The sequence below is a fragment of the Mya arenaria genome, chromosome 9 (genome assembly GCF_026914265.1).
Source record: "Mya arenaria isolate MELC-2E11 chromosome 9, ASM2691426v1".
NCBI classification, from domain to species: domain Eukaryota; kingdom Metazoa; phylum Mollusca; class Bivalvia; order Myida; family Myidae; genus Mya; species Mya arenaria.
In genome coordinates, this window is record NC_069130.1 from 18963897 (window position 1) to 19087223 (window position 123327).

The window sequence follows — 123327 nt, forward strand, 5'->3', positions numbered from 1 at the left end:
TAATAATAATAATAATAATAATAATAATAATAATAATAATAATAATAATAATAATACAAATGCGAATCAAACAACAATACAAATATAAAGTCGCAGCTAACATCAATTTCTAAGACAAATGAATGTAATAGAACTATTATAAGTGTTTGACAGTCTGTAATGATGATTTATACTTCTGACACTTACAGTTATTGTTTCCAAATTAGTACCATATCCGTTATTAATAATGCCACATACATGATAAACAACAGGAAAGATGTGCAAATATAGGCACTGGATTTCTTATCCAATTCTTCTTTGCCCAATGTTTCAATGTACTCATTACTATTATTTTGACGACAACAAAATAACAACCCCAATATGCCTAGCATACGTACATTATTAACGCGTGATAATATTTGCACAAAACGTACAAACAGTTTTAAGGCCGCCACACCACTTCCATTTAATGCAACTTTTACTGTATCTCCAATGTCCTTAGTCGAGGTGGTAATCGAAATAGGAGCAGGACGCACAAACAGTTCTCTGTATGAAATTGCTATCACTTCTGATGCAATTATATACAAGTAAAAGACTAAAATCATACCGAGACTTTTCATAGGGCTTTTAACATGTCGATATAAGTCTTCCTGGCAGATACTACAAAAGAGATAAGAAACAATTACAGCTTTAAATAATGTTCCAAAACTTTCAAACACTGCTGCGCTTTTCCAGAACGCATCGATGTTGTCACAGGGTAATTCGCCTGTTGAATTGGTGGTGTTCGTTGTTTGATTTAATAATATCACAACAGCATTCTGCATTGCAGCATTACTGAAATTACTTTTTACTTTTTCTATCTCCTTGAAGAGTTGGTAAAAATTCCACCAGCTTATTGGAATGTCCACGAACATAAAGAGAAGAGTCACACATTTCAAAAACGTTTTGCAGCTACACATGATAAGTTTGTATCTCTGGGTTGTTATAAACTATAAAGTTTATGACGGTTCTCTGCCTAAAATTTGTAAAACAATTTCTCAATATTCCTTATTTCAATCGCCTTTTATTCTTAAGAAGGAGATATATAAACGTATTCAATCAACGATATGGATTTTATCATTCAGAGATATCTCTGCCATTTAAACCCATTCATAGTTATTTTAAGAAACTCAACTCCATAAAAATATATTTCTTTATTGCACAATCTGAATTATTGCGCACGCATATTTAATTTCAAGATCAGAAAATCTCCAATTGCTATTTTTTGAAAATCATGATTCACATCTTAAAGTGACTTATTTAAAATCAATGAATGAACACATGTATAACAAACATAAATTTTGAGTGATAAACCTTTAACAACTTTCTTGATAATGCATTTATAGAAAATACTTATTACTGATAACAATATTGTAGCCGTGTATCTAATAGCTGAAAACGCAAACAAATATTAAATGATTGGTGAATGCTAAAAGATTTACTGTGATCTACTATGGTCTCATAAGGTAGAAATACCGCGTTTTCTGCACATTTCTTTCAAGTTAAACTCGTTATCCTTAATGAGAATTATTGTTTTCGACATTTATTAATTCGTTCTGATGTATTAAAACAATCGTATTTTGATATTTTCCCCGTTGAACGATGACATTTGAAGGACAGTGCGGTTTGAAACGTATACTTTAATTGTTAACGATGTCTTAAATTATAATGGCCCTGAATATTGATTTTTAAATACCAACTTTTCCTCGAAAAAATGAATGTTACATGGTAATATTATAAGTATCTTCCATGGCCGCTCGTGTAAGATAGTTCATGCCAACCCGAGCGCAGGGCGTCGAACCTTATCTTACACGAGCGGCTTTTTCTCCCACCTCAGTTAGACAAAAAAAGTTAAACTGCAATTTCTCAGCGTTTTGTGCGTAATGAAAATAATTTGCCTTAGATATGTGATTATTTGTGGTTGTCATGGATATGTGCTCAGTAAACAGCCAAATTGTTGTTTAGATAGTTCTGGGAAGAGTGCTGCAATATTTCTTGAATGAAATTTGAACAGTTGAAGCGAGCAGTAATTAGTTTGGATTTTAAATATTACCACAGGACAGGGTTTCCATGATGCTACAGGCTAAAGGCGACAGTCTTCATTAAGGGAGGTAATTGTGTGATAACAATATGAAGGAGTTCCTTACGGGTACTTGTTTTATCTCTGCCCGTGGGCAAGATAAGGATTTCCAGCAATGTTAATTTTTTGAATCTACTTATCTGATGTGGGAGAAAACCAGTTCCTCTTACGCAGTAATCACCCTTGCCGAGCAGCGACAAAGGATGTTTTACATTAAGCTTAATTATGTTTTTTGCAAATGTCATTCGAAAGAATACATTCCTGATTATTCCGTCGTAATAAATAGTATTTTTCATTCCCGTTCAATTTACTCATAACAGTTAATTTTGTTGTTAGTCCCTGTAAGTCTGAAAAGTGTTTCGTGTTTGAAACATATAGTAAAAATAACTGTCGTCTCAGGCCAGATCATCTTAATTTACCTACAGGAGAAAAGCCTCACTAATGTAACCACAACTCAAAATGCATTTTGAAACAAAATCAACAAGATGTAATTGTTGAAAACTAGTCCTGTTTCAAGAGGATTGGTGAAATCTAACAAATTAGAACTTGGCGTAAACATAGGTCAATGATGTTTATGCACCACGTGAAGGCAAAACAAAAATATATAATTCAACTATGCGTCCTTTAGTTTACACGTAATGCAAAACTAAATATAAATCTTCTTTGTGTTTTTCAGAGTCATTTTGTGTTAAAAATGTATCTCGCAACGATTCAGTTGATAAGAAAATACCAGTACATTCTGCCTATATGAGAAAGAAATGCAATGTTGGAGCCATATTCTTGTACGCAGGACTTTCCACCCATATAAAAAATCATGAACAATTCATGTCAGTTGTGGGCTTGAGATTTTGTTAAGGTTTCTATAAAAATGGGATTTATTTCAAGAAACTGTTTGTCTCCGTTATGTTTTCCTGTTAAAATCGTATAAGGTATATTTATTTGTTTGATTTATTGTGCAGCCACCTAGACAACTAGACAACAAACTCGAAGTAAAGCTAAATACGCAAAAGAAGTTGACGCCACACTTAAAACATTATCTGTGTACCTTTACCCGGGTAGAGTTAGTGCACTCGGTCGATAGATACATAGATTTTTTTATAATTATGTTACTATAATATAAAGACACATGTTCTAAATGTTTAATGTATATGTCAATGATATATATTCGAAAGGAAACCATACTGTTGCCACTTTGTTCGTCCACCGTCCGCGGTACAAAGGCAAAGGGCAATATGCACAAATAGAGTGCGCTATACACATTATCTTAGCTTCATTCATGAAATATTCCCCTTTTCACTAATACAGTATGCATGAATAAGGAAGCTGCTGGACCGGACCACACAAAAATTAGTAAGAGGACTTAAATGAAGCTTAGAGAGTAGGCAGACAGCAATGTGACTCAATTATCTCCCCTTTTCCATATAATAACTTATCTGTTGTCTGAAGCATAAATCCAAAAGCCTTTGATATATTGACATTAAACTTCATGCATAAATGAACCTTATTGCGGAGAAATGCAGTATTTAATTGCCCTTATTTTTTTTTATTATTGTTGGTCTGGAAAATCCAAAAGTCATAATGAAATCAAGAAGTTTCAGTGTACAGCAAACCATGCTTTGGTATGTTTAGAGTATTCCCTTTGTTCATGTTATATTTAAATTTTGTCCGGATCACAACTGCAAAATCCTTTGAGTTATTGATTGCAGGTTTCATATACAGATATATCTTATTGCAGAAAAGTGCAGTGCAAAGGAACCATAACTCTTTCTTTGGTATCATTGTTATACTTATTATTTGTCATGAACTCCCAACGTTTTTGAGGTATTGACTTTAAACGTCATTTACAGGTTTATCTTTAAGAGTTGGAGTGAATGCACATGCACATAATTAAATACTGTCAGTGGTTGTTTAGAGTTACTGCCCTTTGTTCATTTTCATACTTTTTTGGAGGAAGAGTGCAGAGCTTAAGAACCATTACTCTGTGTTAAAAGTACGTTTACAAATAGCTGAATGTGTGGTGAACTCATCATAGTTTCATCCATTTGCATCCCTGATCTGACAATTTCATATATCGTTTATGAAAACCATGGTCATTAGTACATACTTCTATTCTAGGCTTACTTTCTAAAACAAATCTTGAATACCATCTTCATCTCTACGGTCAGTTTGATTCGTTATCACCAATTTGACCAAATTAACATTGCCAAATATATAACTTGTATCCTTTTAAATCCAAAAATTGCCTTGATTGGTTACAACATACTGCTATAATTTCTTTGACATAATTAAAAACCAGCTTCTGTCCAAAGTTACCTTGATGCAAAAAGGGTCATATTGGCGTTGTGTGTTCTTGACCATTTCACACATTTGCCAAGTGTGTTTTTATGTATCCCTTAGCCAGCTCCACCATTTCGGTGGTGCAAAGAAAATGAGATGTCGACACTTTCGTGGTGCAGCTGTGCCTCATACGTTACTTCGATACATACTGATTCTTTTTCTTTGTACTCGTTGTTATTCCATTTCTCTAAACATCCTGGACAAAAATAGTTTTTGTGCGTAAGAAAGTACACGATGGGGAATAGAGTTGTACTTTACACACATATAATTCAGCAGGTGCGTTCAAATTCGAGAAGAGAAATGTGAATTTAAAAAACAACAACTTTAATTATCTTGTCAAAATGCTATAAACGAAATGCGAATTATTTAAACCTTTTAATCTGTATGTTTTATGTTGCCGTGAATTGTGTCATTAGATCATCAACGTAGAAAACGTTTTTTTTGAATGTCGATTCGTGAATTGTACTTCTTCAATTCATCAATATCAAGACAGCCTTTTCGACTTTCAGGACCGAACGACGCAATTTTCAGCAACACAACTGAGGTACTGAGGGAAATGTTTGGTTAACGCACATTGCGTAGACATGAAGGTTTTATGAAAAAGATATATTTTAAATGCATGTATTTTTTTCCCGAAATTGAGCGCACCTGCTCTAAAAATAATAGGCAAACATTTTATTCAGATTTTCTGTAACCCAAAACGATAAATTATATGCTTAAGAACATCTATACAACCACTTTTTGCATCACTGATATTGTTAAATGCAAATTATACTTCATTTTTACATTTAAAAATAAAAAAGTAAACAAACGATATAAATAATTCTCGAAGTAATAAAAGTTAAGGGGCAGGACAAAAAAGGGTCCGCCGGGAAACTGGAAACAAACATTTTTAAAGCCTTAGTGAACACTACGCCTCGATTCTTCATCGTGAAGTACCATATACCCCGTTCTATGGCATTAACTACCAAACCCTTATTCTTTTAAAGATGGAACATAAGCTGAACATTTTTTAATCTCTGAAAGTATTGTCTTAACCGTCGGGACAGGTGGAATTGCCTCTCCAGGCAAATTAACAGTACATCGTATATATATTTTAATGTGGTCCACGACGGGGACACAGCTGTGTACGTATACCGGCTTCTGCAAGATTGACAAAGCAGGATACCTCAAAGAGCTGGTGCAGTTAATCATCTAGGTGAAAGTTAGCGTATAATAAAGAAGTGTTTATGTCTCGACACAATATTTAACCTTTAACAATATTTAAGACTTAAAAAGTTGTAACTTGTACAATTTCTTGAATATATAAATACACGAACCAAAACGTCATTTGTGGGGCGCAGACTTAAACGCATATTATAGATATAGTGTTGCAGATATCAAAGGCGAAGGATTTGCACTGTTGCAGATGACATACACAATGAATGTGTTAGTAAACGCATATTACATAAAGATATAAAAATAAAACATAACCTGTAGACATACAAGTTGGGTAATAAAATGTCATCGAGAATATTACTTATGTAGTATGTATGAATTGTAACCAGATATAAAACTTATTTGATTAAATTTTGTAGTAATTGTAGTTTTAAACCTAATGCTCTGTACAATGAAATGAGTTCATCATTAGGACAGTTAAGATGTTTAATTTTAAGCACACCTTTTTACAAACTAAGAAGTATGACTGAATACAATATTGACATAATATTTTAATGCAATCATTATTATTTTTAACTGATCTGGCGGCCTCTTTGATACCCAGCATCGACATTTGTCTTGTTTCTATATGGGAAACGCTTAAAACATTAATGAAACTAACTAAAACACAAAACAACAACTCCGTAACGTATTATAAGACATTTAACATCATTAAAGACATTTATTTTACTAAAAAACAAGTACGTGTTGCAAAACTATCAGATACAGTTGTGTTATGGAATTAAATGGCGTCTATATTCTGCATTGTGTAAGGATTGAAAACAAATAAATTCCCAAAGCCCTCTAGTCCGAACGAATTGAAGTATCTTTGAATGATTTTTACTGTTCTGTTTCTTCCTCTTGCTCTGCATCCAACTGAGGAATGTCGTAACTGTCCAAGACCTTATCGAACAGAAATCTCCGCTTAAGGATGGCGTACTTTACGGCTTCCTGTTCGTCGTAGTCCTCTGTGTCTTTAAGTTGATTAACTGCTTTCTTTATGGTCTTATAGATAGTATCTCGCTTGATAGAGTCAAACCACATCAGCTTTGCCCCAAAACTATTCATCAGGGCCTTTCGGTAGGTACCTCGCATATCCTCAAAGGCATCCTTCTTGGCTTGGCTTTCCCTAAGGTCGGTATCATCCTGCATAAGTTCACGCACATCCTCCTCTTACTGAGATTGACACTCTTGAAAAACCTCATCGACAATTTCCTGCTAAGGATCAAAACCCAAATAGTTCTCCGAGGTTACACACATGTTATCGTCGCTATTATCAGACTCGTTTCCATCAACAGACCCAAATATATCCTCTTGGTCAGTAAAGTCAGACATAGTGTCTTCATCCTAATCTTCGTTTGAATGCGCAGACCTTTTATGTTGCAACATATTATCGCGTCTTCCGAAACTTTTCAAACAAATATCACACTGGTGCATCGCAACAAAATCCTTAAGCGCTAATGAGGAGGAGTGAGTGAAACATTCAGCTTTATACCTGCCCGATGGTAACGATGTTTTCGGACTTTTCCGAAGTTTGTCTCGGCGTTTTCTGTCTAGATGGTGTCACCTTTCTAGGTTTCTTGTTGCCCTTATTACCGATAACACCCGCACTGGACACTTCGCTCATTCGTTTTCTGCTGGCTTCGTTCATGCTTTGTAATTCCAAGTCAATCCAAGTCCTTTTGTGTTTTGACTGACGGTCGAGCATGCTTTTGGCGATAGCTGTCGTCTGTTCAGCCGGGAGAACCATCCCTATATACATTTTGGAGAGAGGGTCATTTCTTTTTCGAGACGCACTGCTTTTCACTTTCCTCTTCATCTTATTTTTTCGTGTATCCAATACATCCATTTGATTCCCACTAATATGCGACTTGACTATTTAACATCCAAACACTCATTGAGGTTGAAAACTTCATGACACTTGATTTTATAGTAGCATAATTAACCGCGCGGGTTTGTACCAAGTCTTTTCTTCAAATGCAAGAAAAATGTTTTCCGATCCTGAAACGTTTGCTCACAGCATATACATGTGTAGGAATAATACGTGCAGGTATGCCATACTTGTAAATGGTTTAACAGATTTCTCCAGGACAAGAAAAAGTACCTACATTTGACGCACGACTATAGAGAAATCTCTCTCTCGTTTCGTTCCACCATTAATGCAGATCAATCAACGATATGTCGCCGGACACTGACTTTAATTCAACACAAGTATAGTTGTTAAAGGGGTGCGCACATTGTAACCCTTACGTTTTTCTAATGCCCGGAAAACACTACTAGAAACTCATTATCACTCCTCATTCCTGCCTCCTGTGTCCTCATCAATCTTTCCTGCATCCTGCTGAATTTGAGGTACATATTAATGCGGCGGAAGAAGACTCTGAAAGGAACTAGAACCTATAATTCAAAGGACAGTAGCATCAACTGCAGAATGATTTTTTTGTTAAGATTATTTGATAATACCAGATACAGATGAATTAGGGGAGGTGGGGAGTGTTTATTCTTAAAGCATTATTCATAATTGTGTTAACCGTTTCTCGTATAACATGACGGCATTCAAAACAGTAACAATTTTCTTTCACGTATTATCTTTTATTAATCTTAAACTAAACGTTCTTTCGTGAAACTTAAATATAATATTACATAAATACGCGCATTTTATCAAGTTATCAAAAATTAAATTAAGATACAATAAGTTTAAATCAAGTTAGTCTTACGCGGCGGCACATATTTTCTCTGCAGGAAAAGGGATATCACTCAGTAGGGGTTTGACAATACGCGTCTAACGCATTCTAACTGTTGACTGCTACTCCAAGGTGGGTACAGGGTGATACAGGAATCCAGTGGATTCACGTGAAATCCACTCAAAACGTGAAATCCACTCAGAACTCATTTATTTTAATTAATAATTATTTTTTATTGTATACATATTGGAAAGTGCCTCATAAAGGGTTTATATTTCAAATTTTATTGAAATTGGTCAAAAAATGAAGAAGCTAGAGCAATTTTTCGATTTTTTTCGAAAATAGATCGGAAATCGATTGGATTTCACTTCTCAAAAACTGGATTTCAACTCGATTTCCGATCTATTTTCGAAAAATTGCTTTTACTTCTTCATTTTTTGACCAATTTCAATTAAATTTGAAATATAAACCCTTTATGAGGCACTGTCCAATATGTATACAAAAAAGAAAAACTATTAATTAAAATAAATGAGTTATGAGTGGATTTCACTTCTCGAAATCTGGATTTCAACTCGATTTCCGATCTATTTTCGAAAGAAATCGAAAAATTGCTCTAGCTTCTTCATTTTTTGACCAATTTCAATAAAATTTGAAATATAAACCCTTTATGAGGCACTTTCCAAGGAAAGGATGTTATAAAGAGAACCGTTCTCACTCATAGCTGGACTGCTTAAACAATATAATGCTTGTTTATTTTTAAACAGAAGAGGAGGAACAATAAACCAACTTTGACAAAATATAATTTAAAAGGTGCAATTCTAAGTTACTTCATATTCTAGCCGTCCTCAATCCTTTATTAAAAAAACATGAGCATTTGTATTGCCATCGCATCTTTCTCTACACCTTTAACAAATTGCATAAATTATTTAGACCTATAACAAAGTGCATAAATTAAGACATAATGTTTATATATTTTATTCTATTTTGTTACATATAAAAGCAGATAAGATTGTCAAATTAGTTTAACAAACATCGGCAACACAATCCGTTGCCTGGGGCCATAATTAAGTTATGAGCCGGGAATTATGAGACCGGATGAGACCGGATTTTACGAGGAGAGACCGGGATATAGTATCCCGCTGAAATCCACTGGATTCCTGTATCACCCCGCACCGCTCCAAGGTCAATTACTTTCATTATCGCTGATTTAGGTATAAGAACTTCAACTGTTAAATGAAAAAAGGATACAAAAGGCTTGAAGCGTTTTAATTCAATTCGATATTTCTTGAGTGAACAGGAGAAGAAGAAATATCGGTTATACAACTAAAGATCTTGTCATAAATGACAGTCAAAGCGAGGTGACGAATTACGGAGGTTTCGTCAACTCTCCAGTTCGTCACACTTGTTCTATATAGTAAATTGCCAAGATGTTTCGTCACACCTATTAGCGGTTTCGTCAACTTAATTGTTTAGAACTATTTCACACATTTATGCGAAACCAATTAGCTTAAACAGTTGATGACCCAATTAATCGCACGTGTCAGCGTGTGTGTGGGCTTTAATGTGATAGTGCTAATGAGACATCGGCGTGTGTTTGTACGTTTCTATCAGTTTGCCATCTTAGTGATGGATGTCAATAAGTCAGATTGCTTAAAAGCAATGTTCGATCTTGTTTTGTCACCAATCATGGCCTCTATAACCAACTGCGTACATTGCTCTAAAATAGTAACTGCTCGCATGCAAGCGATCTGTTGCGACGTGTGTGAACGTTGGCAACATCGTAAATGCAATTTAGGGGTATCTGCGCAGCAGTACCAACAGATGGTAAAAAAATGAGCTAAATCTGGCATGGAAATGTGATGAATGGCGAATGGATGTCGACGATCAGTCTAATTCTACGGCATCGATAGATATAACTCTTCCGGCTATGAACATCAGTGCATCGCCGATACGCCTGCTGTCTACAACGTTTGTCATCAGAGCAGCCGACGAAGTAGCAGATGACGAAGCCAACACAGTAGCCGCCGCCGACGAAGTAGCCGGCGACACCATCAGCACCAACGCCGCTGATGGTATCCTGGAAGACCGGACGTTTGACATCTCGAACAGGAGCTTCGATCGACCCCATCATCCACTGGATGAGTCGCTACCGGACAGGCCCCTAGACAAAGAGGTTCCCACTGATTTACCGGTGACTTTCGAGGTCGTATAGGGTGGCAGCAAGCGAGGTGGCCGGAAGCTCGTCAGTAGTGCCGGATACACATACACAGCTCGCCGTAACAAGGGTGGTCGCACTTACTGGACGTGCAGTAAGCAAGAAAATGACTTGCCCCGCAAGCGTCAAGCAATTCGGCGATATGTTCACTCCAAGCATCGTCGGTCATGTCCATCCGGCCGATCCCGGTGCCGCCAAAAAGATATCTACGAAAGTGAAGTGAAGCCGCTAGGGAGCGTGTCTTCGACAGCAAATATCGTCGAGTGAGTTATGAAGCAGATGACGACACCAGATGACTTCAGCCTACCAAAGCACCCAACTACTTCGGACGATCAGCAACATTGCGGGACTGGGACCAACGACTCCTTTAGACAACGTACACGACGGTGACATGACGAATTAAAATCAGAATCTAACTCATGCCCATTTATTTTTCATTATTGACTTTGCCCATGAATTTCATAATCTGACTGTAAGTGAAAAAAATGCATAGTCATGTATGTCACATAAATAAATATATTGAGATTGTTGTGTAAATATTGTGTTTATTAAAGTTGCATAAATAACTGTTAAATTTTGAGATTGTTGAGTTAAAAATATATATGCTATCCTGTTTATATTTATTAAATAGTTTTAAACACCAAGATTTCTTCATTTATTAACAATGCTATTTTAAATAAAAAATATGCAAAAACACGGTTTTGAGTAATAAACGATTTCACACACTACGCATGTCAACATACTCATCAGAAGGTATAATATTCAATAAAATGGTCTAGTCTACTAAATTATTCCTTTCTTCCTAAATTGGTGTTTGTAACTCACACCTAATAAATTGGACATAATAGTTGCATTAATTGCTACTTATAATAAGGTTGACGAACTGTAAAAATATGTAAACAACTACCCATTTTGTACTATAAAATAAGGTAAACGAAATGGTAAGGTGACGAAACATCCGGTACCCGAGGTGACATACAAGTGGCTGAAACTTCGGATAAAACTATTTTTGTGCGCCACAAGCCAAGGATTATTAAACTGAAAGTACTATAATATCTAAATCGTAATAAGTGATTGAACGTTTATTCGATAAATATCAGTAAAACATCGCATGTCTCAAAATAAAGCAAATATTTTAGGATAATAAAGTAACCATTTTAGCAATAAATATAAGTGGAATATCCGGAGACCTACATTCAGACAGGAAAACAAAAGGTTTGAGTGAATCGTAGTAAAATAGAAAAGAATGCCTTGTTGTATCTAGAATGTTTTTCTGCGTCATTCACAGGGGAAAATGCGATAAGGCATTTTAAAGCCTACGTAAACGGGGATATTGTAAGCTCTGGTAAGTATTTAAAGAAACCTTGAATATATGGATACAATTTATCTGTCATCTAAAAAAACTTCATAAACGTATGGAAATTGGACATGTTTGTTCGTGTTGTCTGAGAGTAAAATATCACTTAATATTGGTCCAAGGTGTTGTAAAGTATGCTGAATTAAAATATTACGTTTTACATGATTGGTATCGGCTCCTGGAAGTCTGCTTTCCTTTTTATGATGTTATTCCAAGCAACTTTGAGAATGAGTTGAATGTATACCAGGTAAATCATATATATGAAACCCACTGATAACGTCTCAGCGGCTTTTAATTAATAGGTTAGGCGTTGGCACTCTTGTTAAACATAATTTTACGCATTTGTTTCCGGGTGGACGATTTTGTAAATTGAAATGTGTTGGAAACCAATTTCTTTTTTTTCTTTTTTTAAAACTGAATGACATCATTGCAGATCATACATCATATTCATCAAGCCATTCAAAAGCAATTAATTATATAAGTTTATATTACACAAGGTGCACTCGTTCGACAAAATTACTTTTCGTAGAGTTATTGGTGGTGAAAAAATGTATGTTCTTATTCTTCATGTATTTCCTAAACCATTGATAAGAAAACTCGCTACCTTTATCCGCTCGAACCTTGCGGATTTCTATCGGATAAATGTCGTTCATCATGTCCTTCATAGCGTTTAAAACTTTCTTTGCCGTTTTGTTTTCAATGGTTTCACCCACAATTTCCTGGACAGAAAGTCGATGGCGCAAAGCAAAAAAAACGCACACAATCATTCTCATCAGCTATGTTAAACATCAATAACAGGTCAATGTCCAGCTGCTCGCCGATAGCCGTCACTCGCACATTCGCTCTCTTAAATTTGTGTCGTCTCGGCTTCTGAAGCGAGTAAGCGTCCTAATCGTTTAACCATTGCTTTACGTCTTACACAGTAAATATTCCAGGATATTTATCATCAAGAACACGAAACAGTTTCTGCGCACCAGCATAAGCAGCGGGATTTTTCTCATCAAAATAATATCGCTCTAAAATGTCTTCTTTCTCTTTATTATCCATGAGTTATTAGGGTACTGGTCTGACATCGAATGAGCATTTAGATATACAATGGGTCTTTACAATTCTCGCTTTTAAGTGTAAACAAACGATCTGGAATAAGCAACACCAAGTACCAATGTAAAGTATTCTCGCAACCCAGCGAGTGTGATTAAGAAGAATAACGCTTTTCCGTATTTCCACGTCGTGTAGTGTAGCAGTTGTTTCCCTTATACTATAAATAACAATATCGTTCTACAACAAGTTTCATTCACGTTAACTTATACACACTCGCATTATTGTCAATTCGTTAACTTATATCGTAAAGGACCATCACAGTATACAATAGGGGAAACGGACAAAAGCCCTCCCGGACAAAAGCCCTCCCGTCCAAAAATGACAAGGCGGCGATTTCCGGTCAATGGCCGCATAAACAAAGCGAAAATAGATAAGAAGAATTTATAGAAAATATAGAAGACGATAGCCTGCAGAAGTTAATAAACTGACAATTTGCGAAACTGTAGTGAACATTTAGCCCTCCATGACTTTGTGAACTAGTTAGCTCGACCGAAAGACATTAATTATTGTGAAAAACAAAAGCCAAGGTCAAACGTTTTTTTTCAGTGTTCTCTCCCTTGTGTATGTATTATTTATTTCCCTTTAGCTTTCGGTTATATTTAGGCTACTGCTTGACTAAACTAAATTCTAGATTTAAACCCTTCAATAGTACTTAATCAAATGTCAAGCAGTTCCACCTTTATTTCAATAAAATTTGTGAGCTTATTTATTGGTGCATTGGACTTTTTATTATTTTAATAACAATAACAATATTTATTACACCAATATTATTTACACAACATCTTATACAAAAGTCTTAGCATTTCTACATATAGGGGCTAGGTTCCCCAGTAAATTTTATTAATTGCTTGTTGATTTTATTACAAATTTAATTGTTAACAATGGCTGGTGATACCTTTCTCCAAAAAAACAATACCAGGAGACAGATAAACGACCTGTCTCCTGTGCTTGGGGAGGCACTGTGCACCAGGGATAGTGATCAATTAACTCAGAACACTATGATGCACAAGTGTATCCTTCGAGCTATTGTAGGGGGGGGGGGGGGGTGAAGCTGACCAGCCAGGGGTCCATATTCAAACTGGCATCAGAACTGGGTCAGTTCCTCCCCCGCCTGGTCAAACGATCAGTCCCACTAGCCTCTGGGGCCCTTCTCCTGGAACTGGTTTTTGCCCAGGCAATTGTCAAGTTAATAAATATGGGCATTTTTAAATTCATGGGGGTTGACTGTCGTGCTTCCCTACCCCACTCCCTACACAAAGTTCGTGGAGTGTTGGCTGGGGTCCCCGAGAATGAGGACCTGGCGGGCCTTGGGGATCGTCCTGAGTTGCCGCCAGGCGTCCAGTGCCATATTTTGGGGTTGAAGCGTTGTGCGCTGGTCTACATTCTACTAGGGATTGCAAAATCTAAACCGCAGATGTAAAAACTGTGGTGATGCCCACTCAGCTGCCTACAGGCAGTGTGTCTCTTTCTTAAAGGCCAGAGTCATCGCAACCATAATGGCTGCCCATTGTATAACCTGGCAGGCAGCTGAGGGGATATTCCGTGAAATGGACTCAAACTTTTCTCAAAATTTCAACCACCATAACTCTGCCATAAACCGGTCCACCCATAACTCTATTACAATGGCACAACAAAAATGTAACCCTGGGATATACAAGGGATATGAAACAACCCCAAACAGGGGTCATAGCCCAACAATAAATATGGCCACACCCAAAAAGGTTAATAACTCAATGCTACTGGCCAACAAAAACAACTCAGCAAAAGTTGTCTCCCAGGAATTTCCCAAGGTCATTAAAAATACCCCCCACCAATGGATGGGGGTCAAATGGCATCAACACCAAAAAGCCAAGACCGGTCGGTTGAACCCTTGTCCGGCGCTTTGGGGTCAGAGACACTGACCACTGTCAGTGACTGCTCTGACTTCAATGTGATGGACAGGGACTCAATGGTGTCCATTCATTCTTCTTTCTACGAAAGCATAATTGAAGTGATGGCCATTGAGGAGACACCAGTAAAGAGCCAGCCACCAACATACCGTGCGGTAGAGTCCCAGATCTCCCCCAGTCCAAATCATAATATTAAAATCTCAAACAATCATTTTAAAATAATGGGGAAAAACCATGACTCTACAATTGTAATGAAAGATCTCATTACCCTAATCAAAAATGTTATTTTGGATAAAGCAAGACCGTCTGGGCCTCATTTGGAAATATATATAGAAAATAGAATTAAGACAAACTTGATGAAATCTAAAAATGAAAGAAAAGCAGGCAATTCTGGAAATTTAGCACAAGACCGCAGGGTTGAGGTGGCTCGTCCCTCAAGGCATCACGCAACCTGCCAGCGCACCACTACAGGGGTCCCTCGACACCTGGTAAACTGAGGGCTGGGAGGATGAGTCGTAGACTTTACTCACAGTCTCCAATGGGCAAAACCCAAAGGTCTAATCTCCTCTGCAGGTTCAACAACATTCTTAATGGATAGGGATCTAAAAATATTATCATTCAACTGTGGGGGTCTTTCATCTAGTAAACATTTAGAGTTAAAACATCTAACAGATATAAATAGTATTGATATATTGTGCATTCAAGAAACTAAATTTAAGGGGAATACATCAAAATCAATCCCCGGCTATTATACAGAGTTTATAAATCATACAAACTTAAATGATAATGTAGCCGGTGGGTTAGCAATTTATATAAAGCACAATATCCAATACCAGACTCTTTCAATCACTGTCCCGTTAAAAATTGATGGCGGCACAGCCATAGAGGCACTGGCAATTATTGTTTACCCAACAAAGCACCGACCCTTTGTTCTTATAAATGTCTACTCTCGGGGCTGTAACATTCAGGCTCTTACTACACTCGAGAGTAATATACGGAGTAAAACAAATATAATGAAACTGGTATACACTGGGGACTTCAATGTCTGTACTTGGATGGAAGACTCAAACTTGGTAGTCCTGAATAATGGTGCACCCACCAGGTTTGATGCACAAGGTAATTCCACGTGCATTGACCTCACCATAGTCAGTGTCTGTTTGGCAGGTGTCGCGTCATGGGGGGTCCTAGACGACAATCTTGGGTCGGATCACTTTCCTTGCCTTATAGTCCTCCACAATGTTAATATCGGAGGGTCAAATTCACATGAGACTTGCACACCATCCTTTAACTTTGAAAAGGCTGATTGGTGTGAATTCAAAAGATTGTGTCTGGGACTCTCTCTCTCTGACTTTGATCTGGATGAGCTGGAACATTTTAATCGGCAGTTGACTGATAAAATCCTATCCATAGCTGAGAGTTATATTCCCTCCTCTTCCGGTAAGCGGCCCAAACGTCAAACGGTCCCATGGTGGACGGACGAATGCTCCAAGGCTGTACAGGGTAGAAAAAAGGCATTAAATAACCTAAAAAGAAATCCCTCACCTGATAATTTAATTTTATATAGGTCTTTGGAAACAGAAGTTAAGAGGGTGATTTTAAGGGTCAAAACTCGGAATTGGAAAGATTTCTGTGAATCTGCTAGGTTAAATAAGTCAAATAGTAAGGATTTTTGGAACAAGGTTCACAGAATAAAAGGTCATTCTACCTGCCCTGTACCACTACTTAAATACAGAGACAAAATTGCTAAAAATCCCTTTGAAAAGGCTCAATTTTTAATAAAACATTACAAATCAATATCTAGTGATAGTAATCTTCCACCTGAAACTTTGGCCTTCCAAACACGGTTCGAGAAAGAACATAAATATATTTTAAATGAGCCAGGGGACAACTCAACACCACTAAATTTACCTTTCTCACTTAGTGAGCTAAGGTCAGCCATTGCTAGCAGGAGAAAGTCCGCCACCGGGGCTGATAGAATATCCTATCTGATGTTTGGGCACATGCCGGATGCAACCCTTCAAATCTGGCTGCATCTGTATAACATGGTCTGGCGGGGTGGGGTGGTTCCTTCCGAGTGGAAAACAGCCCATGTTGTGCCTCTTCCAATGCCTGGAAAAGACAAAAGTGACTCTAACTCATACAGGCCCATTAGTCTAACATCTCATGCGGGCAAACTTCTCGAAATCATGGTTAAAAACAGACTTGAGCACGTGCTTGAATCCAATGGAATTCTTAACCGCTTCCAATCCAGGTTTCGGAAAGGACGGAGGACATTGGATCAGCTTGTTTGTCTACAACACGATATCACATATGCCAAAAATAGAAGTCGCTATGTCCTTGCTATTTTTCTGGATTTACAGGCTGCGTTTGATTTGACATGGCATTTTGGAGTACTCCAAAAGCTGCGGAAATATGGCATAACTGGTAACTGTTTTCACTATCTCAGAGCTTTTCTAGAGGGCAGAAAGATCATGGTCAGAGTTGGGGGAGAGATATCGGATCCCGCAGAACTATCACGAGGAACGCCCCAGGGGTCTGTGATCTCCCCCATTCTTTTCTCAATCATTATCAATTAACTCCCTGAAATTCAGGTATGGTTATTAGCCAGTTTGCCGATGACTCCGGCACATGGCGAATGGGGTCCAACTTGAAAGACCTGAAAATAAGAGCACAAAAAGGTCTGGACTCCATTTGGAATTGGTCCATAGATTGGGGCTTCAAAATTTCAACAACAAAAACTGTAGGCATGCTGTTTGGCAACAATCCAAGGCAAACCGTGGACGTATTTTTAGGAGGTCAAAAGATCATCTTTGTTGTACGTTGTTTAGGCCTTTATCTTGACCCACGTCTCTCATTGGTACAGTTTAAGATCATAAAAGAAAGATGTGAAAAGGACCTAAATCTAATGAGAATGTTATGTGGAACAGATTTTGGGTCAGACAAACACAGTCTACTGGTCATATATAAGTCCTTAATACGTTCAAAAATAGACTATGGTGCTCAAGTCTATGCTTATGCCTCGCCAAACAGTCTTAAGATCTTGGAATATATACAAAATAAAGCATTTCGAATAGCTCTGAGAGCCCTTCCCTGTACCCCTGCATGCATGCTCGAGGAAGAGGCGGGGATACTTCCTTTGACCCTGCGGAGGAGACAACAAATCATTAACTTCTGGGCTAGGGTACAGTCCCAGAAAATAGGTAACCCTGTAAGTGACCTCTTTGGGACCGGCTTCTTCATCAAGGCAAAATATGACAAGGGTAAACATAGAGCGATGCCTTTTGGCGCTTACACCCAAAGCATTGTTGAGGAGGCCGGGCTCAAAGATGTAAGTGTGGCAGACCTGAGGTCGTCAAGGTTCCTCCGTGGACCCTCCAGGACCCTTCAGTTGACATTTCTATCTCTAAAAAATTAACGAAATCAGACTTGCCGCACCTCGTCAAAGCTGAAACTCTCTCTCATATTGATCAAAATTATGCTGAGCATTTAAAAATTTACACAGATGGATCCAAAAACCCAGAAACCGGCATAGTTGCATGTGCCTTTTATATTCCATCCAAAAATATAAAAAATATTAAAAGACTCAGCAATCATCTCTACATATTTTCGGCTGAACTTTTGGCAATTAAAGATGCACTGGACTGGGTTATCAGTAACAAGCCCATACATACTGCTATCCTCTCAGACTCGCTATCATCATTGCAGTCTATACAAAATAGAGGTAGCAGCTCCAGACCTGATTTGATAAAAGACATTTTGGAACAAAATAAAAAGTGTCTGGAGAAAAACTTAAAGGTTACCATGGTATGGGTCCCAGCTCATGTCGGGCTGAAGGGGAATGAAGTGGTTGACGGGCTTGCAAAGGAGGGCCTCAGGCGTGTGGAGGTGAATGATCCGGTCCCTTTTGCACCCACAGAGGTCTATTCACTAGCCTGCCGGCACGTCATAAATGAATGGCGGTCGGCGAGGACACCTAAAAAATACATTAATACATTTGATAGGACCTCTGTGAGTCTCCAGCCTCCAAATAAATATTCTAATTTCTTTAGAATTGATAAATGCATAACGAGGCTGAGACTGGGCACATCACTTCTCCCAGGAAGTGCTGGGAAATATATTCTCAAAAGTGAACCGAACTGTGCTCGGTGTGGAGTGACCTGTGACACTTCCCACATTCTGTTACACTGTGACACTTACAGGGGCCAGAGGGCAGAACTTAGGGCAGCCCTAACTTTTTCTGGTTTGGATTATAATATAAACAATATTCTAAACCCCAGCAAGGCTGCCCAAAGGTCTGTCTTCAAGTCACTTGCCAAATTCCTGGTTGACTGCCAGATAACCGACAAAATTTAGACATAATATACAATGTGTTGTATATCATAATATACAATATGTTACATTATTTTTAATTATATTTTTATTTTTATTTATAAAGGTCGGTTGTCTGGAAGCTGTCGGCACTTTTAATTAATTGCCCCATAACTGGATTTTGCATTCTCTATTAAATACTGTCAGGAACAGTCTACTTTATATGTTGTTCATTTTTGAACATCATATATATATAATCAAAGCTATTAATTACTTTTTAATTTATATTTTATCTTATTTAATTATTAATGTTACCCCTTTTACCGGCAGCTTTATCCTACCCAGGTCAGGTGTCGGGAAGGTTCCATTCAGTACCCCAAGACTCCTAGCAAAAATAACATTTAATTATCTACTAGTATCATAAATTGAAAAACTAAGTGAATAATACAAGGCCTGGCCAAATATTCTTAGTAACAAATTATACCGGTTGGAAATTAGTAACAAAACTTTAACCAACCACAACGTAATCTTAAAAGCTTAAATACTAGCCTTACAATTTTGTTTACTATAATCTTTATAGTATTCACCGTAGGAAACACATTCCAACGGTCACGTGATTTTCATTGATCAAGTTTGTTCTCTCGATCGTGAGAAATACCTATCGATCAGTAGTATATATCGAAGTCATATAATTGTGCACACTCTGACCCGTATAAATACTACTAGTGGTGTGTGTTTTATTTAACAATCATTGTGAATTTAACGGTAAAATTACCCTTCGATAGTCCGTCGGTTTAATCCTCCGCCATTGAGTGAATTTGTCACGTGACACTTTTCTCCCACATGGTATCTCCTTCAATGGAGAGTATTCAAGTAGCCTAAATCATGGCACATGGCGAACTCGTTCTTTTCTCTATCCCAGGGTGGGAAAAATAGTAATACTGAACGGAGCCACCCCTGTAGAATAGCACAAGCATTCACATTTAATTCTTTTTTATTTTTCAAGCATTAAACCCCATACATTTATGGGAAGAAGGGCTTCGGGGAGTTTGATTATATGTTGTTATAATAATTCACCAGCCGTTGTATATTATTAATTTACCGTTCCTCCGGGGTGAGAATCCTTTTTATGTAAATAATGTATATAACATTTTAAATTATTATATACTATTTTAACAGTGGCCCTGAAAAGGATCGTTTTCTTTCTTATAGTTAGTAAAGTCTTTGTTTATGCCAGTATTAAACTACCATCCGGAAACGGTTCTAATATTAATATCGATATTTTAAATACACCCTGGAGGATCAACCAATCTCTATTTTATTTCATAATTTAATCAATCCTTGGCAACGCTTTCACATATTGTAACACCGTAGGATGGAGTCTTAAGCTGGGAATTGTTATATTCTCCATCCTGGTTTGCCTGGTTACACAGCGATACTAGTCCAACAAAAAAAAGAAAAAAAGAAAAAAAAAGAACAACAACAGTTGGACACTTGTATATACATGTATAACACACTTTTCTTTATCTTATTTTATTTTTTTTTATTAAATATCGCTGTTGTATTATAAACAAGAAAAAAAAGAATTCACTCAAAGGAAAAAAAACAACAAAATACAACAACAGGCAAACGCACTGAGGCATAGCCCTCAGTGCAAACCAGCATATACCGCCCCCATCTCTGGTGGGGGTGTTTTAGGAAACTAACTAGTGAGAAATCTGTCATTTAAAAAAAAATAAAAAAAAAATTCTCACTAGCTAGTTGTTATAATGCCAAGGATACGTTGTATATATAAACTCTTACTATTGTAAAGAATTTTAAAATTTAGACATCTTTTTAAAATGTAGGCTGAGCCTAAAAATGTTTGTATAGGAAAAATTATAGCATAATTTCTATGATGTATTTGAAGTGTTTGATTTTAATGCGTATGTGATAGATTCTTAAGATATTATTTAAATATTGAATTTTAACCAGAGATTTATACATACTGTGTAGGAATATTTATATATATATATACAGTCCAAAGCACCCACGCTACGATTAAAGACGAGATGTTTTAAATGTTATTAAATCTGTAGAAATACTGTAAAACGTAGCGTGCTCGCCGAATGGGTATAACCCGATGGCGAGGGTAAATAAGCGCACCCCCCAGGCTGTATTGGCCAAGGTCGCTAGCAGTACACTTTATTGGCCAAGGTCGCTAGTAGTACACTTTATTGGCCAAGGTCGCTAGCAGTACACTTTATTGGCCAAGGTCGCTAGCAGCACACTTTATTTGGCCAAGGTCGCTAGCAATACACTTCATTGGCCAAGGTCGCTAGCAGTACACTTTTTTGGCCAAGGTCGCTAGCAGTACACTTTATTGGCACGAGACACTAAAAACAGTACACTGTATTTGCTAAAGTCGCTAGCAATACTTTTTATTTGCTAAATTCACTAGCAGTTCACTTAATTGGCTAATATATTGGATTGACAGATACATGGATGATAAAATGAATCACTTTTCCCCCATATAATTTCTTTTTAAGTAAAGTGATTAGGCTCTTTTTTTACACCCCTAGAAAATAGTTTTTAACCTACAAGTTTCGTTTTGTTAATGAGATGAAAACAATGTTTACGTATTGAATTTACTGTAGTCAGTAAATGTCATTAAGTTTATATTTTGTACTTGTTGTTTATGCCTTGGAAGTGAAAATAAAATTGTTGATAAGAAGTTTAATTTCTTAATCTTAATGTTCTTCTTCCAATTTTTTAAGTTGTATGATTCTATAAGGTATGACTAACTGACGGTTTCAGCCATGATTTACAAATATTAAATGACGTATGTGAATGTCTAAACAAGCATTATGAACAATGTTTATCCGATAATAAGTTGTTGAGTTAAAACTAGTTTTCTCAAGAAATTATAAAACCCATTATTAAGTATATTAAGATACTAATCACCATACAAATATGTTTCATTATTGCACAATTGGAATTATCGATCACGCAAATTGAATTTCAAGATTACAAAATCACAAAATGTTATTTTCTGAAAATCTTGAGTCATTTTCGAAATATGATATTTTCGTTGTTCGATACACTAGTGAATCACTCTTATAATGCATGAGTCATTTTCGAAACATGATATTTTCATTGTTCGATACACTTGTGAATCACTTTTATAATGCATGAGAAAAATAGTTTTCACTCAACAACTTAATGTAAAAATCCAAATCGTGAATGGTATATATTGATAAATCTTCTATTTGAGTATATATAAAAGGCGAGTTAATTAAGGAATATTGAGAAATTGTTTGACAATATTGAGGCAGAGAACCATTATAAACTTTATAACAATACGACAACGTTATCGGGGTCTGTGAATATTGTTAACATATATATATGTGACTGCAAACCGTTTTGGAATTTGGTGACTCTTTGCGTTATAGTTATTGACTTTGAAGTAGGCTGGTGTAATTTTGAGCAGCTTCACAAAATTTTTTCCAAAGCGATAACTGCTACTCGATATCACGAAATTGAAATACTAAACCAAACCACAAACATGACAAATTAAACTGATTCAGTTCTGTGTCAAAACATAGATGCGTACTGGAAAAGCGCTTTAGTGTTATACAAATATTTGTAACATATTTTAAGCTGTAAGTTATGTGGTATCTTGTTAAATGCAATCGCAACGCCTAAGTTAACGCACATGTCAAAAACACAATGAAATACTCATTTGGTTTTATATACTGTATGTTTTTCCTTAAGGAATAATCGGAATTATGTACGCAAAAATATGTGTTCAAACTTCTCGTTTCTTGGTTACCACATGCTATAAGAAAATTGGACACATATTTTAAATCCCACTTTGTCCGTGTGGCCGTCCTTCTGTCTGTTTGTCTGTCCGTAACATTTCGTGTCCGGGCTATAACTTACTTATGCATTGATGGATTACCAGTACCAGTCAGGTTGCGAGAAAAACAAACTATACTAAAAAACAACGGCGGGGGATATAGCCGTCCTTTGGACTGCCCTGTAAACTTTATTTCATTGTGTCAGCGGTGTGGCTATACAATTGTTTCGTACTTTGGCACAATTGTTTATTATAGTATATACATAATACATTTTCTTACACGTAAACACAGTTTGATTGAGTTTGTGTTCATGTTAACATTAACTGACAACTGAATTCATTCTGGAATAGTTTAATAAATAATTTATAATTATATCTCGACGATAAAGACTCTATATATTCAAGACACTTTTCTTCGCGTGGGTGACAAATACATGGCGAACAGTATATGTGGTTGATTTAAAGAAATTGTGACAAAATTTGCATTTTACTTTCCAGGTGTGAAAGCATAAACAACCGAGGCATTTGAAATACTATCGAGATAAACCGAGACACCTCAAAAACTATGTTTTCTTAAATTGTGTACACGTAAAATCCAGATACCATTAAATTTCTGACCTTTACATGAGATTTATATTTAAGTACAGACACTGTTATTTTACTTAAAAATCGCGATCAATGCAGATTATGCTATGAAAGTTATTGATTTAGAATATTTCCATGTTTGCTTTCCACCAAGATTTAAGTGACAACATTTTAATGTAAGGCAAATATATTTAATTTATTAGACATAATATGTAATTTAATGATATTTTTGATATATGCGATAATTCTTAGTAAGAAGTTTCAGAACATGTGAAAAAACAGCTGTAAAACCAAATCCGTCGCTGGATTCTCTATTAGTAGATTGAATATATCATGACAAGGTTTGTTGTGAGTTTTAACATCATGCTGCCTGCTCTCGCCCAGTTGTCCAAAATGATTTTTGCTGAGCCTGGTGGTCGACGGGCTCAATGTCATTGAGGAAATGCGACAAAGGTCATCTGAAGCTGCCAAACACAACAAGTTTGCAGAAACTGTGTTTGGATATTTTGACACTTTTCTTCTGATGAAAGAAATGTATCTGTTAAAGCTTTTAAAGCATTTGTCAAGTTCGCAGCGAATAAAATCAAGCAATTGCTTGACGGAGTTATCTCACAAGTAACCAACGCGACAAACAATTTGGTTTAAAAATAACATGATAACACAAGTACCGTGCTCCCAACTAAACGCTCTCATACATGTGATATGTACAATAAAGCACGGACAAAAGCTCCTTTAAATACGGGTGTACGGTTTCCTATATGTTACTGGTGTAGGAATTTGCTGTTTGGTATTGATTAATCAATCCTGACATTTTTAAAAAAAAAACCTTATTGCACAGACTAACAAAGTGTTCATCTCTTAGAGAGTACTTTCATCTGCTTGTATAGTTTGTTAGTTAGGTTGATATAAGCCAAACATATGCTGTTTTTTTAAAAATGTATTTCTTTGTATTATATTTTAGGTGACTTGGTATCCTGATTACTTATCATCATATTAACCATCCTCTGTAGTACTTCATAGCTTTTTGTTGTTTGTTAAGCTGTCGCATGATAATAAAGCAATGCCGTTAAAAACTGTTGTGTTTTTCTTCTACTGAACATTGAAATATTTAATTTTATCCGTCAATCGATCTTCCATAAAACTGATTTTCTTATACTACGTGAGATTTGACATGAGTGGTTTTGTTATATCGTAAACATTTGCTAACTGAATGAGCTCAGTGCATAACATGTCCTTGATTTATCGCTGGATTTTCAAAACTATTGCACAACGATCTTAACCATGTCAGTTCGATTACTTGAAAATGCCTAAAAATAGACCATTTTTAAAAAAAATATTTTCCATTTAGTTCGTTTTTTTTTAAAAGCTGCACTCTCACAGATTGCACCTTTTGACAACTTTTATATTTTTTTGTCTTGGAACGAGCCAATTTATACCAAAATGCATGTAAAGCAGTGATATAAGACTGCTGACAAACATGCAGATCGCAGATTTTCATATTTAAGTTCAAAAATTGATGTTTTATGCATTTTTCTTAAACTGTTAGTAACGGTTTAGGCCATAACACATTAATTTTCGAACAGAAATATGAAAATCTGCGATCTGATCTTTTGCCAGCAGTCTTATATCATTGGTTTGCAGATATTTACGCAAAAAATGCTCTTTCTCAGACAAAAAAATAAATAAAGTTGTAAAAATGGTAAATCTGTGAGAGTGCAGCTTTAAGCTGACGCATGATAATAAACAATGCCTTTTAAAACTGCTGTATTTCTCTTCTACTGAATATTTAAACATGTAATTTTATTCGTCAATCGATCTTCCACAAAACTGTTATTCTTATATACTACATGAGATTTGACATGAGTGGTTTTGTTATAGTGTAAACATTTGCGAAATGAATGAGCTCAGTGCATATTATGTCCTCGATTTATCGCTGGTTTTTAAAAACTATTGCACAACGATCTAAACCGTGTCAGTACGATTCGTTGAAAATGCCTAAAAATAGACCATTTTTTAGAAATTATTTTCCATTCAGTTCTTTTTGACACGATGTGTGTCATCATAACTTTCAGATCAATTATATTTTCAGATCATACAAACTCTATTTGTTAAAGCCCAATAAGCTATATTTTTTGTTTTTTATCCTACATGCTTTATATATCTCAAAATTTGGAAACAAATCTTATAGGCAACACGGTTAAAAGTGAAAAATTCTAGATAATTTTTGAGATAAATAAATGAAACTTTTCTTTTGTCGGCAGCAGGCTTCGAACTCAGGACTGCTGGGTCTGTTGATTGCGCCACATTGGACATACTGTCAATTGTTTTTGTTTTTTTGAAAATAATGTTCCTGAATTACGGCGGAATAAGTCAACATATCATTATGTTTTGTTTTGTTTAGGTGATTAAAACGTATTTTCATTTGAACAAAGCTATCAGTTTTGCCATCAGTTTTTGTTATCAGCTATTTGGATAATAATAATCCGAAAAATCAATTCAATTAGTTTTAAGACCCAAAACAGTGTTTAGTTGAGGACTCTTTGATTTAAAATTATTTAATCATTTCTCATTTATGGATCAATTAAACATGGACTCTTAACAGGTTCTTTATAAAGTAGAATATTGTCTGTCCCAATTTTAAGTCTATTTCAATTGCCATATATCCCCTTAAAAAACAAGGACACATATTCATATATCTTGTTTTTAGAAAATCTAAAACCTTGACGATACATAAACCCGTAATGGATTAGTTTTCTTTAATGCATGGCACAATGCGCTCGTCCAAAATGCGGCTATGTAACTACAATTAAGGTTTTGAATTTTTTTTTATCAATGTGAGTAACTTTATAACAGCATTCTGCCGAGAAAATGTAAAATTTTCTTTTTCCGCTGACTGAATCAATAATGTAACAGCAGCATTCACCTGAATATCATTTCTGAAATTAATTTTATTTTTTGCAATCTAAGTGTGAAGCTGTTGAAAGTTTCATCAGGCTTTTTCAATGCCGAAGCAGATAACTAGAATTGCCATAGACGAAATGGTAAATTCGACCAAATTATAACGTTGCAACATTAAGTCCAATGTAACGTTTTCATTTTAAACTCATTGTTAAGATAAAGTGATATGTTTTAGTTATTTCGTCATATTCTTGTTAAGCTGTTTACAAACAAACCTTTATTTATATGTTTGTTTATTATTTGTAAACTTTGGTAGACAACGCTTTTGGTTTTACCATATTTTAACGGAGTTTTAAGTTTTTGTGGTACAAGCGCACTTCACATAGGAGAAAATAATAACGCTATTAAGTAAATCAATGAAGCATTTGACAAGATTGTCACTAAATAATCGCGCTATTAAAAGCTTTAATTGATATGTTTGGTATATGAATTCATTACCTAATCATAACTGATAACTAATCTCACAGAACGTAATATCAGCAATTGAGCATAACAATAACATTTGTTTTCATTACTGCATGGTTTTGTTGTGATTATAGTGTTTTGTGCATAAATAGTATGTCTATTTTTTACGTATTATTGCCAATTTAAATACCGATCACTGTAAAAAAGCAATCACTGCATAGCTGTCCACTGCAAGTTCGTATTGTTTGTCATGTATTACTATATTGAACTATCCACATTATCATATTGTTATTGATGCTTCTGCAGTTACTGCGTTATACCATATGATCTTCCTTAAATCGTGCTACTGAAGAACAAAACTAGATATTAGCCAAACGAAGCAAGGCCAAACTTTCGTAAACTCGATGGTGGAGGGTGGAGGGGATGATCCTTTCGTGGCAGGTGGGAGGTCTTGATCCTACCTGAGGAGTTCCATCACATCAATATTCATGCGGAGTGGATGCGGAGACGTAAACCCCCTTCCGAGTGAGACATTGTTTTGAAACTATCAAAGGTTCAAAGGTGTATTTAAGCATTAGCAAACGCAGTCTTAGGATATCAAAATGGAATTTATCTTAAGAGACTTTTTGTGCTTTGTGCTTTTCAGAATCGTTTTCTGTTATAAAGCAGCGATTCAGGTGATAAACGAGTACATTCTGCCTATGTAAGGAAATCAAGGTAGTAGTAGGTTAATACATATAAGAAGTTAAGACCCCTTCCACTACCCAGGTACATTAAGTAAACCTGATCGGAAGAAACATAGTTTTTTTTGCAATTATATTTTCCAGATTAAAGAGTGTGTTATGTTCCTTTCAGCCATGTTGAAATTCATTTTTTAAATCTTATTATGGGAATTTTTAAGGTTTTCGACGATGATCTCTATTTACATATCTACATCATAGTGTCATCTATTGCATCCTTGACATTTTCGAATTTATCAATCGTTCCAGAAAACGATGGCCAAAAACACGAATATGCGAAAAACAAGTTTTTTTAAGAACTCCTTGATCAAAATCAAGGCATGTATTACGACTTTAGAACCTAGCGACGCCCTCCCTTAGAACCGATATATATTTTGTTTGAAGTGTTGGTTCAGGAAAATCGCACAATTTCTACTTAGAAATGGCCAATTTAATTTTGGGCGTATTTATTACTCATTATCTTCTTTATTTGAATAATTTTTATCAATGTCAGTAACGTTACTTGGACGATTTTAGGGAGGTTTGGGGGGGGGGGGGGGGTCCGCAAGCGGATAGAAATATTACACTAACTCACAGTCCGTGCACATCATGGGTTTTAGAATTAATAATGGATATTTCTTTTCTTTTATGACAATTATTATATCCCCGAATTTAGAGCACTTGCTGTATTATCTTATATATACATATATACGACTCGATTCTCCATCTTGACGTACTGTATCCCCCGTTCTATGATATAAACTACCAACTAAGCTGTGCTCTTCTATAGTCTTTGAAAATATCCTCTTAACTATGAAAACATTTGGAAATGCCTCTCCAGGAAAAACGACAAATTACAGTTTCACCATGCAAAAAGTCCCCTGTACGTGTCCCTTGTGTCCGCCACTTACCCAAGAGGTAGTAGGTTCGATCCCCCCACTTGTACCTTCTCACTACCTCTCAAAATGAATACAGTACTGGTTTCTACCCAGATAATGGACCTGAGCGTGGATTATTAAGCTTTTAGCTAAAAAAATATACTAACAGTCCCTTTCAGTACAATCAATGCGTTTTAAAGGATGATCATAGTATATTTTATGTATAATATTTAAAACAATTCGCCTCGTATCTAATATTTGACCATATTCAAAATTTCTCATATTTAATTTGTGCAATTTTAAATCGATCCATTTCGTTGTTTGGTTGGTTACAATATTTTGGGCTTAAGTTATTTCGCACATTTCATCATCAGCCTTCTGGCTTAGGTAACACTTGAGTAACATTCTTTTGTCAAAGTATCTATTCTTGATTATTTTACACATTTGACGGATATAGATTGATATATTTCTCAGCGGTCCTTATATAGCTATCATAAAACATTGTTTCACTGTATACTCAATGTTCTTCCATTTATATAAATTATTTTTACGCTTCGAAGCGTATTAATATGTTTACGTGATACCCGACAGGTATGGATTGTGTTATTTTGTAAACATTTGCAAAATAAATGAGCTATGTGCACAATACGAACTAAACCGTGTCAGTTCGCTTCGCTGAAAATGCCTAATAATAGACCTCTTTTTTGAAAATGTATTCCACTTAGTTCTATTTCGAAACTTGTAATGATGTGCGTTCCTATAAGATTAATTTTGTTTTCAGTTCATACAAACTATATTTTTAAAGCACCATAAGATGTATTTTTGTTTATATCTCACATTAAGTGTTTAATTATGGTGGAAATACAAATTGTATATTGATATATCAATATAAAAGCGTTCTTGACAGGTTGTTAATAAAGTAGACTATTGTCACTGGTAAATCGGCAACTTTTTAAAGGGAGTCGCTAATGTATTGTTTTCTTTGTTAAATGCAATTTTTTTGATGAAGTGTGGCAATTTGTTATGAGTGTTAAAACTAAGATACTGAAGGCTGGAACTCTTCAAAAAATGTTGATATATGATCAAGTATTGTATTTGAAGTCCACGATTTTGAATATCGTTAGAAATAATTGTTAGGAAAAGACTAAAGACTAGATTATTCTTATGTCTGTGTATAAGTCCTTGTAGGGGTGCGATTTTGTTGTCAGTTTATCTATTTTTTCATTGCCTGTACCGTCTTGGGTTCGCGTCGCACTGAAACCAGGATATTTTTTTATAATTTAAGTGTAATTTTTCTTCAATTTCGGTATCAAAGAGTTAAATAGATATAGTGTTTTCTGATGCATAACTGTGAAAGAATTAGTGCCAAACACAAACACTAGCGAGTCACTTTAAATAAAATGTACTAGTATCTGAACTGACCGAATTTTAAGTATATTTTAAAATCATTTCTTGTTTTGCCTAAATTCCCCTTTAAACGAGGACACTTATTTATATCTCTCGTTCCCAAAAATCTAGATCTTAACCGATATATAAACCCATAGTTTTCATCACTGTACGGCAGCAGCAGAACGCGACTGGTCGCAATTACAAGAAGAAAAGAAGACAGACAGACAGAACCTCAGAAGGACTAATTGTCGTGAAGTAAGCGATTATTTAATTTGTAAAAACAATTTTTGAATTTGTTAAAACAATTTTTGAATATTATTACGTTAATAACGTAATAATATTCAAAAAATACTAAATATGTAAATCGGACGACAAAATTGTTATCCTATTTACTAAATTATAAATAAACATACATACTCTTGTATTGTCACGTATGGAATGCAAATGCTATTGAAATAAAAAATAACGCTTACTGTATATACATGCACAACTATTACTTTATTTGATCTTTGAGTAGCAGTTCACGTTGCGTTCTTATGTATACCTTTATATCTTCTTTCCGGATCTAGTCTCATATCGTATTGTATTATATTTCATAACTTAAAGCCTATAGCTTTTTTAAAATTTAGTTTGATGTATTACACCTTAAGTTAAGCAAATTTCAGAACGTAAAATCGAAAGTAAGCTAATATTTCAGGAATTCTATTTTAAGAAATCATGGAATACCTGAAATCATGAATTTGTATATAGGCAAAAACATTATGCTAAGCTATAAAACTGGAGGCAGCTAGTAGACAAATAATAAAAATATAGAAAAAGACATACTCATAAAGACATTTTGAAAATGATATGAAAACGTTTGCCGAAACAAAAATGAGCAGGCAACTATGAGTAAATTAAACAATGCGCACTTAAAATCATAAACAACTGCAGATAAAACGGTTTAGACCAATTAGATAAGATCCTTTCTTTATCTTTAAATGATATTTAATAGGTAAAAAATATGCTCAGTGAATGTGGCAATTTAGGTTTGTTTACCTATTTCAAGCCTTTCAAATATGATAAAGGCTTATTGCATACTAAACATAAAGTCGCTATATATGTATTCATATTATTCAAATGCGTCCGATATGAAATCTGTTTTCTTGGCTTTTCCGGCGAGGGTTCGCACCCCATTAAAATCAAAATATTGCTCACGCTAAAACTGTATTTTACTGCAGTTTCGATATCATAAAGTAAAACAATGATAACATGAGTGTTTTCAGACGCATTACCAAAGAAACTAATTCAACCAAAAAAGTTTTCGTTAAATAATGCAAATTATTAGTATTTAAAGCAACATAGAATTTTAGGTATAACGAAAGTCACGTGATATGCAAATTTCGTAATGACGGTTGCTTGCGTGCGGTAATTATAATTTATACTTCGGCTATACCTTCGGTATTGTTGCATATTGTAATCATTCTGGGGGTTAAAATGTCAAAGAGGTTAAGAGAAGCCATTTGGATATACAAACAAAACACTAAGCTTACATGACTTAAATATAATAGGACTTTAAGTTGACAATTACTCATACATAGTATATAACCGAGCAATATACTGCACTGATTATTTTGTATAGTGTTAGACCATCTCTTTGTAAAACAACCTGGAACTATTTAGCAAAAAAACATTTAGCTTTTGAATGATATTCGGTAGCAAGTAGCGACCGAAACCGACTGTCGATTTCTCAAATAGGAAGTTAAGGCAGTGAATTTGAAATTAGCATTTTTGGTGTTTACACTGTGAGAATCGCAAAAAAGTGAGGCATTTGTTTTGTTCATGGGACTAAAACTTTTAAACCTTCAGCATTGGAAGCAACATTCCTGTTTTGATTTGTAGTATATACGTGTTCAGTGTATTAAATTCACATTTATACTATTTAATTTGCATTAAAGTTGATATTGACTCAATCTTCTCCGCCCCCGCTGTTCATCAAGAAATGCCTTTTTTATAAAGGTGTATTATATACAAGACTTATTTTGTGAAAATGAAATCATGCTGTTGAACAGTACACTAATAATAAAACACTACTTTCTATGAGCATGTACCTCTTTACTGAATTGTAATAACCCAAAATTGAAGGTTAATAAGCAAGGTTTATTACATTTTGTCAAAAACGGTGATAATCAATACTTACTATAAGCTTAAAAGTCTCTATTTCTAGGATATTTGTAGGGCAATTATATTAGAAATTATCTTTTTAAAAGGAGTTTAATTTGTATCTTTCAGTCATGCCTGACCTTCAGGCACATGTGCGTTTTAAGGGGATAGAGGATCCCAATGTACTATCGTACCTGTTTGGTCCTGCTCGTGAACAATACCAGACAGAACAACACAGTTATCAAAATAGATCGAGAAAAAAAAGTCGAACAAATTTATGCGAAGTTGATCAAAACCCTTCCTGCCCCAGGGGATACATTCAAAAAATGTTATCACTGCTCTGAACAAGTAAGAGTCACGCATCCATCTATGCTTCAAAGAGGAATGCACATTACCATGCCAGGGAAGAAACTTATGTGGTTGACAGATCTTATTAAAAAGGAGATTCCAGATTTCCCTTTCATATATAAACACCATGCAATCATTACAGAAGTGGGGGAAGTGAATGGTCAAACCGTTAAATTAACACTGATTCATGCCAATAACGAAGAACCTCACGTTTCGAAACGCACCGAAACAATTGATCTGAAAAAAGAGTACCTGTGGATCGTTAAGTACAAAAGAAAAACACTTGATAATGAAGCTATCGCAAAAGCGGCTGAAAAACAGTTCGAAAAGAAAGCGCCAGGGAAATATCACGTATTGAAAAGAAACTGCGAGCACTTTGCGACATCTTGTACTTTAGGCGAAGATCAAAGTGTACAGGTAGAAAACCTTCTTAGTGCTGTAGGGGGGCCGCTACCTGGTCTTATACCAGGATGTCAAGGACTGTTCAGGATAATCACAACAGTCCTCGACGAAATAGCTACAGGACTATTTGGATCAGTGGCCTTTGCTGGTATTGTCCTTTCTGTCGCTGGTTTAGCAAATGTTCTCTATACAATTCTTATGACAGTTGGCTATCGAAAGATGGAAAAAGAAAACAAGCTTTGTCCATGTTGTTTCAAAAGAAAGATTCTAGAGTTATGGATGAACTTGGCTGTTTTTATCCCAACTTCGGCTTTAACCTTTGTGTTATGTAATGTCGCAGTGCCATTAGCCACTTTGCCTGGCATCGGAATATCCATCGTTGTCATTTTGCTTACTTTGTTAACGCAATGGGGTATGTCTAGAATTATACGTGCGATTTGCAGCCCGTTTGACATTGAGGGATCCCCTGTATAAAGTATTTCCGAAATAAATTATGGCGACGTTGTGTCATGCAAGTACTGGGGCTTCAATCACTATCGAATAGTTACTGAAAAGGCAAAATCTTCACTTAAATGTGTGTATTATGCTACTAGCCACCCATTTGCAACGCGAGAAGTCGTTGAAGAGCAAGTTGAGTTTTCCAAAGGTTCGTTTAGCAGGTATGACTGTAGCCATTTGGATACCTATTCGCCAAAAGATACGGTTGAACGAGCCAGGATGAGAATCAGCGAGAAGAAGTGGGGTCCGTGGGAGAATAGATCAGATCACATGTGCTTCTGGGCCAAGGTACGGGATTTCCGACCGAGTGGTGCAAAGGAACACGGGCTTCTCGAAGCGGTTATGATGCTCGGCACAACTCCTATCCATCTTGCACACGAGATTGAGTTAGGAGACCATGTCTACCTGCACAACACTAACGGCATAGTCATTGAGAAAGAAGACATACGAAAGCGAAGAAAGTTTTGCCTAAGATTGGTTTGTTTTGTGAATACATCTTGCAAAGAACGTACGTTTGATGTCAATCTTGATAACGATTGGGTTAAGGTTCAACATTACCATCCATCGAATAGCAGGCCAAAATCTGAACGTGCTAAAATGGCAATGCAGATGCTCAGACAAACCATGAAGCAAGAAAAACAGTTTCTGGAAACCGTTGTGAAACAGAATGCGTGATCATGATTTACTGAGGTAAAGTTTCGATAGTTTTAAGGGTTATGTAGATACCCCTGTAATTATTCCTCAGAGAACATATCTGTACAAATTCTTTAGTAAACGCTTTATTGGCGTTTCGATATGAGTACCATTTTCATATTTCTAACAAAGAAATTAAGTTCCATTTAAGACTTTCGATAACAATATATTTATAAATAGTATGATGTTATACAGAAAATGACTTCATAATATAAAAGTACGAACAAGAAACCTAGAAAACAGGCGCCCGTTCCACGGAAATCATAACAACATACTTAAATATCATATTTCATTTAGCCATATATCTAACTTAGTTAACGAAATGAAAAATAGATTATCGAAAAGAGATTTACATCAACAATCTTAAAAAAAAATCAAAATGAAAATATTTCACAAACTATACGAAAGCAAAAGTAAAGAGATAAGTTTGATAATACGAGACTCGTTGTTCGAGAAATCAGGGCCAGTGTAAAACGTTCGTTATGCTAGTACTTTTCATAGATTGCTATAACATGTTTATCAAGACTAAAAGGTATATTGCTCAAAGTAATGTTGACTAGAACATATATTTATATCTTAGTGATGAATTATGGTACATTCATTATATTATAAATATCTTTCAGCAACTGGACAAACGGAACAGCAAATATACATTTCCTGAATAGCTTGTCAGTCAAATCTATTCGAAAGACCAGTTCTGATCATCTGCGTCAGGCCAACATCATATCCAACTTATATGTCCGGTATTCAAGAAAAATGTGAATACATAACGAGTTACTTTTATTTTGTTTTTATATTGTGTACGATGTTGTTTGTTTTTATAATTAAGTAATAAAGGGATTCATTCACATATTTTATATCTTTAAATGTGGTTTAAATTAAATTGTTTGACTTACTTTTAATTTAAGACAAACTTTAAAACAAAATACCTTTTATTTATACTTTTGATGATATTCTATCATTGTAAAAAACTTTTTTGTTTAAATTCCACATGAATTAAAGAAAATTAATGTCTGACCCTAAAAAAGAGTTTTGTTTAATATTTACTATTTTGGATGTATTTGTTTTCAAAATATCATCAATAAGACAATACTTGTGTTAAATCAATGTTATCATATGTCGATTGGTTTGCGGCAATGGGAACATACTTCCACCTTATAGTTTTCTTTATTCGTAAGGGATCTTGAGTTTTATGTTATGATATTGTCATCTTATTATTATTAATAATATTTGCTGATGATATCGATCATTGATGGTAAATTGCATGAGGAAATTTAAAGCCATTGGGATAAATTGTCAAATGATTGCAATACTTGGGAATTTAAAGTAAATACTAATAAGTCTTATATGATGTAGTTTCCTAAAAGTGGTTGATTATTGGCCTATTAAATATTGATTAAAAAAGGCCATGGTATACTCGCTTTTAACGATTTTGACTATTTTGGTGTTAATATTGTTTAATTATTTCTGATTTAACAATAGATGTAAATACTAACAAAATACTCTTAGATGAGCGGTGTGGAATTTTAACATTATTTGTATATAAATATATAAACACATTTATATTTGTTTGTGCTTTACTATAATTTTTTATTAAAAAACACGTTGATGTAATTTATTATAAACATTTGTGTTGTTGACGATGTACATTGCACAAATTGGAAATAAACTTCTGCTTCTGCTTGGATACGGTGCAGGGCCTGTTACGGCGTAGTCCCTCGGAGGAGGCATTTAGTCAAAATGAAAGGCGGCCCTAAAGCCCTCCATTGCCTGTGCGTGTAAACAAAATATCTTTCAGCCTGTCTGTCTGACTGACTATCTTTATGTTTGTCTATAAGGCAATCTAACACTGTAATTATTAAAGAGTAAAAGAAATACTGTCGTTAAATGTAAAAATGCAGCATCAAACAACTTCTACATTTGTCACTTAATATCGAAATATGTAATAATAAACGCACATACTCGTATGGAAACGATGTTTATAGTAAACATGTTAAAGGCAACAATTGAAACTTTAGGACCAAACTTAACCAATAGACATCTTTTAACTAGAAAAATAAATCCATTAGTATGTCGAGGTAATGCACCAGTCAGTTGTAACCACGCCCCGCCTCTAGGTCCGGGGACCTAGCCGGGACTTTGACTTTCGGTCCAGCCAACCCCGGGTAAAAAAAATCCCCGCCCTGCGTGGACGAACTGATGGTTATACCCCGGCCAAATGCCCCCGCACCACAGAGACTCAATATAAGGCCCAATCTAAATTTGGCGGTATGACAAATCCACCGCGGTCACCCGGCCCTGGGGGGGCCACCTGGAAAGTAAAAACACGGCCCTTTTCCGCGGCTATCCCCCCGGATCTGGGGGGGGGGGCGTGGTTACAATTGCCTGGTGCATAATTGCCTTAGGATGTTCATTGAAAATTAAGTATGAACACGATAGGGGTTTCACTTAAGCCGTCGACGTTGCGTTAAAGAATTGATACAGATAAACAAAATATCGCGCATGCGCAGCTAGGAAAACAATATACTACAAATATTTGCGTCAATTTTGAAACTGGTGGCTGATAGGGTTTGCTGGCATATTGGTAAAATTTGGCCAAAATTAACATTATTCGAAAAGAAAACAGTTGATTATACTAATTCAGTCTACGATGGAATTCAATACAATTAAAACGGATACTAATGGTTGTGTGACTGATGTAAAACTGGTGCGTACTTGTAATAGGGGTCGTGTGGATCCTATTAGTAACAATAATATCACGGGGTTGTAATAATTCATTTTGTTCTTCTAGTTAGGCGTGTGAATGGGAGTGTCCTCTCCTGGCATGTGGAAATCGTATAAGTTCCAATAATATCACGGGGTTGTAATAAGTCATGTAGTACATCTAGTTACGTGTGTGAATGGGAGCGTCCTCTCCTGGCATGTGGAAATTGTTTAAGATACAATAATATCACGGGGTTGTAATAAGTCATGTAGTACTTCTAGTTACGTGTGTGCTTGGGAGTGTCCTCTCCGGACATGTGGAAATTGTATAATTGTTACAATAATATCACTGGGATGTTATAAGTCATGTAGGACATCAAGTAACGCGTGTGCATTGAAGTGTGCTCTCCTGACATGTGGAAATCAGTTACAATAATATCACTGGGTTGTAACAAGTCATGCATTACATTAGTTACGCGTGTGCGTGGGAGTGCCCTCTGGGGCAATGTTGAACTCGTATAAGTTACAATAATATCACGGGCTTGTAATAAGTCATGAAGTACATCTAGTTACGCGTGTGCATGGGAGTATCCTCTTCTGGCATGTGGAAAACGTCTAAGTTACAATAATATCACGGGCTTGTAATAAATCATGTAGTACAATTAGTTACGCGTTGGTTGGGAGTATCTTCTCGGGACATGTGGCAATGGTATAAGTTACAATAATATCACGGAATTGTAATAAGTCATGTTGTACATCTAGTTACGCGTGTACTTGGGAGTGCCCTCTCAGGACATGGGAAAGTCGTATAAGTTACAATAATATCACGCGGTTGTAATACGCCATGTAATATATCTAGGTACGCGTGTGTGTGGAATACTATTGGAAAGTCATAAAGACTTAGGAAATAAAACTTTTCATCAACAGTGTTCAATTTTAATTTCATTTCAAAAGCATTAATAAGCAACAATTACTAACATAGATAAATGCATGGCATCTAATTACTAATGAGTAAATACAGTGAATAAACATTGCTTTCAGTGCATCAACAAATACAAAACACGTTTAAAACAAGTTCCTTATGGCGATTACAATGCTTTAACACTTAAAGATGCACTCCTGTTTTATTTTACCAATAATGTTGTAAACAATGGTTATTATTAAGGATACCGAGTTTAATTTAAGAGAAAGGTGCAGAAATCATGGTATTTCTACCTTATGACACTACCTTATGACACGATAGTATATCACAGTAAATCTGTAAGCATATTGTTCAGCGTTTTCCTGTCGGAAAATAGCTCAATGAGCTAATGTTTCTTGTTAACACATAAACGACTTTAAATAAAGATTCTTGTAACTTGTATCTTGCTATTAAATACACGGTTACAATCATGTTATCAGTAGTATATATTTTCCATAAATGCATTAATTAGTATGTAATTCATGGGTTATAACTAAAAATTTATGTTTGTTATACATAACACTTATTTATCTATATTTTCGGTTAATCAACTCCGCTATTTACTAAAGCCAGGATGAACACGGCTATAGAGCGTTGGACCTAGAACTCCCAATATCTATAGTTATAAGATAAAAATCGAGTGTGTATATTTTTTAGATGAACTTTTTTATGTTTTTATAAAAAAAGAAAAAATGTTACAAAACAAATACGCCCGTGAAGATCGGTAAAGAACTTAAACAATTTGGTCTGCAAAATGTTTGGATGTAGCAGACCAAAACTGTTCTTTAGAGCTTCTATTGTTCACATAAGTTTGGTCAAAGTTTGAACATTTCTATAATTGGCAGTCTGAAATCTTATTCCGACACAGGAGATCGGTCTTAGACAGACACAGACTCAAAGGATGCAGTCCAAAAGGTTTTGAATTAAGTGTCATGAAGATTTTGTAGAGATAAAATCAAAACGAAACGTTTAAAATAAGAGTAAACTTAAAAAACTAAATGAGCATTATTTTGAGTATTTACGCGTTTATTTTTTAAGACAAAAACTTGAGTTACAACGAAAGGAGTTAAACATGAAAATAGAAGAACAAGATATAATCAATGAAATAGAACGTTCAAAACTTGAAAAATCTTTATGTGACGAAGATGACTTGCCCAGTTTGGCAGACATTAAACCTGTTGTTCAATTGCCAATATTCACGGCGCAATACGATGACACCGATGAGAAGAACCACTCTGTTGCATCGTTACCTCTCACTGAGCAACCATCAAGGGGGAGAACGTTTGGTGACGTTGTAGGACAGCAGAACAGCAGTGCCGACGAACTGATGGCTAGGCGTGGAAGTGGGAACGCACCTCGAGGAGACGGCGGAGATTGAGGCATTTTCCAGGGGTTACGAGCGATGGCCAATACCATCCAGGAGAGTTTTAATTTACCGAGACCTGACATTTTAACTTAGTTAAACTTAGTGGTAGTCCTAATTATGAGAACCTTTGAAAACAAACATTGAGAGTAGTGTTACTGTTTTTAGGTCACGTCTGTCTTTTAATATTGTCAAGGTGAGGCTAAGCAATCCATTGAGGACTGCGTTGTAGTTTTACCTGAAAATGGCTTTTCAAGAGCAAAGGCAATTTTGGCTTCACGGTATGGTAAGCCGCATCTTGTCGAGCGGTCCCATGTAGATCGTTTAGTTAATGGTCAGCCGTTAAAGGCAAATGATGTTCAGGGTCTCATGTGATTATCCCCAGAAATGGAAAAATGTGAGATTACACTATCTCAGTTAGGTTTTATGTCAGATGTTAATACAATGTAGCTCGAAAATTTGAGAAGAATAGTAAAACGCCTGCCTATGCACATTAAAACAAAATGGGTTGATAAGGCTAGTTCAATTATTGATGAAGGCCGAGAACCAAACTTTATTGATTTGATGAAGTTTGTTGAGAAGCGGGCTACCATTGCAAATACTATGTATGGGCAAGATCTAGCTGGTGAGGGGGTCAATAAATGGGAGAGATAGAGCTTGTGTGAATGGGCCGAAAAGTGAGAGAGTTACCACTTTAGCCACATCAGCAAGTAATAATGACATTGTGCCAGCAGCGCGTATCTTGTCATGTGTATTCTGTAAGGGTCGGCATAAACTGATAGACTGCAATTAATTTAAACAAAAGGATGTTGAATACAAAATAGCATTTGTAAGGAAGCACAAAATGTGCGACAATTGTTTAAACTTCAAGCATATTGCATAGTTTTGTAGGAAGCAGAGCGGATGTGACGTACCGGGATGCAGAATGAAACATCATGCCATGCTGCATCGAGGTAACCAGAGTATGGCGACGGGCAGTTGTACATCGACGAATGTGAGTGGTTATGGCAAAAAGGTATGTCTACGAATCGTTCCGGTAGCCGTGCATCAGTGATCGAAGACAGTGCAAACCTATTCTTTGTTGGATGCGATGTCTGACGTCACACTTTGTAGCGATTCCCTAGTTAAAAGACTAGACGCCAAAGGTAAGTCGTTAGATTTTCTACAACAACAGTTAATGGAAGTAAGGAGAAGAAAAAGGGCATAGAGTTTAATGCAGAGGTAAGTTCTATTGACGGACAGGGGCAAGAGAGTGGTCTGTAGAACATTTGACTGTGTCTCTGGATTCACTCCCGAGAAGTCCGGAATTGGCTAAGTGGGATCACTAAGCTGGCATTGAATTGCCTAATATAGACGCAGATGTAGTTGGGCTATTGATTGGAAGTGACACACCGGAAGCCTTCTAGGTGGAAGAAGAAAGAAGAGGTAAGCGCAGCGAACCATATGCCATAAGATCGATTTTAGGTTGGACGATCATTGGGCCTACAGGTAAAGTGTCCACAAATTTAAATGTCAATGTGCATTATCAACAAGCCGATGTATTACAGCAAATGCACCAACTCTGGCCTACAGATTTTCCGGAGTAAGCAGCTGACGATAAACGGGAGATCGTTAGGTATAATGATGAAGACAATATCTCAAGAGGATGGGCATTATAAAATCGGACTACCTTGGCGCGATGACAAATGTCTTCCACATAACAAACACATGGCACTTACACGTCTACCAGGCCTTAAACGGAAATTGCAAGGTAATGATAATTTGCATAAAATGTATAGTGATGCAATGGAAGGATATATATTGAAAGGTCATGCAAAACGATTATGCGAAAGTGGGACAGAGTGTAAAAGTGACAGGATTTGGTACCTACCGCATCATCCATCAACAAAGGTATGTCACTGAATGATCGGCTGCTTCAAGGTCCCGATTTAGTAAATAGTATAGTCGGAGTACTTACGCGTTACAGAGAGGAAAGGATAGCGTTAGAGGAAGATTTTGAAGCTATGTTTCACCAAGTGTCGGTGATGGATAAAGACTGTCAAGCGCTAAGATTTCAGTGGTGGCCCGAAGGGGACTTAACTCGACAACCTGAATGCCACCAGATGCAAGTGCATTTGTTTGGCGCAACTTCTTCCTCGCCAAGCTGTGCATCGTATGCATTAAAAAGATGCAGAAATGTATGCACCGAAAGTAACCTTAACACTGGAGAGGCACTTCTATGTAGATGATCTATTAAAGTCAACAAACAACAAGGAAAATGCAGTATTGCTTTGTAAGGATCTCCGAGGAATGCTCGGTCGAGGTGGATTCAGACTTACAAAGTGGATGTCGAACTGCCAAGAAGTTGTTGATTCTATTCCATCGGAAGAGCAAGCAAATCCGCCTGTAACTGTTAACCTAGAAGATGGCAGCGAGTTCGAAAGAACACTCGGTCTTCAGTGGAACATCAGAGATGATAATTTCCTTTTTGAGGTACATCTGAAAGAAAAGGCGCCTACACGAAGAGGAGTTTTATCTGTAACAAGCTCTATATAAGATCCGTTAGGATTCGTAGCCTCGGTGACATTGATTCCGAAGTTGATACTACAGAACGCATGTCGTCAAGGCTTAACGTGAGATCAAAAACTTAATGAAGCCGACATAGAAAAGTGGGGTGATTGGCTTACAAATTTGCCAACGTTGTCATCTGTCCAAATTGAAAGGTGTCTTAAAGCGGGTGACCTTCATAACTCTTCATGCAATGTAGAGCTGGATATGTTCAGTGATGCTTCACAATATGCCAATGAAGCAGCAGCATACATTAAGATATATGACAGACAAGAAAACGGCAAATGTTCATTTGCGATGGAGAAATCTAGGTTAGCGCCCATCAAGACAGTAACCATACCGAGACTTGAATTAGCAGCTGCAGTAGTATCGGTAAGACTGTATCAGATGCTGATTAAAGAACTTGACACAAAGGTCGACAACGGCTATTTTTGAACTGACTCAATGATTGTTCTAGGGTATGTTCGAAATACAGAACGGTGTTTTTAGACGTATGTTGCTAACAGATTAGCTCTTATTCACGAATTGACTTCCCCAAATGATTGGAGATACGTGCCTACAAACCTGAATCCAGCTGACTTAGCTTCCATTGGTGTACATCCAGAGGAAAGAGGGAAACATTTTATATGGTTAAACGGACCAAATGTTCTGAACATGGAGACAGATGATTGGCAACATGAACCTGATGGAATCACGATGGAGTACGAAGATGTTGAAATGAAACCAGCTGTTGTGGCTAGCATGGTCCATTCTCAATGCATGGAGTATAAGCGGCGCTTCCAGAAAACACAACGACAACAGATGGCACCGTTGCCAGTTGAGAGGCTTACTCCGGACAAACCTCCGTTTACGTACGTTGGTATGGATTATTTCGGGCCTATGTATGTCAAGGTCGGTCGTTGCCATCAGGAACGATACGATTGCCTGTTCACCTGCTTGACGACACGAGCAGTTCATATTAAAATCGCACATAGCTTAGGAACTGACTCGTTTGTATGTGCATTGCAACGTTTCATGAGTAGAAGGGGAAAACCAGAGAAGATTTTCAGCGATAATGGTACTAATCTTACTTCCGGATAAAGGGAATTAAGAGCAGAAATTGCCGAATGGAACAAGAGTCGTATCATGAATGAATTGGCGCAGAAAGACATAGAATGGCAGTTCATTCCTCCTTATTCGAGTCATATGGTTGGAGTGTGGGAAGGACTGGTTCAGTCAGTAAAGAAAGCCTTAAAATCGGTAGTCAAAGAGCAGCTTTTGAAAGACGAAGCTCTAAATACTCTCATGACAGGGACAGAAAAGATTGCAAATGACAGACCGATTACAAAGGTAAGTGATGATAGCAGAGATCCAGAAGCACTTTCGCCGAGCCAACTGTTGCTTTTGCGCCCAAATACGTGTATGCCACTTGGTGTCTTTAGCAAGAATGACAATTATTGTAGGCGTTGGTGGCGTCAAGCTCAGTATCTTGCAGACGTATTCTGGCGACGTTGGGTAGAGAGTACGTACCAAATCTTCTTGAGAGGCAAAATGGCAAGATGTTTAACGAAATATCGAGGTAAATGATCTTGTTCTTGTGTGTGATGAGTCACTACCACTTGGATGTTGGCCTCTTGGACTGGTAAAAGAGGTAAGTAAGGGACGAGACGGTCTGGTTCGCTCGTGTAAGGTATGTGTGAATGGACCAGTGAAGGTGAGACCTGTTACGAAATTATGTCTGCTTGAAAACAGTTTATAAACACGTACAGTTTGCTTAAAACTAGAGAAGGGTAGAAGTAGTTTTAAAGTAAGCCGTTGGGCATGTAGTGTATGATGGTTGGTAAGTATACAACATGCATTTGTGTACGTCTTATAAACACGTATTGTATAACCTTAAAATCCTATTTTGTTTTGGAGCATTTAATTCCTAGTTGCTTTAGGTAAATTATTGAATGCACTTCAAATTGAAGGTTTATTGAGGGGCGATGTGCCGCAGCTAGGAATATGTTTTTTAAATTCATAAGCTTTGTGGGTCGCATACGAGTAAGATTCATTGTAGTAATAATAGATCAAATTAATCAGACCGATTGTTTAGATTATTTGCCCGGGATATGCAAGATGCGTAGACAAAAATTAGAATGGTTACCATGAGCTTGTTTTGGGTTTTAATTGGCTGGCAGCTGCGAGGGCTCCGGGCATAATTAAAACATAAAGACATGAATGAATGTTTGGTTTTTGTTAAATAAATCGGAATACGTACCAATGTAAGTATTTAAGTTTTGTAACATTTTATTATTTTATATAAATAAAGTTGAGCTACAATATCAAGGACAGGTAAGTTAGGGCAAATGTTAATGGCTAGACAACATCAGAGCATTTTTTGTAACTTTATTTTTTTTATGAATGTCATGAAAATACTCTGTGAACATCTATTTGCTATGTTAATTGCATTATTTGGATTGTTATTGTGTATATGCTGTATGTGTCTTGATTGTTGTGTCTGGGTTATTTCAGATAACCGTTCATACGTTCCTACGTACCTTAACGTTCCTTTACGTACAATAGCGTTAAGATGTTTCCCATTACGTTATTTTATGCTGACTGATTGACTGTTTGATTGTATGGAATAAATGTGAACGAGTATATTACAACGAGTTCCGGTTTATTATGTGAAAAAGCAGATCCCGCGGTGAAATGACTTTGAAACCTCGATAATAATTGTATCTCGACGATTAAGACTCAAGATTATCATTATTTCGCGTGGGTGACAACTATATGGCGATTTAAAGTTGCTGTGGTTGATTTAAAGAAATTGTGGCCAAAATTGTCATTTTACTACACGGGTATGAAAGTATAATCAATCGATACATTTGAAATACTATCGACATAAACTGAGACACTTGAAACACTAAGTTTTCTTTAATTGTGTACACGTAAAACAGATACCATTAAATTTCCGACCTTAACATGAGATTTAATTTTATGTACTAACACTGTTTGCAGATTATGCTATGCAATTTATTGACTTAGACTAATTTCATGTTTGATTTCCGCCAAAATTTCAGTGAAATTTTTTTAATGTGAGATATATTCATTTCATTGAACATATGTAATTTAATGATATTCTTGACATATGCGATGTAAGAGCAGCACCACATGGTCTTGAAGTATGCGATGTAAGAGCAGCAACACATGGTCTTGACATATGCGATGTAAGAGCAGCACCACATGGTCTTGAAGTATGCGATGTAAGAGCAGCACCACATGGTCTTGAAGTATGCGATGTAAGAGCAGCACCACATGGTCTTGAAGTATGCGATGTAAGAGCAGCACCACATGGTCTTGACATATGCGATGTAAGAGCAGCACCACATGGTCTTGAAGTATGCGATGTAAGAGCAGCAACACATGGTCTTGAAGTATGCGATGTAAGAGCAGCACCACATGGTCTTGAAGTATGCGATGTAAGAGCAGCACCACATGGTCTTGAAGTATGCGATGTAAGAGCAGCAACACATGGTCTTGACATATGCGATGTAAGAGCAGCACCACATGGTCTTGAAATATGCGATGTAAGAGCAGCACCACATGGTCTTGAAGTATGCGAGGTAAGAGCAGCAACACATGGTCTTGACATATGCGATGTAAGAGCAGCACCACATGGTCTTGAAGTATGCGATGTAAGAGAAGCACCACATGGTCATGAAGTGTGCGATGCAAGAGCAGCAACACATGGTCTTGACATATGCGATGTAAGAGCAGCAACACATGTTCTTGATTTATGTGATGTAAGAGCAACAGCACATGGTCTTGATATATGCGATGTAAGGGCAACAGCACATGGTCTTGACAAATGCGATGTAAGAGCAGCAACACATGGTCTTGACATATGCGATGTAAGAGCAGCAACACATGGTCTTGACATATGCGATGTAAGGGCAACACCACATGGTCTTGACATATGCGATGTAAGGGCAACCGCACATGGTCTTGATATATGCGATGTAAGAGCAGCAACACATGGTCTTGACATATGCGATGTAAGAGCAGCAACACATGGTCTTGACATATGCGATGTAAGAGCAGCAACACATGGTCTTGACATATGCGATGTAAGGGCAACAGCACATGGTCTTGACATATGTGATGTAAGGGCAACAGCACATGGTCTTAACATATGCGATGTGAGGGCAACAGCACATGGTCTTGATATAGGTGATGTAAGAGCAGCAACACATGGTCTTGACATATGCGATGTAAGAGCAGCAACACATGGTCTTGTCATATGCGATGTAAGGGCAGCAACACATGGTCTTGATATATGCGATGTAAGAGCAGCAGCACATGGTCTTGATATATGGGATGTAAGAGCAACATCACATGGTCTTGACATATGCGTTGTAAGAGCAGCAGCACATGGTCTTGATATATGTGATGGTAGAGCAGCAACACATGGTCTTGACATATGCGATGTAAGAGCAGCACCACATGGTCTTGACATATGCGATGTAAGGGCAGCAACACATGGTCTTGACATATGCGATGTAAGAGCAGCAACACATGGTCTTGACATATGCGATGTAAGAGCAGCAGCACATGGTCTTGACATATGCAATGTAAGGGCAACAGCACATGGTCTTGACATATGCGATGTAAGGGCAACAACACATGGTCTTGACATATGCGATGTAAGAGCAGCAACACATGGTCTTGACATATGCGATGTAAGAGCAGCAGCACATGGTCTTGACATATGCAATGTAAGGGCAACAGCACATGGTCTTGACATATGCGATGTAAGGGCAACAGCACATGGTCTTGATATATGCGATGTAAGAGCAGCAACACATGGTCTTGACATATGCGATGTAAGAGCGGCACCACATGGTCTTGATATATGCGATGTAAGAGCAGCAGCACATTGTCTTGACATATGCGATGTAAGAGCAGCACCACATGGTCTTGATATATGCGATGTAAGGGCAGCAGCACATTGTCTTGATATATGCGATGTAAGAGCAGCACCACATGGTCTTGATATATGCGATGTAAGAGCAGGAATACATGGTCTTGATATATGCGATGTAAGGGCAGCAGCACATGATCTTGACATATGCGATGTAAGAGCAGCACCACATGGTCTTGAAGTATGCGATGTAAGGGCAGCAGCACATTGTCTTGATATATGCGATGTAAGAGCAGCACCACATGGTCTTGATATATGCGATGTAAGAGCAGGAATACATGGTCTTGATATATGCGATGTAAGGGCAGCAGCACATGATCTTGACATATGCGATGTAAGAGCAGCACCACATGGTCTTGATATATGCGATGTAAGGGCAGCAGCACATGGTCTTGACATATGCGATGTAAGAGCAGCACCACATGGTCTTGATATATGCGATGTAAGAGCAGCAACACATGGTCTTGATATATGCGATGTAAGAGCAGCAACACATGGTCTTGACGTATGCGATGTAAGGGCAACAGCACATGGTCTTGACATATGCGATGTAAGGGCAACATCACATGGTCTTGACATATGCGATTATTATCAGTAAGAACAACAGCACATCCGAGAAAACAGCTGTGAAATAGGATCCGTTGTTGTATTCTCTATTGTAGATTGAATATATGATGACAAGGTTTGTTGTGAAGTTCAGCATCATGCTGCCTGCTCTCGCCCAATTGTGCAAAATAATTTTTGCTGAGCACTTGCCTGGTTGTCGCTGGGTTTAATATAATTGATAAAATGCGACAAATGACATCTGAAGCTGCCAAACACGACAAGTTTGCAGAATCTGTGTTTGAATATTTCGACACTTTCCTTATGATGAAAGAAATCTGTTATAGCTTCTGAAACATTTGTCAAGTTCTCAACGAAGAGAATCAAACAATGGCTTTAATGAAATACTGAGCATGAATGGAACAAGCTTATGAAAGAAGCAATGAAAGATTCATTGAGGTGAGGGCAAACAACAAAAGAAGGGCAGAAGATATTGTTGGAGACCAATGGAGAAAGGTTGAAGAGTCTAGCCATATCGCAGAGCCGTTGAGAGATGACAACTGCATTGTCTCGGAAGATAATTTTTTTTTGAGTTTTTTGGTAAGTACCCTACTCCCATGTTTAATTGCTCTCATAACTGTGGTATGTAAAATAAAGCACGGAAAAGCTCCTTTAAATAAGGGTAAACGGTATCCTATGTGTTACTGGTGTAGGAATTTGCTGTTTGTTATTTATTAATCAATCCTGACATTTAAAAACAAACTTATTGCAAAGACTAACAAGGTGTTTTATCTTCTAGAGAGTACTTTCATCTGCTTGTATATTTTGTTAATCAGCTAGATATAAGCCAAACATATGCTGTTTTTTTTAAAATTGATTTCTTTGTACAATATTTCAGGTGCCTTGGTATCCTGATTACTTATCGTCATGTCAACCGTCCCTTGTAGTAATTCCTAGTTTTTTTGTTTTTTGTTAAGCAGTCGCATAATTATAAAACCTGCCTTTTTTAAATGCCTTTTAAAACTGGTGTATTTCTCTTCTACTGAATATTTAAACATGTAATTTTATCCGTCAATCGATCTTCTCTAAAACTGTTATTCTTATACTACGTGAGGTTTAACACGAGTGGTTTTGTTATTTTGTAATCATTTGCGAAATGAATGAGCTCAGTGCATAATATGTCCTCGATTTATCGCCAGGTTTTCAAAATTATTGCACAGCGATCTAAACCATGTCAGTTCGATTCGTTGAAAATGCCTAACAATAGATCATTTTTTAGACATTATTTTCCATTCAGTTCTTTTTCGAAACTTCTCTTAAAAAACACGATGTTTGTCACCATAGCTTTCAGATCAATTATGTTTTCAGATCATACAAACTCTATTTGTTAAAGACCAATAAGCTTTATTTTCGTTTATATCTTACATGCTTTAAATCTCTCAAAATTTGGAAACAAATCTTATAGGCAACACGGTTAAAAGTGAAATTTGCTCGATAATTGAGACAAATACATGAAATTTTTGTCGGCAGCAGGCTTCGAACTGCTCGGTCTGTTGACATTTAATTATTTCATTTAGGTGATTTAAACGTATTTTCATTTGAAGAAAGCTTTCAGTTTTACCATCATGTTTGTTATTAGCTTTGTGGGCAAGAAGAATCTGAAAAAAATATTCAATTAGTTTTAAAACCCAAAACAGTGTTTAATTGAGAACTCTTTGATTTAAATTATTTAATCATTTCTCGTTTATGATTCAATTCACCAATCTTAACAGGTTCTTTATAAAGTAGAATATTGTCCATCTCAATTTTAAGCCTATACCAAATAATACTTTTACAAAATAAAGTCTAATATAACGTTTTCATTTTTTAACTGATTGTTAAGAGAAAGTGATATATATTAGTTATTTCTTTACTAGAATATTCTTGTAAAACTGTTTACCAAAAATTTATTTGATATGTTTGTTTATTATTTGTATACTTTGGCAGTCAGCGCTTTTGGTTTGACCCTATTTTAACGTAGTTTATGTTTTTTGTGGTGCATATGCTTAGAAGAAAACACTCTTTAGTAAATCAATGAAGCATTTGACAAGATCGTCGCTGAATAATCGATGTATTGAAAGCTTTAATTGGCATATTTGGTGTTTAAATTCATTTCATAATCAATACTGATTGATTGCCTTCTTGAAGAAAATTTTGAGATTGATAACGGGTTTGTTGTAATTATAGTGTTTTGTGCATGTATAATTTGTCTATTATTCACGTGTTATTGCCACATTAGATACCAATCACGGTTCAAAACTAATCACTGCATAGCTGTCCACTGCAAGTTCTTCTAGTTTTTCATGTATAACTATATTGAACTTTCCACATAATCATATTGTTATTGATGCAGCTGCACTTACTTGGTTATACCATATGATCTTCCTTAAATCGTGCTACTGACCAACAAAACTAGATTTTAGCTAAAGCGGAGCTAGGCCAAATTTTCGTAAACTCGATTGTGGAGGGTGAAGGGAATGTTTCTTTCCTGGCGGGCGGGAGGTTCGGGTCCAACCTGAGGAGTTTCATCATATCAATATCCATGCGGAGTGGATGTGGAGACGTACACCCCTTTCTGAGTTAGACATTGTTTGAAACTATAACAGGTGTATTTAAGCACTAGCAAACGCAGTCTTAGGATATCAAAATGGAATTTATCTTAAGAGACTTTTTGTGCTTTGTGCTTTTCAGAATCATTTTCTATTAAACAAGTATCTAGCAGCGATTCAGGTGATATACAAGTACATTTTGCCCTTTATAATGAAATCGGGGTTATAGTTGGTCCATATGTAAATACAACATGGAGTTAAGACCCCTCCCATTACCCATATAGATTAAGTGAAATTGGTCGGTAGAAACAGGGAAAACGACAAATAACAGTTTCACCTTGCTTCTTGCAAGGCCCCATTGAGTAACATATTTTTGTCAAATTGTCTATTCTTAAGTATTTTACACATTTGACGGATATAGATTGATATACTTCTCAGCGCCAATTTTTATACCTTTCATACAAAAATGTTTCATTGTATACTCATTGTGTTTCCATTTATATCAATTATTTGTACGCTTTGAGCTACTATTCGACTCGTATTGATAAGTTTATGTGAGACCCGACAGGTATTGATTTTGTTATTTTGTAAACATTTGCGAAATAAATGAGCTCAGTGTACACTATGAATAGGATTTACAACGAGTGGACTTAAGGTATGACTAACTGATTTACAAATATTAAATGATGTATTTGAATGTCTAAACGAGCATTATGATCAATGTTTATCCAATAATAATAAGTTGAGTTAAAACTATTTTTCTGCTGCAATTATAAAACCCATTATTTAGTATTTAAAGATACTTATCACCATACAAATATGTTTCATTATTGCACAACTTGAATATCCGCTCACCCAAATTAAATTTCAAAATCACAAAATGTTATTTTCTGAAAATCTTGAGTCATTTTCGAAACATGATATTTTCCTTTTTCGATACACTTGAGAATCACTTTTATAATTGCATGAGAAAAATAGTTTTAACTCAACAACTGAATGTAAAAATAGAATCGTGAATAGTATTATTATAGTTTAGATCTCCTATTAGAGTGTATATAAAAGGCGAGTTAATTAAGAAATATTGAGAAATTGTTTGACAATATTGAGGCAGAGAACCATTATAAACTTTATAACAATACGACAACGTTATCGGGGTCTGTGAATATGCTTCACATATGTGACTGCCAACCGTTTTGGAATTTTGCGAGTCTTTGCGTTATAGTTATTGACTTTGGAGTAGGCTTGTGTAAGTTAAACTGTCGCATTATAATAAACAATATCTTCTAAAACTGCTGTATTTCTCTTCTACTGAATATTGAAACATGTAATTTTATCCGTTAATCGATCTTCCATAAAACTGCTATTCTTTACTACGTGAGATTTGACATGAGTGGTTTTGTAATTTTGTAAACATTTGCGAAATGAATGAGCTCAGTGCATAATATGTCCTTGATATATCGCCATATTTTCAAAACTACTGCACAATGATCTAAACCATGTCAGTTCGATTCGTTCAAAATGCCTAAAAATAGACCATTTTTTAAAAATTATTTTCCATTCAGTTCATTTTCGAAACTTCTCTAAAACATCTTAACACGATGTGTGTCATCATAACTTTTAGATCAATGATGTTTTCAGATCATACAAACTCTATTTGTTAAAGCCCAATAAGCTATATATTTTTTTTTATCTTACATGCTTTGTATCTCTCAAAATTTGGAAACCAATTTTATAGGCAACACGGTTAAAATTGAAATTTGCTTGATAATGTTTGAGATAAATGAAACTTTTGTCGGCAGCAGGCTTCGTACTCGGGACTGCTGGGTTTGTTGGCTACGCCACGTTGTATATACTGTCAATTGTTTGTTTGTTTGAAAATAATGTTCCTGAATTACTGCGAAATAAGTCAACATTTCATTATTTCATTTAGGTGATTTAAACCTGTTACAGTATTTAATAGTGTAGAGTAGAATATTGTCTATCTCAATTTTAAGTCTATACCAAATAATACTGTTACAATATAAAGTCTAATATAACGTTTTCATTTTTAACTAATTGTTAAGATAAAGTTATATATTTTAGGTATATTTTCATATTCTTGTATAACTGTTTACCAACAAATTTATTTAATACGTTTGTTTATTATTTGTATACTTTGGTAGACAACGCTTTTGGTTTGACCCTATTTCAACGGAGTTTATGTTTTTGTGGTGCATGTGCACTTCTCATAATAGAAAAAGCTCTTTAGTAAATCAATGTAGCATTTGACAAGATCGTCACTGGATGTATTGAAAGCTTTAATTGGTATATTTGGTGTATAAATTCATTTCATAATCATTACTGATTGATTGCCTTCTTGAAGAAAAAATAGAGATCCCGTATACGCTCACAGTACATACAGTTTTAAATAAGTTGTTTTTGAAATTATCAGCAATTGAGCATAACTTTACAATAACATTTGTTTTATTACAACATGGTTTTGTTGTGATTATAGTGGTTTGTGCATGTATAATTAATCTTTTTGTAACGTGAAGAAAGAAAGAAGAAGGTTTATTCAAGGAAAATATAAAACACAATATACATTTGAAGTAGGCCAACATGACCCGTGATCAAATTTATCGAATACAATGGCTTACGTTTACAAATTCAAATAGCGAACAAGTAAACAAGTATAATTGTATCAAAAAAATAGCAACTGTACCTAGGAGAGTTTGATATACATATCATAAAAACATAAATGATCTTAACTATGAAATATTATATTTGTATCATAGAATTAACAACAGTATCCATATAATTTGATAAACATATCATAAAAGACACCTGAATTATACACTATATCCATGCACTGGAATAACTAAACAGAACTAACACTATAAACTTCTTGCCAATAAATCATATAATGCATACTTTTGTAATGATGTTTGAAATATTGGGTCTTTACTGTAATGTCTACAAAATACAATAATACAACATGCATATGATATATATTAAATTTAAAGTTTAATTATTTTACAAACTATACTACTAATGCGTTATATTCTAAGTACAAACTTGTCTAACTTAAATGAATATCACATACTCTTGTACATCTATTTCTAAGCGAAACCAGAAATATTTCAATTTGATTTTCTCTGGGGTCCGACCTTCATCTTCTTGCCCTGCCAATGGTATGTCATGATTAAGCTGCATTACTTCAGTTTACAAACTACCTGGGATAAGTAGCCGTCTGTCCCCAGATTTGGGGTTAATACGTATGTGTATATGACCTCATCTCACAATATAAATGTGTCCCGTTTTATCCAAAAGTACTTGGATTCGCAGTTCATTTAAGAAAATAGCACCATCGATGGGTATTGACTTTTCTACCAGCCATAATCTAAGAACTTTTAAGTCATTATCTTGGATAATTTTATGCTCTTGTCTAACAACTTCAGCTTTCAAATCCCACAGTTTGGTTGAGGTCAATGTAATCTCTTGTACTTTAGATAGAGGGACAGCTTTATCTACCTCTTCAACAAAGGTTCTCCAGGTTCGTTCTAGCTTTTGACAATAAGGACAGCCATTACAGGGTAGTTCCTCAAGCTTGGATCCAAAAATTATAATCACACACTTCTCCCACCGGCATTCTTGACATTGCATCCCCATTTCCATGTTTGTTTTCTGGTCTATGAACAATTTCCATATCAAAGTAACTCAATTCTTCTAACCAACGTGCTATTTGCCCTTAGTTTCTTTGAATCTCAAAAGCCATGTAAGAATGTTGTGATCAATTCTAAGATTAAATCGACGCCCCAACAGATAATGTCTGAAATGTTTGGTCATTCAAATTACAGCCAACAGTTCTTGTCTGGTTGTACAATAACGCTGCTGCTCCTTAGTCATAACAAAAGAGGCATACGCAATAACACGTTCTTCGCCTTGTTATACCTGGTTAAGAACACCATCAATTGCATTGCCACTAGCATCAGCATCAAATACAAATGAGTGAGATTGATTGAGTAAACCCAAAACTGAAGCAACCGTCAAAACGGTTTTCAAATCATCAAAAGCCTCTTGAGGTTTGTTCTCCCAACAGAATACATTTTTTCCTGTTAGTGTATAAAATGGTTTTGCGTTGTGAGCAAATTCCTTTATAAACAATCGATGATAATTTACCAACCCCAAAAATCTTTCCACATTTTTTGTGCTTTTCAAATCAGGCCATTCAAGCAATACCTTGATAATTTCTTCAGTCACCTGTAATCCTTCAGGTCCAACCCAACCCACCTACCCTTAAATTCTACCTTTGGTTGACAAAGAATACATTTGTTTGAGTTGGTTGCATTTAATATGATATAAGATGTTTATTGACTGTTTTGATAATCGCAACTTTTTTACGGTTAGTGCAACTAAGCGGAACTCTATCAACGCGTTCTTGCCCTAGACTAGTCATGAAGAAGGTGTTCTAATATTAGTTTCGATATTTTAATTCAATGATCCCGAAGGACAAACAAAGATATATTTTACTCCGGATAAAACAAGATGACTTTTCACGGCCTCCATACAGCATACGCTGTCAGCTGTAGTCATTGATTAATATACCATTCTGAAAGAGTGATGTCTTGTGAAAACAAGATTTGATTCAAAATATGAAAACAGCGGTATATACATATTTATGTGAAAAACTACAGAAACAAGCTCAGTAGCCAAAGGTTAAACATAAACCCCGTTTAATGGCACAAGGTAAACGCCAAAGACATAGAACACAAAAACAAAAAAAATCACAAACAAGAAACATGGAACAACAGCACAAAACTCCATAAACAACACAGTGCATAAATACTATATAAAAACTTGGTGTGTTTATCAAGGATTGTTAGGAACCGCCTTGGAACGGTCAGTAAAATGTAAATTTACTGGGGGTTTAAACCAGTTTATGTGCACAAACCTTACTCTTATCCCAACACTCCTGGATAAAGTAAAAACGTTAAGGGTAAACCTTATCAAAGTATGCATTAACTTGAGGAAACTTAATTATAAAACAAATACTAATAAAGTAATAGGTAAAACCCAAGTACTATGATTAGGGATCCCGACTCTATCTGCAGACGAAGGAATACAATTCAGAGTACCTAATGCAAAAACTTTTCAAAGATACGATGCAGTTATTGTTTGAAAGTATGAGCATCACACACAGTCTGCCTTAGTAAATAAAAGGTTTAAGAATGTGTGATCATAGAGTTTCATAATCAAAAGCATCATTGTACTAAAACTGGGAACAAATACAGAAAACATAATTAAAAATAAAAACGACATGTATTAGCTAAACTTTTCATCCAAACGATTACCTATGTAAAATATTTGAAGAAATAGACATCACAATTCCTAGCCAGCCAAAGACGGTTTTAAAGATAACTTGAATCTGCAAAATTTTCATAAAATCAAAGGACTGAAAGTTTAGCTATGTAAGGACTTTATATTCAACCTTTTATTTTGTTTGAGCAATTCATCGTCAAAAACTAGAAGGTACTCTTCAAAGTATTTCCACGGTTTAAATAAAATCCAAGCAATTCATTGAGCATGTCTGATTTCGTCAATTTTATGGTAATTGTAAGTGAAACACTATCTTTGGCACAATCTGTCGAAGCAGTTTTATATTTTCAAGTAGCCACTTCTTATGCAATGATCAATACGAATAAAAGAAGGAATACAAGTAAATATTCTGTTATTAGACGTTTTAAAAACTTTAAGCAGGACTTAAAACCAGTAATGATAGATATTCATAAATTCTGAAATTATCCCGTATTATTATCTCAGATTGGACAGCATGGCAGACGCAAGAAATTCGGCGGATGAAAAGGAATTCTTTTCCAGAGTAAATCTTGCACTGACCGACTGTGGTAGACGAGTGCTATTACATCTTCTACAAAGAAGAGTTGGGGAACTCACACCAAAAGACCATCAGCATCAACCCTGGTCACTAGATGAGTTTTTGAATCATAACATGGCAGATATGCTAATATCTATTGGTAGCGATAGAAGCAAGAAAGATGTTCTGTATCCATTCAAGCAAGACACAGATTTGACCAAGTGGGATATTCCCCTTTTTGTTTTTGTACTTCTAAATGTATGCGAACTAGACGACAGCGACTCTCTCCACCGTCAACTAAAACATGACATCTTTAACCTTAGGAACTTGAGGAATAGAATGCTACACAAGGGAACGCCAACATTGGACGAGCCAATTTACTGCAAGTATTTTGGCCGTATTGTCGGTGCTGTGCAACGAATATGTGACTACATGCAAGAGCCGAATTTGAAAGAATGTCTTCTTAAAGAACTTGATAAGTACGAAAGCCTGAAACATGTATATCCCAACGGTCTTATATCAGAGTTGGGTTGCAAATCAGTTGACATACTAAATGAGGGTAAGTATGTTTTCTTAGTATTAATGATTCATAAAACAAATGACTTTCAGTATATATAACTATGATGAGTTATTATAATTTTATATTCACATTGACCTGTCAGGGACTGCTGCTGATGGATTCCATAGTCTCGCAAAAGGAAAGAAACCAACATTTATCATATCAAGTATTTGTAGAATGATATCTATTTAAAACCACCGGATAAGGACGCTGTAACATTGAGGCACATTTTGAGTATGGATACTTAATTCAATGCTGAATATATATATATATATATATATATATATATATATATATATATATATATATATATATATATATATATATAAAATCCTGTCTTGATATATAATAGCGCCTTGCTTTTTTAGCTGACGCAGCGGTTGAAAATGGTTTGCAGAAAATGCAGATGATCATTCAGAAAAGGGGGCTGTCAGTAAATATACCAGGTATTCTACCGTTTCTCAGCCCACCAAGAGTAAACAAATTGTTGACTGATTGAGTAAGCATCGATTTATTCATTTTGTAGAAATATCATTCAAATACTAGTGTGAAAACAGCTGTCTGGAGTTTATCTAAACTGTTCACTCAGTTATTGATGTATTTGCATTGTTTAAGGTTTTTTTGTACAAACCTTTTCCTCAATATATGCTATATGTACCAGATTTTACTTTAAGTCCTCGAGGTCATGGTCATGTTTCGAAACTACAATAAAGAAGACGAACGCAGCATTACGGAACGACTCCTTAGAACATTTTCAGAGGCATTAGAGCATGGTGAAGATATGTCAGGTAAATGAAGCTATTGTTTTGAATATGTTAGCATCTGCGTTTGAAATCAAGCAAAAAGTCAAATGTAAAAAAAGTAATTGATATTAGTATTAAAAACAAGTGATGAGTGGAATGTATAGTAAGTTTTCATATGTGTAACTAACATGACACTTTCACTGCCATTTCTACTCTGTATGCATTTAATCAAGTTAAGATCTGCAGGTTTACGTATTGAGTCTTAAATTCATACTCTCAACGTTACAAAAATATTGCCTTACAGTTTTTATTAAACGGCAGATATGCATATAGCTTATATGAGTCGTAATTGCTTATAGCTGACCGGAGTTCAAGTGAGCTGGGTGTTGAAGTAAAGTCCCTTGTTCGTAAATTATTTGACGGTAAGTTTGTTCATTTGTCAATACTGTCCCTGTCTTTGCCATTGTATTTCTGCATTAATATTTTGCATATAATCAACCAAAAACAGTTTGTTAAACGCATTGGTGCACAGTTACTTTAATAAAAAGGTCATTTGTTCTTCTTCAGAAAAAAAAGAGATAACGATGGTCAGCAGAGGTTGTCTCGTTCTATCAATCCAATGTCACTCTATGGACGCAGTTATTTCTCTAGTACAAGACAGCCTTTCGGGAAAGCTTGGGAGTTTATTTGAACCTCTCGAAGAAGTAATGCGGACTAATGTAGACCATGCTCTCTTCGAAGTATGTGTTGGCATTACAAAGAAAAGCTGTTGGGCTCTCCTTAACGAAATGTGTAAGTTGAGAAAGGTATAGATGTTCATTTGTCGTACAATTCTGATACTAGGCATCCTCCTTACATATCCGGTTTTTATCTTTTTTGCTAGTTCGAGTGTTCACAAGAACTGACAAGAGTCACTCTTAGAGTCCATTTATTTGGTTGGAGACATTATTGTAATCGCCTACGCAGTGATCTCCCTTGTGACAAACATATAAGATCTCTACCACCACGTACGGAAAAAGCTGCATATCTTAAACTAAAAAGATCGTTTTACACGTATTTATGTAATATGTTAGGAACGCTCAATTAAATAACGTTATTTTGATAGTGAAACAATAAAAACATATTTCGAATGAACTTTTTAAATGACGTCACATGAGTTTGACCATCATCACGTAATATCCGTGTTGGCAGTGATTACTGTACGGCAAAGATAAGTAACCGCTGTGTGGAGTTTGACATTATTGGTGTCTAAATATATTTTTTTTTTCAAAGAAAATAGTTCGAAATAGCGGTACTCTATGCGTTATTGTAAAATCGTTGTTAGATTAGTCAATGTGCAAACTGTAAAAGAACAACAAAAAATTGCAGCCTGTCAGCAGTAAACATTATAGTGATCATCATAGCAAATATATCAAGGTACTGGTTTATGTATAAGTGTATGATTTATTTATTCATTTAACTTAATTCTAGTCTGTCAAGTGTCTAACGAATGTGGGCAACGCAGTTACACTGTGGAATGCACAGGACAAGGTGGTGGCATTGTCGTTAGAATTCAACGCTTTTTACAAAGTTTCACAGAGAAAGAAAACTTAGAGAAATCATTTTCCTCGAAAGAAAAACAAGAAATATACAAGACAATTATGGAAAAATTTACGTTAAATCTTCAACAACCAGGAATGGAAATGGTTGTTTTGTCACCGAAGCACTCTGAAGGTAATTGCTTGTGTTTTTTTTTATAGAAAAACAGTGATATATGTGTTCCTGGTATGCAACGTTTAATTGGTTTCAAATTAAAATCCCATTCTGTAGTTTGCCATTTTTTGTTTAATTAATAAACAAACTTTTGAAACTACAATGTATACGAATTTCGATAAAATTATTAAGTTACATAATGTAACGCCCCTCAAACTCAACAGCTTTTCATTTCTAGCTTCATACTGTATGTGTATTTCAATAATACAATACAAAGTAAAGGGACAAACCCATTAGTTAAAATTTCAAATATAAACCCAGTTAAGAGGAACAAGGCAAGGGCACAAACGACAATGAGTGAGAGACACAAACGCACAAACACCACAGACAGTTCACACACGAATCAGAGTAGCTTTACCGGTAGATGATGGGATAACCGCCTTTGGACGTTCAGTGAAATTTGAGTTCATTGGAACACGAGTCTACTGGGGGGTTTAAACTATTCTATATGGCCATAACCTCACACTTGTCCCATTATTTATCAATAATTGCAAAATTAGAACTATAAGCCTTATCAGAGCCAGCATCAACTTGAAAACATTGAAGAAAAATGTAACATATCAACTAACAACGTAATTTCAAGTACTCAACGGCCGGATACAGAAAATCACCTGCAAACGAATGAATCAAGCCGGAGCAAAAGTGCTTACTCTTTAAACGTGTAAAATGGATACCAAACAGTTACTTTCAATATAAATTTAAACAAATTGTTTAAAGTTTATTTAAAATATTAATTGGCCAAAAACATTTAAACAACAACATTTAAAACCTGGTTTAATACTTTGAAATTAACATATGACCGAGCGAGGCTAGCGAGGGAAAATCGAGCAAAAATGTATGTAGCAACGATTGCGATGTATAAATAGCATTCCGGTAAATTCCGCTCATATAAGAAATTCGGGTAATTATATACGCAGGACTTTCTCCATATAACATAAATGCGCAATTATTTCTTGGGTGGGTCTGAGAGTCGGGCTTTTGAAACTGTAAATGGTGTGTTCAAGCACTACGTAAATCTATCAAAATGGGATTTCTTTTAAGAAACTTCTTTTTGTTTTTTTCCATTTTTTCTTTCCTTGTTAAATCATGTCAGATTAATTCGATTCGTTTGTTGTATCTATTGTATGCTATTATTGTGAATGTTTGGGTTTTTCAAAGCTGAAAACATCGAATGGGTTCATAGAAGATAAGTCAAAGTACATGTTCGGGTTAAAATAAGCAAAAGTGATTATAGTTTCTTATTTATTGATACTTGTATACCTATTTTAAGATGTACTTAATTGAAATATTTATTGGTCATTGGGAAAATGGCATTATCTCAGTGAGTTCATTTGTTGTTGTTTTAGCGAGTATTATAAATAATAGCAATACTACTAATATTGTCGTTTCGTTGGTGTCAAGCAAGCAAGACCAAAAACTAGTAGTAAATTTAAATTCATTTTAGAAATTGAGCGAGCGAAGCTTGCGAAAAAAAGGAAAATTATGGGTTTCATACATGTACAATGTACTTACTACACTGTCTGATTTACCGATAATCGTATATTATCATTTTTTAAACCTCTTATTTATGAAAAAGTAATCCTGCTTTTAATTTATCAATAATAATGATGTAACGTATACATCATTACAGTATAAAATAAATAGATTCCACGACGGGTATTCGAACCCGGTAACGCTGTCATGATAAACGGCGATGGTTATCTCTAGAGCAACCTGCAGCTGCGTTCAAATATATGGTAATTAACTACATGTACCGATGTTATTATTAAACGGCATTTCAAAGGCTGTGTAATACAGTTTATTTATTTTCATATACAGTAAATGACCGAAACTATTCGCCTATTTTAAAGTAGTCCTGGCGGTAAAATTTCAAATGGAATATAAAAGGACCCTGGATCACGAAGATCAACATCCCTATTAAGCCCACGACCCCACAGTATTAAGAAATGCCAATGAATTAAATTGCGCTCAGGGATTCTACTAGAATAGACTTCCAAGAGACATTTAGTGAATCTAGACGTATCATTATGGACTGACCTTTCAGAAGTCAACGTTTCTTTATACAGTATGGATGCTTCTTTTATTATATTTATCTATTTATTTATTTGAATTGATTTTGGCTTTGGAAATTGTAACCGAGAGGCCTGAAATAACATGTCACTAAGACATAATAACATGTCACTTAGACATAATAACATGTCGGTCTGACATTTTAACATGTTAGTTAGACATAATCACCTGTCTGTAAGACATAATAACATGCTAGTAAGACATAACAACATGTCAGCCTGACATAATAACATGTCAGTTAGACATAATAACATGTCAGTTAGACATAATAACATGTCAGTTAGACATGATAACATGTCAGTTAGACATAATCACATGCCGGTTAGACAAAATAACATGTTAGTTAGACATAAATGCAAAAAATGTGTTACAACATAAGACATATAGAATTCTTGAAAAAAAAACAGAATGGTTGATTACTTGTTTAACGAATGTGCTGCAACTTTAAAGTATTATTGCTATAAATTGAATGTGCAAAAAGACGCTTTAAACTACAGTCAAATATAAAAATGTTGATCACCTTTCTGTCGTTTGTTTTTAAGGAAATAATGGCCGGTACCACTCTGCGCATGCGCGATGAAGGATCCGTTTCTGTAGTATAAGCTAATTTTGGAAATGGCAAATACATGAACCTATATTACTTTTGATTTTTAAATGAAACCTAACTAAAGTGACACTGAAGCAGGAATAAGTGTTGACACTTAATGTAAAACATGTAAACAATCGACGTTGAGAACAGCGACGATATTTCAGCGTTGAACGTCAACATGACAACCATTTTTCAACGTTGAAAACATCGATCGTATATATTTCGATGTCGAAACAACGTCGAAATATAATCCATAGTTCAACTTTGTAACTTCGACGATGTTTCAACGTTGAAATATCGTTGTTCGACATCGCGACCATTATCCATCCATATTTCAACGTTGAAACAACGTTGTGTGGCTGGTGGCTTGTTTTCTCTAAACGTTTCCATAATTCTAAAGTCCAATTAAGTAATTCTATAAATGGAAAGGTTTAAATGCAAAGTCAATTAAAATAAAAGATCAAATTCATTACAAATGCATTCCTGAACTCTTAAAGATAAGTCTGTTTCATAAGTGCCTCATATTATACATTTTATGTCTTTAAGGCATTTACCATTTTCAACACTTTGTAACAAGTCAAACAACAGATGCAATGAGAATTCCAATATTTTAATTTGTGTCCCGGGTCCCGGCGGTCCCGGGCCCCGGCAGATATTCCTCTCCAAACCAGGGCCGCACCAACCTTAGTACCCGAAAATCCCACCTGACAGGTATACAAGGTCACTATCTAGATCGACTTAAACTGCGCTCAGCGCTGAGAATAGGCTATACAGAGAACGGCTTATTCTGCGCTTAGCAGCTAAAGGGTTAATGGATCAGTTACCAATGTCTCTTGCTAAAGATTCCGACACAAGAAACGCTGCAACCATTCCGAAGATCTGTAAATTTTACAACAGGAAGCTGAGTGGTTGCAAAAATGATAAAGCCGGAAAACCATGCCGATATCTGCATCTATGTAATGACTACTTAACAGGGACATCTATGTTCGGAGAAAAATGCCGAAGAAGCCATAACATCCTTGACGGTAGAGTAAAGAGCATCGTAGAGGAGCATGGCATCAGTACGAAAGGAACTCCAACGGAGATGTTAGCAGAACTAAGTGACGAGAGTGATTCAGGTGTTGGATCTGCTCCCGCATCGATGTTCGGAAGGTTTGTACATTGGTGTTTGGAATCGGACCAAATTTTACTATCGATTATCGGAGATTGAAAACGGTCTATGATAGATTAATAATCGACTATTTTAATGCTTGTACAAAAACTTCACTCTATGCATTTTGGCTTCACTAGTTTTAAATTTTACTTCCAAATTATATATGCATTTCCTCACTTGAGAATTTTCAGTGAACTCAATTTGGATTGGACCACTTCCGGAATACCCCTTGTTTCTCCTGTACATATGGGCGGAGGTAAGAAATATTTTTGATGTAAATTTATTTCCTGATTAATTTACGTACTCAAGTACCAAATCAGTCAATTTATTTTCCAAAGCTTTAGTGTCATCAGTGTCATGCGACATCTATTTAAGGTAAGCCATCTATCATTAATACAAAAAATGTTACTGGTAAAATTTCATTTTAAAGTTACAAAATGTCAAGTTTGATTATTTTTGAAGTTTTCACCGAGAGCAAATATTTGTCCGTCTCGCTATCAATGTTGCGGTATGTTATAGTATTGTTCAAAAAGCCGGACCTCCTGAATATCCAGAGTTATAGCCCTTGAATAAGCAAGAAATCGAATTTCTGGATTTGTTGAAATTGTGTTGCTCATAACTTCAAATTTATCAGTCATACACTCATGAGATATTTTAGGAAGACATTTGATGTTATTAAGTTGTGGAGCACAAACATTTGATGCACATTTATGGATAATATACAAAATAACTGCCCTTGCTTTTGTGACAAACGCGGCATATTGGGACATTCATGTCTTACGGACACATTTCTAGTTGTGTATATAATGTCTGACCAGAAGCCTTTGTCCAATCATCAACAAATTATATATCCAACAAGTTTTATTACCAGTCCGGATGTGTATGGACATAACTTCATGGACAAGTTCGTAAACAAGCCATATGACTCGAGTTACTTGGGAGTTATCACCATTTAAGTGTAGAAATTAAATAGAACGGTCTTGTCCAATCAATAACTTTAGAACCTGTCCGGGGAACATCTCGTTCTGCACAGGCTTACATATTTGTAGGTTATATATTTTATATGGAAACTGCAAATTCAGTCATTGTATTTTTGGTCACGACTTAACAACTTCCCATAACATGGAAGTTCTGAGACAACACTTACTGGATCAGTTACCAATGTCTCTCATTGAAGATCTCCTTAAACATCCCAACACCAGAAACGCTGCAACCAAGATATGTGAGTCTTACAACAGGGCGGGTGGATGCAGAAATGATGAAGCCGGAAAACCATGCCCATTTCTGCACCTATGTAAAAACTACATAACACGGGAATGTATGACAGAAAACTGCCAAAGAAGCCATTTCATTCATGAGAGTACAGTAAGGAATGTCTTAGAGAAGCATGACATCAGTATGGGAAGAATACCAAAGGAGAATTTAGCAGTATTCAGAAAAATAATGCAGGCAAATGACGGAAATTACTCCGGAAGAGATGGATCTATTCCTGAACCGATGTTTGAAAGGTTAGTACATTGGTGTTGGGAATCGAACCAAATTTTGCTATCGAATATAAAAAAGCAACAACCAATAAATGATGGATTAATCATCAATAATTTTCATGCCTGTACAAACCCTTCACTCTTTTCAATTTTGGCTTCATTATTTTGAAATTATAACTACAAATTACATATGCATTTCCTCACTTCAGTAGTTTGAAGAAATTGTCTTTTTAATCAAATAAAAATATTTGTTGTATATAAAATACATCATTTTTATACCCAAATATTAATGGGGTGTGGGCATGTAGATTTGCCCTTGTTTGTCTGTGCGTGCGTGTGTGAAGCCGTGCGTGTGTACTTCTGTCCTAACTTGTGTCGCTCAAAACTAAAAAACTATTTCACCAAGAGTCACGAAACCTTACGGGAATGATAATGACTGAAGTTGTATACCTAGGACTTCCTTTCCCTCTGCACTTAGTAAAATCAGAGTTATGGTCCTTGAATTATCAAAAAATGGCGTTTCTGGACTTGTGTCACTCAAAACTCCAAAACTAAATTACCTACTGTCATGAAACCTTAGGGGTATATTCATGGGGGATAACGAAAGTTTTACCTATAGTCATGTAATCTTAGGGGAATGTAAATGGTTTTGTGTTTTTTTGCCGCTGCACATGGAATATCCAGAGTTATGGCCCTTGAATAAGCAAGAAATCGAATTTCTGGAATTGTTGAACTTGTGTCGCTCATAACCTCATAATTATTAATCATACACTCATGAGATATTTTAGGAAGGCTTTTGATGTTATTAAGTTGTGGAGCACAAACTTTAATGTACATTGATGGAGAATGGGCAAAAACATAGCCCTTTCTTTTGTGACAAACGCGGCATATGGGGACATCTGTGTCTTATGGACACGTTTCTTGTTGTGTATATAATGTCTAACCAATACATTAAGAAGCCTTTGTCCAATCATCAATAAATTATATATCCAACAAGTTTTATAACCAGGTCTGATGTGTATGGATATAACATCATGAACAAGTTCGTAAACAAGCCATATGGCTCGGGTTACGTGGGAGTTATCACCTTTTAAATATAGTATTTATTTAGAACCGTCTTGACCAATCAATAACTTAAGAAACCTGTGTCCAATCAGCACTAGGTTTGGTCAGATTGTGTATGGGCATAATATCAATATCTCGGTCAGGTTCGATAACCAGCAATGTCGCTTAAGTCAGCCCAGAGTTATGAACCTATGCCTGTCCGGGAAACATCTCGTTCTGGATAGGCTTACATATTTGTAGGTTATATATTTTATATGGAAACTGCAAATTCGGCCATTGCATTTTTGGTCACGACTTAACAGCTTCCAATAACATGGAAGTTCTGAGAAAACACTTACTTGATCAGTTACCAATGTCTCTTGTTTAAACAACAGAAACGCTGCCACAGAGATATGTGAGTCTTACAACAAGAATGGGGGATGCAGAAAAGATAAAGCCGGAAAACCATGCCCATATCTGCATCTATGTAAAAACTACATAATACGGGAATGTAAAAGAAAGAACTGCCAAAGAAGCCATTTCATCCACGAGAGTATGGTAAGGAATGTCTTAGAGAAGCATGACATCAGTATGGGAAGAATACCAAAGGAGAATTTAGCAGTATTCAGAAAAATAATGCAGGCAAATGACGGGAATTACTCCGGAAGAGATGGACCTATTCCTGAACCGATGTTTGAAAGGTTAGTACATGGGGGTTTGGAATCGGACCAAATTTTACTATCGAATATTAATAATAAATCCCCAACAATGATCGACTAATCATCAATAATTTTCATGCCTGTACAAACCCTTCACTCTTTGAATTTTGGCTTCATTATTTTTAAATTAAAACTTCAAATTACGTATGCATTTCCTTACTTGAGTAGTTTGAATGAACTTTATTTTAAAATAAAATGAATGTGAAGAACAGTATTATAAAAATATATATTTTTTTATGCCCACAAATAAATGGGGGCCATATAGATTTGCCCTTGTGCTTGCGTGCCTGCGTGCATGGGTCCATGCGTGTGTGATTCCGTCAGAGCTTGTATAGCTCAATACTCCAAATCTATTTCATTGAGTCATAGAATGTTTACCGCTGCACTTAGTAAAACCAGAGCTATGGCCATTGAATTATTAAAATAAATAGCATTTTGGGACGTGTTTCACACAAAACTCCATTACTATATTACCTAGCGTCAGGAAACCTTTGAAGAATGGGGTGATAACGTTGTGCACCTGGGGTTTCGTTTCCCGCTGCACTTAGTAAAACCAGAGTTATGGCCTTTGAATATGCAACAATTGTCATTTTGGTTCTTGTTGAACTTGTGTCGCTCATTTCTTCAAACTATTAGTCACAGACTCATGAGATCTTTTATGAATGTCTTTGATGTTATAAAGTTGTGGAAGACTTAATTTTGATGCAAATTTATGGAGAATGGACAAAATAATTGCTCTTGCTTTTGTGACAAACGCGGCATATGGGGGCATCCGTGTCCCATGAACACATTTCCATTTATGTCTATAATGTATGACCAATTAATTAAGAAGCCTTTTATCAATCATTACAAAATAATATCTCCAATAAGTTTCATAATCATTATGTATGTGTATTTGCATATCATCATGAACAAGTTCGTAAAGAAACCATATGGCTCGAGTCACTTGAGAGTTTCCGTCCTGTAATTTAAGAAATCACCTTAAAAGCGTTTTGTCCATTCAATTTCTTTTGAAGCCTGTGTCCAATCAACATCAAATTTGGTCAGTGTGTGTATGGGCATTATATCAATATCTCGATAAGGTTCGATAACCAGCTACAACGCCTTAGTCAGAGTTATGACCCTTGAATTTGCAAAAAAAAACTAAATTAACTGTATCGGCTCTCTAAATAGGGCTTACGTACAGCCATTTATCATCAAACTTGGAGCCCTTAAAATAGAACACGTGTATTTTGCGACATGTTGCGCTCTAGTTTGCACTTACATGAAAATCTACGGTATGGAAGCTTATATACATACTATAAATTAACAGAAAAACAAAATTGCACCCAAGCCATATGTCTAGCTAAGATATATATATTTTTCAACAGAGGTAGGCCACCTCAAGGGAAACTGATAAGACCGATGTCAGGAATGACTATACAGGACAGTGGAGTTGAGCCCACTTCTAGAAGACCCCCTTTGTTTCCTGCACAAGGCGGAGGTGAGAAATTGTTTTTCTATTGCAAATTATTATATCTTGATTAATTTACGTTGTCAAAAACCAAAGCAGTCAATATTGAGAAGTTTGTTTATATCAGTGTAAGTTCGCACGAGTGTCAAAGAAAAATATATCGTGTGAAAAAATAGTGTTTTTTTTCTATGATCACGAGTGAAATGAAGTACGATCTCTCACTAAATTAAACATATTTTCTGTTTTCTTTATGCTTATTTTCGGAGTTTTATTAGTATTTTAATTTATTTTCTTAATTACCACCTTTTTGAAAAGGGTGTTTTTACGCCTTAACCCGTGGGACGCCCATAACGCAAATTCCATATATGTAATAGCAGATGATGTACCTGTCAATTTTCTATTTCCGGTTTGTGGGAAAAATTTCTCTGATTTCCAATTTATAGTTGATTATTCGCTTGTTTTTTCGTGCAAAGATTTAATGGACAGTAATCTATGATGTTTTAGTAGTGCATCTATGTTCCAAAAAATAACGAAAACACATTCATTTGAAGCGGGGCATGAATACATTACCAAATTACTTTGCCGCCATTTATTGAATGAAAATTGGAAAGGTCGAAAAAAATCTTAGTTTTAGAATGTGTTTCATGATACATGGATATTAAGTCATCTTACTTTCAGAAACCAGTCTGTTTTGTTTGAAGACAGGTCGATTTTCAGGTAATGATGAAGACCACGCTTGTCTGTTGACAAATTTTGAGGCGTGGTTGGGGTAGAAAAGTATCAGTAAATCTGTAAATTGTTGTGTTATTTTTCCGGGAAATTCGTATTACGTATTACAACGACAAACAGTTCAAAAGACATTTGAACGATGATATAACATTCTATTTATGTTCGAACAGTTGTTTTTGTCTGTAATTTGTTTGGTATAAAAGCAAATGTTCAAACATTCAGCTTCAACATCAAGAACACGTTTAAAAAACGGAATAACCATTTTTATGTCCCCGAAGGTGGGCATATTAAAATCGCACCGTCCGTCCGTCTGTCCGTCCGTCCGACCGTGTGTCCGGCTCAATAACTCGTGTCCGGGCTGTAACTTTCCCTTGTATGGACATATTTTAAAATAACTTGCCACATGTGTTCAACTTCCCAAGACGTGTCGCGTGCAAGACCCGTATCCCTGCATCAAAGGTCAAGGTCACACTTAGTGTTTATTCACAATGGAGTGCTGCATATAAGCAAATAGAGTATAGGTTGTCGTGTCCGGGCTGTAACTTTCCCTTGAATGGACAGATTTTAAAATAACTTGCCACATGTGTTCCACATACCAAGACGACGTGTCGCGTGCAAGACCCGTGTTCCTACCTCCAAGGTCAAGGTAACACTTAGTGTTTATTCACAATGGAGTGCTGCATATAAGGATATAGAGTTTAGGTTGTCGTGTCTGGGCTGTAACTTTCCCCTGTATTGACAGATTTAAAAATAACTTGCCACATGTGTTCCACATACCAAGACCATGTGGCGCATGCAAGACCCGGGTCCGTATCTCTAAGGTCAAGGTCACACTTAATGTTTATTGACATACCAAGACGACGTGTCGCCTTCAAGACCCATGTCCCTACCTCTAAGGTGAAAGATACACTTAGTGTTCATTCACAATGGAATGCTGAATATAAGGTCATAAGAGTGTAGGTTGTCAAATATGGGTGGTATTTTTTTATGTTCAGAGGCAATTTAAAATAACTTGCCATATGTATTTGACACGTAAAGGCAAGATTAATTTTTCATGTACTAATGAATTGTTCATAGGTAAATGTCACATTCGGTGGCATTCGTCACATACTGTGACAGCTCCTGTTTCTAATAAACGGTAAGTTCTTAATTTCCAAAAAAATAATTGTTTAAACTAATGTAACATTTCTTTCAATTTTAGATATTTTATTTGCCAACATTTTCTGGTTCAAAAAGAAGTGTTCTGTATTGATCAAAGGGAAGTAACTACAATGAATTTCAAAAGTAGTTCTGTAAATTGATATTTTCATTCCTGATATGTTCACTGTTGTTATTGCACTGATAAAACTCCATATGTTTTCGAAAAGCATGAACGAAATCGTTATATCTTTTGGACGCATCATTGTCATGAAAGATCTAATTAAGATAACTTAAAAATTGGACATTATACATATATCTGCGGTCATATTCAATAACCGACTTAGATTGAAATTAATTTTGTGAGTACAATCTTAGTGGTTTTGGTTAGACTGTCAAATCAAATTACCAATAGACTGAAGTATAAAAACTGTATTAATTATGGCCACTGATCTAGTAAATATATATATATATATATATATATATATATATATATATATATATATATATATATATATATATCCAATAGTAGGAGTGTACATGTTCTTAAATTTAAGCAGAAGCAGTCATTCCAGGCAAACGAACCACAAGGTCTGCCTACTCGACGACTTCAGCTAGAACCATGCGATCCCAAAGTCCAGTGGTGCCATTCAATTCCAGGAGGGCTAGCCCCAGTCCTGTTGGCAGGTATGTTTTATGAGTGTTGTGTATCGCATACGGGTTTATGAGTACGCCTAAGCCCTTTTAGCAGGTGTGCCTAAGGGGTATTGTGTTTCGCATACAGGTGTATGCAAGCCCCAGTCCTGTTGGCAGGTATGCCTACGCGATGTTGTTTAACGTTTACGGGTTTATGGGCACGCGCCAGTCCTGGTCCTGTTGGCAGGTGCGCTTAAGGGTGTTGTGTATTGCATACGGGTTTATGGGAACGCCGAAGTGACTAGTCCTGTTCGCATGTATGGCTAATGGGTGTTATGCTTTGTATAAAGGTTCATGGGCACGCCCAAGTCCTGTTGCCGGGTATGTCTTACGGATATTGTGTATCGTAAATGGGTTTATGGGCGGGGTAAATACTCGACCTTATAAGTGGTGGATTCTGATTGTACTTTCGAACTTGAAAAGGACACCTCTTTACAGGTAATAGGACTTTGTGTTATTCTCATTTTTTTATTATTTCAGGGAATATTTTTGTTCTTTCCTATTTTCTTTGTCATTGATACCACGTTGCATACAGAAAAATGTCATAACGGCAAACATTTGAAATTTTGAGACTGTTTTCTGTCTCCAGAGTGAGGCAGGCAACATCAGATATGGTATCAGAAACTGCGGCAATCAACATCCTTAACAAGAAGATATGCATTTACCACTTGAAGGTGAGTGTTTCATGAGTTTGTATAATTTTGGAACGAAATAATTAAAGTTAACATCAATGTTTTATTAAATAATTAAGCTGAGTTATTGTCATTGCTTTGGTGTCGGCGCGGTGAAGCCCATAACTCTGGCTTTGCTAATTCTTGTTGAAAAAAACACAACAGACTAGTGTATGTAAATAAGAGATAGAAAAACAGTGTGGTATTGTTGTCCTAGTTTGGTGGTACAAAAGTTTTATAATGGTCATTGCTTTAAAAACTTTCAAGTTATTGACATGAAAATGTATAAAGTTTCAGGGGGTAGTCAGCTATATTGGCACTCACATTGTGTACGTTAGTTGAAAGAGTAATAAAAAATATTTCAAAACAAAAGTTAAAAGGGGGTTAGGGCCTTTGACTGGGTCCTGTTCATGGCGCTGTGTTCAAAAAGAAATTATGATTAAATGTTTCATTTAGGAAAATTGTCGTTTTTAAGTTGAAATGAAAGAAAATTAACAATGTTTGTACAACAAAATATAAAAATAAGCAAGAAAATAGTCTAGATAATGGTTGCAAATAAATCAATTTAATGAGCAGTAGAGGGTGAAAATAAATCTGGTGAAAAAATGATCACTTCGAGTAAAACAATACACTGTGATTCTTTATGAATACGATCCCTGGTTTGCAACATCAAAATTGGCTTTACCCCTGTTAACATATCTATATATATTCTAGCAAGTTCCATGCGCCTTGCAAGTTAACGTTGAGTTTTCGTTGATTTCTTGATTTACAGGGTCGATGCGCGTACTTTAAAAGGTGTTTTAATTACCACTGTGAACTACTGTACCAGTGGTTCTACCGGTTTGATGACAGTGATAACTGGAAAACAGTCGAACCCCAGGAAAACATGCGTATGGAACTGCACTATAGCGATCCAGCCAACGTTGAATACAGTTTGTTTATTGAGTATGTTGGTCTATTTAGTTTGGCAAAGCTGGCATTATTTAAATTTAATGGAATATTTTTCTGTAGCAGTAAGAAATTATCTGATCGTTTTATAAGCTATTCTGTTTTTTAAGATAAAAGGTCTAAGTAGTGTGATAGACTTGGTGGGGTTTTTGGCATTATTAATGCAGACCATTGGTCATAACTCAAAAACTGTTAAAGATAGTTAAATGAAACATGCTATACATGTTGCCAGAGATAGTACACATATGTGTTGCAAGGGCCATCACTCTGGCTTTAAAAATTGTAGATAAATGTCCCTTGTTAGAATGAGAAAAAAAAACACAAAAGCCAACAGTTGCTAAATAACTGCGTAAATATAAAAACAACAACAGTAGCACATATTAGTCTACAATTCGAGAAAACCATTGATAATCAATCTACAATCTACAAATCACTTATTAAATATGTTTGCAACAACACTAGACAGTGTTATTATCGTCAACAGCGTCATAGTCTGTGTTATAGAATGTTTAAACTTGGTATGCACTAGGTCGTGGTCATAGCATGTCTTGTATAAATATTTTGGTCAGATGATGGTAATTGTGACGTTTAGAAAAAGAAAAAATGTGATGGGCGTTCCAGACATGTGACAAATTTGGTTTCCGAAATTCTAAACTTAATACTACTCTATCTGATGTTTATTGTTCTCTACCACAGAGATATGTCGGTGCAACTGAAGTTCAAGACCATGAAAGCAGAGGGTGGAGGCAAGCACCTGACATTCCATCGGTTGTCAACAGAGACGTCCGCAATTTTGGATTCGCACCCCCTTGCAACAAGCTGGCAGTGGTTTTGGATGGGAGGGAATGGGGATTGGAATAAATATGGTGACGTAAGTGTCATAGTAAACCTTTATGTTTCATGTTTTATAGCGTTTAAGTATAAGAGTTATGGAAGGGTGCTGCTGTCTGTCCTTTTTTGGTAGCACACTTCTGCCCTTAATTCAGCATGTGAACCTTTCTGCCTTTGTAGAAATAATTGCTTAAGATAATTAAATATTTATTTTGTTTTGATTTAAACTATGATAATAAATGCATACAGTTATTATATTTTATGCAGTTGAAACTAAATATATAACTTCATTTAAACACAACTCCTAATATTTTCTGTCAAATTCTTAATGTTCAAGTTTTCACAGCCCAATACAATGTGCCCTCTTAACACCCGGTCCCTCTTCTACAGCACCCTGTCCTTTACTCAAACTTTGTCTTATGTTTGTAGCTCCTGCTCAAGAGCCATTTTTAATTGCTTTGCCTGAAAAGCATGGCAGGCTTACTTTGTCGGGTGTCACCATCGTTCACGGCGTCATACTTTCGTTTCCGATCAATAACATATGCGTGCATATTAATAAGTCATGGCCATAAGATATGACTCTTACTGATTTGGGGGTCATAAGGTCAAAAGTTAGGGTCATTGAGTCCTTTACTAGAAAAATGAGCTCTCACGACATGTGATAAATCTGATTTGAAAAGTCCTAATTCGAAATTAATCTCTTAAATTTGCTGAAACTTGCACAGACTTAAAATGTGTAAATAATGTTGTGAACTGTCTTGTATATAAAATATTGGTAGCATAAAATTGTTACAGTAAACACATTGTTGGCTCCTTAAATTCGACATGTACACTCCTCAGGAGTTTTAGAAAATTTTGAAAATTAATTTCTGATTAAGATTATTGTGTTTTGCTTGAACTGTTTACTACACCCTTGTATTTTAACATAGTAAATACTTGTTTAATTTTGTTGTCAGATCTCAAAAAAAAAATCCACTGTGTGATCACAGAAAGTTATTCGTTCAGTCTTGTCTGCACGTGGCACAGCTACAAGTGAAAGTATAATTTTCTGTTACACGAGTGAAAGAAATTTTGAAATTACATAATAACAATTTGATTGGCGTAATTGGAAAAATTCAGGAAAAACATAATACTATGACATTATTTCAATGCATACAATATTTATGGTGGCCATTCAAGGGAATTGGGACATTTTTTTAGAACTGCTGTGGGTTATGACATAGGACCAGGGGCCGTTTCCATAATGCTTTTTTTACTTTCGTTTTTTTTTAAGAACGAATAGTTTAAATACATTTTATTTTCATTTGCCTTAATCATTTGTACTTTTTTCTTGCTTATTTTCATATTTGTAGTGTGAAAACATTTTTGTTTTCTTTAATATCAGCTTAGAAAAAAACTCATTTTTACTATGTTGACAATTTTCACTAACATGCTTTATGAATACGGCCCTAGAGGATTTTTTCCGTGAACATTTATAACTTTCGCGCGAGCATCAGTTTACTTTTTTCGACGTCAAAACGTGTTTTATTTATACTTCTTAGATTTAATTCAAGCCGATTCAGACTGAGGGCACAGAGAGCGTCAAATTTAGAGATCAATATCAAAATATTATTAGATAAATTAAACCAGTCCGTCGGTGCATATTAAGATAAGATAAATAAGATAAATTATTAAGATGCGAAAGGATACTATAATCAGCAAAAATGTACCCCTAATAGCGAAAGGTGATGACTAATCTTTTTTTGTCAAATTTGAACCGGCCCAAAAGCCATTTGAACCGTCCATTTCGGTCGGTTCTTATTAAGTACCCAGCTTCTATATAGTTCATTTATATTTTAATGATACACTGTGGTGAGTATTTATCATATACTGAAATATAAATACGATGCATTTGCAGAACAAAATAGTTCCCTCCCGGTATTTCAAAGTATCGAAAGTCTGGGAAAGCTCCAAGGTTTCAAGAATTATGAGTCCTCAGGTTCATTGCTTTTCAAATGATGTCACATAAATAATTTCTGTGACACCATTTAAAAGAATCAACCTTGGCGAGCTGAAATTAATTTTAAAATCCAAAACAGAAACCAATATATATCAAATCAGTGAAAATATGAAAAAGGACTTACAGTAGTGATAAAAACATACGAATTCACCGAGAGGCATTCATTTGTTTTTTGAATTTTCAGGATGCAGATGGATACCGTTCCACAATCTCGAGCCAGGACCTAGAACAAGCGTACATCTCAAACCCCGATGGCCAGCTTAAGTTAAGTACTCAAGGCCATGAGTATATACTAGACTTTGCAAAAATGGTGCAGCGTAACCTTTTCTATACGACCGAGCGAGAAGTATCAAGACGACCAAAGTTCGTATCAAAAGATGAGTTAGAAAGACGCAAGAAACAGTAAGTCTGTTTTGTCCAATTTCCCAATATAATTAATGTTATCACCTATTAAAAAACTATATTGATAGTGCCTGATCTTGACCTTTTCGATTAGATTTTGTTTCTATCATAAACAATCATCAAAACAACACAGTATATGTATCATTCCTATATGTTAAACTCTTCAAACTTATGGTATACTGTATACAGTATAAACTATATTGTTTGTCCATGCCAGACCAATAATACAGAGGCCTGCAGGAGCAGCAACATCAGGGTTTGTCCCCGACGCTCCGCCACACTGGAATCTGAGACCGACCGATGAACTGTTGAACCATTGTAAACTCGTTCCAGTAAGGATTTCGTTTTATATAAAAATGTATTGAACAAGATACTAATGACATTTGGATTTTAAATTTTGTCCTTTAATGAGTTTAACGTTCCCATTAAACATATTTCTTATAATAAGGGTTGGGTGTGAATTGCTTCTGCATGAAAATCAGTTTATTTTATAGAACACACACCTGTGAACTATGGGTTCTCGGCTTAGTGTGTCATATGAAGATGGGGGGCCATACTTTTGTCGAGAGCCGTTACGGGTGAGTAGTAGAATTCTGGGGGGGGGGGGGAGGAATCATACCTTTTGAGAGGAGAGCATACCTTTTGGGATAGGGGAAGTGACTGCGTGTGAAAATTTGATTTAAAGCGAAAAGAGTTGCAACCGTTGTATAGTTTTTTACCTCTCCTCGCATAAACATGATCCAAGAGAAACAACTCGCGTATAATTAGAAATCTATGTTAATGCGGGGTGAGCTATCTTAGCATTTTAGTCAACAATCGTCAACGTTTTTTATAGAAGAGTCGTCCTATAAAAGAAGAGCATTCATTGTAACACGGTGTCAGTGTTTCTAAGTTCATGATGGGTACTGTTGAAAAGGATGACATTTTACGGAACTATTATTTCAAGCAAAAGAATCCTGCCGCCTACGCCGATCAACAAAAACTATTTCGCGCGATTGATAAACAATATCCCGGGATATTTACGATATCTTACATAAAACAGTGGCTCAGTAATCAAGATGTCTACGCACTTCAAATACCGAGAAGACATCAATTCAAGACCGCGGGTGAGTACAGTGTGACAGTGACCCAAATGACCGAATTACTTAGGCCTGGTGACCTGAGAACTGAATTAAGTAAGGGTGGCATGATATAAGATAATATGACACGTAGACATTAATTACGAACTTGCTTTACAAGACCAGATAGGTGTGGAAATGGAAATGGATTTTATCAGTTGTTTTGATATGAAATACAATATGTATACAATTTTAGAACACCAACATTGTATAATTTTGTTGTAGTGTATTTCTGGTGGGAGGAATCTTACTTTTTAAGCGCCTTTATAATTAAGCATAGCTTACAACACGTTCTCGCATACCCATTGTCCATACTTGTATTAAGTTTTACATATGAAAGTTTAGTAAAGTGTATACAATGTTTGTTTAATAACTTACCAGAGCTTACACTATCCCCGTTTACGTAGACTTTAGAAAAATGCCTTATTATATCTATTCCCCGCGTTTGACGCAGGAAAAAAATGCTAGATACAAAAAGGCATTGCTTCGTTTTCCTCTAACGATTTTCTTTTTCCTATCCGAATTAAGGTTTCCGGATTTCACTTATATTATTGCTAAGATAATTACTTAATTATCCGAAAATATTTGCTTTATTTCGAGACAAGCAATGTTAAATTGAGGTCAGTCGAATAAATTCTTTAGTCACTTATTGTATTTTAAATGTTGTAGTATGTTCACTTAATTACTCCTTTTGGCGCACAAAAATAGTTTTATCCGAAGTTTAAGCCACTTGTAGATCACTCTGTTTTACAATCATTTACTACAAGATCTTGCGATGTATTACCTATATTTCTTCTTATCATTTTCACGCAAGTACTATCAAATTGATTTAAATCGCTTCAAGCCTTTCGTATTCTTTTATCATTTAATAATTTTAGTTTTTAAACCTAAATAAGCGATCACGACAGGTAACTGACTAGAGAAGCAGTCAATAGTTACATTGGCGTTTGATTTGGGCGATACTATATCCCGGTCTCTTCTCGTAAAATTCGGTCTCATAATTCCCGGCTCATAACTTATGGCCATAGGCAACGAATTGTGTTGCCGATATTTGTTAAACTAATTTGACAATCTTATTTGCTTTTATATGTAACATAATAGAATAAAATATATAAAGATTATGTCTTAATTTATGCAATTTGTTATAGGTCTAAACTATTTATGCAATTTGTTAAAGGTGTAGAGAAAGATGCGATGCTAATAAAAATGCTCATGTTTTTTTTAATAAAGGATTAAGGACGGCTAGAATATGAAGTAACTGAGAGTTGCACCTTTTAAATTATGTTTTGTCAAAGTTGGTTTATTGTTCTTCCTCCTCTGTTTAAAAAACAAACAAACATTATATTGTTTAAGCAGTCCAGCTATGAGTGAGAACGGTTCTCTTTATAACATCATATTATAGTAAGTATGCGTGTGACATTAAAGCTACTTGATAAAGACTGTTTATTTGAAGTTGCACCATTCTAAAGTAAGAACACATTACGTCTCCATTTTTCGTTTATTATGTTTGTGCTATTCGCTAACATTGAATAAATTCGAATACCTTTGTCATTATTACACAACTTTAGCAGAATATATTTTATTTGTCAACTTGAAGTTTGCAATAAATCTCTAACTTGTTTAAGAAATCTGACGCTGAATATTTTTGAATTTGGTTATATGTTATTATCGTATTATTTCTAAACTTTATTAGAGCCTTTGCATAACAATCATTTATTCTATAAAATTGCCTTTATAATAAACAACCATATTTTTAAGGTATGAACCGAACAGAAGCCGTGCGTGTGTAATACAACTGCCTAATCCGTCTATCATGTCCTTAACGAGGGACATGCGCTAATCTCTGACACGCGTTGTATAATGCATTTACACCTTTCATGGTATGACATTATTGTGTATTGTCATAAACCTGTTATGAAGAGTTCCTTGACAAAATATAATAAGTATAATAATAATTAATAAACTACAGAAATATTCGGAAGGCTATTTAACAAATGAAATATAACTTACAAGATACAAGAATCTTTATTTAAAGTCGCCATGATCGTTAAAATAGCCAGCAATATGTATTATTTCAAACTCGTCACAAATCTGCCTAAAAGTTTTAAATTTCCAAAGAAATCTTTTGGCACTAAAAAACACTGAGCTGAACTGAGCATTCAACTCGCAACCGAAAAAGGGTTTAGATAAAAACGCGAAAATAAAACCTGAACTAACTGGAAATCGAGTCCTTCAATGCTTAAAATTGAAATAAAATATCGACAGGAGGGGACACTCCTCCCCAGCCCACCCCTTCCGCGGTCCCAATGTCAATTTCCTTCCTACGCGCCTGTTTTCAACAACCAAATGGACATGCCTGTTGTGTTTTTGCAATTGCGAATGCTGTAGAATTTTGTTTTAAAAGGCTGTGTAAATACAAATGTCAGTTTCGTTGTAAGTGAAATGAGGGAAAATCAATTCGGCTGTCGAGAAAATAAAAAAATCCGTTTCATAAAGAAAATGAAAAGTCGCGATCCCTAAGACTTTCAAAATAAAAACATTTTTTTAATGTGAAATGCCAGAATTCGTCGATAGTTATTTGCGAAAATAGAACATGCAGGAACTGGTCGTGGCAGTGCATCTCCTGTAACAAAATCAATAGTTAAACAAAACAAAAATGTTAGAATTCCTTAAGTACTGAGTTAACTTACAAATTTGATTTACATGTATTCATGCATTTCTATTTGTATTACTATTATCAAAAGTATACTTATAACTGCATTAAATAAGGCTAAAAACACAATGTGTTTGTTATTCATTACATTAATTTTAGTACATGTTCATATATTATGTCTTTATCTTTGCCTTTATTTATTATTTGTTTTATTGATATAAAATATGAAATAAATGGTGAAATAATTATCATCAAATATCCAATGTTTTAATCAACTGTAATCTTTTGTAATCCTATTAACCCCCCGCTGTCATTCACACCTTCTCAATCACGCCCGATAGCTACAATACAATTTTGAAAACAGAGACCGGAGGAGACCGGGACCGGATGAGACCGGGACCGGGAAAAAGTATCGCCCGTTTGATTTGAATTGACAATTTCCTACTGAGTGATATCCCTTTTCGAGCAGAGAAAATCTGTGACAGTACTTAATAAGCAAATCACTTTGCAGTTTTAGCTCTTGTCCTTTTACTTATAGGTTCTTGTTCTTTTTCAGAGTCTTCTTCCACCCTATCAATGCGTATGTACCTCAAATACAACAGGAGACAGGAGGGATTGACGAGGACACAGGAGGCAGGGAGGAGTGACGAGGAGGCTTTAATGTGTTTCTAGTAGTGTTTTCCAAGCATTTGAGAAACGTGAGGGTTGCATTGTGCGCATTCCTTTAACAAATATACTTGTGTCGAATAAAGGTCAGTGTCCGGTGACATACCGTTGACATATCTGTATTTATAATGGAACGAAACGAGAACGAATTTCGTCTATATTCGTGCGTCAAATGTAGGTACTTTTTCTTTTCCTGGAGGAATCTGTTGCACCATTTACGAGTATGACATACATGCACGTATTATTCCTACACATGTATATGCAGCTAGCAAACGTTTCAGGATCGGAAAACATTTTTGTTGCATTTGAAGAAAAGACTTGGTACAAACCCGCGCGGTTAATGATGCTACTATAAAATTAAGTGTCATGAAGTTTTCAACCTCAGTGAGTGTTTGGATGACAAGTAGTCAAGTCGTACATTAGTAGAAAAAAATGGATCTATTGGATACACGAAAATATAAGATGAGGAGTAAATTGAAAAGCAATGTCTCTCGAAAAAGACATGAGCCTCTCTCCAAAATGTATATACAGATGGTTCTCCCGGCTGAACAGACGACAGCTATTGCCAATAGTATACATATTGTATTTCATATCAAAACAACTGATAAAATCCATTTCCATTTCCACACCTATCTGGTTTTGTAAAGCAAATTCGTAATAAATGTCTACGTGTCATATTATCTTATATCACGCCACCCTTACTTAATTCAGTTCTCAGGTCACCAGGCCTAAGTAATTCTGTCATTTGGGTCACTGTCACACTGTACTCACCCGTGGTCTTGAATTGATGTCTTCTCGGTATTTGAAGTGCGTAGACATCTTGATTACTGAGCCACTAATAGTTCCGTAAAATGTCATCCTTTTCAACAGTATCCATCATGAACTTAGAAACATTGACACAGTGTTACAACGAATGCTCTTCTTTTATAGGACGACTCTTCTATAAAAAACGTTGACGATTGTTGACTAAAATGCTAATATAGCTCACCCCGCCTTAACGTAGATTTCTGATTATACGCGAGTTGTTTGTTTCGCTTGGATCATGTTAATGCGAGGAGGGGTAACAAACTATACAACGGTTGCAACTCTTTTCGCTTTAAATCAAATTTTCACACGCAGCTACTTCCCCTATCCCAAAAGGTATGCTCTCCTCCCAAAAGGTATGCTCTCCTCTTAAAAGGTATGATTCCTCCCCCCAGAATTCTACTACTCATCCGTAACTGCTCTCTGTTGCGTTGTTGGTTTAGTTCTTACAACAACCTGTGGAATGGGTTAGATTCATAAGATCTCAAATGGAGTTACATGTTTATTCATTCATACCCAAGCATCAAGTGAAATACAATACTACAGGCATAGCTATATATGAAACGTATTCAGTATGAATAACTACAAAAGAGAAATATGCTGTAGTATATAAAGAATTGTGTCCCTTAGATACATTAAGATTAAGAATGCAACATCTCTCTTCTTTTAAAAAGAATTAGTAAATTTATGAAGAACACATTTAATCTAAAGTAATTTGGTCAACACCCTAGCGTTATCATTATTTTCAGCTGAGCAGAAAATCTTCTTGACAGATTAATTGTTCCAGCAGAGTGTATCTGGAAATTAATGAGAATTTCTTCTAACTAAATGTTAACAGTTCAGATAAGGACACTTGAATCCTCCCCGAAATGTCATCTGAAAGTGTATTGTTTTCATACCGCAGATAGCTGTTGATATATCCAATTAACATTTTAGAAATATTGTCCAAATATCACTTTCACACGGTTACAGGATATAGTCGATTATGAATTTCCTTCACAGCACAGAATATTGTAGAAAAGTTTTTACATTTGAAATATATTGAAGCATCACAAATATATATATACAACATAACACAAAACACATCATAAATCAGTTCAAAGATCCAACCTTTGAGGTACTTTGACCTGTCTTCCTGATCTAGTGACGTACATGTTAGAATTTTGATCAGTATTGCCAGCAACATCAGTTGGTGCTGATGGTTGTTGTTGTTGCGACTGAGTGTTATCATGAGAAAAGTTTCGCTCTGATTGATTTTGTATGTTTCTGTCACTGTCATGTTGTGATTGATCAGTTAGACGAATGTCGTTGCCATTGCATGGATGTGTATCTATGATTTGAAATGTTTTTTCATTTGTCTTCAACAAATGACTTCTGTTTCGTCTATAGACACCACCATCATTATTTTCAACAATGTATGATCTGTCATGCACTTGTTTCATAACAATTGCCTGTTTCCAGCGTTTACCTTGTTTGATTCTAATTGTTTCTCCTTGTGACAATTGTGTGAGTGGCTTGGCAGATTTATCAAACCATGTCTTTGATTTGATTTTGGATTTTGACATTTTGCTTTTGATTTCTTGCCTATTTTGAACTTTCGGTTCAAGGTGTTTGCGTGTTACTGGCAAAATAGACCTAGTCTCCCTACTCATTAGTAATTGTACTGGTGATTTGCCACATGAAAGCGGTGCATTTCTGTATTCGAGAACTGCAAGATACGGATCTTTGTTATCTTGTAGAGATTTTGTGAAAATCTTTTTGATTGTTTGAATACATCTTTCAGCAACACCGTTGCCTTGTGAGTGTAACGGTGATGACGTAACATGTTCAAAATCCCATTCTCTAGCAAATTTGTCAAATTCCTGACTACAATATTGTCCTGCATTGTCACTAATGACTTTTGAGGGTATTCCATGTGTAGCAAAATAGCCCTTCAATTTGTGAATAACCGTGTCAGTTCTCATATTTCTGAGTAACCCGCATTCAAAATATCTGCTATACAGATCAACTACAACAATGTAGTTACTGTCATTCCAGTGAAAAATATCAGTAGCCACAACTCCCCATGGCCTGCTGGGAATCTGATTAGGAATCATTGGTTCCTTGACATTGGAGTTTCTGTGTTCAAGACATATGGGACAATTGAGTACTTTGTTCTTTATGTCTTTGGTCATATTGGGCCAAAACATTACACTTCTTGCACGCTGAGTACATTTCTCTATGCCTAAGTGTGAATCATGAACTTTGTCCAGCATCATATGTCTCAGATCTTTGGGAATTATGACATTGTTTCCTTTTAACAAAAAATCGTCAATGTGTGTTAGTTCGTCTCTGAAATTCCAATATTGTGAAATACTATTTGGACAGTTCTGTCTCTTATCAGGCCAATCTGTTAATATTGTGTGTTTCAGAGTCTGCATCTCTTGATCAGTCTCAATTTTGCTTTTGATCAGGGTCATTTTTCTGATCACTCATAGCAATATTTTTCATGACAGAATGTACATGAACATCTATGTCTTTACATACATCAATCTGTTCATCTTGCAAATAGTTGCGACTTAGTGTATCAGCTACTGGAATGTCCTTTCCAGGTACATGAACAATTTCATAATCATATTTCTGTAATTGCAAAATCATCTTTTGCAATCTTTGCGGAGCAACATGCAAACTTTTGCGTGTTATACTCACAAGTGGCTCGTGATCACTTTGGACTACAACATGTCGTCCATATGTCATTTGATGAAACTTGGTCATGCCATACAATACAGCATAGAGCTCTTTTGTAATCTGGGCATAGTTTCTTTCTGCAGACGTCAATGCTTTCGAAGCAAAGAAAACTGGTTTGTCGTTTTGAAGCAAAACACAACCAAGTCCATTTTGTGATGCGTCTACTTGCAGCACAACTTCAATATTTGGAACAAAGTACGAGAGTACCTGTCCTGGGTTTTGAGTTATTACCCTTTTTATTTTGTTCAAGGCAATTTCATGTTCCGGGTCCCACCGGAAAATACTGTCTTTCTTCAGCAACTGTCGTAACAGACTAGTCATTTCTGCAAGATTTGGTGCAAATCGTTGCAGATAATTCACCATTCCTAATATAGTCTCTAGCTCAGACTTTGACTTAGGAGACGGCATTTCCTGGACAGCTCTTACCTTTGTAGGATCAATTTTCGGTCCGTCTGACGTCAGTAAATGTCCAAAGAAAGGTATTTCTGACTTACCAATCTCGGTTTTGTCAGCATTGAGTTTGAGACCTTTTTGTTGACATCTTTCCATAAGTTTGTCCAAGTTTCTGTCATGTTCTTGTTTGTCTTTGCCATAACAAACAATATCGTCAACAATGACCTTGACGCCATTCAAACCTTCAAGACAAGACTCCATTTTCTGGACGAAGACGTCTTGAGCACAATTTATACCATAGGGAAGTCTCAGATACCTATATCTGTCAAATGGAGTATTGAAAACTGTCAGAAATGATGATTTCTTGTTCAGTTTAACAGACCAATAACCGGTTCTCGCGTCAAATTTGGAAAATACGGTTGCACCTGTCAAGTCAGGCAAAATATCATCTATTGATGGATAGTGTGGTCTCACTATTGCCTCATTCAGGTCTTTAGGGTCTAGGCATACCCTTAAAGAGCCATTGGGTTTTTCAACAGTTACCATACTGTTGACCCATATAGACGGTTCTGTCACTTTGACAATTACTTTGTCTTTAACCATTCTGTCTAATTCTGTTTTTAGTCTGTCCTTAATCGCAATAGGTACACGTCTTGGAGGGTGTACTACAGGTATTGAATCTGATTTTATATGTATGTCACATTCACCTGAAAGTGTTCCCAGACCAGTAAATACATCATGGTATTTTGAAATAACTTGGTCTTTTGTGTAAGAAACGTCAGGTTCTACTGCTGATACAAATTTGAGTAGATTCATTGCAAGGCAAGTGTCAAGACCTAAAATTGGACATGAGGGTGTATCTACAATGTAAAAATCGTTTCTTGAAATTTTACCATTGTACAAACATTGAAGACTAACTACACCGTGTACTTTGAGTGATGTGCCATTGTAAGCTGTCAATTTGCTGTTTGTGTGTTTCAACTGAATTTTGCTACCAAGTGATTTGTACATGTGGTATGGTATGATATTAACTTGTGCACCAGAATCAATCTTGAATTTGAATTGTGTGTTGTTGTTACCAACTGAAATATTGACAAAAGCTTGATTTTTGTGTTTGTCATGAGTAACAGTATTAACAAAATAACCATCACAGTTGTCACTTAGATCTAGACAAAAGTATGCCCCCCCCCCCCAATCTTCATATGACACACTAAGCCGAGAACCCATAGTTCACAGGTACGTCACTCTTGTATACACCTATGTACTCCATTGTACGAGTTATTTCCCATAGACCATGTATTGTGTTTATACGGTAGCAAAAAGCAAAGATTGCCCCTCCTACTAGGAAAAGCAAAGATCGCTCCCCCGTAGGAGCCAAATCTTAGTTTTTTATAAAGATCGCTCCACCTATTTTTATACTACTTAGTTCGTAGAAATGCATTTATTTTTCAAATGAGTTTGAAGCGCTATCAACTCATTATATATTATATGATATATAATATTTATCGGTTTAGTTCTCTTTTCAATTTAACAGTAGGTCTTGTAAATACAATAGGTTATCTGATTTAAAACAATGTTTACAATAGTGTATTATTTTTTATCAAATGTGTTACCTATAACAATATATCTTATATTCTTAATTACTTTTTGCATTCCCATTCTTTTCAAAATATCATGTATAGCATTCCACAAATAAGTCAATTAAACTGGGTGTTCAATGAAGAATTGTTCGTAATCTTCTTATTCATTACAATAATTACATAAAGGACAATCCTTCAACTTCCATGTAAATAAATTCAAATGTATTTCTACAAGATTTTGCAATAACTTTATTTTAAACTGTTTGAATTTATTATCCAGTATCCAAAATGGACTTATTAACAATATAGTATGCACTATATATGCATGCAAGTCTTTTCATAAAATTACTTAATATACATTTGATATATTTGGTTATTTTTCATGTCTTTCAGATGATTGTTTAGGATGATTATTAGTTGTTTTGAAGTGACATAAGTATTTGTAAATACATAGATCTAAGAGTTTCTTTCCAACAGTTACGAATTGCTTGTATTAAAATATTCACTTCTGCAATCCAATTTTGTTTATTTTTGAGCTGATTGAGAATACAGTTTGCGTCTACGTTGCTGGAATTTGATATACTATCGTTTAGTATGTTTGAATCCATCAAATTCTTATATAGAATACTTTTATTATTTTAATGAATTCATTATCCCATGTTATTCCTTTCTAATATTTTAGTAGCTGTTGGGCATTTTCGTTTGATTAACTGGAAGTTGTTTAAACTGAATCCATATTCAACTGTATTAGTCAGATTGTTAACCCATTTGAATTTGAATTATTTTAGAATTATATCCATTATGCAATTATGATTTATGGTAAAGACGAATAATCCTTAAGTTATATAATGTCGCATTTGATAAAACGACAACATAAGCATGGATAGCTAGTTTACCTGTAGCATTTTAACACCTTTGTTGTGACGCTGCTGAGAATTGAACACCCTCCTGCGGGTGACATTCTTGTGATAGCTTAGTGAGATTATTCATAATATACTTAAAATTAATCTAATATTTAAATGTCTCTGTTTTCAGCTGGATAAGCGGAATCCCAGAATGAACACTGAGTACAATAGTATTGAAAAGATGTTTTTTGAGACCATGCCTAACACAGTGGCTATTGTGTCAATCGACAGGGTGGAAAATGGTGACCTTTGGCATAACTATGTAAGGTAATGACAAGTTATGGCTTGGTCGTCAGCCTTTCAAAAATTATGTTATGACTTGTATATTAATCATTGGGTGTGAGTTGTGTATGCATGCAAAGTCCTTTGTGAGAGCGCCACATAGGACTAAGGCCTAAATATGTCTAGCACGACGGAGACTATTGTGCCGATCTCAAGGGTGGAAAATGGTGACCTTTGGTATAACTATCTTAGGTAATGGCGAGTAAGAGCTTGTTTGTCCGCTTTTTATACGCTTTTTTTAATAAAAAAACGGGACATATTATAGTTCTACCGGCGGCGTATGGGTGGGCGGGCGTTTTCTCGCTCGGCGTCCAGTATGTTGTCCGCTCAATAACTTTAGAAGCCTTTGTTCAATCATCACCAAAATTGATCAGGATGTATATTGGCCTAATATCTTAAAAGATAACTAGCAATATCGCTTAAAGAACTCCAGTGTTATGGCCCTAAAATTATTGAAAGCAACTCAAATTTATCTTTTCCGCTCAATAACATTTGTAGCCGTTGTCCAATTATCCGCAAATGTATTCAAAATGTGAATGGGTAAAGTTTGATAACCATGTATATCGCTCGTGTCGCTCAAGAGTTATTGCCCTTTTATTATAGAAAAAAACCTTAAGGTTGCCTTGTCCTCTCAATAACTTTAGAAGCCCCTGACAAATCATCACCAATTTTGGTCCGAATATTTGCGGGTATAATATCTTTTTTTTTAGTTCGATTACAAGCTAAATCGCTCAAGTCACTCGAGAGTTACCTCAAATTAGTCTTGTTGTGGCGACCTTATCTAAATTTCAAGGTTATAACAAAACTAACTAAGGCTGTGACAATTTTTAACCGCATCGATACTTTTCAATGGTAATTAACACACTGATGCGTTGAGTGTTTTTATATGCGATATAAACACAGTTTATATCTTTTAACGTTGATTTTACAACACAAACTTAATAAACCCTTGTTTAGTAAATCGTTAATATCTTTAGTAAATACTGTTTAGTCTAACCAATATGTCTAACCAATATGCAAAATTTTACAACCAGTATTTATATTTTGCCACAATGAACACCACAAATAAATCATGCTAACGACTCCGAAGGAGCATTTGCAAGAGTCAATTTAGGTGGGAAAAGTTTTGGCGGGAAGGTTTTAACGGAGCAATAAATAATAAATGAACCCATTGAACGGCACAACACCTTTAATAAAAAATATTTAACATACTACATTTAATGTGTCAAATTCATAAATCGCGTTATTCGCAACACTTGTTAGATCAATTACTTTAGAAGCCTTTGTCCAGCCATCTAATTCGGTCAAAATGTTTATTGCAATATTATCTTTAAGTTTGTTAAGTGGTCATATAGCTTGAGTCACTCAAGAGTAATGACCCTTATAGAAATGACGTAAAACTGGCATTGCCCAATCTATTGTCCAATCTATGAATTTAGAAGCCTTTTTTTCCAGGGTCAGCTCCCTAAATTAGGCTTAACATACAACGACTTATCTGCAAACTTGGTGTCCTTGAATTAGAATGGGCGTATTTTGTGACAGTTGGTGGTCTTTTTAAAATTTGTGGAATGACCAGTATAATAATCACTGTGGTGATTTGTGTCGGCATGCATAGACCTATGTGAGAGTACCACTAGTACCATTAATTAAGTTTCTGAATCAAAATAGATGTAGGTGGCACTCTCTGCTTATGTTAAAAGTATTTATGTGTTGAGGAAGAATATCTAAATATTATACCAATAAACATATTGCAAACATGCTTTCTTGACCATGAAACATTTAAAATTCAGTCATGTTACTTTCAATTGAGTCGAATTAAAGAACAAAATTACAAACTGCCTTAACTTTATCTGTAATTTAATTTTAGTCATTTTATTTACCCATTTTTAGTGACCAGCAAGCAGTACTCTTTCAAAATAGACCACAATTACATGTGGTCACCTGGCATCAAAATTTAAAATTATTTGTCGATTATGTTAGTAATACTACCACATGACCTTATTGCAATTTGAAAATATAAGTATACTGAGACATGTTCCGCCGCCGTTGCTTTATTTATTTGAATGATTTCCCATTACTGCAGCTAATAAAGTATGTTCAAACATGACTAATTACTTAATATAGTTATTGTAGTAGTAAAAATCGTCATGCTCTATTATTTATATCTGCCGCAGTCATCAAAAACGAACATGCCAGCATGACAAAAATGTCTAGGTTATGTAATATGTTTATACATTCACGGTTGTAGTTTATATAACTTTTTGTATAAGTATATAAACTTTTACCGTTCTAGTAAAAAAGATAAACTGAAAAAGAGGAACAAGGGCGTAGATGTGGAGGAGAGACAACTCTTCTTTGGCACCAGTAATGACACCGTGGAGGCCATCTACAGGCAAGGTTTTGACTTCAGGCTGAATGGAACTGCTTCAGGTAGAAATTCATATTGTAAAAGTTTGCATGTTTTTTACGTTGCTTAAACATGTCATATTTTGACATAGACGAAAATTGCTATGCTTTAAACATTGACAAAACATATCATGCCGCCGAAATTTATAAAAAAAGTCATGCTTTTTACATTGACATAAATTATCATGCTTTTAACATAAACATAAATTGTCATGCTTTTAAAATTGACATAAATCGTCATGCTTTTAACATTGGCATAAATTGTCATGCATTTAACATTGACAACAATTGTCATGCTAAAAACCTTTGCCATTTTGCATAGTTAAAAGAAAGTCATGTTTAAAATATTGTTTATACTTTAAACATTGGTTAATACTGTTGTGCATGAAATATTGGTCAAACTTTGCCATATTCAAAAATCATGCTTAAAAATTGGTCAGAAATTTTCAGCTAGATGCATTTGTTAAAAAAAAAGTTTTTAAAGCATTGGCGCAAATTTGTCATTCTTGAAGCATTGGTTGAAGTTCTCATGCTTCATGTTTTCGTCAAAGTTGAAATCCTTATAATTGTCATGCCGAAAAGATTTGTTAAAACTGTCATGCTGGATGGATGGTTCAAAGATTGACATGCTTGAAAGATTCGGGCATGCTGTCATGTTGGATTGATATGTTGCAATTCTGATTCTTAAAACATTGGTTACAAGTCTGAAGCTTGAAGCATTGACCAAATTTGCCATACTAGAATCGTCAAATACTTCAATGCATGAAACATAAGTTAAAATCATTGGCCATAATTGACATTCCTGAAACAGGTTTTGGTTATTAGCCGCCTTGAAACCTTTAAAAAAATTCTCCGAAATACAGTTGACTGTTGGCCTGTTGTACTCATATTTTGCATTATTGGTATGTTTTTTGAAGAACACTTAATAAGTGCTTATTATATTACCTATAAATTTGCAGGTGCACGTTATGGAAAAGGCAGCTACTTTGCAACTACTGCCAAATACTCTCACTGCTACACAGACAGACAGAAGGAAACCATGGGGATGTTCGTTTCTAAAGTGCTAGTTGGAGATTACACAAAGGGAGATAAATCATACATCAGACCCCCACAGAAAGACCCCCTTGATCTGTCGAGTCCTTTGTACGACTCTTGCGTTGATAGTGTTACAGATCCAAAGATTTTTGTTATCTTCGAACTTGGTCAGGTGTACCCAGAATACTTGATAAAATACAAGTCCGATGAACTGTTGAACCATTGCAAGCTCGTTCCAGTAAGGATTTCGTTTTATATAAAAATGTATTGAACAAGATACTTATGACTTTTGAATTTTAAGTTTTGTCCTTTTATGAGTAAAACGTCACCTTTAATCCTGCAAAAACTAAGTCATTTTTTTTTTCTCCAGAAAACGACTACCGCGTATTTATCCAGATTTATCTATGTATGGTAAACAAATCTCAGAAATCAATTAAGATAAACAACTTGGTTTGGTACTTCCGTTTGATTCTTGAATATGCTGATATTGTCTGGGATAACTGTACGGACTACGGAAAAAAACTGGAAAAAATCCAAAATGAAGCCGGTATAATAGTCTGTGGGGCAACTAGTTATTTTCGATTTATGTTCTCCATGCAGAGAATTGTTGACCTAATCTGTCAGAAAGACGCCTTAATCACAAATAATGTCTGTTTTACAAAATGAAAAACGGCATTGCCCCAGAATATCTGTCATCCCTTGCACCTTTTAATGTCAGTTCACATAATTATCCACTACGGAGTACATCTAACATAAGAACGGTTATGTCACGCACAGATTCTTACTTTTCTTCTTTCCGACCTTCAACTATACGTGCCTGGAATGAACTTTTACAGAATGTACGGGTTCGCCGTTCAATTGCATCCTGTAAATATGCATTTCGTAGTCGATTGCTAGTCTTTGGGCTAACTTATTAGAGGTTGTATACTGAAAAATAGACATGAATATAATGAATATGAATATAATCATGACTCATGAATATAATCACCGAGATTTTTACACTACTTAAGTGTACTGACAGTCAATGTCATCTGACCATGAATTTTGATTGCACACATACATTCAACATGTAAAGAAATAATAATGCCTAGAACATAATGTCATAACATTCAAGAACTCAAAATAGCGGAAGAACCCGCATTACAAATAATAACACTTAATTAGCGACTCAATATCACCGTTTGTTCTTGTAGCTTAAACTAATTTAGGATATTTTAAAAAAACTAAACATTTTAAAAAAGATAACGCAATATGTTTTACACTTACAGTTTGAGGAGGAAAATGCTACGTTGAAGAAGGTGGAGGAGGTGGAAAACATCGGGATTATGAGAAAAAGGTCAGACATTTTTGTCATCATATAAAGAATTGAACATGTAATTTCCGTTACTAAATATCCAATACCGGACAAGTGTGTATTTTAAATTAAATTTTGCTTGTTTTTATGTACGTAAGTTTTTGTCACGTTTTGTATGCATTTATATGATAAATCATACTTTCTATAATTTAATTTAAACATTTTACAACGATTGTCAAACAATTTTTGACGATATTATATAAATCACTCTCGTTGGCACGATGCTCCGCGAGATGGTAGTCTTGTGTTGTGGGGGAAGACGGAGTGACCCGAGGAAACCCACTATAGTGAACAATACATACATATATATATATATATATATATATATATATATATATATATATATATATATATATATATATACTCAGGGCATTTAGGCTTCTTAAATTAATTAACAAAAAATATACATAACTTGCGGTCTCCTTAATAATTTGTAAGTATGTTGAAGGTTTTAAGGGGACAGGTATATATGTCATTAGGAGGACACATTATATATATATATATATCTTAATTTTGAAAACTGAAAGAATATCCATCTGCCTTTGGTGGGGATTAAAGAACTGATATAAACATATATTGTATTGTTAAAATAAATTCAAACTTTCAGGCAGTATCTTTTTATTCTTATAGTGAAGTTTTATTTGTACAGTTCACTCTTGTATTAAGTTCTAATTCTGTTTCATGTTTCATTGTATCATATTATATTTATAGACATTAAGTTAAACTGAGGGTTATGGAAGATGCTGGTGTCTCTGTTAATACTATGCCTGTCCATACCAGTTGAAAACCTATTTTGGTTTTAGAAAATAATAAACATCAGAATTTATTTAGAAATATTTACTGAACATCCAAAAAACAAACATTCACAACTTTAACACAATGTTATAATTAAGCACTCGTGTTACCAAATCTCTTGAAATAATTATGTTGAATGATGTGTACATATGACAAGGTTTTTGTATTAGTATGGCATAAGGCTCGACTTTTCTAGATCTGGGTGCAACACTATCTCATCAATGCAAAATATCGCCATTTAATGAATTGTTGAGTGATTTATGTATTGTCTCTTTGAAACTCAATCTCAATTTTTATGGAATATTCACTGCAGCATCAATGCAGCATGCAGTTGACAGAATGGTGGAAAATTGTATACAAATTTTAAAGGTACATTAGCTTTTGATGAATACAACATGTATGACATAATGTTGTGGTTACTGTGCAAATATCCTAAATCTCCTGTCAGTTTTATACTTACATGTGTATTTACCTACAAAGTGACACACTTATCCTGGAAAGACCTAAGTTGTATTATCAATATTTGATTATATAGATTCTGAGACAAAAAAATAAAGAAGGTCAAAACTGTCAATTTGTGAGGGTGCAGCTTTAATGGTAACTTTAATATCCATGGCTATATATCACAGTGTGTGCACAGTGATCAGTTGAACAAATAGGTAGCTTTTGTTCTATTTATTTCACACCTGTTGATCAAGGCATCAGACTAAATTTGTATGAATAATAAAGTTACTTTATTTCAATATTATAGCTTGCTTGGTAGAGATCAAACTGAGCCCAGATTTTTCTTACCTAATGTGAATAAGTATGTATAAAAAGTTCTTCCACAGTATGTATCTTTTAAATATTTATAAATATTTATAATTCATTATTGACTTGAAAATGATTACTTGTTTGCATCTTGAAAATTTTCTAATCTTTTCCCATCTAACAAATATTGGACTGATCCATATCATAGATATGTCAACTACAACTTAAATTTATGCGAACATATGTTTAAAGTTCAAAGACAGTATCTTGAAAACTTAAGTCTCAGTATTTGGGTTTGCGTCACAAATGTTTTGCACTTTTGCACAGACCACCTGCAAAACCGACCAACTTGATGACTTTCTTTATAGTATCTTATCGTGGTGAAACTCCAATCACTTGAGTGTATCGTCATTGCAGCTTTTTTCTTTTGTGCTTTCTAACGAAAGTGTTTTGTTTTCATTAAAAAGTTTTGTTCTTGTTGTTCAACACTGCTCTTTTCTGTTTAATCCTTACAGAGAGTGGGTCTTGTCCATATCCAGGAAATCATCGATCCGTTCTTTATCTTAAGATACAAAAATGAATTTAAACACGAAAGGCATCACTTATGTCATAATTCCTTGAAATGATTTACAACAACTATTCTATCCTATTAAAATTATATTTAAAGGGCTAATGATCAAGAATCCGGTTATACTACTTTCAGGATTATCATACCTCTCTTCAACCAAAAACCCAAGGATATTACATGGATATGAAACAGTAAAATATCATTTTATTACACAATAAGTATCTTCTATGGCCGAGAGTGCAAGAGGTTTACCGAGTTTCCGCAAAACACCGTGCACGAGGGTCGGGATGAACCTATCTTACACGAGCGGCTATGGTAGATGCTTTTTCTCCCACCTGGCGTGAGACCACAGTTATATTTACTATATGTTTCATATAGACACTAACCGGGCTTTTTACTTTAAAACAGTCCCAATTGATAACAAGTAACTGGCTGCTGTAGAACAATCCAAGACACACAACTTAATCACAAAAAACATAGGGTTGACCATTGCGTTGTTTCACAAAATTGAGTAGTAATACATGACCCTGAGGTCAAGACGGAATCAGGCTACAAACAACCAATTTACATAGTTCCACAGGCAATGATTTTTCCAATTTTTGCACTGAAAACTGTCAGTTTTTGCAATACAGTGTCAAATTATGTTAAGCTCTATGCAAAAAGGTCACCTGTTTCTTCTCTTTTATTCAACTTTAATAAAATATTGATACTTGAACACAAGCACTCTTTTTTCTGTATTCACATCCGGATCTTGGTCAACAGGGGGGGGGGGGGCAGATAACTGTGGTCTTGAGCCTATTTAAGCAACATTTTATCAGAAACAGACTTCAAAACTAGTTCAGCCCCATGCTATATGCAGCACATGCTGAAAGTTTGGCAATGATATATTAAACACTTAATGAATGAGACAAGTACTATTAGCACCTGTGGTATTTTCATAAAAAGCAGAAACAACCATTTCCCTCAAAGTATCTAAAGAACAGCACCACAAAAATGGCCTGCCTACTCTTTTAATAGTTTTTCTAAGCAAAATAAGGTTTTTCCACTTCATCGACTTTGTTTTATATAAAAAATGACATAGAGCCAAACTGAAATGCTTAAACTTGTCAAAATTTTGCTTTTCTGGTCCACTTATATACAAAGATAACCGAACTGTTCAGTTTTACAAACACAATTTAGTGATCTTGTGTTTATAGACAGTCTAAACACCACTATATGCCAAATTGTTTGCTTCCGGGACAAAGGAAATGGCAAAAAACAACAACACCAAAACTGAAAGATTCATGATAACTGCTAGTGTTTTCATGTATGAGGTGGTTACATGATGTAGAAAATGCAGAGAAAGCATTACTATGCCAATTTAAAAAATAAATACTTTAGGCATCTGTTTTGAAGGCTAGATTTGGCATTCATTTCAGAGTACAGCACTTCACCATTTTCTATAAGTTGCTTATTTACACCTGAAATGCTATAAATCTAACTCTTTGGAATAATTTACACATCTTCATTCTTCTAAAATATTGGATTCAGAGCTGCATCTCCTGGATTCAGATTGCAGGACTACCGCCGGGGGAAAACGCCGCAGCTAACTGGAGCTTATTGGCACACCATGATCTGCAAACAAAACACAAAAGCAATGTTTTACACTTATAAAACTGTCTGCCACTACTGTTAAAGTTTGAAAAAGGCCTGTAAATACTAGTTTGAGGCATACACAACCTTTTATGCAGTCATAAATGTGATAAATATGCAGAAAAAATAATGAATTTAAAGATTTTCAAGACAAATTTTATGAAATATATATATAATATATATAATTTTACAATCAATTTTTAATAATTAAAAGGTTAATCTCATTTTATTGCGTACCCAGATGCATTTTGAAAGCATTAAAACTAGACATGCTTAGAATTTCTTAATGCATGGAGAAGGTATTCCTTTCTCGGAAATCCTTGCCGAGAGCCGGTATGGAAAACCACACGAGACCACATTTTGACCAGCACTGGTTCTTGTCCTTGAAAATTCCTCTGTGGCTACAGCAACCAGGCTGGCTATTGAAATAAGCAATAAATTAGGGTTTTTAAGACATTTATAACGTATTAAGGTTGTTTTTTTAATGCATGAAGGGAAAAGGCTCGAATCTGTATGAAAGTGGCTCACTTTTTATTTTTTTTCCTTGAGAAATGTCAAGTTTTTCAATGTATAAACTGAATAAATGAATGAATTAATGAATATATATGAATGGTTGATAGAATGAATTAATGAATTAATGAAAGGTGGCATTATTTCTAGGGATTTCATTGTGTTGCTGTGATTGTTGAAGTAGATGTTTTCTTGTCCATAAGCTGAACATCATATGCACACTAAATAAAACTTCATTCTGCATCATACGTGAAGCAATTTTGTTTAATTGCTTATAGAATTTGCAATTAATGTAATGTTTGCTTAAAAGAGCAAACAAAAGCTGGCAGTAATTGAAAATGTAAAGTGATAGTTGGAAATATTGTCCTGGAGTTTTTACTATATGATGAATAAATATCAAGTATAATAATTCTAATTATTTCAATGTGTGCACACACAATTCTGTTTGTAATCAAAAATGCAAACGAGACAAGTTTTTTACCTGTTATGTAGCATGTTGGCAGGACTGTCCTCCTCAGCAATGTAAAGAACAGCAATGACTGGCTGGCACTCTGAAATTAGCGATTACTTTAACAGTAAAGATATCTTTTTTTGAGAAAATTAATTTAAGTGAGCTCTTTTATGTCATGTTTCTAAAGTACGTCTTATGCACATCTATGTTACATGAATAAATAATAAACAGGAATTTTCTGTTTATAAAGTTTGCAATTAACATATGAAAAAAATGAGGGGTTGTGTACACACTAATTCCTCCTTATGTACTGTGTAACTCAAGAAAAACAATCATTAATTCTCGTAAATTTCTAGAATTTCCTTACTTTTCTCGCTGTACAAAAATGAATGAGGAATTGCAAACAAGCAAGGCCATAACACTTTTGCTATTTAAAATGTACTGCAACAGCAATTCTAAGACAGTGATACTCATTGATGGAATAGGCACTTAGACAGCATTTTCTGAGAAATGGAGACTAAATTATCCAGAGATAATTTATAGATTTATTTGAAATAAAGAACATGTTACAGTGTTTGTGTTAAACTTGTTACTTATCCCTGATTTAACACAATCATTACCTTCAAAATGGTGATAAAATAAAAACAAATATACCTAATAAAACACTGTTTACTATCACATCTGAACCCCCCTTCTTACATACTTAAGCAGCTCTTAACAAAGTAAAGAATAAAAGGTCCACAAGGCCACTTATAAACCATGAACCACGAGAATCCTGTTTACTAATTTGATTTTAAATCACCATGAAGGCTTTCTACACATAATTGTTCCTTAATTTAAATCACGTTTCCAAGGTGTCACAGTTGTGATTTCATTGAAAGACTTGAGATGCGTTATTTAAAAAATGACGAAAGGAAAGCTTAAACGCAGAAGTCTGCCGGGTATACGAGCCTGGAAATAAATACGCAAAAGCTCACTATGCTGCTAAGGAGTCTTATATAATTCCCGGCCCAAGTTCAGCTAAAGATGTTGATTCCACTCGGCTGGAAAACCGGCCTTGTGCACCCAATCTTCACCATCGGCAGTATTTGCAAGAGGAGGGTGTAAATCTGGAAAAAACGCACTTATAATCAATTTGCGAAAGTTCTTATCCGTCATAAGTAGAGAACATGTATGTGGCTTATAGAACATCTGAAATTAAGTTTAATGAAGGAGACAAAGTTCGGTCTGGGATCTAAGCATAGATTTTGATGCTGAAATTGTAAGTTTTGGTCAAATGAAGTATAAACTTAAAGTGAGTACAGAGATATCTTGAAGTCCAGATTTATCGCTTACCTGAAGTTCGTAGGGCTACAATTGAGAGCTTTGCTGTAAATTGCAGGAACTGTCCCCATCAGCCTTTTGTCTGTTAGGGGGAATGGTGGCTTAGGTGATTGGTGGTACCACTCTGCATTTCTTATCCACACACAACACAGTGTATCTGAAAATGACAGAGAATTGCCATGCACTTATGAAAGCTATGCTAGAAATACGCCGTTATGAGTGTATCAGATGATATTTCCACACAGAAATTGTGAGGCCTCCAATACAGCAGTACTGACATCAATGACGAAACATATATATCTGTCATGGAGCTATGATGGTTCTCTGGCGTCAAAACCACTGCAAGTGGGCAATTCACTAGAAACATCTTTTCAGAAAAAAGAAACAACCAATACTGGGTAGACTTTGTCACCAGTGAACACCTAGAGCATCTATTTACTTAGAAGTAGCCACATTCAGATCTCAAATTAACAAAAAAGTGTATCCGAAAGCTTTCAAATACTGAACGAAGTGTAACTTTGAGGTGGGATATCTTGACGCAACTCACAATAGCCGCCTTGCGTTTTTGTTCACAGAGCCGGCACACACAGTTCATTATCAGTTTGCATGTTGTGTACAAGTTCCAGCATTCCATGACACTAGCAATAAACCTATCCATGAATTAAAACAAATTAACAAATAACTACCAGGTAATTATGGAAATATAAATGACATTTTTTACTTAAATTGTTGATAAATACAACTTATATTGCAGTCTTACTGGATAAAATATCAGAAAAATGTGTCCAAAAAGTGTGTTTTGAAGTTGCAGACAATAGTCCAAAGACCAAGAATTTAAGTGTTCAGACAGGGGCAGGCAAATCTTAAAAAAATGTCATATTTTTAAATTTAAATAAAACTAAAATTATACAAACATTGGTAAAATCCTTTTAGAAACAAGGTGCCTATACCCTCAGATACTTTTGTGTGAAATTTCATTACTGTACACTGAATCAGCTGTGTTATTCCAAAATATGGTTTTCACTACTAGGTCACGGTCCAGAACAAAATTGTCCTTCTTGTTATAAATATGTAAAATCACTCCAGCTCACCACTTTATTTTGAATTTGCAGAATAGATTTCAGCTTTGACACTAATTTACGACAAATTATGAACACTTAACTGTCATTTAATTTAACACCAGAAGACCATATCAAAATAGTTCCGTTTTCCTGCTATCAACATTTCTTGACATCACTATCTATAACGTACACGTGCCACAGTCATGGCCGCATCTCTTTGGTCATCTCTGAATCCATCCACCCAAGAAAGACGTCCTGCAAAATATAATTCAAAACCACATCACTGTATTAAATATGATAAATTATGAATCATGTGTAAACTTGAAAATACATACAAGAATACAATGTACACATAATCAAATGCTACCTGAGAGAATCAAATTTTTTCAAGAACTACTTGAAGGGGTACTGCGACCCGCAAGCATTTTGTTGTGGACCGGCACCTTTAAACCTCTTTCCCGCACATTAATAAAACACGTCTTATGTTTTGTTAGTGCCGGTTTTGATGACCAGTATGAATCCAAAAGCAGTTTTTCTGCCAATATTTACCCAAATGATTTGGATGAATGCTTAACAAGAAAGTGCAGTGTACATAATCAAATCAAATATTTAGTGTTCCAGAAATAATGAGCAATCTGAAATCTGACCCCTTACATTCCTTAAATATTCACAAAGTGTTAAGTTCTAATTTAAGCAACAAAAATCACATTCAAGCAGAATAATTTCAAGCAAAAATGAACAAGAAAATAGAAACCAACTGAAAGCTATTGTATTTTCAAATGTTTCATCCGTGTTTGTTTGTTATCTTTTTATGATTCAGTTTTGATTAAAATTGTTTCCCAATGTTATGATGAATGGTAAAAAAATGGTGCAAATGTGAGAAGCTCTGAAGAAGAAAACTGATATTTTAATAGAAATAGTGATGAAATCACTGACATTATGTTTACTTAGCAACTAAAGCAACATACCAACCAGACCTACCAGTATGCTAATCTATATTTAACTGCTAAATTTTAAAAACCTTAAACATACAGATAAGATCTGTGGCGCAGCTGTTTACATTTTGTGATTTAAATGCATATATTTTTGTTGGTGATTAGTTTAAATCCAACTGAAGCAATCTCTTATCAATATAAACCTTAGTTCATCCAACAAATTCAATATTTGAATGTTAAAAGATTTGTTTTCAGAAGATCAGCAATAATGTTTTTCTTTAATTGTCTCAATGAAAAATGTAATGTTGAAGTTCATAAGCGCTGTTTAATCTGAGAATTTCCTTGGATGTGAACCGCTTACTGTGTCCAAGTTATCCAAGCTGGATCTTAGACATTACTACAATGTGGGAAATTTGCTCTGCCATTTTTTATAGATACTTGTGTATTCCAAAGGTATTCTTTTGGTACATTGAACTCACAACAATCTTTGAACTCCTGACGTCCAGCACCGCTGTCAGATTATCTAATCCAACCACTATGCCATTGCATGCTCTTTACTGAACGAAAGATAAATGAATACTCACAATTTTGAATAATATCTTTTTGGTCACAGATAGCAACCTTTTAACACCACATAAACCTGTCATCCCTATTTTGCAAACATATTTTTTTAGAAAATTTGTTATCTGATGATCCTGTAAATTTTGTGTGGATGGACTAAATACTGTTCGAATTTAACAAATCAAAACTAACATTTTGGGTTTATTCAGTGTAGACTCTAAAATATCAATTTTGATTTATAAGTATGTAGGTTTGTTCAAAAGCTCAGTACAGTTTACTTTACTTGTGAAGTTATCCAATTTCTGTAAATAAATATTACTAAACTCGACTATAAAATACTGTAGAGGGGCGTGTCGTAAAGTTAAGAAAAAAATCCAAATAATGAAACAGTCAATTACAGCATGGGCCCCCAAGGTCCTGCTAATAGCGGGGACTTTGACTTTCTGTCCAGCCAATCCCAGGTAAAATTACCGCTCAGCACAGACAAAATGTTGGTAAAAGCCATTTACCATAATATATATATATATATATATATATATATATATATATATATATATATATATATATATATATATCTAATTACTATTGAGTAACATAAATTATTGGCTTGTTATTAGCGAGAATTTGAGTAATGTCTCCCAATTGGTGTCTTGGTTGCTGTGCCATATACATCCAGGTTCGAACAATACACTTAACGAGGTGCTGAGTGTACTATTTATCACCTTGTTAAATGGTGGTTGCCATTTGACCAATTGATTTCTTGACGGTTACGAATTGACTAACAGAATGGCTACCAATTAACCAAGATTCAGCGGTTACGAAATGGTGAGGTTACGAAATGACCAGATCCCCGTCATATGCCCCTGGGGACATCCTAGGTGAGGCCCATTCCCCGTTTTCGGCGCAAAAACAATAATACCGCATTTACTCAGCACTGCCGATCCACCTGGAAGGTAAAAACATGGCCCATTTTCCCTGCTATCCCCGGTATAAACAAGACCTGGGGGCCATGGTTACAATTGACTGGTGCATAACTGTGGCAGAATTAGGGAAATAATTTATTGTTGCATTTATTATCAAATATGAGAATTTAAGACACATGCAAAAAGCCACAGTACGAATGAGTGATAGTGTTCGTTCTGTTCTGCTATTAATAGGTGATGAGATTGACAAATGACATGACATTGACAAACAACATGTAAGGCATTTGTATCGTTTCGTCTTTTATTTATTAAAATCTGAGATGTTAAGGCAGCAAATCCCATTTTAGATTGGAACATACCAAAAAATAATAAGCGACGATGTAGTGGTAAACCAAGTTTGCTAGAAAGCAATCGAGTTTCTTCAAAATACAAGCCAAAATTAAACCGGATGTTGATTCTAGAGTTTTGGATAGACAAAATCCGGATGACTCATTTGCTTTTCATCCAAAGGGTGGACGATTTATACTACTGTCCAAAAGTCATAAAAATAAACGAAAAAGCTTTGAATATGTATTTTAAACACTTACCAAGTTCCCATTCTCTTTCCGTAAGAGATGTACGCCATACTGCATAATTGCACGGAGATGGTACCACGGAGATACCGGAAAATTTACGTTATATTCCGGAAATGTAAATGTCTGTATACTGGAAAATAATGATGCTGATGGTACACAAAATATTGAATTTCTTATTTCTGTTTTTTATGGAATGAAACTTCGGGATAGTGTACAATAGGCTTTAAATAAAGTTAAACAAATACAAAATGCTTAGTATATAGCTATTTTTTACCAAAATTATGATTGTTTCCCTGGACTCACACAAAAGTTAAAGAATATTTTTTTTAATATTAAAGGAGAATAAGATTAAAAACAATGAAATGATCTCGTAAATAAACATTCAAGCTTATCAACTTACTGTCAATGGATATTTTTATTGACATTTGATACATCAGATCTGGACTGAAAATATCAAGGAGACCAATTTTTGTCGTCTAAATCCAGCGGTCCCCATATTAATATATATATGGGCACCTTAATATCTGTATATATATATTAAGTATTGAAGTACTTTAAAGTATATTTGTTGATTCGGTGTTAATAATTGTATTTGAACGTGTGCTTTAGTAGGTCCGATAACATAATAAAGACATGACAACTACCTGACCATTTTTCAACACAAGTAAAATTACACTTACTTTAACTTTGAAGAGGTAGTGCAACCTGTTGCACATTGGAAAACAATGCATGCTTTAAATAATAGTCATGGATAGCAGAACATAATACGAAGTAGTGTATAGTAAAAATATCAGTGTTGCCGTAACCGTTCAATAAAAATAAACAATGAAGGATAACGATTTTTTGTGGAAATGGAATTCTCTTATTGTCTTACTACTGCCCCCTCCACCCGACAAAACCTTTCTGACCTTTTTCATTTTTTGGTGTTTCATTTATGATTGTTGCCGAGTAAATGTACTGTTATAGAGCATCTTGTTGGCTTTGATTTCAATTATTTCCTAGAAATAGCACTTTTTGCGCGCACCATTATATTATCAAACACGCAGTGTTTACGCCAGTGATGCAAAACTATTGCGAAATCGGACTAAAACGATTTACAAAAAACGTATTTTGTTTTAAAGTTGTATCTTATTATTTTTAAGATACAGCAAAGAATGTAGACATAGCATTGACATGGAAAGTAATTCCACAAACACTTATATTTCATAACTAAATATATTTCAGCGAATATTTGATGACGTTACAAATTAAACATATCAAAGTATCCGATGTAAAACCTTCATTGTCATTTCATGGAGCAATAAGTAATACTTTTATGCTAAAAGTTATATCATGTGACCCGGTATTGTTTTGATATCTGATCACACAGTGGTGCCTTTTGATTAATGATATGTTAATTTATGACCGAGAAACTAGTATACGCAAAGCTATTGTTATTTGTAATTTGTTATTAGTTTTGTTGTGTATGTTTCGTACATATTCTTGCTTTTCTCATGAAATTATTGAAGCCGTTTCATATGATGCCAGCATAATATGGGCCACAAGGCCTCCACAATACACATAAATTTGAATCGGATAAAAGAACTTCCTTAACAGGGTTTTGCACGCCACCTATTGAGCATGTTACGGATGTGTGTTATAGTAAAGTGACACTCTTATTCGTAATCAATACATACACATATATATCTAACATAAATACTTAGTATTAAATCTTTAAGTTCTTACTAAATAATGCACGTATGGTTATATTAATTACTGATAGCAAGATTTTAACCGTGAATTTAATAGCTGAAAACGCACATATGTTAAATAACTGGTGAATGCAAAAGTAATTACTGTGATTTACTTTCGTGTCATAAGATAGAAATACCGTTTATTCTGCACCTTTCTTTCAAATTTAACTCACTTTCCATTAAAAAACACACATTTATTTATCCTATTTGGTAAATTGAAACAATTATATAAATTTTGGTGAATTTTATTTGGGAGTAAGAGTACATCTTTAAAAATATGTGATATATACAATCAATACAAGCCCTGCATCAGATATTTTTAGTTTTGTTCGAAGCCAAACACGGGCACCATTATAGAAAGTGATTAAAGTCTAAAAATAGAACCAAATTATGTTGGAATGTAAACTACGTGGCACTCTTTTGCAAAATTATCTCCCATTTTTTCAATTTGAATTTATCTAAAGTTGCGTATGCATATGAAACGTGTAAACTTTTAATGTATAATACGCGTGGGAACTTACTTTTAAAAACATATCATCTTGTACATTATGAATAGTTAAAATGAGTCCCGGGCAAATTCATTAAACTTTGTGCATTAATAGAAGACAATATAAGATTCTCCTTAGCGCAATGAATAAATGATTTATCACTATCACTGAATTATATCCCCGTGTTTCTTGACTTTCATAAACATGTTTGTTCAAAGCATAATTTTTTGGCAAATATATTTTCCGTAGTATTAAAGTACACTTTGAAAGTTGATATATTGCAATATATAAAATTACTCAGCGCAGCAAATTGGACGTTTTTTTAACCTTCACTTTTAATTATTATTCGTTATTATTTGACTTTCTTCAACCAATATCCATATCTTTTTTTTACAGTTAGCCTTCCCTCTTAAGTTGCCCAAATACTCTATTTAATGTGGACACAAATATGTCGTCCGAGATTGAATTTGCATTTGCGCATGTTTAATGTGTTGCAAAGACAATCTGTGTTTTTAATAAATGTTAGAACAAGTTTCGTATATTATTGTATACGAATAATAACAATCGACCCACAAACACACGTACGCACAGATTACACATAAATATTTAAAATGGTGATCATCGTAGTGATAACGGTGATGACGGTGGGGATAATAATGCTGCTATAGTTGCTACTGCTGCTTCTGCTTCTACAGCAATTGTGATTATAACGTCAACAATAATGATGATGATAATAAGTACGGTCATATACTTAGTTTGGTCAATTCAAGTTAAAATATAGTATATATATGTCAAATCCGTCCAAGGGCGCTGGTGAAAACACTTCATGTCAATAATTCCGAATGTTTATTTTCGAATTGAAAATTGGGTTTGGCATCTTTTTATTATATTGTGTTATATAAAGTGCATGTATTATACATCTTTTAGATATGGTAAATATTTCTTACATTTGTTTAAGGCTGATTGGATTTAGATATTTGATCAATGATGCGGTATTTACGACGATTGATGAAATTACGTTCGTTTAAAGTGAACGAAAGTTAAGTTATGACATGTATCGTATGCAAAGTAATGAAATGTTTGGACCTTTTGCTGTTTAATTCTCAACGAACATGTGTGTATACTGTTACTAGAGTTTGATACAGTTTTAACAAAAACACTTAATTCATTTTTTCTCGAAACAGACGCTTTATTTATTGTGAACAACCACATAATTTGGAGTGTTATTTTTTAAAACCAAATAAAACTAGCATAAAGCTTCATTCACCGTTGTACTGCAGCCATGGTCAAAACACTATCGATATACAGAAACTGGGGCATCACACATACATTAATATTAACATTAACCATAATGTGTGATATATAAATTCTTTGGTAACACTGAGTGTTTAAACACGTATATTAATGTTGAAAGATTAACGGAAAAGATAAATGTGTGTTTTTTTTAAAACTTGAAGGATCTCAAATACATGATTTTTTCGTATTTCTGCAAAACATATAATTCAGCAATATCATTGTAGCAGATAAAGGTTGGTAAAACACCATTTGCACATAATGTATATTTGACAAAAGTAAGATTGTGAATTAATATATAGGCAAAAAGCTACAGAAACATGCTCAGTAGCAAAAAGTTTAAACATAAACCCGGTTTAGTGGCAATCTATTAAACCTTATAATGCTAGGCAATAGTTTAAAGAATAATGCATTATTAGATAAATAACGTATGTCATCGGCCTATACTCTGTGACTTGTAAGGCGTCTTAAAAACATTCTACGAAAGTTATAATCACGTAATTTTCTTACAGCGAAAAATATAAATTTTGATGAAGAATCAGTTTACAATTTCATGATGCTAGTTTGTACATTCTTGCATATATTGTATAGTTTTACTTTAAGTGTATATCTCAACATCCTTTTACATCAATTTGTACTTAAAATTCAAATATTGCGCCCTAATATTTAAACTTGAAAAAAAGTATTTAAATCCAGAAACTAATTCACTCAGGAACTCATTTTGCATAAACTGCGTGTGCTGTATTTGGAGGTATAGTTATTTGATATTGCAATAATTTAGAGAGAATCTGTGAGACACATGAATGTTGCAAAATAGAGACAGGGTCAAATTGTATAGTTGATTGCAAAATAACAATACGTTGAGCTTGTGAGGCGCTATGTTGAACGCTATGGCGTTTGTTGTACGGAAGCCATCATGCGTCTAAAAATAACAACGGATTGTTGATTTCAATGCAAATGTACAAATACTCAACTATATGGATTCAGTATATTTGGCAAAATAAATGTGTAAATTTAATTGCAAAACAGTAGAAGTATGTTTTAACAAAACTATTCATAAAGGGACATTTATGTTGCATTTAACCTTATTTAGAATGTCAAAACCGCTTATGTTATGTTATCAAAAAGCTCTGTATCTTATATAAAGCATTTCTGTAAGTAACTACTGAAATACTTTCATCAATGTCACAAAACACCTTTTTTTCAGTGTGCATATAAATCACCAGCTAATCGTATCCACTTGTCTAACAAATATAAACGTTAACTATATCGAAATGTTTATCAGTACTATTGTTTAGATTTTGAAATCCAAACAAGAGTTTGCAAATGAGGGCTTTTTGTAATTTTTTCTGCATTTTTAAAGCGTATTAATATAGCACTAACTTTTATCTTTAGGAAAACTTGTTTTGCCAATGCGCGTATAGAACAGAATTTCATCATACCAATTACATTCGTTAAACATGACAACATTATACTCATACTGCTTACATTGCGCTTTATCTAATACACAATTTCAATATATCATATACCATAATTAATGTGTTCTAAATGAAAATGAACATGTTAGCAACAATTTCATATGACCAATAATAACACGCTCTCTCATTCCTCCAGACAGCCATCGAAGAAGAAAAAACTATATGATATTCACTGGGATTTCCTCATCATTCTGATCTAAATATAGAATGCCATTCTATTAAGAAGAATGATGTTGTTTTTTTAACTTCCGGTGACGTTCTTAGTGTTCTGTTCACATTTGGCATTTTAAGATTAGTTTTGAATATAACTCCCAGTGAGTGTATATAATATATTTTCAATACCTCACTAGTCATTAATTGTATACTTACAAATAAAGAAGAAAAACAATGCTGCAGCCGATAGCTTTTACGTTAACTGTTTAAATTAGTGTTTTCTTTAACACAATTGCGTTCCTTAAAAAAACAGCAGTTTGATATCGATGCATATTTATCACTTGATTCCTATCCCCACGAAGATCATGATATCGTTATTGGCTGTGTACATACATGCATATTACAAATTGATCGATCCTATACGACAATTGAAGTTTATTTATTTTATATTTTCATGATGAGAATGCAACAACAAAAGAGGTATGCTTTTCTCGTCATGTTACAAACAAAAAATAAATCGTAACGTATCTCATGTGAAACTGTATTATTTTCATAAACTTGAAACGAGTTTAATATAGAATCAATGACAGGATGTTGTAATTTAGGATTTGCTTTCACCCTGACTGTTTAAATGCAAGCTCGATATTTCGTACGCCATTTGTCATTCATTATTTATTTGCTTTAAAATACAATTCATTACTGTTTAAAATTGTGTTAAAATTGTTTCATATGCATTGTCTATACCATCCGATAACTACTATTCATGCATTAAGAACACATTGCCAACTTTGGTGAAATCCGCTGAAGCGAAAGTGCCTATAGAGTTATATAGGGAAAATATGGTTAAACAGTTCTCAAGACTTCGTCTTTCAACAGATCAACTTACTTACTACATATATGTTAGGATAATTCTTGCCCTTGAAGATGATGGTTTTGTATTGGTTGTATTATTTTTACATTTTGGTCCTTTTTAAGGATTTTGTTGGTCTTTAAAAGTTACATCGTAATAAGAAGGAGCTAAAAATTGTTTTGCTATTTTAAGTTTTTATAGACATCCGATCGCTTAGCTTCCAGCGGATTGCGATGCATTTTTTTCTCTTTCAAATGCACTTTTTGAAATAATATATTTTTAAATATCTTTTGGTCTTTTTTGAAACTTAATGTAACATTTGTAGAAAATCGATGCCTAGAAGTTGTGTGTTCACCTGTACGATAATTGTTTTATGGCCCGCCCCGCGGCGTATTCACAGCAGGATAGAAATAATCCATCGGTAAGGTTATGTCACTGGGTATGACATGTGCAACGAAGTTTGTCAATATATTTATTTTATAACTATTTCGGATTTGATTTTCCTTTTATCATTATTTTATAATTGAAATTATATATGATACTCGATTATTCATTTACATTAGTAATTAAGAAATGTCATATATTGTTTTTGTATAAAAAAAGAAAGTAATAGATTAAGCAAAAAATATTCCCATATTTTATCGCAATCACTATTACAGACAGTTAAAACGTAACTCTTTTCTTATAAAGCATTAATGTTTTAAGTTTCATTGGCAATTTTGGAAATACATATTGGCTTAATGGTGAATATTTTGGTCTACCATTTTGCACTTAACCACAATTGTTCATAAATTTAGCGTAAATATAATTGTTTTGATTAGGCAAGAAATGTGTTACATGGAATTTTGTCAGCATATTTTTAGTAACGAGTGCACTAGGTTTTCATAACGTGTCAAAATGCCATTAAATAATCGTGTTGTTATGGAATAAAAGGGTATACCTGTATTATTGTCTATACAACATTAATGAAATTCTAACTTGTATCGGTACTAAATGATAGCAACTGCGGGTAATATTTCATTTTAGCTGTTCCTTTCCGAAATATCACACCCAATCTTGTGTTATACTGCTATTAGAACAATTACCAAACTGATAAAATAAAGGTGTGGAAATGGCCCCAATAAAATGTCTTGATAAACGATAAATTATAGACTTCAACAAAAATTCACGGAATATAATATGTAAAAGAAGTAAGTTTATCAGAGATGATTTGATATTTCAGTACTAGTATGTTAATCAAACAAGCACTCAAAATAATTGAAACATGTAGGTAGATAAACTTTTCATCGAAACAAGCCACATGAAATATAGGAGCAAAATTATACTCAATGCATGTTAATCAAACAAGCACTTAAACAAATTAAAACAAATATGTAAATAATCGTAACAAGCCACAGGAAATATATGAGGAAGTGCTGTTTCAAAATCAACTAAATTTGAATATTATTTATCATTCCTTACCTTCAACTACATCATTTCGATCGTTTTACGTTAAGCAATTTTAAAACTAGTGAATATTTCGCATGTATTACTTAGTATTGCAAACTGATCCCAGATAAATTAATGTTCAAATCATGATGTATATCTGTGTCAATTAGATAACAACAAAAACGCAAATACTGAAACATTAATTTAAAAAAATTATTAACGGCAATAATCGGAGATGTCATTTCATAATTGCAACCGTATCATAAAAATGTAACAAGTGATGTATAAACAATGTAATATTTTTCTCTCGAATTGATTGGAATAAATAAATTTCGGAATTTTAATCTTGACTATTTTGTAGCAAAAATACAAAATAATAAATTAATGGGCAAGATACAATATCGGCAATAGTCGTGAGCTAACCACTTCTTGCCAAAAGTTTAATTCATAATGATATATTATTGTCCCGACCACAGGTCATGCTTTCTTTAACTGTTAGTGTTGTTATCCTATACAGACTTTAAGTCTACTATTGTTTCTGAATAATATTAAAAGAGACTTTCCTTTGGACATACAAATCAAGCTTTTAATGATACTATTGTTGCCATTATACAGTACGGATGTGAAGTCGTTTGCTTTGAAAACCTAAATTTGTTTGAGCAACATCATCGTAATTTTTTTGCGCCGGATAACATATATTAGAAGGATTACTCCAAGTTACATGCTCATCTCAGAACTTGGAGCATACCCTCCAAATAGAACAGTTAAACCAAAATAATAAGTGAGCAATCATAACTTTCCTTTCAAAGTTGGTAGGTGGAAACGAAAGACGGTACTACAAGTCAACAGAAGAAAGTGTTCTTTTCGTAATCTTAACGATATTGATGACGAACTGCATTATTTACTCAAATGACCACTTTTTAATCCTGTCAGGAAATATATAAACATTGCCGCTTTTACTCAAGACCTTATGTACTGAAAATAAGTTAAACTGTAAGGACCCTGATAACTTGGGGAAAATACATTGAATTTTGTTAAAACCTTATTTAATCACTTGAGACGAATTTGATAAGGTGTCAAATAGTTTTTTATCACACTAGTGTATCGATTATATTGTGCCTTAATTGAAATAATTCAATTTGATTAACTATTTTATGTTGTTGTTTCTGTTTTGAAATGTATCTTACTTGAACTAACAACATTCCCATACTTATTTTGTGTATAATGATAAATGCCAAACCGTTCTGAAACCGCCATTAATCCATCTCTTTATACTTGTGTCTACATGAAGTTATATTAAGTTTTCACATGCTTTAACTTAAATGTAAGCTGTTAAATAATAATTGAATATGGATTTAACTTTAGTTGACTAGTGTGCTTTAGTCAGTTAAAATGACCTTTGATTGATAACGAATGAAAGCACGAAGACTTTGCATACGATATACAAAATCCCAATAAATACATTTTACCGAACACCCTTTTACGCTTAAGGAAAGGCACGCAACCTTTCTGCTCTTGTGTATGTATATCACTAGTTATTATATCCACCCAACAGTCATGAGATTATGGTAATGTGTGCATGTTTTGTTTTCTTTTTGCCGAATATATAGCGATGTTCTGTGTTACACTATTGATGGAATGACAGTATGAAGTTACAATTTAGGACTGGCTATTATCCTTACGTTTAAATTGGCAGCCATATCGAAACTTCCTACTATAGGAAGTAAACATGTGTTATTTTTTTTAAACACATAAACGTTGACCTTGCTAAGGTGTCGACACCATTTCACAAGGTAATGAGACTATGAGCATGCCATGCGGTCTTTATTGACTTTTGATAGTAAAATGATTGAGTACACCGGTTTTTTTTTAATTTGGCACTATAGAAATTATAAAACATGTCCGGTCTTTTTTAATGGCTGATTAAAAATAATTTCAGATAAAGAGCATTTCGGTAAAGACAATCCTAATTGGTAAACATGTTATAAAAGGCATATGCGTTAACGAAGTAAAGCACCAAACTGTTCTAGATGGGTTAAATTATCAGCCATTCACTGTACGGTGTGATGTACCTATGACTTTTTGGAAACATTGCAGGCTAGACATTTTGTTTCTTTTGATATAAACATAAGTGTCTGAAATGTTTACCATGAACGGGTTGTCTTTGCAGTTGTTGAAGCTTCAGTGGTAAGACGTTGTACAGGCTTACAGACGTTTGCAATATCTTCTTACTGACTTGAGTTTGAAAATCATGCAAGTGTTTGTGCGGGCAGTGGTATGAAAATAATCAATCGAAATAAGACAAACACAATTCAGCTATATTTCAATAGATATGTTGAGGACCAACCATGAGTTTCCACTCAATTCATTCAACGTTTTCTTTTTTTTGTTTTGCACAGTTTACAGTTACTTTATTGATTGATCTATTTTTTTTCTAAAATAGAAATCGTTTACAGAATATATCACTCGCAATGTACATATTTTGAGTGTGTGAGTGAGTGAGTGAGTGAGTGAGTAAGTGAGTGAGTGAGTGAGTGAGTGAGTGAGTGAGTGAGTGAGTGAGTGAGTGAGGTAGTGAGTGAGTGAGGTAGTGAGAGTGAGAATCATTATTAACTTAGTGTATGTATGCATGTTTAAATAAGTTATGTTTAAATGTTTGAAAATATTAAATAAAACTGTTCGTAAGTTAATGTGACGCCACCTTTATCTATATGTAATGCCTAAAAGTCATATATGTTTATACGGATGCACAAAGGCATTATAAAGTACATTTGAGACATTTATGTATGTATAAACAAGATCTCATTTAGTATTTAATTACATGCATAGGAAATCATATAACCTTCTTCCTATGCAAAACGTGTAATTAAATTTCCACGGAGAGAAACATTATGAGCTATGCTTTCGTTTCAATCCTAATCAACATAGTGCATGTTAATGCATATATGCATTTATTAATTACAATACGTTTTAAAACATATAACATAAAATCGTTCGTTAGCATGTGTGACGTCATCATTTAAAAAAGAGAACTCTGTTAAAGAAATGTTTACATTGAATAAAGTGTACCATATTTCAAGTATATTTTGTACATTAAAACGGTTATAATAATCGAACAAAAACATGATGTTGCAATCTAGAACATTATTGTATATGCACAATTGCTTGCTTGTACAACAAATATGTTCAGGACTGAGAACATACAACCGTATTCTTCTGTGCACTGTTCCCATCATATCCATTCAAACATCACAAAGCTAGTGATGTGTTGTCCTAAAAAACAGTACACTTAATTACATCTTAGGGTAGTTAACATATGCTGAGTTATTTTTTTACATTTAAGAAACTTATTCAAGTAATCTAGAGCTTGTTTGTATACAACAAGGCACACTTTTCAAACGCTGTTTATTATCAATTCATCATCTTTGAAATAGGCTGGAACATTTGTTGGTCGCGGAGATATTTTTTTTGTTTTAACATTACACTTCAAATATGTGTTGTAATACTGTTCAACATGATTTTTCCAGGCAAATCAGATGGATTTAATGTATAGATTATGTAATAATATGTTTTGAATTCGTTCGTTTCAGTCCGGAAGAGACAAATCGAAATCTGGAGATGAAGAATTGGTGGTGAATGATTTATTTTGCACTTCTCCTTCTTTATTCAGGCACATAATAAGTGATAATGTCAACGCAGTTTGATTTAGGATAAGGTGTCTAGCCAAATCAACTCAGTTAAACGTTTAGATTATTTAATAACATGTATTAAATGTATTCCTTTAAGGCTGGAAGCACAGAATAAACAGCTGACCGGTGAGAATTCAAGGTAAATTATTTATGTTGTACGACTCTTTTACTTACCATTATATATGCAATATCGAACGCTGTCTTTTCATACAAGTTTAGCCAATCCTTGATTGCCGGCATCTAGGCCATAAATTACATAATAATCCGAACATGCACTTTTTCAACAATGTGCCACTATATATATACAAGGTCGATTTTAAGATACAACTGCAATCAAATGACTCTCGTTTATTCCGAAATGATTTGAACGAATATAACTATGTAAAAATAAAATAGTGTTTTACAGTTAAAAGTATGTGTGGACTAAAAACCTCATAAAGAAAATTCAATACACTAAATCGTCGAGTTTGTCTAAGAACTGTACTGCAATTAATTTACACAGGGTCACCCATAACAACTTTTCTAATTATTCACGAAGACATGTGCCTGGAATAAACTTGAAAAAAGTAGAATTAAAGTTCAAACATTTTGTTTAAATATATCTTGTTACTCGACAATATAACCGAAGTTTAACTTTATAAGATATACGTGCCTTTCAATCCGAGTCAACATATTTTATAAAAATGTTTAAACGTATATACTTAATGAAATGTTTAAATACACAAAATACACAAAATACAATTGTTCGTTAGCCGTGTTACGTCGGTTATACGTCATCAATTTCATTAAAGACAATTCCTTTAAAAAAATAGTGTTTACATTAAATACATCGTAACATATTGCATGCATGGATTTAAATATTTAAACCGTTATGATAATCAAATGAAAACATGATGTTGCAATACAGAAACTCATTTTATCTTTACTGTTTCTTTACACGTGCTTCATTTATATAACATATTTATTCGGGACGGAAAAACAAACCACCTTTTCAGTATGTTCACATGTCAATTTATCATATTTATTCAACTCGTCAAACATAAAAGATCTTTTGTTAGGCTTTCCTAAAATCCCTTGAATATATCTTAACGTAGTTAACTTATGCATAACTGTAATTGTAAATGTAAGAAATATTCTTCAAATGAAGAAAAATCAATTTTGTAAACTAGAAATTGTTTGTATACATCTTGTAAAACATGTCATACGCTACTTATTATCAATTTATCTTCCTTGAAATAGGCTTGAACATTTGTTGGTCGCAAAATATTTTGTTGTTTGTTCTACACTTAAAAATGTGTTTAAATGCTTTTTGGTTCAACAAATGGTGTCTAGGCCAATCGGATGGAATAAACGTTTAGATAATTTAATTACATGTTTTAAATGTGTTCCTTTTAGGCAGAACGAAGCGAAAATAAAAGCTAAAACAAAGAAAAATTAATCTATTGCTCCTCTTCATCTATAACTATTTACTAGTACTGATTTCCATAGATAAACGGGCTTTATTTGGGAAAAAAATCAATTTTATTTCGAAAAAAACAACAACTTATGTTTGAATGCATATACACCACCATTCTTTTCAAATAAACCACAGAAAAGCATGACCTGACAAGTGTTTCTCTAATGCTTTTAAAAAAAAACATCTACATATTTTACTATTTACTATTGTTTAGGCTCGCAAAACGACATTTAGGTATTATGACCATGGTCATTTGTATCCGCCATTCTGCATCATTTTACAGATATTCTTCATAAATTAAAAAAGCAAACTAATCATTCAACGTTGTCAGAAATATGTTGTTTTTTTCAAACTCTTCAGTTAAAAGTTTGGATGATGAAATGCACCATTTGACATAAAGTTTTTAAGGAATCAGTAAATCCAATGACAAAGAAATAAACATTTTTTATATTACTGGGTATTTGTTGGTGGCTAAATAAAACAAGTAGGTCATTAACATATACAATGTTTGCTAAATAAGGTAACATTTCAGATTGGAGGATGACAACTCGAAGATGAAAGAACTTCATCAAAGGTAAGAGGGTGTAGTTTTACGGTATGTTTTACCTGATATTGTGACATGTCTTATGTGAGATTACAATGCCATTTTATGTGCATTAGGATGCAGTTTGGTAAAATATAGAATACAAATACGATACAAATGTCAACTTAAAATCAACAAAAACTTAAACAATTATTAATTGTATCGATTACTCTCAAAATGATATTTTTAGTACAGATTGATGAACTTGACAAACAGTGTGTAGCATGTGTTATTATTCTCATTTAAAGAATTACTGGACAGATAACCAAAACTTGTAAAATTCATCGACCACTCACACTGCTGCCGACATTTTTTACAAATCATTTGAAATTTATATCATGAACGCCTCGAATTATCGCGTCATGATATGTTGTGCCTTCCCATCGTGAGTGTCAAGGTCGTATCCGATTTTAAATCAACATGGTAAGTCCGGTGATCCGTAACTCAATACGCTCATGGAAATTCAAACTGATAGTACACCTGTTCTTTCTGTGGCCGCAATGGTTATATAGCTGTACGACTTATTATGAATACCGGGCCGTCTATCTCAGACACTCTGTGCCGACAATCTAGTTACCAATCTAGTTACCACATGAATGGAAATTTAAAAAACATATGAAGACGCGATTAATTCATGCACGACAGTAGACATTGGCACACTATGTAGGGAATTTTTAACGTTATTGAAAAATATATTTGTTCATACATATTAAAGGTTTGAATATATTAAAATTGCTAAATCAATAAGCACATATTAAATTACATATAATGAGTAATAATATCCCGACTTAATTTCTTCTTAATACTTCTTTTCATATTATTGTGTAATTTTTTATTTTCAAACATATTTGATGTTCGAAAATGAAGACTAAATTATTCAAGCTACTTTAATTACCCGAGTTCACTTATTCGACAAATTCTTTCCACGTTGGCGTATTAAACACTTGCTTACGCAGGCACTTTTTCATACCCGTGTTTGCTGGTGTGATTGAGTTCGCAGCATTGCATGTGTGTTAGCGATTAGTAGAAGGTATCCATTCACCTTATCACTTGCAAAACATATATATGTTCGATACCGCTTTAAATATTTCATGTTAATTGATTTGTTTATTTCTTAATCGTCCATATACATTTATACTTATAATTTGTATGTACGTTGCTTAATAACGTTTAACTGGTGCCACTGAAACTTCAATAATGCTTCTGATGCTACAATTACAATTACTACTGCTACTGCCGATGTTGCTGATGCCACTTTATATATGTGTTGCAATACTCCTTAGCTCAACCTAAGGTATCTAGGCAAATCCAATAAATGTGATGTCGAGTTTTTTTTTTTAAATAATATGTTTTATATGTGTTTTGCTTAACTACTCCTTTGTTAATCATTCACTGTGCTGTGTCGTACATACCTCTGCATTTCTGAGTTTATGCAACATATGAAAAAATAACACAGAACTTATATTCAATCGATTAAATAAGGCATTTAAAATTTAATGGCTCCCGCTTGTTCGGAAACAGTTTGTTTTTAACAGAGGTAGCTATATAAATCAGAAGAAAACAGTGTTCTTGAGTATTAAGTATGTTTGGTCACATGATATATTTTGTAAACTCAATCGCCGAGATAATGATCTGACCTCCAAATATGTACATACACATAACAACTGTCAAATCATTTTAATAGAAATGTGCCTGGAATTAAAATGAAGAAAACGATTAAAATTCCAATACTTGGGTCAAATATACATTGCTTTTCAAACATGTTAAAATGACAACTTATGTTTTTATACTGATACTGAAGAATTCGATCGAAACACATAGTCAAAACAAGAAAAGAAACAATCAATTACTACAAGGAGCGTAGGGGTACCATCTCCTTAATAATCCTTAATGATCACTAACAATATTATATTGTATTTAACACAGTAGAGCCTCATATACTTGACAGGGCGTTATGTTACCTAAAGTAGCGAACCGGGTTTTGACAAAATAGTAAACAAACAATTGTATTATAAAAAAACAGACACTTATGTCATGTTTACAGACACTCTTCATGCTAAAGTTAAAAGAATATTGCGTTTAAAACGCTATATAAAAGGGGTTATAAATATCATACATAAGTTTACAGGCCAAATATATTAAATTTATAAAAACATATTGACCAGTTACACTGCTGCCCGTTTATGGTATTTCATGACTCCAATTTGGTCACTGATAAACAGCAAAACGGAAATAAAACGTGATCGCTTATCGCATTATTTATACTGCAAGAACCATTGCAATCGACCTTTTAATAAAGCTCATACGTTAAGCATGGCGTAGTTATGCTTGAGCACTTAAGCAGCATTCGACTTTGTACTTCACTTCGCATTAATGTAAAAACAATATGGACATTGGTATACGCGGACAAAAGTTAAAACACTCATTAGCTGGTTCAAAGAGATCCATAGCTACGCAGTCGTGAACTGTGATATATTAACACTATTTTTGGTACTCCATGGACTACGTCATGATCAAATTTTATTCACAAGCTCTATCTATTTTTAATGTATTGAACAGCTCATGCATCGGCAGACTTAAAACCGGAAACCCATACCTACCTGGTTACATCACAATCGTAGCGTAGTTTTTGACATATTTTTTAAACTAAATTCCTGTATTAATATGCTCAAAATATAATGAACTGTTAAACAATAAGAAAATAAAACGCATTACTATTAAACTAATGATGACAATTCAAGCAACTTTCATGGCATTAACCCTCAAGCAAGCACTACTTCTACTACTTCTACCACTACTACTGACCCTTAACATATTTTAACATGATATTTGGGGGAATCATGTATGAAAAATTGTTATTTGCATAATAATGACAAACAGAAATTCAGCATGTATCTCATTACGTCAAAGTATAGACGATAAATAATTCGTATTGAGTTTATATTTCAAGCATGGTTTCATGATCTCATAAAGAGTACAAGGACTTCGTAATTTACATTGAAGACCATGCGTGCTTGTTTGCATACTGGCGATAAGTATTTCAAGTACTCATGTAGAGGAAAGTCTTAAACAATTATGCTTAGATAATCCTGGCGACATTTTATTTTAAAGGTGATTTTTTTATTTATCATTATAAACAAACACCAAACGATAAATCTACGATTCTTTTTAAAACGAATTCTTAAATAGAAAATATTCTATTAAAATATGTTTTAAATGCTTCTTTTCAGGCATGAAGAAACGATTCAAAATCTAAAAAATGAGAATTTGAGATGAATGATTTATGTTTAACTATTCATTTATTAAACATGCACTATGCAAATCAAGTGACTATGTGAAATTGAATACTGTTTTATTCAGCATACGGAGTCCAGGACAATCGGATAAATTAAACGTTTAGTTTTATTCTAATTATAGTGCTGTATATGTGTCTTTTTAGGCAGGAAGAAACGATTAAAAAGCTGACGGATGAGAATTTGAGGTAAATGATTTATGTTTTACGTTTCCTTTATTAACTGTTATATATGCAGTGTCGAATATTGTCTTCGCGTGTGAGTTTACCCTGTCTTTGAGTGTCTGCATCTACAACACTACTTATATAAAGTCGATTTCAAGATGCATCTGAAATTAGATGACTCTTGTTTACTTTAAAAGGTTTTGAAAAGATATAACTAGTAAAACAGAATTAGACAGTTTCCACAATAGTAAGTATGTGTGGATCATATAGTTCGTAAAATATATACTAAACACTCGATCGCCGAGAGAAATTTAGAGCAGTACTGCAACTATGTGCATAATCTTTTCAACGTTTTCTAATTATCTATATAGACATGTTACTTTAATGAAAACGAAGAAAACAATTAAAAATTAAATACTTGGTTTCAATATATATTGTTTCTCAAATACTGAGGACATATGTTTTAATACTGATAATTAAGAACTCGATCGAAACAGTCAGACAAAACGCGAAAGCAGATAATAAATAGCTTTAAAGAAGGTAAGGGTATTCACTATTTAATAATCACCTAGTGACGACACAAGCGTAAGCTACGAATGACAAACATACTCACTAACAATATAATATTTAATTTAACAGAGTAATGCCTACTTTACTTGACATAGCGTTGTGTAACCTTAAGTAGTAACAAGGAACCGGGATTTGGCAAAATTGCAAAATGAACACTTAAGATTACAGAGGGCAGCCACTTATGTCATGTTTACAAACACTATTCACGCTAAAGTTAAAAGCATATAACGCTTGAAAATGCTATGCCACACAGGTAATAATTATAAAATATACAGTTTAAAGGCGAAATGTCATAAACTCGTAAAAATGTAGACCAGTAACACTGCTGCCTGTTACAAATAATTTTAAGTGATATGTCATGCCGCGAATGGTGTTCATCAATGAACAGGAAACGTTAATCGCATTTCTATACTGCAATAAGGTGGTGTGTAAGCTTATTTATTCTCGCACTCGGACCTTGCCCTGTCGGCGAGTGTTCCGTTACGAGTGTTAAGCATTTTAGGTTGATGAAGCATAGTGCACAGACAGAATGTAACCCTGGTTAGAGCTACCCTGCTTATTAACGAGCTCCAGTGTATAGCACTGTCAAACAGGACCCCCATTTAATGTCCCTCTCGGAAGACGATCAGTATCTTTAGTGATTCGACGGGGAGTGGTTCTCGCGACCCCTGGATTGATATTCAAGTGTGTTACCACTAGACCACGGATCCTCCACATATTGCAATAACCATTACAACCATTTTTTAAACGGATCATAAGTTAAGCGTAGTGTAGCGTAGCAATGCTTTACACTTCAGCAGCATTCGATAATGTGCTTCACTTCACATTTATTTAAAAAACATATAGACATTGGTATACGTGGACGAGACTAAAAACACTTGTTAGCTGGTTCCAAGTAATCGTTAGCTTATCAGTCGTAAACAGTTATCTATCCACACCATTTACGGTACTCCATGAAATCCGTCAGGATGGAATTATAATTACATGGTTTTAGTAATTTATAATGCAAACTATTGAAGAATCTCCAAACGGCTCATGTATCGGTACATTTAAAACCGTAATCCCGACACAACCTGGTGACGTCACACTGGTAGCATTGTGTTTAACAGACTATGCGTTAAATGCAGGTTTTGAAATCAATATAATATGACATGCTGTAAATTAGAAAGTAAGAACAGAACACGCATTATTATTAAACTGAAGACAATTCGAGCAACTCCAATGACATAAACTCCTCTTATACTATTATTACTACCTTTTCTACTGCTACATTCACTATCCTTACCACTTCTATTACTACCTTCAATACCACTGAATATACTACTTTTACTACCTCTTCTACAGCTACTGTCAATATCCTTAACACTTCTATTACTACCATCAATTCCTTTTATACTACTTCTACTACCTCTTCTACTGCTACTGTCACTATCCCTACCACTTCTATTACCCCTATCTATACTACTACTACTACTACTACTACTACTACTACTACTACTACTACTACTACTACTACTACTACTACTACTACTACTACTACTACTACTACTACTACTACTACTACTACAACTACTACTAATACTAATACTACTTCTACTACTTCTACTACTACTACTACTACTACTACTACTACTACTACTACTACTACTACTACTACTACTACTACTAGTAGTTGGGCAATTATGTATGATATTTGTTATATGCATAATAATAAAAATCAGACATTTAAAGTGAATCTCATTCCGATAAGTATTTGCTTAACAATTTTAAAAGTGACCATAAATTATATTTAATAACATTTCGTGCTTGTTTTCTTGAGCAAATTATCAAAAAGAGAATATGGACTTCATAATTTACATTGAAGACCTGGCGTTTGTATTTGCATCCTGGTGTTCAAGTATTCAAGCACTCATTAAAGTGATAATCTCAAAGATTCGTGTTGGGATAATATTAGCGACATTTGATTTTTTTTATTATTATTGTAAACACACACCATACCGTAAATATGCTATTCTTTTTTTTGCAAACTCTTATATATATTTAAATACAAAAAAAAGAAATATGTTATAGACAATAGCGTTACAAACGATCCCCTAATGCCGACCTACTTTTGTGACTTACTGACATATGACAAGCAATATTTCGATATCTGACCCTATTAAACATGATATGATCCTCTCAGGAATTAGGCCGAACAGAGTTTTTATAACACGAACTTACAAAAGCATCAATATGCTTTATTTACCATTTTGTTTAGGAACATGAATGTACCCGGGTGAAGGGGTTGAATTCATTTTCTATTAGATTTATTTTCCATCGTAGTATTGTGTATGCCTTGTATTTCGTTGTATTTGACATACTGTACTTCAGAACAAAGCAACTAGAGAAATACTGTTTCTTGTATTATTGGCTGCATTCGGACTGCCATGTCTCTCTTGAAACACCTGCAAGAACATACATAAGTATCCACCCACCAGACACAAAGGGATTTCATTCACATCAACCGAACGTGGTACAATCCCTGGATGAGGATATTAAGCGCCTAGGGAATCCAACTGAGATTATGCCTTTAGTCGGTCTAAATGTTAACGAAATAGATGAATGGTACAAAACAATTGATGTTCACTTTGAACAGTGGACTGATGATTACCGAATGCTAGAAACTGCTCTCGTAAAAGGATCAGACGACTTCAAGAATTACTTAGCAAAACACAAACCCAGCATTCCAAACAAAATGTGTCCACACTACATCTATTCAGCTGCATGGGAACACACATTGACAAACTGCGACAACTCAAGATGGCATAACGATTGAAGATACTAACGTTCCTGAACATAAATTATCTATTTTGCATAGCTTATGTTTATTAAGACAAAAGACCTCTCATACTGTAACAATATATATGAACACTAATTATTTCAAAGATTTGCTTTTTATTATTTTGTATAATTTTATTGATGTGTTGTGGCTTGTTTCTGGTGTTTGAATTAGGGTACGTGGTGTTATTATTTATGTGAATTTAGTTCATTGTCGTTAAGGTCCTTGTAGTGTGTCCATAGTTCGACTACTGGGTTTGTCCCTGTAGTTTGTGTTGTATCATTGTGTAAAATGCCAATACAATATTAATAGTGAACATTTAAGTACTACTTGTGTGCAATATGTAAGTCACATGACAGTTAATCATTCCGAATCTACTATTTTTGATTACCGCAAAACAGTAAATTTAAAAATTGTATAAACTGTCATGTGCATCATAGCTGATATCCTACTATGCAATGTACTCCATTTCGTACCTTTTAATTTTACGCTAAAGCGAAAGTAGATTGAATAGTTGGCTTTGTCATGACCGATATATTGCATACTACTCAGCATAAGTAAAATAAAAATGCTGTACTTAACACCTTTTATTTGAGTGTGCAAGTGTTGTTTCCCCCAAAATAAGTAATCGCTTCGATGGTATAGTAAGCGTGTGCACACTTTATGGTATTTTTAGTGAGTTGAACATTTAATAAATGGTATATAAGAAATTATTTGACTGTAACAGTTCTTTAAGTTGTCATGTGTGAAATGAATGATTATATTTTTAAACAGTTATTTTTTCATTAATTAAGAAAGTAAATAATACAATGGGAAATCCGAATTATGATACTTGTAGTCAATCAAACTGGTATTTTAAACAAAATAAAATAACATGCCAAGACATTGTTTTATAATTTTGTTTCCTGAATAAAGTGGTTGTGGTAAGCAAAACATAGGCGTATTACATACCCAAAACGTCGAAATAGTACTTGTTACAGAAATGAAAAGCGAAAAAAGTAATATTTGACGGGTATGTAAAATCAAAACGACTATATTATTATATTTAAACTAGGTTTAAACGTGTTATGTTTTTATCTGTCCCTGTCATGCTACAAGATACAAAAGACAAGAGAGTTAGTTGTTCCAATTACATATTTTTAAATCTCCATTTCAAAAAGTGTCGGTCAGCATTTGCTCCAAACAATATATATATATTTATAAATTTACTATTCGGCATTTAAGGAACCGTTAAGTTTTATTTATAATGACAAACCAAGGAAGTTAGTTAAACTTAACGTTTATGGAAACTTATTGTATATTGTGGTTATGTTTCCGGAGAATTACACAGCACCATGAAAGCAACGCGCTTACTAAAGATTTTTATCACGACACTGTGCTATTAGACTATTTTTATTTATTTTTACATATGAAATTATGTTTACAAAGAAACAAACCAGATAAATATTTAAAAAAAATATATTGGCATGCCCAGAGATAAACTAAACCATCTAAGGGATCCCAAAGAACCATTTGATTACGAATGCAAAGTATGACATATTGATAATTAAAAAATAAACACAGTAGAATGTAATCAAACAATCAGAGTTCAAGCATACACTGATGATGAGTTATCGGACCAAAACAATGATGACGAGTTACATTAGAAATTAAGAGAAAAAATAACCAACGGAGCGGAATCACTAAGACAACTATTTTAATAACTGGCGGAACATTAATTGACACAGATGAGTTACAAACATAATTAAACATCATTTCAAGCCAAAACCGTACTCATCGAGATGCCCAATATTAAACTTTGACCACAAAAAAGCTTATGCTTTAAAGAAAACATAGTTGGCGAAATTCGTAAGTAGTGGGTATGAGCAATTTTCAGAAGTTCCGTTTGGGAACAAAAGGACACTGAACATGAATTAATTCTAATAAAGATAAACTATTATCAACAACAATTGTTGCTAAGGTTTGAGCTTTAACAAAGGTATTTTATAATACTAGTAAAATATGTTTTATGTTTAAAGTGTTGATGGAAACATACGTTATTAGATACGGGGAGCAACTAAGAAATATTTACAAGCAATATACGTCTAGCGTATGATGTAAAAAACTTAAGTAGAAAATAAAGATTTTAAGAAACAAATTTATTGTTTAAAATATCAATTAAATTAAAAAGGATAAATTAAACGAGTTTTCTTACATTTTTATGTAAATTCATCTGTTTCTACAGCTTCTGATCAATGCAGACATAACGTTAGCCGCGAGACGTACATAAAGAATATAAATGTACCTATTTATGATTTACCTTATAAATAAGTCCATGTGCTCGTTACTTAAGGGTGTAAATTCTATTATCACCTTTTCTTAGCAACTTGACTATGAAACAAGACCTCAAAAATAGTAATGCATTACGCCTAGATATTCTTATGGGCTTTATCAATCTTCTTTTTAATTATGTAAATATGCACAATAGTTTACATTTTTCTATGATGTAAAAAAATCATTAACTTCTCTGCTGTGATGTAGAGAATTACTTCATATTTGATATTTTAAGCAACTAAATCATTTTATTGCACGGTTACTGTAATAACACATACTTTTCCATCAAATGATTTGAGCAATGAATGACAAGCGTTTTCCTTGTTTCAATTTCATGGTTAAGTGGTTCCCATTTGTATACCCATCACCTCGGAAGAGAAAGAAAGAAGTCCCTCGCATACAAATAACGTATCCGGACTTAACGTCAAACTGCTCTGTATGAAGCGAGGTACACTATAGAAACCAACAATGTAGAAAGTACTATAGAGCC

At 34.6% G+C, this 123327-nt stretch overlaps 3 protein-coding genes across 10 annotated transcripts; all 3 read left to right on the forward strand.

Moving 5' to 3' along the window:
• Positions 1–18679: 18679 nt before the first annotated feature.
• Positions 18680–19231, forward strand: LOC128245823 (uncharacterized). Its single transcript, XM_052964048.1, has one exon. The coding sequence runs from the start codon at positions 18680–18682 to the stop codon at positions 19229–19231; it is 552 nt and encodes a 183-aa protein (XP_052820008.1).
• Positions 19232–30102: 10871 nt separating this feature from the next.
• LOC128203634 (uncharacterized) lies at positions 30103–35600 on the forward strand. Its single transcript, XM_052905133.1, has 3 exons — positions 30103–30213; positions 32230–34038; positions 34665–35600. The coding sequence occupies exon 2, from the start codon at positions 32281–32283 to the stop codon at positions 33322–33324; it is 1044 nt and encodes a 347-aa protein (XP_052761093.1). The 5' UTR covers positions 30103–30213; positions 32230–32280; the 3' UTR covers positions 33325–34038; positions 34665–35600.
• Positions 35601–50256: 14656 nt separating this feature from the next.
• On the forward strand, positions 50257–121396 carry LOC128202731 (uncharacterized). 8 transcript variants are annotated; one of them, XM_052903812.1, is made up of 28 exons: positions 50257–50346; positions 55491–56101; positions 56470–56547; positions 56776–56889; positions 57204–57266; positions 57412–57636; positions 58315–58557; positions 62230–62407; positions 62591–62664; positions 63586–63916; positions 65332–65637; positions 67026–67138; positions 67787–67825; positions 69532–69661; positions 70260–70344; positions 71114–71286; positions 71986–72160; positions 74304–74521; positions 74739–74853; positions 85498–85634; positions 87943–88079; positions 89015–89328; positions 90359–90426; positions 111738–111779; positions 113629–113670; positions 117119–117160; positions 117618–117676; positions 120077–120226. In XM_052903812.1, the coding sequence occupies exons 2-28, from the start codon at positions 55501–55503 to the stop codon at positions 120088–120090; spliced, it is 4116 nt and encodes a 1371-aa protein (XP_052759772.1). In that variant the 5' UTR covers positions 50257–50346; positions 55491–55500; the 3' UTR covers positions 120091–120226. The 8 variants fall into 8 exon arrangements, with proteins under 8 accessions (XP_052759772.1, XP_052759773.1, XP_052759765.1 ...); XM_052903813.1 differs by having other exon boundaries at positions 117634–117676; positions 120077–120197; XM_052903805.1 differs by lacking the exon at positions 117618–117676 and having other exon boundaries at positions 120077–121396.
• Positions 121397–123327: the final 1931 nt, after the last annotated feature.

What these genes read in the sequence shown, in the direction of transcription:
- LOC128202731 (XM_052903805.1), top strand. Translation starts at nt 55,501, where the DNA reads ATGGCAGACGCAAGAAATTCGGCGGATGAAAAGGAATTCTTTTCCAGA. An exon ending in AGTTGACATACTAAATGAGG is followed by an intron (nt 56,102 to 56,469) that starts GTAAGTATGTTT and finishes TTGCTTTTTTAG; the next exon opens with CTGACGCAGCGGTTGAAAAT. An exon ending in TGTTCGTAAATTATTTGACG is followed by an intron (nt 57,267 to 57,411) that starts GTAAGTTTGTTC and finishes GTTCTTCTTCAG; the next exon opens with AAAAAAAAGAGATAACGATG.
- LOC128245823 (XM_052964048.1), top strand. Translation starts at nt 18,680, where the DNA reads ATGGTATGGGTCCCAGCTCATGTCGGGCTGAAGGGGAATGAAGTGGTT.
- LOC128203634 (XM_052905133.1), top strand. Translation starts at nt 32,281, where the DNA reads ATGTACTATCGTACCTGTTTGGTCCTGCTCGTGAACAATACCAGACAG.